This window comes from Hetaerina americana, unplaced genomic scaffold (assembly GCF_022747635.1).
Source record: "Hetaerina americana unplaced genomic scaffold, ioHetAmer1.1.p SCAF_9, whole genome shotgun sequence".
NCBI lineage: Eukaryota > Metazoa > Arthropoda > Insecta > Odonata > Calopterygidae > Hetaerina > Hetaerina americana.
Window position 1 is genome coordinate 69,807,682 of NW_027287538.1, and position 144,179 is coordinate 69,951,860.

Consider the following 144,179-nt stretch of genomic DNA (forward strand, 5'->3'; position numbering starts at 1 on the left):
CTGTTGCATCGTGCTATACGGCCGCCGAAGAAACGAGGAGGGATTTCCGTCCGTCACCAGTTCTCAATTTTTATTGTAAACTCAGGTTATAAATTTTATGGATTATAACTAAAAATTAAACAATCGACTTCATCAATTGAATTGTTTAATGCTAATTTTAGAGTGAAATAGTATTCACTCAGAGCACATAATGGGAAGAATTTTACGGGAAATGTAAGCATGACCTCTGTCTTGTTCGTATAGAAAATATTAAATATAAGGAGGTAAATTTAAAAAAAGACACCTGCTAACGATTATTGAGTGGAATGGAGTTATGTTCGTCCTGACATGATGAGTTGGAATAGAGATACCACTGAACCTTCAGATATTTCTTATTATGAACGGCATAACAATTGTTCATATTCAGTTGAGTAGCGGTGCGAAATAATTATATAAATTATTTCCCCTCTGCTCTCTAATGCCACCAGATTTCCTAAAATATTGCAATCCTTGGGATCTGACAATGTTGGCAGTAGAAAATATTGATGCCATTCAGAGGACATAATATGATATTTTCCACTATTTCTTAACGAGACTTTAAAGGCGTTAACAAGAAGGTATTATTAAATATTAATAATAAGAATCTATTGATCTCTAAGACGTGCAGTTTAACAACTAAGATTATAATTAAAACAATTTAAATTTTGCCATTAAGTTTTTGGAACATTATTCTTTTTAAGTATTACTTAACTTTAAGCGTTGAGATAATTCTAAAAATATTCCAAGCCATTTTCTTTTTCTGCTTGGGATTAATGGTATGAAAAACATGCAACTGATTTTATGTAAGATATAAATGGTAAAATAGAAATTAATGATGGAAAATTTAATATATATACACATATATATCAGCGCATTTCGTTTCTCCTATCCGACTCCAGTCCTTTCCATTAACCATAGAAAAAAGAATTTTGCTCTCTGAAATATCTGTTAAAAAATGGTCAACATTGAAGAGTAAATAATATCTTTTAAGTGTATCCCCGTCCTTTTCTAAGAGGATATCTAATGTTTGAATTTTAATTGTTTATTATTCTCAGTTTACCTGCGCTTTATTCCTCCACAGGAATGGTCTTTAAAACAATGCTCTCTTTCTTATTGCAGATAGGGGGTGCCGGGCGTCTTTCGCAAAGGGGGGAGGTGAAGAAGCACCACCCCCTTCCGCGGTCACACCCCAGCGACGCCCCCCGGAGCCCAGCCGGCGGCCCTCGCGGACCGCGCACCCCAAACCCCGCGCCCCGAGAGGCAGGGAGAGGACGAGTGAGAAATACTGAGCCTAGAGAGCAGCCCCCACAGGCCGCTCGCCCGCCTTCCTTGACGGCGGATCCGAGCCACGTGATCGACCCCCATACCCCACCCCACCCCCCAGCCATTCACGGCTGCGTGAGTCTCAAAGGAAAAAGGGGGAAGGGAAAGAGAGCACGGCCGAGCGGAGAGTGGAGGGGGGCCCTCCGAAAAAACCTTCGTCCAATCAGGAGAGGCCTTTCTTATGATGTCATCGGAGGAGGATGCCGAGTGTTTCGGGTTGTATGGAGATAAACTAGTGAAGAAAGCCAAGAGGACGAGGCAGCGCGTGGACGCAGGGGAGCCCAGGAATTCTTACTCCTCTATACCTAACTTCAGTTCGAGGCCGAGTTTCTTGGCCGGCGGAGGTGGAGGCGGAGCGGGCGGTGGTCTGTACGGCGCCATCTTCGGTGGTCAACAGGCGCACCACCAGCACTTCGGAGGCCTTTTTGGGGGCCCCACCTACGCCTCCCCCGCTAAGATGCTCAACGAGCTTTTGGGGAGGCAAGCGAAGGCTGCCGACGCGGCCGCGGCTGTGGCAATAGCGGGCGACGGACCGGCCGGCGTAGCGGCTTCAGCGGGCGGCACCGCCCTCGTCTCACGCACGGACTCGGCGGCTTCCTCGCCGCCCCCAGCGGGGAGCGTATCGGCCGTGGCTGCGGCAGTGGCGGCCGCAACCGCCGCGACAGACAAGGCGTTCGACTGCCTCAACGCGACGAGTGTTATCCGGAGAGGTATGGAGGAGGGAGGCAGTCCTCCGCCGACAGGAACCCAGGGAGGGGCGGCGGTGATCCCTCACATGCTTCATCCCCCGCAACCCCACTCCGCCCCCGGGTCCCTCGTGGACAACGCTCACATGCTCCGGGATATACTCCAGGGGCGGAAGAAGGAACTGTTGGCCCTCGAGGCCGAACTCCGCAGCGCTCAAGCCGCGGAGAGAGACTTTTTAAACGCTTCGCCAAACAATAACAACGCCCTCCACAATAACAACAACAACGAACTCAAAAACGGTGTAGTGGGGAGTGTTGTCAGTGGAAATAACGGCTTAAACGCCGACGGGAGTGAAGTTGGTGGCGACGGTCAAGTTGCTTTGATCAAACGGGAACAAGTGACGGTCAACGGTGGCCTCGGTGTCGAGGACGACTCGAATGACGACGAGGCCCAGTTGGAAAAGATGAACCGTGAGGTGAAAAAGAGAGGGAGGGAAAACGGTGAGGAGGACGATGAGGAGGAGGAGATGATGGAGGAGAACATGAACAACATGAACGGTGCGGGCACGAGTTCCGAATCCAATTCCTCCGCTCCTTCCCCCAGCCCCCAGTCGCCCAAGGAGGGCGATGGCGGGGGTGGCGGAGGCGGCGGTGGGGGCGGAGGCGTGGGAGGCGGACCCGGAGGGCCGCCGAATCCCGCAGGTGGCGCCGCTTTACCCGGCGGCGGGCCGCAGCAACCCAAGGAGCAGAAGGAGACGCTGGAGCTGAAACGCGCGCGTGTCGAGAACATAGTGTCGTCCATGCGCTCTAGTCCCTCCCTGCTGCCCACGTCCGTAACGGGGGCGCAGCAGGTCAATGGGTGCAAGAAGCGGAAGCTTTACCACCCACAGCAGCATGACTCAAGCGGGGCAGTGCGCTACTCCTCCACGAACGCTTCCCACGCCTCCGGCCTCCTCCTTCGTAGCGACGATGACGAGGACGAGGAGGAGGAAATGATGGAGGGCATGGACGAGGACTTGGAGGAGGAGGACCTGGAGGAGGACGAGGAGCAGATGATGGCACAGGCGAACGCCGGCGCCGCCAACGACGACGACCAAGGCCCAGACGAAGAGGAGGAGCCACCGCAGGTACGCCAGAAGAGAGTGGAGAAGGACGCCCTCAAGTCCCAGCTGAGGACAATGCAGGAGCAATTGGCGGAAATGCAGCAGAAATATGTGCAACTGTGCAACAGGATGGAAATGGAATCCGACTGCCCCGACGACAACACCAGTGACTTGTCCCTCGAGCTGGCAGCGGCCGCCGCGGCTGCGGCAGCTGCGGCCGCTGCGGCGGCGTCCAACACGGTGGACCAGGACATCGCGGAAGTGGACGTGCCACCTCGACCGGCACCCGTGGAGAAACCAGTGTCCGTCATGACCAAACCCATCCCGCAGATTCCCCCGCCGACGACCACGGCGGCGCCTCATGTGCCCGTGACACCGACGAAGGAAATACAGTGCCAACCCCCCGCCGTGATGCAGTCGTCCCTTGCCAAGCTCCCCCCATCTGCGAAGCTGCATCACGCCCTCCAACAGCACCAGCACCCGACGTTGAACGGTGGTGTGCCGTCGCTCACAGCCGCACAGCACCAAGCGACCCTTCAGCACCAGGTGCAGCCCCCACATCACCTGGCGCACCATCCCCATCATCCCCCGCACCAACCACCACCACCCCCTCAGCAGCAACCACCCGCGCACCACGTTCACCCTTCTGCTCCAAACTCGGCCGCCGCGGCAATGTACCTCGGAGTCAGCCAAAAGCTCATGATTGAGCAAGAGGCGAGGATGGCCAAGGAAGCGGCTGCCGCAGCTGCAGCCGCGGCCGCATCAGCCGCTGTAGCTGCTGAGCACCAGCAGCAACAACAGCAGGCCGCCATGCAGCAGCAGCATCAGCAACAACAACAACAACAACAGCAGCAACAACAGCAGCAACAACAACACCAGCCACAGCCTCAGGCAAGCCAAATCCCCCACCCCTCAATGTCGCACCTCCCCACGCAGATCCCGCACCCGGCACAACCGCACCACCAGCCTCCCCCGCCACCCCCACCGCCCCACCACCAGCACCAGATGTCGGCTCAGGGCCACCCGTCCCTCCCGCACCACCACCCGTCACCCTCCGTGGTGCAACCGCCACCCCCTCCCCCTCCTCCCCCGCCGCCACCGCCGCACGCGATGAACGTCAAGCCCCACGGTCAACCCAGTACCGACTTCTCCGAGAGGTTCTCCTTCTTCCGCAATGCGGCCGCGGCAGCAGCGGCTGCGGCGGCAACGGCGACCGCTGCGGCCGCACCCATCTCGGGTGCTGACCTCGAGGGCCTTGCCGACGTGCTGAAGTCCGAGATTTCCGCCTCGCTTGCTATCTTAATCGACTCTGTAGTGGCGAGATTCGTACAGCAGAGGCGATTCATGAACGCCAAGCACCACCATCACCACCATCATCACGCGGCAGCCGCGGCGGCCGCTGCGGCTGCGGCTACCGAGGCCGCCGCCGCTGAGCAGCTTAACAAGGACCTGTTGATGGCCTCGCAGCTGCTGGATCGCAAGTCCCCACGCACCAAGGTGATCGACCGTGGAAGTGGAGTGCGGCAACCTGCCGCGCCCGACAGGTTAGGTCGGCACCCGGAAGGAGCACAGGTACCAGGAGAGGCCGCACCGCGAGTCAACGGCACGGCCTACCCAATGGGCATGACAAACTCCATGCACGGCCAAGAGGCGATGAACCCGATGGGAATGCAGCACCTGAGACCCCCCACTAGCGTGGCCTCTATGTTTCCTCCCCCCAAGCCACCCGTCTGCACCGTGCCCACCACCACATCGGCCTCCGCGCTCTACGCTCTAAGCGGAATGGCGCAGCCTCCGCAGCCGAATCCATACTGCATCCCCGAGGGTAGTTCCGCCGCTCCCGGGAGCGGTGCCGGTGGAAGGGAAAGCGCAGGGAGCGTCGGCGGCTCTGGGAGCACCGGAGCTGTGACGCCCACCGGAGCAAGCACCGGGAGCGTCCCCGGAGTACCCCGGGAAGGAGGTGCTCCGGAGCAGAACGAAGCCCTCAGCCTAGTGGTGACGCCGAAAAAGAAGAGGCATAAGGTCACGGACACCAGGATAACCCCGAGGACAGTGAGCAGAATCCTTTCCCAGGAGAGCCCCTCCAGGAGTTCGGCACCGCCCGGAGGCGCCATGACTAACGGCGGGGAAGTCTGCAGCACGCCCACCAGCGTCGTTCCCACTACCGTCAGCTCCTCTGGCGTTCCAAGCAACCTTCTGGAGAGCAAGTACGCGAGTCTGCTGGCGTCCGCGGGCGCCAACGGCTCCGCCATGCCCGTCTCCGGGATGCCTCCTGTGAGCGTGGCGGGGCCGAACCCGGTAGGGCCATCAGTGGTGGGTGGGCCGCTTTCTGGTGGGGTGCCGAGCGGGATGGGAGGTTCGATGAGCGAGTCGCCGTCGCCGAGACCTTACCACCCGCCGCCCCCGCCCATCCTCCCGGTATCACTGCCCACTTCCGTGGCCATCCCCAACCCCGGTCTGCACGAGTCGCAGGTGTTCTCCCCATACTCGCCCTTCTACGGCGGGAGCGGTTCGGCGCCTGTTGGAGGAGCGGCCGGGAGCTCCGGTCCCATGCACTCGACGGGGAGTCCTCCTGAGAGGCCGCCGAGGGATGCGGACAGCCCCATCCCCCCGCACCCGCCTTCCATGCTGCACCCGGCCCTGTTGGCCGCCCACGGATCGCCCGACTACGTACACCTCCGCACCAGCATCGGTGCGTCGGCGGGTAACGACAGCGTGGACCGTGTGTCGGACTGCAACTCCGGTGATGGTCCATACGACGGCATTACGCCCACTATATCCTTTTCTGCTTATTTTCGGAATCATCTTTGCAAATTTCCTTTTTCGCCGTCTTCCCATTTTTCACTTTACATTAAATTCCTCATTCCGGAGTATAAATTTGATATGGTTGCCAAATTTTATTTTATTTTTTTCCGTCTTAAACTTTTCTTTTTTTAGCTGTTTTACCATTTGCAACTTTCTCATTTCATCCTATCAGTAAATTATGGTTTGCATGTCTCTTTTTTACGAAACCTAAAAATTTAACGTTTTTACGTTAACATTGCACTCCTCTTTTTTTATTTGATTACCCATTCTTTAACCATTACTATAGAGTGATTCCTTTTTAGTTATTTTTATTTGATTGCAAATTTGATTGCTTTTTTTTCAAATAGTTGTTCTATCATAGATTTCCTGAAGTACTGGTTTTTTAATCTCACGGTTATTCTGTCTAAATCTGTGGTTTTAATAGGAATAGATATATTTTCAAACGCCATATTTTTTTGCAGAGTAATGTAAACTCATTTCATATGTTCAAAGCCCAATGGAAGATTTTTTCGATTAAGTTGTTGAGGAATTGTCTTTTAAGATTATCCTTGTCTGCAACTTTCATCTCACGATTCGAATTTCATAACCTCTGCTTTGTTTGTTCATTGGAGGATTTGCGCGGGGGAGGGGAGCAGTCGGTTTGAGGGATCTTTTGTCTTGTGGTAACACATATTACTCGCGGAAAAGCGAAGGCGTTGCTTTGGCAGTCCAATATTTGTCATCCCAATACTTTCCTTCTTCATATGGAGCGGTCGCGAGTCGACACGAGTTTTGACAGTCATTTATTTCTTCCTCTCGTCGCTTAGGCCGTGATGTACATTTTTTTCTTTTCTTATTAATTCCTTCCCTTCTGCCTCTTCCCCCCCCCCATCCCCTGGAAGGATTGGAGGATGTAGATAAGCGGAGTGTAGTCTCTGAGAGATCGAAGGGGTTAGCAAGTTAGGAGAGGCCGGTTTGTAAAGGGTGTCTCCCCTGCACGGTCCCCAGGGATCTGATTGAGGGGGTTGGAAGAAGATGGGGGAGGTAATGCGAGGAAGGAAGATGGGGAGGGAGATGGAGAGTGACTTGGAGGTTGGGGGAGGGGGGAGGAGCGGAAAGGGGGTTGGAGGGAGAGGATGGAAAGTGAGCCCACATCACTTATAAGATGGGGTGGGGCCGTGAAGGGGTGTGTATAATTGAGGCTAGCGGCGGTCGTGAAATCTTCATGTCTGGATTATCTACTACTTGGTGGACATATTTCCTCCTCAATTTTTACTCGCAAAGGTTCCTGCCCTGCCTTCCCTCGGAATCACACTTTCACTCCGCCTCAATCTCTGCGCTTACTCACAATTCCCCTTAAAACTCGCCCAGCATTCAAAGTAACTTAAGCACGACTCTAATTCATTGGATAAACTTGGAAGTCATCTTAGTAATTATTTTACTTCTTCTGGAAAGAAAACTTATTGTGATGTATAAATGTACGTAGATGATGGTTGAATGTTATGAAACCTATTATCATGCGAAGTATGTCTATCCATTGAAAAGTATTTGTATAGAAGATAATAACAACATTAACTACCTTTGGGTAATTTTTCTAATATGTTGGCATTCTTTCTTTATGGCTATGGTTAAAGTTCGTAGAAAATATCAAACATATTAGAAAGCGTACCCTAAGTAATCTTTATATTATCAGGTTATTCAGCCATTGCGACGACAGTAATTATAATGCTGCAGTATGTTTTTGTCGTAATTCCTGAGATTTGAAATGCGAGCAAGCTCTGCATTTGTTTAGTGTTACCTGACGCAGAGACTTGGAATTACTCTAATTTACTGGGTAGATTTACAATCAGAGAATACACCAACCCAAATAATTTACTTTTGCGGTCGATAAACTTGCAACTTGCCTCACCACACTTCGTCCAAATGTTTAGGGGAGTAAAAGTGGTTTTTGCTTGAGGAAGGGAGAGAAAACAAATTAATGTTATTGTTTTATTGGTGATTACTGTCGCACATGGAGCGGAACTGCTTGACGTGGCCATCTAGTTACCGGAGTGAGGAGCATTAAAGGGGATTGAAGGAGGAGGCCTCGTGGAGTTAATGATAGCGTGATCGAAAGCGAATGATTTGCGATAATGATTTCTAAGGTTTGGAGAGAGGGGAAGGGTGGGTTTTTGTATGTTTGAGGGGGTGGAGAGATTTCGGGAGCGCGTTATAAAATGCAAACGGGAAAGGAGAGTGAGAAGGGGACAATTTTTTCATCCCGATGACAAAAGAAAGGAGTGTGGCGTAGGAAGTATTTGGAGACGGGGAGTGTGTATTTTTTAAGGGGGGAAGGGGTGACGGCTTCCCCCGAGGGGACGGGGAAAGGAGGGGAGGGGTTAGATGGTTTTCGGTTGGGGTTAGTCGGGGTGGTTCACTGGAAAATACCCCTCCCCCACGCCCCTCCCCACACTCCCCCACTACGTCTCAATACCTTCCACGCCACCCCTCCCTGTTCTCTCCAATCCACCCCCCTCCAAGTTCTGCTCTCCGCACGAATCACGGCCTTTCTGTCGATATTCGCTTCATTGGAGGGCACATCACTGAATCGTGATGATGAGGTAAGGGAAGTTAGGAGTGAGGGAAGAAAGAGACTAGGGGTGAGAAGACAGATATTCCTTTGGTTTGCGCGGTAGTTCTTTCATAACGGTTTGCTAGCGCTGACGTGGAGGGAGAAATTTCAAAGGAGAATGAAAGGAATGGATTTTGTCACGATGTCAATGTTATAGGACTAGAGTCAACGATAAATGGAAATGATGTTAGGGAGAAATTGGTACGGAAGTTTGTAAATCTTCATTGAGTGGCAAAAGGCACTTAGTGACGATTCTGTTAACGCCTTACGTTTCATGATACCATTGAACGACTAATAACACCAGTGGTGTCTGCATGCTTAGGAGTTGGATGGGAATTTCTCTATTTATGTCCGGTGACATGGTCGTTTCATTTGTTTATCTTAATTTACGAAGCTCGTTTTAATTACGATCTTCGATGGCCAATGAAGATTGTGTTATAAGGCTGAGTGAATTTCAGAAATGTAGCATCCTAACAGAATTCTAATGAAACTGATATTTGCCGTCTTCCTCTCCCCCTTATTTGGATTCGTGAGCCCCACGAGCGGCCTTCGTACACTTCACGCCATTCCCTTTCGGATTGGACAAAATTGAAAAAATAAATACATTTTCAGGTGTTTCAGAGACCCACTCCGTTTCGCGAATTTCCTGAAAGCTTAACCGTCCTTGCAGCTTTTTTTCAAACCATTTAAAATCGCGGCTCTCCGTGGGTTAAACAAAACAGGGCTGCTGTATTCGGGCGAGAGTAGTGAAGTCCGCGTGATGTCTTCCGTTGCAATAGGAGAAGAGAGCAGGCGGAAGGGGAGGCTTAGTCTAACGAAGGGAGTGAGCGAGAGACAGGGGCGGTGCTGTGAATCGGAGGTGATGGTGAGCGGGATATGCAGAGGTTAGTAGTACGGGCTGCACGAGTGCGTAAGGACTTGAGAGGGCCCTAGGGCTGAAAAGGGGCGGCAGTTGTAGGGGCGGAAAAGGGGGGTTGGGGATGAGACTTTGGAGAAGTGGGGGAGTCGTGAGTCGATCCCGAAGATCAGGGGGAGGAGGATGAGGAGGTAGTTGGGGAGGGGGGGCGACGGGGTAGAGGACAGGGGGGGACAGGGGGGGGGGGGGTGATTCGTGAGGCACAACGAGTTCTTTCGTTGAAGGTGGAGTGCGCGGGTAGTGGGGGTGGAGCGTACAAAAATGGACTGGTGTGAGAAGTTGATTGCATCCTTTGGGCCGTATGACTCGTTTAGTGACGCATTATTAATTTAAGGACGAGGCCAAGGGAGATCGATGGAGTAAAAAAATCATGCCTCCCTTTTCTTTCTTTTCTTTGCCATTCTCACTTATTTTTTCCCTTCCTATATATTGCGATCGAAGGGAGCGGTTAATCATAAGATGTTGTATTATGGGAAACTAGTTTTTTTGTGATATCGGAGGAAATTACTTTCGAACTTTAGGAATCAAGAAATAACCCAACTTAGTGGAATTGTATTCTGCGGCTGGTTTCGTGGGTCATTTAATTTATTTATTTCGAAGAAATATTTTCACTTTTTTCCTTTATGCTCTCTTTCCCCTTCAGTAGATAACATTTTATCAGCCCGTAGTTTTGTTTGGTTATTTTGGTGACTAGTGATATCAAAAGAAGGGATTTTGAAATAGTGGGTATTTTAATTTCTAGTTGCATAAATAGACTTCAACTGTCTAGTATGTGCAAAGTTCATCTTATGATAAAGAACGTAGAATTTTGAGGTTTTGAGTGCAATCAACAAGTTCATAAAATGCTCCTTGGTTGACTCTGGCGAATATACAAAGTTTTCTCCCAAATACTTTTCAAAATTCCCATTGCAGAGATATTTTTCACGTCAGTTTAAGTCCGGGGGTTTGAGTCCCGATACAAGTAGAACTAAGGTGGTACGCGGTGAAAATGGGCAGACGAATTACTAACTCTATTCGATAATAGTGGAGCTGCGACTCCACCTTCTGATATCGATTCTCTAGCGGAATAGCTAATCGGAAAATTGCCCCTCCTTGAAGGAGTTATTCCAGAGAGAAAGAGGGAGAATTAGACTGCGATGAAGCTGCTTTTTTCCTCTGTGGGTCCCAGTGAAATTACCACCGTTGATCCAATTGGTCTGCTTTCCGTTTTGTTTGCTGCCTGTCTCATCGACAATGGGCTCTTTCGACGACGACTGGAATTGAATCTACGGCTATGCCATCCGCTTAAGGTTTTATTATACGCCCCCACCTCTTTTCCCATCTCTTTCCCTCGCTCACGCTCGCCTTCCTTCTCCTGTCCCTGCTCGACCACCTTTTTAACCGATCACGGAAGCAGAGTCACTTCTGTGGCTTCCTTTGAGGACTAGGTGTTTGTTTGCTTTGGCCTCGCCTAAGTGGATTCGAGCAGCTGAAGGAGAGGAGGGTGATATATTTATGTGGTGTTGGAGGGCGTGGAGGCAGAAGAGAGAAATGACTTGTCGTGAGGAGTTAGAAACAAAAGAATAGGTCTTGAGATGAATTTGCTCGTGAGACAATCGATATAGAAAGGCATCCAACATGCAATAAATGACGAATATACAGAATTCTCTTTCGAATCTCAGTTCGCTGTTGCAAAGCCTTTTATGATTACCCTCAGTTTCAATTTAATGGGAGGTCACCATGAAATAAAGCTTTGACGTTCGAATGCCCAAGATCATAATTTTCTAGGCAACAATTTCAGAGTGTAAAAACCTTGCGCTTTGGTCAATTAAGCTATCATAATTTACTTCATACGATGTCGGGCTTTATTTCATACACTGCAGCCGCGTAATTTGATGTGAATTCATAATTTTACGGTCGACTTTATGCCTATCAGAAAGTAAATTACATAATTTAGCGCCCCGAATTAGCCTCCTCCGTTACGCAGTTTGTTTTCATTTTAGCATGAAGAGTAAAACTTAGGACAAATAGGATGAAGCCAGTGCAAAGTAAAAACTTATTATTATGTTTATTTCCTAATGCCTGGAGGGTAAAGCACTTGGACATCATTCGTCTCGGGAGATCCTTCATGGAGTATTTTCACGTTGATCCAATTCCCACTGCTTGAAGGAGGATGGAAGACTTCTTGATGTTCCTCAGCATTTTTGGTTTTGTTTGTTCGACAAATTGGATTATTCGCTGTACTGCACTTATCTCTGTCATCTCCCGTCTACGAGAGTCAATGGATGGCACAGAAGTGGGATGGGTTACATAAGAATAGGTTTCCGTTTTTTCTGCTATCCTTAGAACGCTTACGTGAAAAGACCTTACGGGCAGACGAAAGCAATATTCGACAATGAACGATTCATCCATTTCAAAGGCGGTCTTCTTTTGAATAATGGGAAAATATTGCCGTTTCAAAAATATATTCTCAGTTAAACTGTGAAGTGTGTTTATTTTCTTTCAAGATTTGGAGTTTTTTTTTACGATTTATATTTAGAAAAAAATATGAAAAAAAAATGGTTGAACGCTTCAAATATTCGACTTGAATCACTAAAAATGTTTTAATATTTTTGAAAATGTCGATAAAAGCAATGTTCCCACGGACTGCAACGAAACATCCTAACCGTTTTCAATTTCAAATCCATGAGAATTTCACGTATTTCGATGACACCACCACCGAGTTGTTTAAGGGCACCGTTTACTTCTTTACCCTCTCCGATACAGGAAAGTCTTATCCAATCTTCGAATCTCCTCCCCCGCGTACTGCTTCTTTGCAGCTAACCTCTCATTACATTCCATTTCCTTTCCTCCGCAAAAGCCACAGCCTCAGGGACTTCGAAATGGAAGCCTTATCAAAATTGCGGAGGGGGACAAGGGTGAAGCGTACCGCAAGGGAAAAGTGTTCTTCCCCCAAACCCCAAGTCCTTACCGTCTTCCACCTACCGCATCCGGAATAGTTCCATACGAGTGTCCAATCCCTTCTCATTCTCTCTCTCTCTCTCTGCCCCACACACATGAACCCCCACCCCATCCCTTCCCACGAATTATTTTCTTTTTTTTTAATAATCACGTGGCCTTATCCTACGATAGCGTCGCAGTTGATAATCTTACTTGCGTTGGTTTCCTTTCTGATTTTTTTTGCATTGTAAACGCCCGTCTACTGGGGGAGACGAGGCGAACTCAAGCCAGATAGGTGGGAGGAGGATTTTTGATGAATCCTTACTACTACTACTTACGCCCTGAGACGAGGAGATGTGTATATAGAGTTATCAGAAGGAGTGGGGATCGTTCGAGGAGGGAGGGTGGGGAAGCCGACGACCGGTCGCAGGAAAAGGGGACATTTCTGCGGGGGTGGGCGTGGCGGTAGGTGGGAGGGTGGTTGAGTTGTGGGCTCTGTTTCCTCACCCTGAAGGATGGGGTTTGCTTCTGTATGGGGTGAGAATTGAGAATGTGTCGGGGGTCGGCGAGGAATCGGACTACCTCGGAGGATTGTCTTTTTTTTGTATTCCTCCCAACGTATCTCCCTCTTTTTATTCCTGCCTCAACCCCAAGGATCCGTGCGTAATACGTGAAACGCTCGGTGTTTCCTATGTATTTGTAAGTCATCTTGTGGGGTCAACCGGGGTTGATTTCGCATAAGGTGAGCTGCGGAAAGGAACGAGCAAGCGTTTGGAGAGCCCTTGAGAGTTCAAGTTTCAATTTAATCGGAAGCATCCGTTAGTTAGTAGTTCTGAGACATTAAATCTCGGAGAAAAATAAATTAAAATTAAAATCTCGGAGAAAATAGCATTTCATATCAAAAAAGTGTCTTAGGGATAAACTAAGATGTTTCAATGTGTTTGACTATCAGATGCACCTTCATTTTTTTATTTAATACGTAAATCTTTGCCAAGATATTCATGTCATATGTACAAGTGCATTAAGTGTTAAGTAAAAATATTAAACCGTGCAGCCAATGAACTTCTGAAGGTCACCCTGAGTTGTCTGATGTGAAATGCGTCCGCTTTTGTGTCTAAAGGTCGCTGTATCCAGTTCCAATTCTTGGATGGTATTGCTCTAACCCTGTTGATTTGACATTTTGAGTAGACCAATTAAAAGGCAAGAATGGATCATTGGGACACCTATATTCCATAGAGAATACGTATGAGTTGCTCCTGTGCATACAAATGGACAGTTAAATTATTAAAGCGCGCATTATTCCCTGAAAACAAATTTGAATTCCGACATTTTTACATATTCCTGTGGCTTTGACTTATTTCTTGCCAAGATTTTTTTTAACGTGTGCATGTAAACGCTTTCATTTACTCACATTGGGTTTTTCATCGATTGGTTTGTTGCTTGAATAATATTATGCTCACATTCCATTTTTTTTAAATGTTCACTCACCATATATATATATATATATATATATATATATATATATATATATATATATATATATATATATATATATATATATATATCAATGCTGTGGTGATTTCATTGGATCCACAAATTTTTTATAGTTGTTTTATATCATAAGATGTCTTTAGATCATTGATCATTTGATCCTCTATAATTGTAAATGTGAAAATTTCTTATGCTATTTTTGTGAAGTAATTCCTTGTTTGCCTTAACTGAAGCTTACTCGTCAACATTGACGCCGATGCATTTGAGGAAAGCTAAGCTGATGTTCTTCTGGGTACGGTATCCCAGTTCTGCGGTGCTGAAGATGTACTTCCCAGACATTAAGTTCAACAAGAACAACACGGCACAGCTCGTCAAGTGGTTCTCCAACTTCCGGTAAGCATTCAAAAATTATTTATTAATTTAATCCTGTAAAAGTGATTATTCAGAAACCAGTTCTTCCCCTCAGATGGACAAGAACGAATTTATTAAATCTTACTCAATTTTTACCGATGTTCAAGTTAAAAATTTACTGATGTCTTCTAATTTTGTTTCAATGTAATTCTCTCTTGCGATGGAATTTTTAGAAATACGCCATTTATGTTGTTGCAAAAATAAATTGAAAATTGTCGGGAATATCCTCCAGTAGGGTATGAATTTCAGACCTAATCTTGAGATTTCGTAATTAATCAGAACTTCTTCCAGCCCTTGCAAATTAACGCATGGCTTGGGCAAAAGCATACGTCAGCTCTTCGAGTACCCGTTTCTCTTTTATTTTTATTTTTTTAATGGGTCAAGCTTGTTTTGCATGGCGGGATATTTTGATTCCTTAAAAAAAATATTCCTTGCGAAAACTTTCCCTGAGGCTTTGGGTTCTTTCCGGTACGTGGCCGACCCTACCGCTAATGGTCACTGAGCATCGTTTGCCTCGTGCACGCGGTGATTTCTGGGAAAGGATTTAGCCTATGACCCCATTAGTGTACGAGGCTGCTTTCTCGAGTGCATGACCCAAGCAAACATGTTCGCCATGCCAACGGGAATGCACAATTTATAAATAACCTAGGTGCGCATGTTACCCAAAGCGTAAATTGCAGTTCTTGCACCTAGACTGAGCAATTTGTGAAATATTCCTTCCTTCGTGTTCATCAAGGGGTTAAAACGCTGGAGCTTTGGAGATGTGAAAGTCCGCCGAGAGTTCAGGGTGAGATGGTTTTTTTAAGCGAACTTGGAACAGGCTAGGAAGCGAAAGGCGTTGAAAGATGGATGTTTTTAGATTTTATCTCAAGCTGCTTTGAAATTCGAGATGTCCCGTTGAGGCGCTTTAATATATATCCTGAAATATCTCAGAGGGTCGGGAGCTATAGGTTCTGAGGAAAAGACATTACGGTTTCAATTGATAAGCCATTCATTGAATGACGTTAAAGAGAGACGACATCCATCACCATTTTATGTGCACATTTTAGTCTCCGCTTGAGGAAACACAATTAGTACATGGAATTAGAATCAATTTAATAGAACCCGGATACATTTCCACAAAGGTGATCCAAAATTTCCATATTATCATCATTCATTTTAAAGATAAGTGTCCGGTGGCTGATTGGTCAATATATTTTTTAGAGAGTTTTGTTCAGTGTCATTGTTATTTTTATCTGAGTTTTGATATTCTCAACTAATTACCCAGAATTCATTTCCGAATTAAACGAAGCAAGCATGGAAGCACATAAAGACATTAAGGTAACAGGTCGACAGATCCGCTTTGAGTTCCCATCATGTATCAAATGTAAGGATCGATAAGATATTTATCGGAAAGATAGACTGCTTTCGAGTGAAATAGCTCCATTTTCCTCGTATTTCCGCCATAAACATTGAGCTCCTGCTGAAGGCGAGCGCCACGACGAGTGAAATTTGACGACGAAATCGCCGGAAAATTACAATCGGAGACATTTTTCGATGGACGCTCAGGTTTTCCTCATACCTTCGTTGTATCCCTTCCGAACGGTTAGTACACTACCGCTCTTCCTTTTCGGCCTGCTCCAAGTCGGTGGTCGTCAGCTGCTACACCCGCAATCCTTCCCTTCCCCCGTTTCTTCATTCATCTCATCCTATCTCTCAGGGAGCAAGCGTTAACACACCCCCAGATCGTCTCCTTCCCACTCCCTTAAGAATCAACCACGGATATGACGTCATTTTCGACCCCTCGGCGCGATGGAATAGCCCTGAGGGAGCTCTGATGGAGCGCATCTCCCTTCGGACGCTATCGGCGTGAATGATGAGACAGACAAAGGGAAAGGGCATTCTTTATTTCCACGCGCGCTCTCCTCGGAAGGGGTGAAGAGTTGGGAGGATAAGTAAGGCCGGAGGTTTTTGAGTGGAGGGATGGGGAGTTAAGACGGGGGTGTAGGTGCACGGGACCGAACGCGTGATGACGCGGTAAGATAGTGCTTTGTTTGATCGGAGTTGGGGGCGGGGGGATTGCTTGGATCGGTCTGGTGCAAATTGGTTCAGCTTTGTCTTTGTGGGGGTGGACATTTTTATCCCTCACGAATATGAGGATCAAATAAGTTGTCGAATATCAACGATCGATATTTTTCGTGTGTAAGCTGGCCAACAAGGTAAGTTGTTCATCAATGAGTACGATTGCTTTCGATGTTTGGAAAGAAAAATGTGTTATCGGAAGTTATTTTTAAGTTAATTTGAAATGAGTGGTATTAAGAACATGTGCCCTCGACTTCTGCCTAAAGGAGAGATTCTATGCCTGTTCAATGTAATAAGGAACTCGGAGTCAATTTTTGTCATCTTGAGTGATAATTAAGTTCCCGGAGGCATATTTGCTTTTATTCCTTCTGAATACTAGATTAATGAAAAAATATTTCACTGTGGACCAGCTCTTGCAATATCAATGGCTGCTTTATCGCTGCTTTTCTTTTAATATCAATTAATATATTTCTTCGAAATAATTAGAATTAAAGTTACACTGTGACTATTGATCCTTTGTTGCCAGAAGAGTTTAAAAACAATCACCTTACTAAATGTAGGCTACCCTGGAAAATGATTGGCCAATGCTTGTCAATTACCTTGGTGAATTGTGAATTTAAATCGAGATTTTTCATTGAGGAATCGATAGATGTTTTTCACGGAAATCACATCACTGACAAATGTTTATATTGTTCAATCAAATAATGATATTTAGCTGTGGTATCCCTTAGATATTATGGACACTGGTGTCTGCTCCCGTTTCACACGGGCAATGCCAAAAATATAACATCCATTTCTATTAAGCGTCACAAAACAGCAGCGTTTGGCGGAGACCCCTTCCTCCCAGGTCTCCTCCATCCCCGCCGCCCAGCATCCCTTCCCCTCCTCCCTCCCCCGGCTCAATCCTCTTCACATCCTACTTTAACCGTCCCCTCTTAACCCTTTCCCCTACGCCCCCTCCCTTCCCTGTCTCTCAGTGCGAAAGCCTTTTAATGAGAGTGAGGGAGAGTGATCCAAGGGTAAGGGGAGGGGTGAGGGAGGGGGGGTGCCTTCTCACCACTCCTCCGTCCCAAACCCTCCTGGTAGCGCTGATGAGCGCCGATTTAAATTTCTTGAGGCGATCGAATTTTTTTATCACTGGTGGTGTACCCGAAAACTTCTGTTTTTTTTCCCTTCACCACTATATATCCCGGCCCTTCCCCCTGGGTGCTCTCCTTGCTCGCAGGCCTCCCTCCACTACTTTCCCCCTTTTCTCGCCCGAGCCCCAACGAACTCCCCCCCTTCTTCCCCCTCCCCGTGCCCATGTTCCAATATCTCACGTCCCCTTCAACTTTCTTCCCTCACGGCTCCTTTCAATTCCTTTTCCCGCTCCTTAATAACTCCACCCACCCCATCCCCCTCCTCCCCCCGAGCCACGTAGCCGTGAGATCTTCCTATTATTATAGCTTCCGGATTACGAGGAAATGTCTTCTTATTTCTCCCGCGTTAATGCCTGAACCTGGCTCGATTTCCTCGAAGTTCCGACTTTCCGGCGCTTCCCCGAAACCCCCTCGGTTGGTGAGTCCTTCAAAGGATTTCTGCGCTGGAATTATGCATCGAATGGGCAGGAATTAATCCTTCGAATCCAGGAATTGATGTAATTAGTTTTTTGCCAATTCCCTATTATTTTTATTTCATGGATCTCATTCCGTCTTCGGAAAAGTATCGTCATTTTTTCTCCTTCCACATTTCCTCTGACGAGAAATACTGTAAAGTATCATCAAAATTTATTATTTTATTTTGTATCGGAAGTTAACAAAAATAATTTGTATATCACATATATTCAAATTCAGTTATATTCTAGTTCATTTTCAATCAGAGCATCAAATTCCAATCAATCCAGGTGTACTTTTTTAAGAAAAAACCGACAGTTGACAATTCCGACAAAAACCGACATTTTCGGCAATCGTGAGTGAAATTTTCTTCGTACAAATGGCGGAGGAGCATTCTTTATTTATTTTTCCACGCTTAATCAAATTTATTTCTCCAATAATCAATAGTAATAATGGATTTGTTTTCTTATTAAATGTTTTCACAATTATTTTAGATTAGATAGTTCTCCGTTTAGTAAAATACAGTCGACGTTGTGCTCCCGTGCACGTGATCTAAATACGAAGTTTCGGAACAGGTACGACGGCAGTGCGAGACCAGAGGAATTGTTCCGTTGGCGCTCAATCCGTTGAACTCCTGGCTCCAAGTGACGGTTAACTTTGTTAAGCAGTGATACCCACGGCATATGTGTGGCGTTTTTAGTTCTTCTGTGCTATACGAATTAGTTGCTCTCAGATTGTCAACCGCGCGGAAAGAACCTTCGGCGATCCGTTTTCCTCTTCGATCGACGTTCCTTTGTCCAATATTTGCAGAAGTCATCCGAGACGTCCACCTTTGGAGTTGGCGGAAACAAAGAAATATTGTGGAAAAAGTACGAGTCCAAAAGCACCGTCGAATTTGATTTTTTCTGCGTATTTCGCATATCGGGAACGGCAGAAAGGGAGAAACGAAACTATCCGGCGGTTCACTCCCCTCCCCCCCCCCTTTCCAACCAAATCTTTGACACAAAAAAATAAATACCGTCCCGGGACCGCTTCGTGTGCTCCCGGTTGAGGCCACCCTTCGTCTCCCGCCCCCACAAGAACCTCGGCCCCTACAGGCGGGTCGCTTCCCCGTCCCCTGAGGCCAGCCGCAGATATGTGCGGGGTAGGTACTACTGGTACAGGCACTGCGTGTATGCGGCATCGCCGTACATGCGCGTAATGGCACGTCGTCACGGGAGATATGCGATCCGCTCCCCCCCCTTCACCCCCCTGAAAATCTCCCTCCGAGCCCATCATCCCCAGCGCCGCCTCCCTAGCCCCCCTCCCGCGCCCCTCCCTCGTCCGCGAGTCCCCCAAGGCTTCCGCCGTGGCCCCAAACACTTTTTTTTATGTGTGTTTGTATTCGAGCCGTCACGACGGCCTTTTTCCATCATCCGCGATTGTTTTGCATCCCCGAGATCCGAGCGTGAAGCGAGCCTTTTTGCGTCACGAGTTGTCGGTTTCTCCTCCGCCCCCTCCCGCCCCTTTCCTTCTCGTTTTCGATCGCGTTCTCTCGATCTATCCAATCTTGTTGGAAAACTTACCGCAATGACTGAGGGCTTTTTTGACGCTCGATTAATCGAGGGAGAAAGAGACAGAAAGTTCAAAAGACTTTCCGTGCTCCTTAAATACGTGAAAAAAAAGAGATTACGGCTCGTTTGTTTCGGTTAATCCAGTACCTCTCAGCTTATATGCGGTTTTCGGTTAAGGTTATCTGATTTGAGGAGACTTTTCCCTGCCTTAATCGGAAAGGGATGTCCTCAAGCATTTGCATAATGCAAGGGCGTATCAGATAGTCAAATAGTTAGATAGTTTGGTTTTCATTTTTCGATGTAATTTCGTGCAAGAATTGTCTCCATATCCTAAACACCGTCCGCTAATATATTTCTGAGGGACATAATTGCCAGATGAGTAATTGTGTCTATTTACAGGAGAGAACTCGAATCAGGCGATATTGATTAATCTTAGATCATTTCAAATGTCCAGGTAAGTTGTAAATGCTTTTTCCTACTACTACTTAAAGTTCTAAGTTTTACTTCTACTTAAAGTACTAAGACGGGAATTTATACCTTCAGTAGTCCACCTAGCAAATTTGGCTCTGGTTTCTCCAAGAACTTTTCGCATTAAAAAGTTGCTCCTCTAACTCGACGTAAATCACCCGAGGTCTGATTTATATTTAACTAATGAAGCGGATTGCAAAGATTTTTGTGGAAAGCTAAAATAAATACGTGATCATGCCCGGGGTCATTATATATGGTCGTTAATTTATTCTTGTTTCTTATTAAAATTTTCCCCTTTCAAATATGATGTTATTCTCCTCATTAAAATTTCCATTCTCGTGTTTTTGAAGCGCCAAAGAAAATTAAATCATATTTCAGAGCTGGTCATTTTGTGTTTCTAGCTCTGATGATTGTAACTTAGCTCCCGGAATTACTTTTCGTCTTTTCAGAAAAATTCTCTCATAACTGTCCAAACCCTCGAAGCTAGCAGAGCGCCACATAACAGGCACTGAGAGTGTATTCATTGTGTCCCGCTGCAACGTAGGTTGAACTCGAAATTGATGCATTTTGTAAAGTTTTAACTCGCTTTGCAACATAATTTACTGAGGTTTTCACTTTAGATTTCCCGCCTTTGTGGATCCTTCATTTAATAATTCCGAAAAGACCTGAGATTAAATGAGCTGCAAATAAAGATCTGCCTATGGTAATAAAAGAATACATGAGTGTAACAATTGCTTATGCGAGTCGTTAAAAAACTCCCAGGCTTGCGCACTGAGGAAAAAGGTAATTTTGGGCCAAAATATTTCTTGAGACTTAAAAAGTTAATACCTCGAGCAAACACAACGGCGGCTTCAGAACGGGCGCTTGTTTTTATAACCTTTGGCGAATGCAGTGACTGCAACTTTTCTTCCGTATATCTGCTCCTTGGGTCATTTGAGTTCTCTCAGTATAGCAGGGCCAAAACTCTGCGCAGTAAATATGAATTACGGTGTTCACTTTTGGCAGAGCATTTGATTTACTACAATTGTGTTTCGTTCGGGCAAATCGCACTCCTAGTTGGATCACGCGGTGTACTTTACCAGTGCACATTGAACTATCAAAACTTTGGACGAAGTTTCTAGATGGGTATCGCGTAAGCCAAGTCCACTCCATTGGTTTGAGTGGTCTCGTAATTTCATTGTAAGCAGGTTCTATTTTCTCGTAATTTGTCTTTTCGTATTTCGAATTTGCTTTTGTTCTTGTATATCCTGAATCGAATATTCATCAGCAATTCAACATATTCCACAGTACTCAGTAGAATTTATTAGTTTTATGAAAGTTTATTTCAGTCTCCAACTTACATAAGTTTTTATTACTGCTCTTATCGGTGATGAAATTTTCGTCTTTATAAATTTATTTTCCAATTTTTAACGTTTATTCACCCGCGCCATTAAGTGCAAACCATATATTTCTCTGCCTTACTTTACAGTTTATAGTTCATGGGGAAAATCTTAATCATTTCAATCATGTAATGTATTGTTTACATTCAAGATAATACGTATGAGCAGTAAATACATATCCATTTGCCTGAAAACGATAATTACAATTAATAACGATTTCGCGATGATAATTGTCAACACCGTACTAAATTTTAGACTCGTCCAATTCCTGTTATTTTCAAACTAATCGCTGCAGGACCCCCGCTCACCCCACAACCTTTTCCCCGCAACCAAGAGGGCAAGTGCAGCAAAGCCGCACCCGAAGCCACCCCCTTCTCCCCATTTAGAATTCTGGTGCAAGACTGCGAACCTTGCCAACTGAGACGGGAGCGATGATGAGGCGGCTCTCAGACTCTCCATCCCCTTGTTCTTCTGCTCCAGAAAATCTTTCTGAGTGAGTTAACCCCCCACCCCCTCAAGGGTGGTGTCTCCTCTCAACCCCCTTCTCACTCACAACCACAAGCACATACACACGATGGCGCTCGTGGACCGCCGAAACCACCCCCGCATGCAGATGAAGAGGAGAGAGAGAGAGAGAGAGAGAGAGAGAGGGTGATAGAGAGAGAGAAGGAAGGCGGACCAATCACACTGAATTCCCACTCGAACCCTTTTGCCACTGCTAGGCTCCTTCCCCTCCCCACCCCCATGCCCTCCTTCCCCCAAACCCTGCCTCCCTACTCCGCCTCATCCCTCCCATGCGTCCCCGCGAAACTCCCTTTTTCTGCTCGCGCGGTGGAAGGGGGTGAGAGTAGGCGTTGAAAGGGTGCATCGGGGCTCGGGGGAGGGGGTGTGGTTCGCGTACGTTACGCGGTGTCGGGTGATGCACCATCGGATCGCGTGGTCGTGGTGCCTGTAGTCGTCGCTGTATAACGACGGACGCGAGTGCCTAGGCGGAAGAACCTGCCGGATCACGGATGTGTTTTTAAATCGCCAAAGAATCCCATAAATCGCTGATGAAGATGGGTTCGCGTAGGTTTCCATTCATTTCTCTATCAATCCATTATTTTTTTTTTGAAGCGACGAGTGTTCGTCCGGCCGTGAAGTGTGTTCATCCGGCAGTATTGTTGCGCGGGAATAATTAAAATCGCACGCGACGGAAAATGTCATAGGTATCCCTCGATCGGATTCTTCGACCGAATAGTAAATATTTACCGTTTTACTCTCGTCAAACTTTGTGATTCATTTGACACCCAACGCGGTTGGTAAGAATTTTGCACTTCGCGATAATTGTTTCCCTTATTTGAGATCATTCTTTACTTCCTTTAAAAAAACACTTTTTACAATTTTTTGTGGATAATGGGGATATTAGGCACACGGAAATTACCAATAGAGGAAATCCTTTGGCACTTCAAGTAAGTTGAATAAATTTTGTCGTGGAGAAGAGGGTCGCTACATTAGTATGGCCGTTTGCTTGAAATCTTCTGAAATTCTAATTTCCAGTTTTAATCATGTCACACGGTAAAAAACCTCAAGGCGAGAATCCCCTTTCATTAGCTGTCTTCTTCGCGTTACACAAAGATTTTCGTGTAGTTAACGTAGATAGCTTGATAATATCATATCCAATTTCATGCCACTACTGTCTTAGTATGTCATTTTTACGTTAGCAAAAAACATTTGTTATTTCGCCCAATATGGCTCGGGAAAAACTTTACTTGTCCTTGCCATCTTCGTGCTGAGTTATTCCCTCGCCTTAAGTGCTCGACGGTTTTCCAATCAGGAGACAAAGCTCTTGCAAAGTTTTCCCTTCGCATCAGAGTGACCTCGATCAGTGAAACGGAATCCAATAAATCGAAGAAGTTCCTTTTACGCTGTTTCCTTTGGAAGCCTCTTTTCAGCTATGTTAATCTAAAAGATGGCAGGGGTTCTAATGTCTTTCCGATTAGTAACGATTCCGGATAACAAAAGGAGCAAAGAATGGTCAGAATGACTTTCCTTCATGTAGAAGCTTTTAATGTTTCCAAATTTCAAATAAACTGATCCAGCAATCGTTCTGGGTAATGACAAAGTTGATGTTCTTCCTCTTACTCTGTTTTATTTCAACAATAACTCTCCATTAGACTTGAAGCTTATCAAGGGTATCCTTCAGTATAGATCATCATTGCGTGGGGGTTCATCTGAGTTTTGACACATGTGTTTTAAAAACGATAAGTTAAGAATAATAATAAATAAAGGAAGAATGGATTTAATTTGGCACATAAAAGAAATCCATTATCATGTTAAGTTCGAACAATTTGGAAACCTCCATGAATTCCAGTTTACAAACACCAAAATTAAAAATATTTCATTTTACATTGCTGTAATTGAGGAAATACATATATTTATGAATTGCATACTCAATCGTTTTTATATTTTTGAAAGTAAAGGCGTGTGTGTATTCTCCTATGCGCTTCTACTAATGCCTTCTTAAGGAGCACTGATCTTTGCGAGACGCGTTCTTTTCATCTAAACCTTAAGAAGCGGATGAAGGAATCCCACTCATTCTCTAATCCCGTGGGATCTCTCCCGTCGCCCTCCGGGATATTCCTTCTCGTTCACGGCAAACAAAAAGGCATTCCGCAGTCTTAAGTCCGAGGACGAGAAAGATTAGGCGGGGGTGGTGGGAATAAGAAAGTCTTAGGCCGAAAGATGGAGAGAACAGCGCCCCCTATTACCTGCACTCACTAATGAACGGCTCCTGAATAAAGGTTAGCTGCTTGAAAGACGAGAGGGGGTGAATTGTTCTTTCCTCCACCGAGAGAGAGGGAGAGAGTTTTATTTTCTTTTTCTGAGGATGAGAATGAGATTTCAACAAACTTGCCTTATTTTTTCCCTCGCATCCCTCTGACTCTGGAGTATTTTTTTTCTTTCTTTCTCGTATACGCTACACTTACTCGCCCAAGAATCCTCGTCCTTAAAGATATTTCCGATTTCTTCATATGGTGGCTAGATTTTTGGAGCCTCTGCTTACTATTAGTTGTCATCAACTATGTATATTCGTTTTCTACAAACAAATATGGGTCGATTCGCGGGCAATGGTTTTTGTAGCCGAAGTTTTTAAGATGACTTCATACTGTTTCTTTCAGTATAGCTGGTCGCCTTCGAAGGTAATCCAAGAAAATATATTTTTTTAAAGGTTGCAGGATTCGGGAGTAGGGCTGATTTGAAAAACCTGGATATTTTTTCAGCGTGTTTTTATCCCCTTAGTCTCCCACCCGTTTCCCCAGCATTCTTCCGTCAAGGCCCGTGATGGAAAAAATCTCAGAAGAAAGAGACTGACTTCTTCTCTCTCCCCTAAGGTTAGATATCATTCCAGAGGCGGGAAAAGGAGTCGGGAAGCGAGAGAGAAGTTCGCACAAAGGAACTCTTGGCGAAGAGGACGAAAGCAGGGAGAGAGAAATAGGGTTGTCGGGGTGGGGGCGGCCACGTCGAGGAAGAAACAAAAGGGAGCGGGATAAACAAAAAAAAGAATCGCGAAGGTGAGACGGGGTTAGTCGCGCCGGGGGGATGCCGGGAAGGGGTGCGGGCTGCAGGGATGTGGAGAAATAAAAGAAGAAAATAAAGAAACACACAAAGACGCTGAGCAAAAGGGGAGAAGACGGCGGGAGAGGTGATGAAGGGTGGAAGGGAGAGAGATGGAGAGGAAGGCCTTTTTATTTCGACAGTCAATTTTTTGCGCCCGCTTCTTTTGTTTTGTTTACCTGAAAAATGATGAAGCGTGTGGTTTAAGGAAAAAGAGGTGGGGAGGAAGAAAGTGGCTTACCGTAAGGGTTCCCGGGGCAATCTGCTTCGCCCTCTCTTCCTCCTTTCCTCATTGTTTCCCTTGCCAGGGTTCCTTCTTCCCCAACGCCCCTGCCATAACCTTCGTTTGTGTGACTCCTCTCCGACCCGAGCCCAGCGCCTCCACCTCGCCTTACGGCCTTCGCGGGCACCGTGCTCCTTCCTCCCCCCCCCAATCCACCCCCCATGCCATCCATCGCCTTAAGCCCCGTATCTTTTTCCAAGGCCCGGGTCGACGCCTAACTCTTTGAACTCTCCTCAAAGTCGGCCGCAGACTTTTCTTCGCTCCCGTCTTTCCCTCTTTTATATGCTCTCCAGCTTCTTTATGGTTAATAAAAATGAAAAGGATGAATGGAAGGGACCAAAGGAGCGCGTCTCTTCGTGCCACAAGAGGAGCGCTATCCTTTTTTTAAGCCCGAAAGGAAGAAAGGCGTCTTAATTCTCTGTCATTGACTTGAATTTTGCCACGCGTCGCTTCATTCTAGCGCTAATATTATCTTGAGGTTTGGGTATATGATATGATTATTCTTCGTTGCTTTAATAATAATGGTCCGAATTGCGATCAGGGCTAAGCGGCCGAAATACGGAAGCAATCGGATAGAAGGGCGGGATTGTGCTCCTGTCCCTGATCGACGAGATGAGAATGCTGGTGAAGGAAAAGATAAAAGAATGTTGAAATCGGTATATGTAGGATTTACCTTAAGATAACTATTGCGTTTAAGGTATTTTATTTTCAATAGTCTCCAGTCTTCAGCGTGCGTAAAACAATTATTAATAAAAATGGATCGTTTTGAAATGTTTTTTTTTCGACTTGATTCAAATTGCTAAATTCAAGACTTCAACTGAAGTGACTGATATGGTGTCACCTCTCATTTTAAGGGCTAAGTACTAGGAAATGCTTTTTCCTCTGTCACTTGATCGTAAATGCACAATTCGTTCACTCGATGGAGATGAAAATGTTTTCCCTTCCGTTTGAGATTACAGGTTCCACCGCTCGCGTTTCACCCCAACTTATCTTTTTGGATTCATCTCGAATTTATTCCCTTCAAAACGCGTCTACATTTTCCTGTTCAACCTCTCCTTGACTTTTCCTGTTTCACATCTTTCTTCTTCCTGCTTTCCTTGTCTAAAGCCCTATCTCCCAAGCCTCGATTCGTCTTTTGATTCCGTCCCATCTTTGAGACCCCCGTCTTTTCCTCCTACGAAGCGACGATCTCAAATAAAGACTTCACTCCCTCAATCAGCACATCTCATTTGTCTCTTTTTAAAGACCCACCCTCGCCTCCCAGTCCAGTTCCTCCTCCATTCCCCTCATACCAGCCTCTCCACTTTCCAATCATCATCAATGAATTCTTTCCTCCCTCCCTCTCTCCTCCCCCGCCTGCCCTGTTGGTGAAAGTGTCCTAATCACCTCACCTTCTCCTCTCCCTCCACTTGAAGATAATTCCTCCCTGCCACTGGAGGGAGAAAGGTAACCGTTTTGATTCGCCCAAACTCTAAAGAGGAGTCGATATTCCTCGGTGGGCGACGACACGTAAACCTTCGGCCTTCGCGCACGATGAGAAAGCTAAACGTGCCAGAGAAGAGCACGTAAAAAGTATGTAGATTTATGCGCATGGGAGATTCTTCTTAATAGATGTGTATAATTTTCGCTGTCTAAGGTCCTCCCTCGTTTTGTTGACATAGTTCAGCAACGTTAAATGTTTCGTCTTCCATGCTCGCGGAGGTGAAATTTCTATGAGGTGACTTCGACGTATATCATGTGACCGGATTAACGTAGAGAGGGTGGAATTTTGATCACAGTTCACGATACTCGGCACTTTGATCATGATATATTATTTAGTTGAAAATTTTAAACCATAATCTACCGGCTAAAAGCAGGTAGGTTATGGGTTTTTTCTTTGGCGTTAGGACTTTGCCTAAAACCTAGTCTACAGTATTCATTTGTACTGAATAACTGTTCTGGGTTTGAAACCTGTACATAAAACATTTAGACAAATATCTCCAATTATGGGTGTCTTGTTTCATCTAGGGACACGAAGGAAATTATTTTCCAGCAGGCACTTCACTTTTAAATACACAAGCGGAAAATATATTTCATAGTTCACTAGGGTGTAGATGTTCCTTAATATTTCATCAAATTAAATGATCAATAAACGAAACTAGACTACTAGTTACTGAATATGTGTTCTCTTCCCATTGACCACCTGCGTTGCCGAAATTATTCTTCTTTATTCCTCTTCCCTCCCCTATCTCTATGGGGCATTACGTCCTGCCTATTAGTCTAAGGATTGGATTTTTGAAGACCGCGTGCCATTATAGCTAGGTAAAAGGCATAAGAGACCCATGTTTCCGTAACAAAAGCAGTGGCTTGCAATTGCTTCTCCTTAAATAACAAATGGAATACCAACCAACTTGCAAAGAAACGGAGTGTTTATTGAACGACTGTTGCTCCATTTTGACGCTTCGACCGTTTCAATCTTCATGAATGGCATTTAAACCATTCTTTGAATATCGTCATACATTTCGTTTCTTCTGTTTTTCCCGGAGAACATAAAGGAATTCGCTCTTCACTCTCCCGCAATGAGTTCTCCTTCGCCCTCTGATATTTCTTAATTCCACTATTCTCTCTTCGCTTGGAAAATCGCATTGTCACTCGTTTTAGAAAAACACGGAGGGGGGACAATATTTTGGAACCCTGACGCGACGATCCTTCCAATTGTGGCGCGGCAACCGCCCCCGGTCCCCGGTGGGCCTCCCGACGAATTCGAAGCGGGAAGCGATTCCTCCTCGGTTCATTTCCAGGGTCGCGGGAAAGCGGTCGCTCCCGCGGGAGCCGCTCCACGGCACCCGATTCCTCGGCGCGGGAGAGAGCGCGAGCGAAGAAAAGCGCCAAAGATTGCGTCTTCTTTGTCATCATCGTTCGTTATTTTTTTCACTTATTTTCATCTCATCCCGAATTATATCGTCCCGTGGCGTTTGCGTTCGCTCCCTCCCCTCCCGGAGAATACGACAACGACGCCGTCGCGCGGAGTAAACACAAAATTAAAAAAGAACACAAAAAATCTCGGAGGAAAATGAACAAATGACTCACGACGAAGCGAGTGAAGGAATTTTCCGTGGTAGGGGGTGGGGGGGGTTGGGGGGGGGAATTAATAAAAAAACGGTGAAAATGAGTGTTAAATGCGTGGAAACTAAAACGCATCGCTTTTGTCGCGGGTGCTTTTCGCGTTCGCTTGTTCGGTTTCTGGATAGGGATTAGGAGGGGGGGTGGGTAGATTGAGGCCTTGCGGGGGAAGGGTGCGGGTTTTTTTTGCGGGGTGCGTCAGATTGATTCGCGGGGAGGGACGGAGGAGGGGAAGGGGTGGGACAGCGAGGTGTGTCGCGGGATTAACATGCGCTGAAGGAGACGCTGCGGTGCGGGGGAGGGGGGGAGCGAAATCATTGAAAAAACGACTTGCTCACGCGGCGTGGGCCTACCTGAGTGACGAGGAGAAAGGAGCGAAGGGAGGGAGGCGGAGGGGGCGTTTTATCCTCTCGCCTGCTGCCGCGTATAACGCTCCAGCGCTTCCGATAGCTGTTAAGCAAATTGGCGGCACCCCAGAGGTTAGTTGCACTCCCCACTCTCCGAGGAAGAGCTTGCTGGTGGGGGAGGCGAGCGGTTTAGGCGACTCTCTTCACCGTTTCGGCTAAGTATGCCGCTTCGCCCGAGAGAGAAGGCGGGATTCGGGTTTTTCAAGGAAAAGAGAGGTTTCTGAGGGATCCGCGGGATAAAGGGTGCTTGGAAACCGGTTGAGGGTGTGGGTGTGGGCTGGGTGGGGCTTGGGAGTGGCGGGGGGAGGGGGCGGGCGAATTATTAAGAATTCGTCGAGTGGAAAACTGGTCCTCGCGTCGTTCACTTGTTTTGTCGTGAAGCGGTGGGGCGGAGGTGACTGTGTTGGTGGCTGTTTATGCCCCCGCGGTGCATCACGGGAAGCGTGCTAGAGGGTGTCAAGGGATTTCTCCTCATTTACTCACAGGTAAGAATAAGGATCCTGTGTCAATTTCGGTGAAGTCTTCCCCTTCAATCCCCAGAGGAGTTTCCGATGCACTCTCCGTGCTCAGGGGAGAAACAAATATTACAGGTAAATGCAGATTACGAGATCCACCTTTTTTCTTGACGCACACCCTGAAAATATTTCCAGGAATTTAATAATTTCCAATTTTGACTACCTCGTGTCTTGACAACAAACCTAACGTTAGCGACTTCAAACAGCAACAACATCCCAACAACCTTCATTATTAGAGACTTCATTATTCTCATATACTCAAATTCGCTGAAATTGAATCGTATTTCAGAAATGGTTATTCTGCTTCAGCCTCATTTCACCACAAATTCATCTTTTCAAATAATCATTACTCGATGACCTTTGCTTGGATCACCCACGGCGTGGTTGTCTAAATAATGGTCCATTTCAAACAGCTTGGTGAGTTTTATTTAATTCATTTCACGGTGAGTTAACCTCCGAGTGCTTTCAGTCTCCGACTAGCTTTCGCTGCCCAACATTCCCCTATCGCACTCGTTCCGAAGAGAACACAGCGTTCGATCTTTCTTCTAGGAGCTCGGTGTCAATGCAGCTCGCATTGACGTAGAGGCGGAGCATTCCGAGGGAGACATTTGTCCCCACAGCATAAATCGGCGGAGCGACCTGATTTCCCAAGGGTACTTCTTACGGTTCTCGAGGCAGGCGCGCACACCTCAGGACAGGCTAGATCCTTTAACCCACATCATATTCCATAGCTCTATATCTTGAGATTCCTCCCGCCCGACCACCTCTTTCAACCCCGACTTCGCGGCTGAGAACCCGCACTCCCTTAAGCCCGCTCCATCCTACCCCACCACTCCTTTTGTCGTGCACTTCTCAACCCCGTCGCCTCCCCGCATTTAAAAAACAAATTCCAACCCTCTCGAACAACCAACCCTTGTACGCAAAACCCCCGAGAAATTTCTTTCCCCAATCCCTCCCCTTCCCCTCTCCCCGCCTTCTTTTTTCTAACCACCCCCTTTTTTTATCCCTCGACATACCGACTCGCGTGCATTTCTCTTCCGCCGGCCTACCTTCCTACCTAAACACCCTCAAAAAATTGCCGCCGTGGCCTCAGACTTGTAGTAATAAAGGGGACCGCGTAAAAACGCACTCCAGTACTCCCTTACACCACCCGATCCCCCCCTCTCACCACCCACCCCGTTCTGCATCTCCGACTCCGTTTTTCGCTGCGTTCTGCGGCCCCAATCCCCTCCTCATCCGTTACGCGTAAAACCCTTGCATTTCTCCCTACCCCCCTTCCTACTTCTCTTCCCTCCGCAATACTCCCCGTAAGTCACTCCGGTTTCTTCCCCACGGGGTCGGAATGAATATACAAAAAAATTGAAGAAAAAAAACACCGCTTCCTCCTCCTCGTGAACCCCCCCCCCTTTTCTACCCCTCCTCTTGCTGCAATTCCTAACCCCCCCCCCCACCACCCTACCCTTTCTCCCCTCTGTCCCTTCATCCAACCTCATTCTTGGGCATTCTTCTCCTATTCCCGCGCAATTCACGATCTTGTCACACCTCTCCCCTCGGCTTGGTCGTTCCTACCCATTACTTTGTTGTATTCGACTTGAATGTTCCCGCCCCTTTTATTTTCCTCAGCGTCGCTCTACGGTTTGCCTTTGGTTTCTTATGCTTTTTTTTCCTGGTCGCCCACGGCCCCGCCGACCCTTAAGGCCCCGAGAGAAGGGATCGAGTGAAGCCGCCGTCGTCTAGGACGGAGTGTTCTTTCTTCGAAAGCGGGGATTTTCGCGTGTTTCCGTCGCACGTCAGGCGAACGAGTTGTTGTTTCTCGGAAAGGGGGAATTCTACGGCATTTAGGACGAGAGATAATTATTAATGATCGATGCGCAAATTCAAAGTTCAACCATCATTGATCCTCATGTACTTTCTTTAGCCTCTTCTAGTATGCAAGAGATATTATTTTTGAAATGCTATATTGAGCTCTATTTTGAGTTATCGTTTTAGAGAATCAAAGGATTTTTTTTATTCTTTCTCTTTAGATTTCTCGTAGTGTGAATCATTTATCGAAACGGATCCTGATAAAACTTCCCGTGTTTTGAGTTTCCTTGACTTGCAGTGACATTTGTACGCTTTGGGATAGATATAGGGATCATTCTCCATCAGAAAAACACTACTGACGTAGGTTAATTCAGCATGGCATTGACATAGCATAAGTCACATTTTCATTGCCCAGTAAATGTGCAATTTCTATCTTTCGGTATATTTTCAAACACTCGGCAAATGTCTCAAACCCTAAGTTTGATTGCTTAGGGTGAAGCTCATCGGTTACAAATTGTAAAGCGTGTGAAATTAGTGTATGGGGATAATCGCCTCCACCGAATACTTTTGACCAGAAACCTCTGTCACTCTTAGAAAATCACTCAGTCTGATGAGAGATGGTGTGTGAAAGTGCATCATTTGAAATTGAAGTCGGCATTCTCACTCTGGTAGCCCACGGCTACACTCATTAGATGACCAAACACCGATTTGAGTGATGCAGAAACAGGGATACGAGGCAGTAACAATTTATGATATTTTTAGCTGGACTCCTCATAACTTTTGACGTATATAGAAGTTACAATAACTTTATACTATCGTTTATTTATTGTTTGACAGAGCACATTTTCAGTATTTTAAGCTAGCGTTTTTTGAAAAGTTCTCGGATATTATCATCCAAAAGAACCAAGAGTCGTACTTCTTTATATGTCAGTTTCTTTCCCTTGATATAAGCAATGTAATAAAACTAAATACTTTTGGACAGCACAATGTTTTGGAATTAATTAAAATTAACTTCTTAAGACGAGTGTAATCTCCGCGGTGTTTTGTATGACTTTCCAGCGTTTTTAGTATTAGCGTCGAGATTTGAATTCCCACTTCGAAATTTAGTCTCTGAGCATTATCACTAGAAGCCACCCCAATCCCACTTTCTGATGACCAAAACTTCTTCGCCAAAGTTGCAAATCCTCCAATTCCTCGTGTCCCTCAGACACTTTGAAGGGTAGACGCTCTCCCTTTTTATTTTTTGCCTCCTCGGACTTACTTTTTTTCCACCACTATTTTTTTCCTTCCTCCCTTCCCGGCATGCACCTCACCTCACCTCCCTCAAATCTCTCTCCTCGGCATTGCCGAGGAATAACAAAATCCTTCCCATCGCCTTTTCCTTTTTCCACAGGAAACAAATTTTCGTCTCCCCCTGTCCCACAATCCTGTCTTTCCCTTTTCAGTCCTCAGGTTTAATGCATCTTTCACCGTCGTCATCCCCCGCACCTCCCGCCCGGGTCTTCGCTCCCTCCCGCCCTTTCTCCTCTCTCTCTCTCTCCATCCGCCCCTTTCTCTCCCTCCCCGCGCCACCCTTTCACCGTGAGCAAGAGCAGAATTGCCAAGTCAGGAGTCACTTAATTAAAAATTACTTAATTACCGACTTGGCTCTAATTAGTGAACATGCCTCCTTCCATCTCCCCTTTCGCTCTCTTCACTCCTGTCCCTTGACGGCCCTTCTTCGCTTCCCTTTTCCAAGCCCTCCCCTTCCCCCCCGCCGCTTACCATCGCCCCCTTAACCATTAACACACACCCCCAACCCGCTACCCCCTCCCCATCCGCGCCCCCTCCACCCACCCCCGACTCTCCCACGGTCCAGCAGAAACCATATTTTTCCGCCACTCCCCCTTCAACCACACCCCTTCGGAGCGCACCTTTGAATTCCCTCCATCTCTCCTCAATCACACGTGCCCATGTGGTGTACGCGAGGATACCTACATGTGCCCTCCCTGCTCTCTTGTCTTTCACTCTTCTCCCCACCGAGCCTCGCAACTAGTGTTGCCAACCCTCCCGGAGACACCATCGGGTGACTGCTGGAATTCGTCAACAATCCGGGAATTGTCTTGACTACCGGTTTCGAGCTATATCGTTCAAAATTGTCTCAACAAGTCGTGTTTGCCCAGTGGATTCCATTATAGAACGAAACCGCGTTCTTCTCAATACTTTTTCATGTCTTGCAGGATCTCAGTATGGGCATAGTACATTTAGTCGTTAGAGTTTCGCGATTTGTGTAAAATCGTGTCACCTTTGTCTCTTAAACCTTCGATCCAAGCACAAAACCAGGACGATTTATTATGTATGTTTTTTTCCTTCTACATCAGCAGTCTTTTTACATCGTTTTTTGTAATAATTTCTTTGCATTTAATTAATTTCCGTAATTTATTAACTCAATTCTGCTGAATTTCGCTTTTAAATTTCACCACACTTTCGTTTTCGGTTGTATGCGTGTGGAAAAGTCCTATAGTTTCCATCTTACTATGCGCTATTTCCACAAATTTTCAGTTTTGCATGTTCGATATTCTGATAAGAAAATCTTTTGAAAATCGTAAAAATCATCCGCCGAATAAGCTAATACTTATGTAAATTTATAGATAATAGTTTTGCATTACGCCAGATTAATTTTGGTAAGATATCCTACGTAATGACAGGGTGTATCCTGGAATCAACTCAGTTGGTTAGTTGACTGCCTATTCTGCAACCCTTAACCCCATAGTTCTTATTTCTTCAAACATTTGGCACGATACTGTCTCATGTTTTCTTTAATCTTGGACCCCCTGCTTATCCCTCCCTTTCCTCACCACGCCCTCACCCCTTCTGTCAACTTCTGCATGCACCTCGGAAAGCCCTCGCACCTACGCCAACCTTCATCCCCTAGTTTTTAAAATCTTTCTCGCACCCTCGCCCTCTCTTTCTCCCGTTCGGCCCCGCAGCCCCTAGTTTACCCCATCCCGGGTTCTCCATTCGTCTCTTTTGATGGTTTTCGTCAATCCCTTGCCCCTCTTCGAGCCCAAGTCCTCCCCATCAACCGACTACCCTCCACGGCTCGAAAAACCCAACCCCGCGTTCTCTCATGTCTGACTCCTTTTTAAACGCCAGTCGTTCTCCCCGGTCCCACGCACCCTTCTTCCCTTTTCTCTAGTAATCCATCCACCGCATTCCTTCTCATTGCCACCGCCCCTTGGTTCCCCTTGTATGTCGGAGGGAGAAACCATTTAAACTCCCCACCATCAACCCCCGTCCGTAATGTTTTTTTTTATTTCATTTATATATTTTGGTGGGAATTTGTAATCCGCAACCTCGTAGTCAAAATTTGAGCAGTCCCAGAAAAACCGTATACTCCGAATACAAACTACGTACAACCCTGCCCCCACAGGCGTAGTAACCTCGAGAAAAGTTATTTAGTTCCGGAACACTCTGAAGTGCTTCATAATGCATGTGGCATATCACATAAAAATATTTTTGCTCGCGTTTTGAAGAGCGTTCACCACCGATTGGTTCTCTTTTTGGAAAATTACAAATGCCTGCACGCCAGCGAGGATTTGCGCCACTTTTCCCCCCGAGGTGTCCCCTTCACATGCTCGTGGTTTTGTGATTTTCTGTAACATGCACGCCCACCCCCATGTCATTCTTAAAAAAATCCGAGGGAAAAACGAATGGGTGGAGAACGCCTTCTACCTGGGGGGAACCGACCCTTGCTCAGGGGTCGCCTTCTCCGCTGTCGTGCCCTCACCCAATCGCGTTTCTTATCGTTCCTAAATTACGCATATCATTCCTTGCGAGTTGCGGGTGGGTCGTGTTCGTAATCTGTTTCCCAGGAGGGGTGCAGGAATTCTCCGGTTCGCGACTTGGTGGTCGCCGCGGATCGAAAATGACCCCGTCGCATAGGTGCTCGCGGTGTCTCTCCGCCTCTTCCCTCGGCGCGGTCAACAAATAACACCAGACTGTTCCCATTGGTGGTCCTGACCCCCCCCTCTCACCCGTGAAGTGACGTGACGTCGTTCCCAAAGTGGTGTTTTGGTAAAAACATTTAATTTAGCCACACAGTTGGAACTCAATTTGTTCTCGAAGACAGTCCCATGTCATGCCCTCATACTAGAAGACTAAGCGAACGGAAAGCAAAACATCTCGGACAGAAAATTTAGCAGAACGTGAGAATGAAGCATTTTGCAGTTTCATACCGTAATACATATATTGTCACGTCTGTTACAAAGCGACAGCGCCACAGTCGGTTGTGCGGGTGATTACCTTATAATGCAATCAATCATGACTATTGTTATGTTACCAGTTGCCAAGCATTTTTTCCACTTTTTAAGGCATGTCTTGTTATGTCTTGCTTGCATTTCCTATAGTTTTCAGAGGAATCTAATTTTGCAGCATGAGAGAATCCGTCTCCCATAGGTGATGTGTCTTCATAATAATTGATTTTTTTAAGAACTGAGCATTGTTCAACTTGTAATATTGAAATTTATTTGCGATTAACCGAGAGTTTATTTTTACCTCTCAAATGATAAATCAGTTCCATTTTAGGGTCAGTGTAATGAAATATTTTATTGCATTCTTTTTAAAATGGTGACCCAACGACGAAGAATGTGCAGGAACTTAGAACGTGCCAAAGTTATATCAATACTCAAGCAGGCGAGAAGTATGGAAATTGTGTCGTTAATCCGTACTTGCGCGTAGCACCATTTAGCTATCCGCATTGGCGGCTGATAATCAGATTAAATCGCCTATAATTGCAGTGGTATATAAACGTACGTGGAGAATATATCCTTAACTACAAATCCACCGTTTATTTGGCTATATGGTAATTATAAATATCTCACGTCGTGAGACCTGCATTAATTCGTGATTTCGACGTTGATTTTTCTTATCTCAGAGAGCTGAAATGGAGGAGTCTATCCGTGTAAATCTCGCACACAACCGTCTCGAGATTGACCGTGGAAAATTAAACTTCGGCGCCGGAGTGATTAGGAAGCGTCTCGAGGCTGTTTTCACGCGGACGTCTCCCGGGAGAGAGATTGGCGGAATTTTTCTTATCGGCCCTCGTTTCATCGATTCCACTTGCGGGGCCAGGTCTCAACCCTCCGCCCCCACACCTCAGCCTTCCAAGACATCGAAGAAAAAAGGGGAGAAAAAGCAGAGGAGCGTGAAAGGGAATGACTTGGGAGCAATTAAACTTTCCGGCTTCTTCATCGTTTGAAGACCACGGGAAAATCCGCCGTTCCGGCCACGTTGTCGGTCTCGTTTAAGGTCATACTCTTCCTCTCACGCCGATTTCGTGCCCGGCGAATGGACGCACGTCACGCGATCCCTATTTCTCCACTTTTCTTTCCCTGCGTCTAAGGAAAAGAAAAAGATTTGAGGGTCACCACATCTTTTTCTCAAGGCAGGCCCTAAACTTCAGTTTCCGTTCCGATCGAACTTTTGAATTGAAGAAGAATCCTTGAAATAATAATCCATCAGAACTATATTAAGAATATTTTTTTATTTATTTATTACAAAGCAGGAAACTGGTGTACATAAGTAGAGCTCATATTTTTGATTTGGCGGACTGTGGTGGCCGTTGGCGGGTTGCTATGGGGGTCAAAAATCTGATTAGGGATAGAGTTGTAATCGGAGACCTTAATAGGCGACGAGCCTATGCGTACGTAGGCAATGTATTTTGCCTCGGAAGTGGACTAGCCCGCGGCCCTTTTAAAAATTAGAGCAGGCGTAAAATATTACTAATTGGCATAAAACATATTACATCAAAAAGAGATAATCAGTTTGCATTTGTGATTCCAAGCGCGTAAACAAGCTGCAATTCCGTGATCAAATTGTAATTCTCACTGCGCATTCAAAGATAATGTTTCGCAGCGAGAATTATTACGGGATTTCTGGTACGGATATTATCATTACTTTGTTTTATCTTTGATTTCATTGTGGCGAAATGCACACAGTGTCGGGGCAATACGCGTTCCTCAATTTTGCTTGGTAACTTGCCTGGAAATACATTTCTGATTCCGTATCTAATCGAACTCCTCATTCCTCGCCGTATTCCTGCTCCGTGACTACTCCTGTGTGTTTTTGCGTGTGTGATGATGCATTTCCCGCACACACATTCGCAGTCACCCGAAAACACGCGACGCACCCTTTAATCCCCTTTCTTCTCCTCGTGAGTTTCCCCTATTGATCACATCAGTAATACGTTCATTCACGGCAGTGCCTTCTGGAAAGAGACGGGAGAGAGAGTTACATTATCCTCCGCTGCCCTCTACCCGATGCTGCCCTCTCCTGGGTGTTTCTATCCATATCACGATATATCGCCCGAAAATCCCGAACAATCCAACATTCTCTCGACACCTTTAAGAAATTGCATCGAGGGTGGAGGAAGATGGGAAGAGTGAAAACTTCCACGCCAGCTCACACACCGGATCGCTCGGGGCGGGGGTGGAACTCTTTTGTTATCCTTACCAACTCCGATCCTTAGGCAAGTCGGTGCATTCTGCGCTTCGCTTGTTTCGAGCGTTCTCTCCCCACCCCACTTCCTCGCCCTGACCCCCTCCTATACGCCATTCTCATCCCTTGGATGATTCCCGCATCTTTTTCCTCCTCGCCCCTCGACCTATTGTCGCCGGGAACGTACCCCGGGCGATTTGACCCTCTCCACGGGGCGCCATTCCGTTAGCCTTAAGCGAGAGAAATGCGAATCTTTTTTTTTGCTCGGCGTTTTGGCTCGTCCGATGCGAATCCGATCGCCCTTGCATTCTCTCCCTCGTGAGACTGGATGCATATACATATATATGCATGCACTTCCTCTTTCAGTTTCGACTGAATCGAAGGAAAACTTTGAGGGTGTGCAGAACAACCACCTCCTTGCGATTGTTTCAAGAGCCTTCCAGCATCCGGGTACATGCCGTTTCTCGAGTCGTGTTAAGTCTCGCATGTTGTATTCTTCGTGAATCTCTCCACCTAACGAAATGAACTGTTCGGAAAAAATTCTCTCCATTTCAATTCGCATACCTCATTCTGGTATTTCCGCTCTAATGGTGACAAAAAAAAATAACTGTAGGAGACACGGTAAATTATGTTATATTATTCTTTCGTACAAGTTGGATTACGTTTATTAATTTAGACTGTAAGAGATCAAATATTATTATTTTCTGCACGCCACTGACTATCATATTGATAGTTGGTCACTTATTGTCAATTTAGTAATTTTTTAAATTTTTTTTAAATTGAAAGTTGTGGATTTTATTGAAAAAGAGCATGAAGAAATAAATAACTCAATTAGAACTCTGTATGTGGAGCGTTGATAAATCTGGTCGATTAAACGTCATCCATGATCAATGTACTCTACATTTTTCTTAAAGACCTTTCATATACCTACGTTAAGTATTTTAGATCTTTACTTCCCAAAAAGTTCTTCTCGGTAACTTCCTTGTTACATTTTCCGCTAGTCTTTCCTTAAACCTAAATTCGACTTAAAGGAATTTTGACCGAGTAGGTTTTGTGTCCTTATATCCAAATGCCCCTTTAATGAAACAAAAATGTTTGAATGGTGTTCAATCATAGTATCAATGGAAATTTAAATCCAAGTGAAGACTGCATGAACTTGCCATTCGTTTTGTAGCGGAACGTAGTAAGGCAGGACTTTGAAAGCAATTAATCCTTCAACTGCGCCAAGGTTCAAATGTAATTAAACGGTTAAAAGTTTTAGTCAGTTACAAATGAATGCTCAAAACATTGAATTTATGTGCCCGCAAATTTCAAAGACACTTTCAATGTTTTCTCATTTGTTTCGCTCTCAAACATAAATATTATTTTTTCTGAAAAAATATCCGTATGTGACCGAAATCGTTTCATTCTTGGAATCTTCTTTATGCAGAGTAGCGCTAACATTTTCGAGGATATTTAGTGACTACAGCGACTGCGTGAGAGCTCAGACTTTACCCCCAAAGGGATAATTGACATTACTTATTACGACACGGCTTTAAGTTGCCTTAGTGGATTCGACTGAAGTCTATTCAACAAAAATAAATTCCTTTCATGATATCTTCGTTTCTCCCAAAATCTTAACAATGCTTTAGGCACTCAGTGTGTAATACTTAACCGTAATAAGTTCCCTACATTGGAAAGCTCGCGCGCTTTACCGAGAATTCAAAAGCGTTACTTTTGTGGCCAGTTCCTCACAAAACGGCGAAGAAATTAGTTGGAAGATTTTTAATGAAGTCGAAACGGTTTCTGACGCAAACCTCGGGATAATATTAAAAAAAAAGGCAAAAGGCTGCCTTTGAAAAGAAAAACGGAGATAAGCTGTGAAATAACGTTAATTTTCTGAAAAGCTCCACGGCGTGGAAATGAAAAGGAGAAGTCGAAGACACGACATTTTTCGTAAAAATGCGAATCAAAAAAAAATTACGCGAGTAGGCAGGGAAAAAATCCGCGAAACCTAAAAGACTTTGTAGAGGGAGACTGCAAAGGTTGGCGGGGGGTTGGGTAGGTAGAGGGGGTGGGAGAGAGAGCAAGGCGGGCAGGAAGCCAATTCTCTTCTCATTGGCCGTCTCGGAACACGTGACGCGCAGTAGGCAGGGATCGCTTGCGATGAACTAATGGAAAAAATGAAACTGGAGGCCGTACTGCTCGCAAGTTTTTCCCTCTTTTCCCCGTCCAACAAGGAAATTTGAAATGGCGGTCGGGGCTCGTATACCTGTTGTAGAGACTTGATAGAACCAAGGGGTCCGGCCGGCATGGTGTGTGTGTGTGTATCCACACGTACGTACTTAGGAACACATGTGGGTGGTTTGGATTAAAGCCACTCCTGCCAATACAAGGCGCCGGACCTTTTAATGAGAGTGCCGGACTGTGTGTTTTGTCGTGGACCCTTGTGAGCTGGACATTTTCCGTGCCGTCTTTTCTTTCTTGGGTGGAAAAAAATAAAACGAGGAAACAAAGTGGAGCGGGGGAAATTCAACGCCGCGTCACTTTGTAGGGGTCGAAGGATATTTTTTTCCCTCTTCTCCCCTCGGTTTACTTTACCTGGGAGAGCGCTGATTCCCTCTTCTTTTTTTTTACGGTGGACTTTTCGAAAACTGTTCCTCTCTCGGCCTTCTCCATCCACCTAACCATTCCTTTCTAATCTCTTTAAGTTTCTCGCCAATGAGAAAAACCCTCTCCTTGAGGAGAATTATTCCAATTTTGGATTTTTGTCGATTTTTTTTGCGAACCGACGAGAGGAAAACCTGACCCGCACAATGGATGGAGGGAATCACTCGTGCCTAGACCATCGTTCACGGGGGGGTGAGGGGGGGGGGCGAATTCGCCCGTTTGGAGGCGGACGTAGTTGGGCGCGAAGCCCGTTCGTTGGTCGGTTGCCCCAAATCCGAAAACCTGTGTCTCCTGGTTCAAAATAGGGCCCAGGTTCGACGGAACTGGAAGGAATCGAAAACTTCCGGTGAAATAAAGCTTCAATGTCGAGGATATTAAGCTGTGTAGCACGCGGTTTATATTCAGCTCATTTTTTCTATTTCGATAGAAATGCAGAGATTGCTCAGGAATCCTCACTTCTGATGGTACTTTAGTTTCCTTATCTATCTTACCGTAGGTGAGATATCTCAATAGATCTCTATGCTATTTTATGCTTCGTTATATGTTTAATCATAAATTGACAAACGATGTTGTCCTTATTTGTATGTATTCTGTAAATAAATAGTTGCTAGTTTTCTGTCTGAAGATAGCCATATTTCTTCAAACAATAGAAAAATGTTCGCGCCGGTCTATCGTTGATTCGTGGACCAAGAAATGGTATTTCACGGTCAAACCTTTGATCTCCGGGCGACGCCACGTGTAGGTATTCTTTCCGACCACGGAACACAGTGTTCGGCTGTCTTTCTCTCGCCCGCTCGACTCCAAACAGACGTTAGCCGGATACAGAGTCAACGCGGCCGGCGTCGTTAGCCCAGGACAGGTAGCCCCAAGAGATTATGACGCAATCAAGCCTCCACGATTGTGGCCAATGGTTTTGCTGTAAGTCGGAGGATAACAGGTGGTCCGGCGAGCAGTTCCTCCCGTGCCATAAAGGAAATTATTCATGGTTTACTCTCATCAGGTAATCACATTCGTGTGGATAGCCGTCCCTTTCCCCTTCGTTGTATCGCCGGGATCATCAGTGGGAAAGAGGAGCATTCAGACTTCATTTCCATCCGTCCCGTGTTTATTAAAGCGTATCTGGTTCTTGCAATCATTCGAGAGCGAGATTAAACCAAAATCAATCGGTTTATTTAACTCTTTTTCCACATGAAGTGAACATGAATGCAAATTCGGAGTTTCCGAGGAGATCTGAGGAGTCATGTTTCGTTTCAGCCCACTAATCATCTCTACCAATTGCGCTCGGGTGAGTGTGTTGTATTGTAGCCGATGATTTTTTTTCCGTTCCTAAAGTCATGCAAACTCAAGTACCTATGGTTTTCGATACGTTTCGTAAGATGGTGAAGAGCAATGTTTGTTGTTTAGAGCCATACGTTTACGTGTAGTGCACGAATAATGAACGCCCATGTCCCATTGCCTCACTTCCTGTGCATGCCTTTCCTTATCCTTAAAAAGATGTGAATCCACGTGCAGTATTTTTGTGTGCGTGCCCATGTTAGAGTGCCCACGGTTTAGATCCCACCGGTCTACGTTCTATGTAGTCGGGGCCTCCGCACTCATCCCACATCCTATCCCACCGCAAGAGTCGTTTTCCCCCGATGGGCAGGCGCAGTGGGAGACGACGTGGTCACTCCGGACGGAAGAGCGGGGGCGGAGGGCGGTGGAGGGTCAGGGAGTAAAGGCCCGTCCATGTAAAGACAAATCAGACTCGAGGACCTTTCATTACCCTGTCGTGCTCCGTCGAGGGTGTAAGGAGACGGTGAAATGGAGGGTGGGGGCCAGCGGCTTTTATGGGAGGATGGGGCGATCGGGAGGAGTTGAGGGAGCGTGGGGGGGGAGGGTGGTTCGGCTCGCGGTCGCGCGTGTGTGTGTGTATACGGTCAGGAGTCGTCAGTCGCTAGCTTGCATTTACAAGGCCAGGCTCAGAGGAGTGAGGGAATGCAAATCCGTTCCCCCCCCCCTTCGTTCCCGCCCGTTCCTTCCTCAATACGTATCATCGTCGTACCCGAATACTCTCCCTCCCCCACACCCTCATCCTCTCTCTCTACCGGGCACCCCTTGGGCCAACCCCCCTCCTACTGTCGTCCTCCTCCCACGCAGTGTCCCGGCTTCTCTCGCACGAATCACGACCACCACTTCCCCTCACTTTCTGTCGCATCCCGTCCACACAATCCCTCCCCCTCTCCAGCCCCTCCCCTCCTGATTCCAGAAATGTTTTAAACCATGCCCCTGAGGCCGAGGACGGTATCCCCGGGAGATGGAGTCGACGTCGACAAGGGGTCAAGCAATGAGATGGAGGGAGGGAGGTTGGGGAATTTTGCGCCACCCCGACCCCTTTTTTACCTTTCTACCCCCTCACCCCTTCCCACCACCGGTGGGGACGCGTGCTCTCGAGTGGGGGGGGGGAGTCTTCCGCCAGTGAAATGTGGTATCGCGAATCTTTGCGTCATGCAAGTGTGCGTGCATATTGTAGTGGTGGTACCCGATGCTCATTTTGTTAATTAAACGATATTTTTACATTTCACGGAATTTATAATACATTGGTAATTAACGTGTCTTTAAAGTGGATAAGCGGTCACTCAGCCATGGTATAAACAGAGGATATAACCTTTGGCAGTGGAACCGACTGATTCTCGTTAAGTGTTCAAATCCCATGGATTGAACAAGGGTCTTATGCATTTGTTCGTCGCACTATGAGAACGAATACAGTCATAGTACTATTCCTGAGTGAAATAATACCTACCCAAAATATTTTGAAAATTACTACGTATTGACTTGCTATTGAAAATCAAGGCATGCGCTCCGCTTTCACTCTCCCTTCGCCAATGATCGCATCTTCCTATTCCCTGATCCAAGCCGCGTCTCCCCCTCGACTCTTCTTCCCCACCAGGTAGCTTGCGCTTCTATGGGACATGCCGATTGACCAATGAGCTAGCTTTCATGGAGAGAGAGAGAGCGAGGGAGATAGACGAGAACTGATAGAAAAAATCCCGAGATTTTTATGCGATTGAAAGGGGGTGGGTGTGTGAGGCAGAGGGGGACGTTGGTAATCTAGCAACGGAGGAATTGGTGTGGGGGCGGATAGGGGAAGGGTCGGGGAAAATGTCGGAATCGGTATATGCGAAGAGACCTGCGAGTGCGTGCAAGGTAAATAGATACGCGTGGGTGGGGTCCGTAGGGTTTGGTTATTTTTTTCGTTCTTTCTTTTTTAAAGGATTGTGATTTGGCGTGGGGGGGGGGATGGTTTGTGGTGGGGTTAGGTGCGGGTGGAAGGAGGAGGAAGTGCTCGGCGTAGGAAGGACGGGCCGGGTGATGTGTATTGCATCGGTGAAGGGTAATAGAATGTTTGTAGGAGTTGGGAGAGGGAGTGGGGGGAGGGAGGGGCGTGAGAGGGTCAGAGGAGGGAGCGAGCGAGGAGTAAGTAGTTGAAAACGTCAGAATACAAGTGCACAGTACTTCTATTGACCGCTCTGACCCATACGCAGCGTGTGTGGCGGTCATGAAAAGGAGGACTTGCAGTAGTCGAGAGTTATTCTCTCTCCTCTTCCCTCCCTGCTTCCTCGCTGCACTGCCTTCATTTTTTTCAATCCTCCCAACGCCACTCCCACACTTGTGCGCCGTCAGGAATGGAGCACACCGCGCACTGCGTAACACGGGCTGTAATCTTATTAAATGTTAGTATTCACCACTTTTCTGAAGAATAAAATGCGCACATGGTCCTATCGTCATTTTCAACGAGAGGAACCAGTTTGAATATGTTGTTTTTCACGTTCTTTGTTGACTTTTACGACATCACTAGTCTGGTTGTCACTGGTTCTAAGTCAAGTGAATAAGAATGTTAGCGAAAGTTAACGAAGATATGTAACTGTGCTTAGTAATAAATTGTTTTTGGGGTGATAAACAATTTTAACTTGATGCATGGAGAGTATCGAGCCGGAAAAATCAATATCATTCTATCTTCGAAAACCTAGATGGTAACGCAGTGAAAGGAACTGTCTCCACGTACTGTACACATGCGGATTGCACACGAGATAAAGCTCCGTTCGAGCCGAGTTGCACTATCGCCCATTAAAACTGAAAAATTATCTACCTATGCGCTGATTACTACGAAATTGCGTGCGAATCATGATCATTAGTGGCACCCCACGGTTATCTTCTGCAAATTTTAATGACAGGTTAAAATTGCTCAACACACATTTACATCAAATTACGGAATATATACATGGGCATGGGCACGTGCATAACTACGGCGTTTTGTAAGTATCCTTTGCGCCTGCGTTCCGGTTTCTGTGTGAGTTAGGACTCCCGGCCTCTCGCACCCGCCCTTCCTCCCCGCCCCTCCTCCCTCCTCACCTCCGGCTACTGCATACTCCGGCATCCCCCTTTCTCCCCCGCGGTTGAGAAGAAAAAATAAAAAGGCGCGGGCGGACGCGAGTTGGGGGGGGGGGGCGGGGGGAGAAAAAAGGCGCCGTACTCTCTCTCCCTGGCCGACCTCCCTTTCCCATGTGCGGGCCTCATATGTGAGTGAGTGAGTGCATCGTGTGTAGGTGCCCGCGGGTGGGAGGGAGGAAGAGGGGGGAAGAATGGGTGTAGTAGGATTTCGCGGGCGGGGGTGTGCGGGAGATTTAAGGGAAAAAGGGGAGGGTTCAGTAGGGAGTGAGCGAGTGGGAGTGTGGTTGGCCGGGGGAGGGTAGATGGTGAAGGGATGCAGAATATGCTGCAGCAAGCATCATCCCACGGATAGGCGGACACCGAGGGCAATCGCATATGCATAGGAGTGCACGTTTGCGCGTACGTACGCTTGGAACGCGCATATCTCCCACGGCGTGGTGGTCACTCCCTGGGCTAGAACCCGGAGCTTTTTGTTCCCTGGCTGAGTTCGTTTTTTTCCCCTACACGTATCTCTCTCCCCACCACCCCCCGCCCGCCCACCCTCAAGCCCTCGGCTTCCCCCACCAATGGTGCTATTTTATTTTGCACGTAACGATGGAATCAGCCCGACTAGCCCAACCCTTTCAACCCCCAATCTCCCACCCCCCCACTCTCGCTAGCTATCCTATTTGGGTCCTCTCCCCCTCGCATCATCTCTCCCTATCCTGCTAGCGTTTTGTATCTCTTATTCCATTTTTTTAGACTTAAGCCTATTCTCTTCGAACTCCCGCCGAGTAGGGAGGTACCACCGTATACCACAGCGCTCTTACCCCTCACCCCCCCCTCGGAGTCCCTTCCCCACCTCTCCCTCCATCCCCCTTCTCTCAAACCCTACCCCCGTCTATCATCTCTTTACGCCGGCCATCCTATTACATCCGCGCGTCACGCGCGCTTCAGAGAGAATGGATCCTTTCCTTTATTTTCTCTCTCTCTCTCTTTTCCTTTCTTTTTAATCCATGCGAATGCATGATATGGGAAGCGAGAACGGGAGATTCCCTTGCCCTCTCGCAGGAATCCTTCCGCCAGGATCCATTAGTCTATAATTTGCAGCGCATCATCGGGGAGAGGCTCGGGGGCATTCTTTGTGGTTGCGGGCGGTTTTCATTCGTTATTTTGCATTATTTTTATTTGTTCGTTTCGGAGCCGCATAGGTAGCTCATGCCGTGCGCAATTATGCCGACCCCGTGGTTCTCAAGGGTCGATTTCTCTTCTTCTTTGCTGCTCGTAATTATGCTGCTCTCCCCCCCCCACCCCCTCCGGTGAGCCGGCCAATCAGCTGTTCCGTGCGTTTTCCGTAAATATTTTGCCTTTGACTTACTGAGCAATTTATTAGACATTGACCAAGATATCTATTGCCGGATTGCTTAATACATTTGCCCAGGAATGTGCCGGAGATGTTTTTTCCAGCGGTAGACACAAATGAGGGATTCTTTTTTTGCCAGTTATTTTCCTCGTTCGAGGGAACGTATTCCATCTTTACATGTTTTCATATGCTTTTATTAGTCATCTTTAAATTTCATCTACCACTCATTGTGGCTGTCAAGTCTCGCATCAATGGGTTATAAAAGTATGTTTTCCGTAGCGGTATTAGTTATGCTTGTCGTTTGATAAAGAAATACGTATCGATACCTTGGTATCGGATTGGCGTTCGATTCTATTAGTTTTTATTTCGATTAGGGGATAAGGAGGAGGAATCACTAAAATTGTTCACTTCTAAGTCTTTTCAGTACATCAATTCACCCGCACGATAATTATCGACCAATCACTGAGTCTTTTCTTGCCCCTTTCCATAAATCAGCGTAAAGAATCCTACTCCCCCTAATATTCCCTCTACTCTTCATATGTTCAGTCTCTTTCAAAATTGATATACCTCTGAATCTCGGATATTTCCATTATTTCTCTCTAACCCTATCCCGGTAATAAATTGAATTATGGGAATTTTAAGTGTCACATTGGCCCTAAAATCCGATCGTAATTGCGATAGTTCTCAAACACTGCTCTTCTACCGATAAATCATCTATTTTATCCAAACAGGTAATTTAAATTTTCTCCAAATTCCTGAAATCATCACAAAAATAAACTCCGAGCGAAATTTTAGCAAAGTTAATTTGCAAAGTATTTGCAACCGTCTTAAAAATTCAAAGTAGGTAAGTGTGTTACCCTCGGTCGTCGGGTTTATAACTAAAAAATAAATATGTATGACATTCTGCATTCCATGTACAATTTTCTTTGCCTATTTTTTAATGTTCCATAAGCAAGCCAAACATGACCAGCAGTCAGGAACGACAAAGAGTCATCTTTTGCATTGGTGCATTGCTCCTATGTGGCTTGTTCATCGATTTAATTTTCGTTGAAATATAGTGACGTTCTGGGACGATTCATATGTATCTTCATCGATATGACCACAATGGCAGTTATACGGTGAATGATATAACGACGAATCGCAGTAAAGTTTTGTTGAGTCCACGGGAAAAACCGCGAGATTGGCAGGACTGCCTCCTCTCATCCTCGCTCTCTGTCCCCCGCTCGCCCCGTCCCGCAGCATCCCCCCCCCATCTCCCTCCACCCGTCACACCCCCGCTCCTCCCCCTGCCTCCTCTCCTGCCAATCAGAAGTAGGAGGAGCCTCAACAGTCGGCCGGACTTCCCACCCCCTCCCTCCCGATGCGCTCGGACGGACCCTTAGGGGAGTGGCCCCGAGGTCGAAGCCCGGGAGGAACATGGCGTTCTTCATCATTTGCCCAGGAACCCTTCGGAACTCGACTTAACCCGCCCTTTCCCTTACCCTACCCGCCTCTCTCCCTCCCTCCTTCGCTCCCCTGTCGTCCCCCCACCCGTGTCCCGTTTCCCAAGAGACGGCGATGTAGCGATCGTCGATTCGAGCCGGATAACTTGGCATCGATGTTTCTACATTTAGTCGCTGCGTGAGTGAAATACGAGTACATCATCACTTTCCGCGAAAGGCGAAGTTTTAGACGCGATTCCGTGGATATGGAACATTAGGAATGACTAACAAATATAAATTTCCACAATTTGAACTTGATTTAATACGGGCTAACTTTCAATAGTTTAATTATTTTTTCACGTGGACACATTGTGAAGATCGTATTGTCGCTTAAAGGTCTAATACAGCACTGGTCCGGGATCTGTGCCCGAAGACGATCTTAAGCCTTAGATATTCAGGTCTTTTGAATTAAATTCAGGTAGTGGAAAATTTTAATTGCTGGCATCGGCGGGAGTAGGGCGGGAGAGCACCCGAGACGTGGCGGGCGCCCGCATGCGAGAGGAGGGCGAATATTTTTGTTTTATTTGGGCGCGGGTGTTCCAGATGCGCTCTCTATCCTTCACCCTCCCCCCATCGCCAGCCCCCTGCGCCCGGAAGCGGTGCGCGCCGGATGAAAAGAGTGGGCACCTCGTAGCTGACCGCTCCTTCGTTCCGCCATTGTGACTAATTAAGAGAGAGATTCCGCGGTGTTATGATTTTTGAATACGTCTCTCCTTAGGACAATCGTGACAGATTTCCACCTGTCCATCACCCTTACATTGGCCATTGTCATCTGTAGCGACAGAAGAGGAATATTCTCCCAAGATGTGCAGAAGGTGATAGTTTTCCGAATTGCATTGTTAAGGGAAGTAATCGCCTAATCCAGAATATGTGGAGGATTTTAAATGCCTAAAGATTGGCGTATAAAATTACCAACAGAATAATTCGATAGCCAAAAATGTGGATTTACTAATTTGGTTGTGTTGAATTTTGCTTATAAGCTCTTTATATTGTAGAATTGATTTTTCAATAAATTTATAATTTATTGAACTATCAAACTGTTTATGGAGAAATCTCGATACTTACACATGGAAAATATTTTTCCAGCGAAATTCTTAATTGTAACGCATAACATGATTTTCATAAAGAATTTCAAATTAAAATGTATGAATGATAGCTGTTCCTCCCCCAAGTATATCTGCACGACAGCAGATCTCAACAGAATTTTAATCATACGACAGTAAAAAAATATATCTACCGTGTTTACGCATGATTTTAATTTGACCAATTTTTATTTTGACCCGAAAAAACATCAGTTTCTTTGATCGATCCCTTTGAAGGCTCTAAATGCTTTGCGAACTTTGTGGCGAAATCGTCAATGTGAACCTCAATAAAGTTCGTTTGGAAAATATATCCGATGGGCTAAAGGCACCTAATTGAAGACAAAGGAATGACACAGCCCGACTCACAACGTGCGAGAAATTGACGAGTGCGAGTTCCGGGCCCGCCCCCCACCCCCCGCGGCAAAACATCCACGCCTTCCGGTATCCCGTTATTTTTACTATCGCTCTTTACCGAGGGCCCGTTCTGTCTGCCCTGCGACCCCTTGGCCCTCGTACCGATTGCGCGCCGAAGAGGGACTCGCTGCAACGGGGGCGAGGAGGGCGGGAAGGGGAATGGGGAGAGGGGTCCCTGTCACCGTGGGGAATTATTGGATTGTGAGAACATCTGCCCATGCAAGTCTTTCTCGGGGGAGCAGGAAGAAAGGATAGAGGGAGAGCGGAGTTCCGCCCTCCCCATATGCCGCTTCCTAGGAGCGAAAGAGGTCCAGGCATACTTCCTACCAGACATGGGAGGTCCACCCGTGGTCGTCTGCCCCGATAAAACGGTTGATTTTTTTCCTCCTCAAAACGCCCCAAAAACCCAGCCCCCCCCCTCCCCCTGCCATTCCCCCTGCGTTGTACCCTGGCCGCTCTGTGCTCTCCCGTACCCTGGATGGTAGGAGGAGCGCGTTTTCTCCTCTCTCCCCGTGCGTCTCCCTGGTGGTCCGCTGTGTGGGCGGTGATTCATATACCGTCGTATTCGAACGACCCGGAGACCATTGATGCGGCGGTCGAGGGCGGGCTAAGGCGGGATTGCTTGCTCTCTCGCCTTCTGGCGAGATCCAATTGCCACCCGGAAAAAGTTAAGGGCGTGCGGGTCCCTCCTATTCCCGTCCCGCGACTCAATTCTCGGGGCCCGGAGCAATTGAATTCCTTTCGGGATGGGATCCGGTGGGCGGGAGGGAAGAGCGGGGAAATAAATGATCTTCTCGCCAGAGCGGTCCTGAAGGCGAGACAATGGTTCTCTTGAGCCCGTCATTGGGAACTCGATCTGATCATAATTTTTTTCGATATTTAAATTGTCATAAAAATCTAAATTGAAGTGTCATTCATGCCTCATTGTGTGAAGGCCTAAATCGGTTTGTTCAATAATGTTGAGCAATATTTTATTTCCATTTTCGGTATCTCCGATTAGTTGTCGTAGCTCCTAACAGATGGAAGTCGAATACGAATGAGAGGTTTAATCGTAAAAGTGCTGCATCGCACATAGCGATCACTTCACACACACCATAATAATTAAATGGGCATACTGTTCATTTCCTGTCTATTACTAAGCATTAATTTCTTCAGTAACAAATGTATTGTATAACACAATTGGCGACATACGTATACTTTTTCGATTGTGTTTTTCTTTGAATGATAGATTAAGGTGCATAATCCTCGACTAATTAGACTCTCGTTTTCCATTTGAAAAAAACATTTTATTTCTGACGACACACTTTTAAGGGAGTTTCCTTCCTTCGCATGCGCGATAGGAAGGCATTGTCGTTATACAACGAATTTTTTTTGCTTGCGAGACGGAAAGTTTGACATTAAAGTGTCTCCATGCGTTTTTATCCCACAGCTTAGGAATACGTAGGTAATTGTCGTATGTTGTGACTAAAGTTACTTTCTGTGACAATAAGAGACACAAGTGCTTGACATTTGCCTCAAGTGCCTTGAATTTACCTTTGTTCACCTCCTCATTCAGCACGGAAGCCCCTTTATTACTCCCAGGGTGAGTAAAGCGGAAAATATTGCGCACAAAGTAAAGAATATTTTAACTGAAACTCCTCAAGTTTACGAGTACGTTTCCTTTCGAAGCTAAAGTAGCATCTTATTGGTAACCGATGACGGCAATAGTTAAATAATAACAGTACTCTCAGTTGACGATGCGTGACTTAGATCTCCCTTGGGACGGTAAACTGGGATGAGATGCAGTGCACCACCGCCAGGTCTCTCGGACGTCATCGCCTCCCGGGGCGTCGGCGAGGGGCCCTCCGGCAATAGATCGCATAAACGCCCGCCATGACAAAACCGACCGGAGACGCCCGGGAGTAATAACTGAAGTGCATCGATTGTCCGCAGAAAGGAGAAGATTGAGAGAAAGAGCATACATTTATCATCCCTTGCACCGCCCAACCCTTCAACGTCCGAGACGGGAGGGTTTCGTACCTCAGACGCGGGGAGGATTGTGTGGGATTTGGAGTGGGAACGGCGATGGGGATATGTCGGGAATCCCGTGTAAGTAGTCGGGCGAAACTTAATTCCGGCGGGGTGGTGGAGAAGGGTGGGTCAAGGGAGGTGGCGTGGGTGGTGTTTTAGAAAAGTTTCCGGGGCGAGATGAATGGTGGTGGTGGGAGCGCATTGGGATTAGTGGGGGGTGGTGTTGGTGCCGCGGAGAGGGTTGCTTCCGGCCGATGGAAAAGGGGTTGCAAGTTCGGGGGTGCAAGAAACGGCAGCGCGGAATCCCGCTGTCTCCCCCCGCCCTACGCGTTCCAAACCGTTCCCTAGCTCCACTACCATTCCCAGTCAGCCCTCAACCATTTAGCCGAAAAGTAGGGGAAAATAAAAGGAAAATGCAAACGGGAAAAAATGAACTTCCCACTCTTCCCCCTCAACCCGATCCCCCTTTACGTTGAGAAGTGAAAAAAAATAAAAATCTTCCTCTCTCTCTCTGACCTCACCAACCCACGTTACTCCGCTCAAACCCGTTCCGGGACTAAACGTGGGGATCGACGGGGCCAGGCGAAAGCCTTCCTTCCCCCTCCATTCGGAGTTTCCACGGCGCACAAACATCCGAAAAACCCCTTTCCTTCCACATACACAACCTCCTTCTCCTCCGCGAAGGGGATGAAACCAACCTCCCCTCGCCATTACCTTCACCACTCTCTCCCCACATGCATTCCTCCGCACCCCTCCCTCTAAAGACCTCCTTCCCTCCCCCCTACCCTTACTCCCCTCCCCCCTCTCCGCGGAAAACTCCCGCAACTTCCCCATGCATTTTCAAAACCCGTCAGTACGTCCTTTCTCCACCGCCCTCCCTCACCCCCACCCACCCACACCCCCTTGCATCATCTCCCGCTTCCGAAAGCACCCCTCCGCCGCCATCCTCCGCGTCCCTTTCCTTCACTTTCCTCCGGTCCTCCCCATTATACCACCCCCACTCCCACCCCACAACTCCGCTTTGAAAGCCTCGGACGGACAAACCAACTTGCCTCCCTCCCCCGCCCGCCCCCCTCCCTCCTCGCTTCCTCCTCCACCCCCGCAGCCACTATCGATTTTCAAAAAGTTTCGAGTACTAACTCCAACGTCGTTGGAGGATATTTCACTGCTGCACACCCCTCCCTTCTAGCCCTCTCCTCCTTCTCTTACCCTTTTGGACCTCCACCCCGTTCTCTTCGTCCCTTCCTTCTTGTTCTTATCCTTTAGTCCGGTGTTTTCTCCGGTTTGCGCGCCATTCGAGAACCGCGATGTGACTTAACGGGCCCCTCGGGCGAGTACTTTCATTGCGATACCTGCTCTAGTTAACTTGACTACAGATGGGCGTTTTACCGCACGGCTGAAAAGTGCCAAATCAAGAACATATTTTGGAGGAATAAGAATGTTTTTAGAGTTGGAGCATAATTTTGAGAAGTGTCGATGAAACTCTTTGAAACATTTGCTTATGTTTCAAAGATAATCTCATCCCTTATATTCGTTGACTTGACTGATTGGCGGCTTCCTAACGGCCAGTTCAACGTTCCCCATATATTTATTTGAATATTTTAATTATTCGAATGGATTTATCTTCAAAACTTATAGTCATGTTCACCAAATGCCAGTAAGGGCCGAGTGTGGAGTAATGCATTGTACAAAACAGAGAGGTCTATTCTCTTGGCTGAAACACGTTTGCACTCCCTCTTCCTATCCTTGTATCCTCCTCACATCACTTATTCCCCGTTCTTCTCTTCCAACTTTCGTCCTTTCCCGTTCTCTGTTAGCTTCATTTCCTCCCCTCTCTAGTGATATATAGTATGCATTCAATCGTACTCGATTTATTCTAATCCGTTCATGCCTTCAGAAGTCTGGTTTTTTCCAAGCACTCGATTAACTCTTCGACAGCTCGCCGATGTTTTTTCTTTTCCCCCACCCACCCCGCGGAATCGAACCAGCTTTGGCAGGTGAAAGCCGTAGTTAATCTTTCGATGATGGCAGGACATTGTCTTTCATGACACTCGGCAGGATATAAATAGTTTTATGCCCCCTTTCTGCAAAGCGAGAATCATTAAATGAAGCAAGAATTGTTTAACTATTGGCTTCAGGAAGGTTACCGTAATTTCGTGATCATATTTCGAAGCGAGCCAACGTCGTGAATTTTTGGTTTTTATTAAACGTTCGTATTGAAACAGAACATCGTGATTGAACTAACTTTTATTGTTACCCTTGATTTTTATTAGATGCTTTCGGTTGGAATAAATATAGTCAGAATGAAGAGAAGATATAGTCTTAACGCAAAAGAGCATGTGTTCAGTATCCTGAACTTTGATGCAAAGAAAAAGTTTAAGGTAGCTTTATTCGCGTGATAGTATTGTATCCATCTGGTTTTCTGATACCCTTGTCAAGCAGACTCCGATCTTCTATCTATAACTTGCCCTAAACCCCTAATCATTCCCTTCATAGTATTATGGGAAGGATACTATTCCTTATTCTTTCCATTCTGCTGTTGTCTTTCCCACCATTCCTCCCTCATTCTTCACCCATCTCTCCCCCAACTCCATCCCTCGTCTTCATACCCCTTGCTTCTCCGTCCCACCAATCTCTTTACTCCATCTCCCCCTTCACAGTGAGCATGAGCGCAATTGTACTTGTCACTTGTCTCTATAACGAGTCATGCCCCCTTCTCCCCCCTAACTCTTCCCCCTTCCCGGAGAGGAGCTCTCTTAATACATCCAATAGCCAGTCCCCAGGGGCGCCCACCGCCTCTACTTCCAAACCAACCCGCTTAGATGATGACGGTGCTGTTGGAGTTACACGCTGGATCACCCGCGTAACGAGGGGAGGGGGAGTTTATTGCAAGTTTTTTAGGTTGACGTGGACAGGAACCGAGGGCATACTCTCGTACATCTCGTTCGTGAAGTTATAATGCGTGCGCGGTTTGATAAGGCTGTCAACCCGCAGGGTTTAATTTCTCCTCCTCTGAAGCATTCAGTCGTGGGATTGCGGCCCAGCCTGCCATTGACACGTGAAAGCGTTGATGAGTGCAAGCCTTGCCGTCCAGTTTATTAGCATAACTTTTTTCCGATCTTAGCGCGTATTTTGGCAACCAATGCGAATTGGAAAAGCTGTGTTAAACGATCAGGTTTCAGTTTATCTCAGTCGATTTAAATTCTTCCCTTCCCTTACAATTTACTAATGAGTTTCACGGATTGGTCAAATTTGTTTTCGGAAATCCACCTGGAAAGATAATGAAAAATCAATAGAAGTTTCAACGAAGAAACAAATCTAGCGTCGTTTCGTTCGTGGAGCTGATATTTCCCGGGAGTGGGCGTTGTGTGCTCGGATATTCTCTCTGGGCGGTGATAGGTAGGCATGGGAAAGGCTTACTACGAGTATTTTAGATAATGTGCATCGAATTGATTCGTTCACGAGTTTAACGATTTGGTAATCGTCATTCTAAGCATACTGTAGCTCCAAACTGCTCCAAGGAAAGCATGTGATTCGACTCTTAACCATGCTTAAGGACTATTCCTCTCTCTTTCTCCGCATCGCCAAATTCGTGCCTTTTCCGTGTCTCAACGTGCTCCCTCCCTTGCCGCTCCCATTCTCGGCTGGGAGCTGAAGCCCAACCCTTTGCCCGATTCCTTTTCCCTAACCGCCGTCCCTTTTCATTCCCTTCATCCTCCTCCGTACTCTCCTTTCATTCGCTTGCCTCCCTCAGTTTTTTCACCCTTTGCCGCCCTCCCCCCCTTCCGGAGTCTTAAAGCGCTGCCCTTTTCCCGGGCATACCTTATTGGCTTTTCGCCCCGTGACTCCGTCTCGGCGTGAATCAAACCTTCCCTCATCTCCTCCTCTCCTCTCAATATCTCCCAAGCCAACCCTTTCTTTTTTTCGGACCAATCCACTTTCCCTGCATTTCCTCCCCTTCCCGAAAGTCCCGCTCGCCCTCCCCCCCTCCCGCCTTCCCCCCGCCTTTAGTCCTCATTCACTTCGCTTCGGATGTGTGCACGTAAGTCAAATAGAGCACGGAGAAGACCACTTTTTTTTACGTGCGTCCGTCTATTTGCAAAGGTATCTGCGCGGTGCGTGTCTTTGGCCAACTGAGATGAGAACCAAAATCATTCATTGCGACGTGACGCAGGCGAAATTGGTGATCGCTCTCTTGGCCCTCGACGTACCGAGTACGAATTAGGGAACACTCAGTCATCCTCACGTTTATCCCCACCAGCTTCCCTCGATAGATTCCGGGAGGAAATTAAATTTCCACTCAAGAATATGGATCTAGTGTCTTCTGGATAGGACTAATAATGATAATGCTAAATATTTCTTGTTGCACATTTGTAGATATATTAGCAGATGATCATAAATGGATTAAATAAAAAAAATGTTTGGTTGTACCCCTCTAAGCTTCCCTCCCCAATTGTAAATCTCCAACACCCTGACGACCTTGTCGTGTGTCCCTTGGTTTTGCTCACACGAACTTTCCTTCAATTTCACTTTCTATTATTTTTCTAACAATTTAACAAGAATTCTAAGCGTGGTGCATTCGCTTGCCTCTTCTTCTTCGTGCACTGCTGCTCCCTATGGTCTTTTCCCCTTCCGCTCACTTCCTCCCAACAATTCTACGCAATTACTCACTGACGTAGAAAATGAAACGCAAGGAATGGAATCGGAACCCTTAGCGTTCGAACGAATGACCTACAGCAGATACTCTCGGATGGTAAAAAAATAAATTACTTCTTACGAATTCGAATGCCTTTAAGTTCCTCTTTCCATTTTCGTTTCCCTCTTTCATTCCCTTCTCCCGCACCCATCCACCTCCGAAAGGGATGAAAACCCTTTCCCTTTTTCACGGAAGGGAAGGAGAGGGTTTGGGGGATGGGCTCTTTCCCCACACCTTGCCCCCGCCCCTCTCTCGCGAGCCCGCCCGCTCCTCGGCCAACTCTCGCCCTTTTGCGCTCCTCTTCCCATTGGAGGGCGCGGCGTGACCGGTCGCACGGGACGGAGGGAGACGGTCGGGCCCTTCTTCCTACGTTCCTTTTCACTTCCGGGAATAAAACGGGCAGACGGGAGGGCGGAGTGGGCATTTGCAAAAGGATGGAAAAATAAAGCGAGAGAGCGAGGAAGGAAATTCCGTTGGTTGATGATAAAGAGTGAGATGGGGGGGAGAAGGAGAAAGGAAGGAGACGAGGACAGTCCTTCGCTAATGAAAGGAAATCAATCTCTTCTTCAAGTCCTTATCCTCCCCCTCCCTTCCTTCCCACGCCGTGTCAAACCTCTCCCTTTCCCTCTCACTTTTCCCTAGGTATGCAAATTCATCTGACTTAATTTGTTCTTGAAATTGACTAGCGTTTCTCATTTACCAACATTATAACCATCCGGTTATTTCAATTCAGTTTTTATGAGCCCTTTAAGTATTAGAATTACATCCTTAATTGGGTACAAATTCCGAAGAGGGTTCAAGAACCGATCTTCTAAGTTAAGCTTCGCTCTTAGAGACAAAACGTAAGAAGAGAAATAGATTATTGATGACACAAAAGGAAAGTTTCGAAATTTTCGAATGCTGTTTTGATTTTCCATGATTTGCGCCTCTGAATTCATGTGTCGAATAAGAAATTTGACTGAATTAATCTACGGTTTTTTTTATAAATTTTCATGGTTAAATATTTGCCGACACGTTACAACTAATTTCCATTTAAAATTCAAGCCCAACTTTGACCATTCAATTTGGCTAAAAATAATACATTTGGCTCACAAGCCCATTGCTATAGAAATGTGTGCTTGAGTTACCATTCGAATTTTTATTATAATTTAGATTTATTATTCATTCTCTCATCGAGGATTTTGTTCACTATATTATGCACGGAATTAAGCTCATCAATCGTTTGCAATTCTTCACCTTAGTTTAATCTCAACTGCTTATGCGGATGCAGTGAAAATGAAACCATCTCGACCGAACTAAATTTCCTTCCAAGACTCCCTCTTGGTTATCATTCTAATTAGAATTTGGTTAATTTAGAGGAACATTATAATAAGGAAATTGCATTTTTCCGTCGCTGAGTCATTTTCGCCCCACGGCAGCTAATCTTAAAAAAATATATATGTATGGTCCGTAGTGATGGTCGTAGCGCTTCCGCTCCCTGCTGATACCGGGGAGTGAGGACGCGACGTGGCGGGCCGTCCCCTGGAGGGCGTCGGGATCTTGGGTGTGGTTGGTCAGAGACCGCCGCCGCAGTGTCCGTCTCCACCGATCGCCCGGCTGAATTTTTGTTCAACCTTCCTTATACGTGCCTCTCTTTGTATCCTCGGCATTTTTCGAATTTTTCTCCCGAGCGGTGGCTTTTGCATAAATAATCCACGTCTGGGGCACCCATTGAGAGTGACGGATGAAAGTTTTGTTTTATTTTTTGACTTTCCTCTCCCCTGCATTTGGTCCGACTGGAAGTTTCCTTTTCACGTCCGACCCCAAGTGACTCCTGGGCCTTTGCGAGGGAAGTTCTCTCCGTCCCTCGCCCTTCCCTTCCACACCCCCTCCTCCTCCTTCCCCCGCAAACTCCCCCATTTCCCCCCCCCCGGACAAAGAGGGACGGATCCACCCCGCGCCTCGCCCATGCCTCAACCGAAGCACCCATTATCACCTTCCGATGCTTCCTCCCTTGCGCCCTTCCCACTCTTCGGACTCCATCCCGACTCTCAACACTATTATTTCCCGCTTTTAAACAGGAATAGGAAAATCTGAAGGAGGCGGATGGGTGGTTAAAAGGCATCGACTCCATATGCGTTGGCTAGTGCACTTGCTTCCCATCCTGAGGTTCCTTTTTCGAATCTCGGTTAATTTTTCCGAGTCCCACTTCGGTCCAGGAGGTACTCCAGCCATCGAATGGGACATTCTCTTTTTTGACCGATCCTTCGCCATAGGTACACAGCGGCGAGTGGGTCGATGAAACTTTTGTGCTCTGCTTGTGTCCCCGAGTCGATGGGTGAAGGAGGTGGGGAAGACGGGCTGGCGCCTGGAGTCAGGGGCGCGGCTCTCCGGAAAACCTTTAGGATATACTTAACAAAGTACTGTCTTATTTGCGCGCAACTTCAGGGTTGGAATAAAGTTACACTTATATTGGTGAAACTACTCCTTGCTTCACTAAAACCTTTTTGGACCGCCTTATCGTCAGATACCTAATGGAGATCAATTATATCTGTCAGGTTTTCCGATTTGATGATAATAATCACGATGGATATTAGATTGACTACGATTCTACACGTCAGGTTGATTGCACTTCGTATTCTTACATCTTCACCGGGGTTGTATCGTGTGTGCGTGTAAGCTAGGGAGAGGGAGGGCGTTGGGAGGTCTTCGGACGCGGAAAACGAGGCTCGGGGTGATACTTCCGACTTCCGTAAGAAAAATTCGTGAGTGGATGAAGAGAGGGAGGCATGTGGAAGATGTCGTTAGACCTAGCAACATGTGTGTGTTCCCGGAATTGGGAACGAAAAACATCAATGAAGAGAAGAAATTCGGGTGGAAATCGGAGAGGGTACCACAGGGGGAATGGGAGGAGGCGGAGAGGCCATGCGAAAGACTCGGGAGAAACTCCTGAAGGGGTCTGGGCGTAGGGGAGGGGCACCTCGATTTGGTCTTAGCCCATTAATGTTTTGGTGCTAATTGGTCGCAACTAATTAATAGGAAGAAGGAGGGAGGACGGAGATAGTGTGGGTGGGGGTTTGAGGGAAGGTTATTTGTAAGTAAGAAGGTTCGGGGGAGGAGGGGAGAATGGGGGTTGCTGCTTGGAGCAGGTGAAGGGATATTTTTTCGTTGAAAAAATGCTAATTATGGAACTCTTTACCCTTCAAAGGGAAAGAATCCGGGAGAAGATTTTGGAGATTCAGGGGTGGCAACCTGGAGGGGGGAACCTTGCCTGAAGGAGGAGATTTTGGGAGAGGAGAATTAGGGGGATGCCTCCCCCCCCCCCATCCTCCCCAAAAAAACAAGCCTTCCCTCTCCGTGTTACGGGTTTCGTGAAGTTTCGGGCGTCGACGTTCCTTTGTCTTTATACCCCTAGTTTTAATTCTTGTTGTCTTTTCGGAGCTCGGGTGCGGGCAGGAATAAGAAAAGTTTCCCTTTCCTTTTTATTCATTTTTGAGGTTTTTCAGGACAAGTTAAGGGGATAAATGATGTATCGTGGCGTGGAGGGAGGAGAAAGCGAGTGGAATGGGACGAGGCTTATGAGCCGTAAACAACTTCCTCTTACCATTAATTTTCATTGGTTTATGGAAAGATGAAAAGAGACGGAGTGAGACTTGAATATATAAAGTTTTGTCGTTGTCGTATTTCCCCCACTCAAGTTGGCTTTTGCCACTGGGTACTTAAGTCGCGGACCCAGAAAAGAACAGGCGAGAGGAGAAAAGCGTATAAAAATGCGTGAGAAAGATTACCAGGGCTGAGCGATGGTTAACATTTTTTAAATTATTAACTTCGATAGTGCTTCCTCCATGGAAGTTTGTTGTGTGATTTTGTGCGTGCGTATATGTATGTACACACATATACGATATTATAAATATAAATACAGATATATACACATATACATACACACACTCGTACATATTTTTTTAATCCTCCTGGTTGAACGGCGAGGAATATCATTACATTAGAAAAAGCCAATCGGACAAAGAATTTTACGAACGTGTGGTGAGAAAAACGTATATAAGGTACCTACCTGCCCGCGGAAATGCTTTTCCCTTTTTGATTCTGATTCGAATTATTATTTTACCAGTGTGGAGAAAGCGCTCGAAGGAGCATTTTGAGCTTGTTTTCACCTTGGACCGTTCTTGCCCGTCTCGGTGAAATGGTCTTTAACGAATACGGCTAGTGGGTAGTAATTATAATTCGCTTCGCTCCGCCATTTGGATCATGAGCAATTTCCGCCCCCCCCACCCACCACCCCGCCAAACCCTCTTAGCTTCTCACATCCTCCCGATTAATGACTTATAGTATTTTATTCCCTCAATTATTTAGATTTGTGTAATATTTCAAAAAATTTCCCTCACCAATTGTCGCGAGAGAACTTTCCAGACATTTCCAATTGGAACACGTAACGAAAGGGTGAATCACAAAGAGTAGTCGAGAGAGAGGCGGCCTCAGTACCAACTGCCGCGAGTTTTAAGTGTTTAAAAAAAAAATATATATATATATTTATGACAATGCATCAGCGCGTATATGTGTATTTTGATTCCTTGCACTCTCGCAAGGTTTTGCTTCCCGCGTGCAATATTTTTCCCTAATTGAGCGCCAAACATAGGTATGTGTGTTGCGCCATTTCCGTCGTGTTCTTGCATTTCTGTCGCACGTGCTGTTTATCCCGCCCGTCTTCTGGCAAAGCAGCAGAGACCACCTCATTAAATTTTTCACTCAGCCTAAAAATGAAAAAGAAAATGAGCGCCAGAAATTTCTTTTCACGGGAACCGCAGCGCGTTTGCTTATGCAACGCTTTTCGCGTTGTGTGTGTAAACTTGCGAAAAAAAATGTGCGCTAAGCCTCTCTCTCTCTCTCTCTCTGTAATTCGCCGGCAATTGTTGCTCTAGGCGTCGTTGACTAAACTTGGGTTTCGAGTCGAGGGAGAAACAATTCGCAAGTGGGCCGAGAGGGTTGGTCTCGGGAGTAAAAATGAACCAAGCCATACATACATTTTAACCGTAACCGTTTCTCTCTTAATGTATCCATTCGAATCGTTTCTCTCTCTAGTGTAACATTGTGAAACTAACCATATTTCTATACTTTGTGTTCTAAAGAAAAACTTTCGCTTTTGTCTCTTCCAGGGAGTTCTACTACATTCAGATGGAGAAGTACGCGAGGCAAGCTGTGAGCGAAGGTGTGAAGACTTCAGAAGAATTGATCGTAACACTTGAATCTGAAATCTACCGCGTCCTAAATCTTCACTACAATCGTAACAATCACATAGAGGTATGGGGACCACAGGTGCGCCAATACTCAAATTACTCTCTTCAGTGTCTGTCTCGCGTATGCCTGATTTAAAAAAAAAGTAAAACTCTCTTGCACGTGTATTGTCTGGTTGTCTCGTTGCTTAGCAATATTATTCGTGTCCATAGAACCGCAATGAAGTGTTTAAAAAAAAATTGTGGTGGAGACGATAAAGTATACAAGTTCAAGCATGTAGTTTCTTCTCTTTCCAATTGAACTGTAAATTACTATTCATAATGCTTATTTGTGTAAATATTATTCATACAGCGTACATAAAGACTCCATATAAATTCATTAATTTTCGATAGTCATAAATCGAGGTCTCAGGACAGGAGGAGGGTCATTAAGTGGATCACGTCATATTATCTTGGTCTATAAAGTTTTAATATTAAATTGCAACCTAATGCCTTATGAATACGACACTATTATCTTTGTGGTAGCATTACTTATATTGACCGTGGTCTACTGAGGTTGAATTTCATCAATTAATCAAGTAATTTACGTTGATATCTGTTTTGTAATGTAAACGTTTACGTTCCACTTGGCCCAAACGGTTCAAATCATACGGTCCACTTCAAATTTTGTACTTTCTGATATTCATGATCACCCAGTTCTTATCAACCTCTCGCGAAATTGATTGGGATGGCTTGTGGCGCAACCTGCCATATATCCAAATAAAAGTAATGAGGAAGTAGCACTGAGGAATTAACGTACTCAATTTGAATATTATGAACCCCAGAGTCACATTTCATCCTCAAAATAGTCGAAAACTACTCTTTTTTTTGTACTTGTACATGATGGGGTACTAATTTTTGATTCCGTCCACCAATATTGGTATCGCGTAGATCTTTGTGGGAAGAATACAGAGTTAATAACATGTTCCGTTCCACCAAAGCCCATTTCTCTTTCACAAGATGACCAATTTCTCCCCGGCCCTTCGGTGAAAGTTTGAAGGAAATAGTCGCCAGGCGGTCGGTCGCTCCAGTAAATGGACTGGACTTTTGAGTGGTCTTCCTGTCCACTTAGTCCTGCGCCATGCCCATAATTCCACCTCCTCCACCCTCCCCCTTCCGCACGCCCCACGACTTAACTCTTATTCGGACCCTTTCACGCCGCTATTCGCTCCTCCTTTGTAAGGGCGCCGTCTTTTCTTGGCGCCCCCCTCCCTCTTCCCCGCGTCAGTCCCTCCACTTCGCGCTAAGTGCTACTTTGTTCGCTGAAAGGAACCAACCAGAGGGAGGACGGTGGACGGGGAGATGGTCAGTTTAATCGGATCCAATGGGGCAGTCGGCTTGTCCCCTTTTCAGTGTAAAACGTCTTGTTGGACGGCAATGTCATCAATATTTATCCCTCTCCCATCAATTGCCCTCTTCGCCGACGAATAACCTGCGTCATCGCACGGTTTACCGGCGCGAAAGTAGACCCAACATTTTATGCCCATTAGTTATCTTTCCGAGTTCCTCTTGCGTTCGTGTGCGTTTGTTCTCCAATGGGCAACGTATGTGGAGATCTATTGTTTCATTGCCACGTAAGCATTTCCTTTCTCCACTGCCAAAATTTTACTCCCAATATCTTTTTAAATTTTTTGGCCAAGTTCTGTATTAATCTTCAACAAAGAGTCGATAATATTTTACGTTTTTCTTTTTTTTTTGACCTTAAAATTCCACTAAAACTGATAACAGAGACGCTATTAATAATATATTGTATTGTATTTAATAAATGTATGCCTAATTTCAAGCACAGTTTCTTGTCATAGAATTACGGTTTGCATCCTATTTTATAATCCACTTTTAAACTTTTGGTAACGCTTAAGCAGTAAAGAGTTTGTTAGTATTACCTATTAAGGTATGAATACTTTCAGTAATTAAGTGTCAATTAGCTATTGTTTTCTCAATTCATCCGAGTTTCATTCAATTATCGTATTAATCTGTGCTCCAAGTGTAATCCTTTCTTTTGTACTTTTGTTTTTCCAGGTCCCTTCAAATTTCCGGTATGTCGTAGAACAGACTCTTAGAGAATTTTTCAAGGCAATTCAATCTGGAAAGGACACCGAACAGTCTTGGAAGAAGTCGATCTACAAGATAATCTCTCGCCTGGACGACCCTGTGCCAGAGTACTTCAAGTCCCCAAATTTTCTGGAACAGCTAGAGTAAGGAGACTTGTTTGTTGGAACACGAACATTTGAACACACTCAAACCGTTGACAACACTAGAATCCTTTGGGAAAGCTAATCCATTACCCAGTTTTTTGAGGTGGAAGAACCTGGAAAACATAAACAGTAACTGAAAACAAATTCATAAATCACAGCCATTTGTCCCTTAGGCATGAGTGATTCCTACACAACCCTGTGAGAAACTCTTTAAACAAGACAATGAAAATGTTTACTGGTTGGCAGCAATGTCGTGTGTGTGTGGGTCTCATATTCTATGCCACTTTTATCAATCAAAAAATATGACTAGTCAAAAAAAGCATGGACTGAACTGCGACCCGAGTGGAGCCTGTTCATTGCCTTCCATCCACTTTGGTGTGAAAGATGTAAAAATTATCTAGTATTATAACCTGTTAAGTTTGGTTTGTACTAAAGTGAAAAAAAAATCATTTTAAAAAATTGAAAATAGCGATAACTCTTGTCTAGGACTCTCACTCGCTATGCCTTGATCCTGAATACTGTCTCTCTTGCTGTCGCTCTCTCTCTCTCTCTTTATATATATCTCTCTCTGTCTATCTCTCTGTTATACACTTCATCCTTTCAATCTGTCAGTGTGGCAAAGTTGTTAGGTCTACAGTAGAATTTATATGTGAAAATTAATATTATTAATTTTTGTTGTTAAAGTAGTTATCTCAAAATTTGTTCCCATGGTTTTCTCGACATTTTATGTTTAATTCTTAAAGGTTGTTTGTGGTGATGATAATATTTGAGCAAGGGCACAAAATTTCAGCTTGTATTATAAACTCGACATACACCTTCCTTCATTTTCCTTTGACTCTTTATTTAGTTACTATCTCTATGTAACCACATGACGCCTTACCACCAAGGCTGTGCTGTTTGTGGTACTTTTGCAACTGTGGTTTTCTTATTTCTCCATTATCTCTATGCCCTCAAATCCTCTCCATGGTCTCAGAAAAATATTCCAAACGGACATCGTGCGCAGAGGGTATGCGCACGGTACCAAGATTTTGAGTGTAAGATTCTTAGGGTGATGTCCATACAGTCATGTAATCATGTTAAGAAAAATTGCACAGACAAAAGAGTATATGAATCTTCTACTTCTGCTATGAATTGCTACTTCATCTTCCTGCTTCCGAAAAAAAATAAACTTCAACGGAAAAACTTCCATTACCACCTTGACCACAAAAAAAATGTGTAATAAAAGCTGTTGAATAGAATTTTTATATAAAAAAACGATTAAAACAAAAATGTGAGAGAAAACCAAAAACAAAAAAAATCACTTTGAAGAGATTTGTGAAAGTGATGCTAAAAAAACACACAAAAAAGTGGAAAGAGAAATTAATGCCAAACGTATTTGCCGTGCAGATTGTCCGTGCTCGAGAGACGCCATCGGGAACTGGAGGAAAAGAGAAAGGTTGGCAGGAGGCGATTGGAGTGCTGGGGTTCGGAAGGTGGTGGAGGAGGAATGGAGAGGAAAGAAGAGGAGGAAGATATGAAAGTGGCCCTTTGGGGCGGCCTCAACGAATCCTCAGGCTGAGCGGGTCGGGACGCGCCCCAACGAGACGGCGAGCCGCGGGCAGTTTACCGCGAGAGGCCGACGACCCTACTACCCCGACCCTCCTGGACGACGGACGGAGGACTGATTCTCCCGGCCTCTCCGGGAGGAGACGGGGGAGGGAAGAGTGGGGAGCGGGAGACGGGAAGTCCCTGAGGAACCGGCTATCCGGAAGCTGCCGACGACCCCTCAGAACTCCTCCTCATAAAATCATCCCCCGCACCCCCCGCCTATCCCCGACCGGCGAACCTCCCTCCACACCCCCCTGTCTTCCACCAGTCCCAATGTCATCATCCCTTTCTTCACGGAGAGGGGGGGGGGGAAACGCCTCCCTCTGTCTTGACACCGCACCGGGATCAACCGTTGAAAACTTCGGGGAAGGTGTAATTTGTCTATGCCAATGTGGGTTATCCGTTGTGAGAATGAATATTTGGGGATCAAGGGGAGGCTGGTGACCTGTCGCGGTTATGTTGGTCAGTTTATCCGTGACGGGACTCTCCTTAGGGACACTTCGGAAAGAGAAGGGGGAACGCTTGCATACGTATTTATAATGAATGCACATTTTAAGAAAATTCATGTTCACGCTAATGAAAGGAGGATTCACGTGGTATTTCATTAAGTGCCGTACGCGCAGCATGTGTGGAGACGTTTCAATTGCTCTCGAAAGAGGCGTATTGGAGGTGCAAGGATGGTTCCAATTTCTTCAAATCGAAGAGGAGACAAAGAGAGAGAGAGAGTGAGATAAAAGGAGAGGAGGGGGAAAGATAATTTGAGTCTTACTTAACATTTTCCCAAAGTATTGAGAATTCGTTTTTTTTTTGAATTTTCGAAGGTGGTGGAAAAAGACCCGAGGGACTATGATTAGGGAGAATAGGCTCTCTAAATAAACAATTTTAATAATTGTTCCTTCATTTTGATGAGGAAGATAGTTTGTTCTCATGTGATTAGCCGTTGTGTTGTTTTTTCACTCCATAGAATGACCTAATTCGTCTCCTCTTTTTAAATAAATAATAGTAAAGAACTTGTCGATGTGCGAATGGATGATGGGTTCTGTTCAAAAACAAGCCGATATCCATTGGCCGTCGGAAGACAAAACGGGAGAGGCATAGAGAATATGACAGACGAAGGGATAAGTTAGCGAGTGAGAGATTTTTTATTGAAAGAGTTCACAACCAAAGATTATTATTAATTATTAATATTATTATTGTCATTACCTAATTATTACCAATATTATTATATGATAAATTATATGTAGAAGAGATGTTTGTGAGTGAAAGTGTGTGTGGATTGCATAAAAAAGTGTTGATGATGGTGTTGAGGTTTTTTAAAAAAATCAAATTGCCTTCATGAGTCGCAAAAGATTTTAAATGAGCAGTCACTTGTTTTAGCTGGTCACCTTCTTGCTCAAAGCCAATGCTTTTGGCAAGAAGAGGACGAGTTTTTTTTTCCAAAAATTTCACTTGATATTTTTGTTCGGGTGAATATTTTTATCTAAGATGAGAATAAATAACGAATATATACATAAATATATATATATATATATTTTTCATTTAAACCGTCTAGATCCAATAAGTTTTTTGAGGATGTGTCCTAAGTGAATGCTTATTTGAAAGAAAAAGGCCTTGAAACGGTTCTTTTTTAAAATTGCAAAAAAACAGGACATTAGGAATGGGGATGGTTGTGTTCGAAGTCCCTTGAGGTGTCGGTACGTTTTTTTGTATTGCAAATGTTCATTTTTTTATTTAAACATGTGACTGAATTTTTTGAACTAGTCTCCGTGGCATGTGAATATTTTTACCGAAATCCGGCACTTGCCACCTGAAAATATATATATATATTTTTTAAGGTGCGAGGTAATTGTTTTTGGACGACGAAGCGTTGAGGTGACATCGCTTTAAAAAGCAGGTTTAAATACCTGTCATATATTCTCAATGTTCTTCGACGTGCAAGAAACAAAAACGAACTGGCACCTTAACAATGCTTCTGTTTTCCTTTCATTCCCTTCCAAGCTATCACTGTATATTATCATTTCACCAAAATTATATATATTATATATATATATATATATATATATATATATATATACACAAAGCCATTCCATTTGTGTTGTTTAATTTTGAAACTCAAGTATGTTTGTGTGTGATCGAGACAGTTGGACGCAGTTTTGCGTTATATTTGCGTGTTATTTGGAGTTTGCGGGTTTATGGTGGAGGATAAGCCCGTTCTTTACTGTAATGAACTCTCAAAATCAAGTATGTTGGTTACATTGTTTTGCGAGTGAGTTGGACAGACAAAGAAAACGTGTGCGTGAGTAACTTATAATCGACAAATAAAGAGACATAAATGAAGACTAAACGTGTGGCACTTATAGTCAAAAGGCAAAATGATGGACGGCTGTTTTGTGGTTATTTCTGGACCTGAGACGAGGGATTGAAGACGAGAAGACAAAGATAGGAAGTGGTTTACAAAATCATGCATATAAATTGGACATGGCAGATCTGGACTGCAAAAATATATATATGGTTGATAGTGAAACCCCTTCCCTCCTTGTTCCATATATCTTGATATATATAAAAAAAAATCATTCCCTGATTTAAAAAAAGCTGTGTCTCTTTCCTTTCTGAAACACTGAAGAAATTCAGTAGAAAGAGGTCCTTCGACTTGTGTGTAAAAAAAGACAATGAGAAGTGGTGCCTTCTCATGCCTTCCAAATCCTATAAATAATTTAAAAAAAAAATATATATATATACAAAATAAATATATATTAATATATATATATATAAATCGAAGACGCCATTAAAGTTAAACATTAATGGGATCTATCGTGTACATAAATGTCATACATATATATATACGCATAAATATATAAGCACTATGGTGTGTCCATAAACCTTTTATTTTAGATGAACGAAGAAAAATGTTGAAGTGATGCGTGAGGTGTAAACTACTGAGGAATAATTGAGGATCATGATTCAATTCTTCCGTGTTTTGAGCTGTCTTCTATGCTGAGCCTTAATTATTGTTTAGGTTAGCAGGAGTGTACTTACTTTTGTTACTTCACGGTGGACTCTTCATCATGTCGTCATTTTCTAATGCTCTTCTCGCTAATAAAATCTAAATAATGAGGCTGAGAGGTTTTGCAATGAATTAATTTTGGATAAGGTGAGCTAGGGTATAACTATTTGCTTTAAACTTCCTTTCCAATGGTTTTTTCACATATTGTACCGCTCTGTATCAGTGTGCCTAAATGTTTGAATTGGATCATAGATCCAATAGTGTCGTGGCGTATTATCACACGGCAACACTAACTCGTCTACAGCTCGTGAAACGATTCATAAACCTTGAATTGACTCCATTTTTTCTTAGGAAATTATTTTTTATCTTATTTATTTGTTAGAACGGATTTTTCTCCACGGAGCTATGTCGTTATCCATGTTTCTTCAATTTATATTTTCTCTTTTCAAGTACATGCTATTTTAAAAGTCCACGACGACGCAAAAGAAAAATAACAATGAAAAATGTACTACTGACAGGGAATTCAATCAATTCCAAATTTCCGAGGCATTAGGTCCAATTACGTCCATTTACTCGAAGCGTATGGTGTGAATCGTGATACGGATTCTTAAGTTTGAGATGGGGGAAAACAAAATCATTGAACAAAAACTATGTATTTTTGCTTCTTTGAATGATTCTATCTAGCCAAAATTGTTAGGATAAATAGATAACAAGATGAGTGCATGAGTATCTGAAGCTTGGTGATATGATTCCGATGAATTAATTGTTCCCAATCATCGAAATCCCTTTATTATGTTTTTTTTCGTTTAGGGAAACAAATTTTTTAAACCGCGGAAGATATTTTTTGTTATACCACTATGGACACAATTCAGTTTCCGTGCGTTAAACCTATTATAACAGTGACAAATTTAGTGAAAGATAAATTACGATCCCAAAACATTTTATCCACCCCATAAACCTGTGAAGTGAAAACTAATAATTACTAGAGCAATGTAGGTTGTTGGATTATGAGTTTCTCGATTGAAAGCAGGCATGTATGTCAGCATGAGTTTTAGCCGTGCATATATCACTCTATCTACGCCTGAATACTTTCTGAGTATCAGCAACACATGAATAATTACAATCAAAATAGCGTAAGAAGGATATTTGTTATTAAAGCAGTAAAATATTGCGTTTGAATCATGCTGAAGGAAAACGTTTATATTATTCAAAAAGGAGTGTAGTTCCATCTTGCGTATTAGACACGCGGGCTATGCAATTGTAATTAGCCTAAGGCGTCAGAGGATGTCAGCCCCTTATCTGCCGGCGAAATGATTCCGTCATCCTGTTCCTGATGCACGGTCTTTGAAAGGATATTGCATCCATCGAGTTTAGTTCTTCTATTCAATGCATCGTTGGATCTTTTATAGCCTTCGGGTCAAGGGGAATATTAAATGAACAGTTAACGAAACCAAAGTGCGCTTTATTTTCCATGGATGCGTTAAAGTTTTACGCAGGAATGTCGGCATCTAGTCATCACATCAGCTCTGAGAAATAAAGTTATCCATCCATTGCGTAGAAAAAGTATTCAATCCATATCGAAATAATGACAAATGCAGGCAATATTATGTCATAAAAATTTGTTGAATAATAATTGTCTCCTGATTGATGAGTGAATTTGGTCGTAGAGACTCGATTTTTAAACTTTAACATTGTGCTTACTAACTGTATTCTATGCGAGGCAAAATAAAGTGAATCGCTCGCACGGCCCCCTGACATTAAATAATCGAACTCAGTCAATGTCATATCTATTCCTTGCAGTTGGTGGATAGGTCCTATTGACCTTGGACTTAATGCTGTTATGCTGCTTCAGTTGAACTTTCAAATCAAAACAGAAATAAGACTCGAATGCTAGTTGTGTTTACAAATGTTATCCAGGATGTAACTATTATGCAAGATGATGCTGTTTTAGGTTTAATGGTTATTTATTGACCCGTTTATTTTTATTCTCAGCGAAAGTTGTGTTTAGGAGAATTGTTGACATTTCTATGGGTGATTATCATTATTTACTTCAGCTGTTTTTTATCGTCTTTGTGTTGACTGATGATTGTTTTTCAGCTAGACCGTTTTCTAACGTTGAATTATTCGAGCAGGTTGGATACAGACATTCCGTCGAGTATGTGGAAATCACAATCTGATCTCGATCATAGTTGGTGCATTAGCATATGTTATTATTATTATTATTCTACCACCCCCAATTCCTTAACTATACATATCCAAAACATATGTTGAACAATTAATTGCAGTTACCGGCAAAGGGAACATTAAATTGAATCTCGCGCGCGGAAAACTAAAAAAACTCGTCTGGCTTCGGACCATGGGAATTTTTGCTTGTGGTCTCAACTTCTCTCGTTTCAATTTATCTTCGTCTTTTTCTGAAATCCAGATAAAATTGATCATAATGTCTGTTGGATTATATGAGATGATTCATTCTTAAACTTGGTGCGCATGTGAAGGTTGAGTTGAACAATAATTCCGATTCTCGTTCACCAATGTGTGAAGTCGACAGACCCTTTATTTTCAACATGCAATTCCATTGAATGTAAATTAGCATCGGAGTTAAGCTGCGTTAGTTTACTTTTTTGATTTAATCATGATTACTGCTTTGTTTAAATGACGATGCTGAAACTATGATAGATGAAAGGAAGAAGACGTTCATGCAAAATATCTTTTAGCGGAAGAACATTGTGAAATTGAAAATGGGAATGAATGGGTGTTTCTTACTGAACGGATGGCTGTAGCAATGTTGCCGCTCATTGTAAAATGTTTCTGTTTCATGGCTGTACACATTGACGTAGTGTTACTCACATTTATATAGTACATAGTTCTCTTTCCTAGAAAAAGGCATGAAAATTATTTTAAAAATATATATTGTACGAATTTCGCGAAGGGATCATCAGAAAACAATAGGGGGCGCCTGAGCTGTATCCATTGACCGTGCACAGTGCTTCGTACGGATTGTTCACCAACAATCGATTGCATTGAATCATCAATTCACCTCTTCTAGCGTCAAGACATTTTCAACGACAATAGCTGAAACAGAAGGCAAACACTGACCAACTACTGCAACGAAACTTCAGGAATTCAGAACCGGACCTACTTCCGTTTCCTGTCACACCTTGGGTTATCACCTAAGTGGTGACATCTTACGGAAGACTTAAACAGCACATATGCACTAACGGCCATTTCAATTTCTCTCATCCACACAAGTCACGCCAATTATAAACCCTTTCTCTCTCTCTCTTAACGCAAACACATTTTACAGGGCCCGCGCGTCCGATATGAAGTGCCTTCAAAAAAAAAAGAGATGAATGAAAATTGTAATTCCTTTTTTTTAGAATTCCTTTATTTTTCCAAAATTAAAGGGCCCTTAATAGAACCGTAAGAAAGAGCAGCCCCGCATTCAAATAACAGAATCCGAAGCCACGAGGCCCTGTGCACGGTTGAGTCGCCCGTCAGCCCCCGCCCCGAACCCATCGCGAGTTCAATTTTGCAAAAAAATAAAACGATGAGTCAACGGTCAGGGCCATTCGAAAACGGATTGCGTTTCATATTTTAAATTATTATGCACTAATGATACGTGTTTTTCTAAAACCCAAATCATAAAAGGTGGAAAGGATACAAATTTTGCAAATCTGTTTCTCAATGGTGTCCTTAAAAATATGAGCAGTGTAATGAACTTGCTGTTTTTTTCTGAAAAAATTGGAAACTAAGCTATGTACTTGCAGGAATTTGATACTGTCATGCATGGGAAATCATATATTCATGAATTGAAATATTCTAGATTGTAGGAATACATGACTATGATATAATAACATGATCTTTTTATTTGCAATTCCATCCTTCACTACCAGAGCCCTTGAAATATTCCTCTTACCGTTGTGAGAATTGCGCAGAAATGTATCCGAATAGTTAAGAAAACATAATCTTAAAATCGAACGAACTCACAGTACCAGTGACATGTCCATTGATCTGGTAGACCTATCTCATTAAGTAGCCCGGACTTCTTTTTAAATAGTTCTGAAATAGTGACTGGTAAAAAAAAAAAACACTCTTTGCATATGCATATACATATTGCTCCGCGTACATTTTCAAGAAATAAACTGCGAGCTCGTGTTTTGCCCATGTGATAGAATTTAAAGTTTCTTACGAATGGCTTACGAGACATATTAATCAATAGGAAAAAGTGGCACAGTTCATGTCTTTGTGATTTTCTGCTCCTAGACTTAGTACCTATTTAAATGAATCTCACAATTGTAGTCACACCATTTTATTTACTTGCAGTCAAAACTAAAGCCAGCACATTATTAATCACAATTTTGTTTTTCAAAATATCATAACTCTAATTAATTTAGACGCACAAGGACGCCCATATGTTAGAATAGGATCAGAAATGTGGATGTGTACGAATAAATTGGATTATCGTGACTGAATAATGCCATTACCATAGCGAGTATTTGTAAATATATTTTTTAAAGGAAATATGAAGCGATTGGTGCTGAAAGTTTTATACATATATATATAGAGACAAATAAATTTAAAAATATTCCACGGGAATGTATAACATTCCGTGTAAAGATGAATCATAATGCTTATGGTTGCCTCTTGGTCACTCAACAGCTGACCTAGCGGCTGATTAAGCTAAAAGAGTACAAATGAAAAGAGGGATTTTTCAAATGGCTCAATCGAATGTGAATAGCAGCAGGAAATAAGTGGGTCGGATTGAAGGAACCAGTTTGCGCGAGACAAACATATACTCCTGGTCCGACTATTAATAATTTTTCGCTTGGTGATCAGCTGTTAAGGGCGATGAATTATTAATACTTACATGTTTTGATTAGGAATGAGCGGCACTGTGTAACCGACACACGAGCGATGATTGCTTGAGTTCGAATATTTCGAAAATGTGTAGTTAGTCATGAAAATGGTAGGATAGGAATTAGTGAATTGAGTTTGTATCTAGGGATGAAACAATTCATCAATAAAAGTGCCGGGTTCTTGTATAATAATAGCAAGTATGCAAGGTCTGGGAGTGATTATTATAAATAAACATACGTGGAAACTTGTGTCTTGGTCCGATGGAATCGGAATATTTTTCGTAAACCCCAAACAGTCTTGCTTTTAAGACTCTCTTTTAAAGTATAGCTAATCCAATAGGTTTTTTCGAAATTGTGCTCTCTGCTGCTTAATTTATAACTTGCTTCTAACTGTGAAGTGCTTTTCTGGAGGAGAAAAAAGTGTGCACTGTTTATTGTGTCAAAATGTAGGCGAAGAAAACTGTGAATAAGTGTAGTTACATCATCTTGAGGTATCATCGAGTAAAAAAAAATAAACAACAAATGAACTTTTGCCATAAAGAAAACTATGCACATTTTTATATATTCATATAGAATAGCCAAAAGACTGTTTATACAGGTGGTCTTTATCATGATCATGGTACATGAACACAAGAGATGATTTATGTACTGTCGCCGCATGTGGCATTAACTTTGTAAAGAAGAAATACGTACAAATTTTTAAAATGTATAGATTTTCTATACAGTGAGTGTTTTGAACTAATTTTCTTGAATGTTAATCTTGTTGTGTTAAACATTTGAAATTTGACGAACAAGATTGAAAGCGTTTCAATTCCTCAACGGCGTGTCGTTGTGCAATTACTGTTGTTAGAAAGTTCCAATGTTCAATGTATGTTAGATTACAATGAAAAGCCATGTAACAAAAGTTTCTTTTGGAAGTTTGTGTTGTCTGCATATAACATTGCGTGAGAGAATTGTTGATATCAATGTGAATACATTGGTGATTACAGTAATAAATCTGTAAAATAATTTCAAAATATTTTACTCGCTTCTTGCCATCATTTTCCAATGTACATCAGACCGGGACAAAGTATCTCCACCCTTTGGTTGCCAAAGCGGCAATCGAAGGTTTTCTTTAATAGTTGGCCGTCATCATGAATATCCTATATCTCATCAAAATAAAATTCAAGCATCACGGTTTGTTAAACTGACAGCTCGGCATTAAATTTTGATGTGATATGTTATTTTAATTTTCTTTTTAAATAAAGATTTTATCCTTCTTCCATGGCATACTCATAAGCCATGACAGTAGTCGTGTACAAATTAAATAAGAAAAGATGCTGTTATAGCCATGAAGCATTCGAATTAATGTGCACCATAGTAAATGATTGGTATTCAAAAAGAGTGTGTTCGTGAAAAGATATGGAGAATTGTATGGTAACGAGATATTGCATCTCAGCGGCGTTGAATCATATGGGTGCTCTCAACTTGTGAAGGTTAGTATCTACGTCAGCAAGGTAATGTTATCTTCGAAGCATAGTCATATAATCTAACATTGGGAGGACAGCATTCATCTAACAGCTTTAACTAATGCAGATAAATAAAATAAATTTGGTAAAAAGGTAAGTAGCTAAGAATTATTTCACGATTTCACCAGTTATCACAGGCTAACACAAAGTGGTACAAATATGAATCACTAGCACTAAAGTATGCTGTAGTTTCTTTGCCTAAATTGGTGTTTAAATACATCTACATAATTATACAAGGGAATCATTACTTTACATTTAGTCTAACTCCTATGAATTTTACCCTATAATCACGATTTACTCAGAGGTAAGAATAACTGTAACTGGTCAGTGCGGGATAAGGTTTTCTGGGCTGGGGAAATAAGTTTTATCGATTCAAATTATTAAAAATCTTGAAATTCTAAGTGTGTTTGGGTTAAGAGGATGAGCCTCACCTAAATATCCATTTTATTTTGAAAAGATCACAATGGAAGAATATGCGGGTCGACCATCTTATTGGGGTTCCTTGAGATTGAAAACGATGGAGGCATTGTTGAGATAATATATATGATTGGTCATGCCTCATTTGGAGTGCCCATAAGGTACTCTTTTGATCTATTGGAGAGAGTTTTAAATAAGGAATCAGTAAAATTCCAAATGATTTCAGATAAATTTGTTGAATATTTTAACTAAAGTAAAGTAAGCGTGACAGAAGTACTTAAAAAACTAGGGTTGGATTCATTTTAAGAAAAGAGAGAGAGCTTGAGAGAAAAAAGTTAGGAAGGTGCATAACATTTGAGTCTACTAGTGATGCCGAAGAATGAATTATTAACGCCCAAATTTACAGCGGTAGATCAGACCAGCTGATTAAAACAACAGCCATATGATGGAGAAATTCAAATGTGCAAAAATCATTGGCCTTGACCGGGATAGGCGGTTTGAAATGTCTGCATTTCAATTAATATTAGTGGGGTGCCCCGTTGATAATTGTCGTCGCGGTATCTTCCGCAGTTATTTGAATAGTAAGAGGCTTTAGCGTGGAAATATTCGGTGTACGAGTATACTCTTGCCATGCGCGTGTTGTGGTGGTAAAAAAACGAAAGCCCAGGGCTACGCAAAGGAATACTATCGAAAGATTAAATTGAAATCTGAAAATTCTAATATAACTGTACATGATCCAAACGACCAATTCATGCTGGTGTACTATAATAATTTGCGAGACGTCGGTTCTGAAACATTAGGGTCTGAATTTATTTAGCAAATTCAACCTAGCATTGAATTGTCATTCTTCTAATGATTCCAACCCCAACTCCATAATCATTTATTTCAGTGACCCTTTTCGTTTTATCGTAAGAGTTTTTAACGAAACGGGCTGCCCGGCGTTGAGCCTTCTCAATTTCCCGAATGAGACCTTTTTCAGTCGGATCCCATACACTGCATGCATCTTCTAAATGAGGCCTTATAAGACCGGGGTAAGAACGTTCCTTTACCTTGCAGTCACTCCTGCCAACTGAACTGCCATTGGGAAAGTCATCATCTTAACTGCAGTTATATAATGTACATAGCTCAGTGCCATCGCACCCATTGCCACACCTCCGCAGCAGCTCGCATGTTATAGCTTAGTTATGGGTACAAAACGTCTCTTACTACAAAGACAAGTAATTTAATTAGTTTCCACAAGTAACCATGACCCTCTATGAGCTAGCTTTTGATGCTTCACTATTGCTTTCTGTTTGCGCCAATAACTGACGGTGATAATGGCAACCTTTCCGTATGATGCTTGATATTTCGTATTATTATCGTTAAGAGTGAAGTCGGTTCGTGGGACAATATCACTTAAAATTCACTGAAATTACCAGTTAGAGTACTTTCTTTTTACTTATCCAAATTTTATTACTTTCCTAATTTGTTCATTGAGAATTTATACTTTCCGGGGCTAAGGGCTTTCAGAGCAATGTGGACAAAATACAGTTCGTTCGCTGAATTATTTGAGCTGATAATCTTATTTATACATTACTTTTATATTACATGTTATCACACTTAGCGTATGATATTCATGCGAATAGTATCTGCTAACATCAAATAATATGAAGTCTATTTCTTTCACTCATCAGTTGCGTCAAAGTATTCAATTAAATGCCGTGACGGCAATAGTCTACGACGAAATTTACTGATATCCAATTACCCACTCAAATAGTGGATTTATTTTGATTTTGAAGTATTTCTCCAGGAACTATCAGGTACTTAATTAATATACTGTCTTGATTTGTTAGACAATAATGATCATATAATTGATTCAAAATGAAATAACACTTCTTCAGCAGGTTGAAGTAAGGTAATACTTCAAGGAACAACAATGGAGGTAGGAATAACATTAGTCAAAAACTGCCATTTTTTAGGAGAGCGATTTTACGGTCGTTAATAAAAAAAGCATTTGTGTGGATTCTATGCGGACTAAACACTGCCAATAAAAAACAAAAAATATTTTCTTTACGAAAATGTCCCAAATAAAATGTTGCGTCTTTTTTCGGTGCTTCAATTTATTTCACATCAAAAAATGTCTAACCACCAACCTCTTTTCATCTGGACATACCTGTACAAATATTTCAGTAATTATTGATAAAGTGTGTTAGGACAGGAATCTGGGGATTTCTCGTGCACAGACGTTTCAAATAGGGATTAGGAAATGGGCCTTCCTCTCTTCATTCAATCCAACCATTCCTCAATAATGCATTGCGCAGGTCGTCTTTCTCTTTCTTAGAGCTTTTACGTTATCTCATTACATTACAATCCTATCTAAATCTCTTTGTTTCTAACCAGTTTGTATTGCTATTCTGTCCATCGCTCGCATGCCCGACTCTCAAAAGCTTCTCTTATATCCTTTCCGTAAATGTTCATCGTTCATATCCCGTATCAGGCCAAAGAAATCCGATCCAAAAAATAAGACATTCCATGTAAATTACCTTCCCCAAACTTATCATATTCCTAGCTTTCAATTTTTACCAACACTTGATTTTCTTCGACAGTACAACAACCGATCTTCTTCTATTAATGTTGAGACAATTCTCTGTTTTAAATGATGATTAGGCACTTAAAATCAAAGATAAACATATGTCGAAGAATTTTTACTAGTGCCACCGTATTAAGAAAGGATAAACTTCGATCCGTGGGTGCTCATCTTCATATTTTATATTATAAAAACACCTTATACTGAGAAAGGAATCAACCATGGTGAATGAATGCACACCAAAAATGAATGTAACTGTGTTATTTTCCCCCAAGGGATGTCACTATTGATCAGAGGTGTCAAAATTGTGCACCAATGCTTTTTTAATCAAATTTTATTCAACTCCAGTAATCCTTAAAAACTGATTAAACGATATAACAGGTAACCGTAATAACTTGGGGCTCTGGTGTATTAACATTTAAGATGGGAGTCAAAGGTCCTAATACTTACAGTCGGAAGAGTGAGTACCATATCCTAGTACTCACTCCTCACTAATCCTATCCCAATGGCGATCATTCAAAACACGAGTACGTACGCCGATGGTATTATTAGTTCCGTCTACTTGAAAAGAACCAGAAGAGATAAGTGCAATGCTCACTATATGCAATGTCATCTCTCAAAGCGATTTGAAAAGCGCGCTGTCCATCTCCCACCGCAGTCACGTCGCCATTTCGTGCGAAACACGGTGAAGCCTGCAACGCCTCCACCGCAGAACTTTCCCCTGTGCACAAGCGCCGCCAGCGGCAAACGGTTGAACTTCTTCAGATCCGTGACTCCAGTGTCGCGGAGTCACTCGCCGACGGGGTGTGGTCTTCTTATACCGCCAGAATTGAAATGTCCATAATATTTTAGATTTGTTTTTCATATTAAAATTGCGGTGTATATTGTTTAAAAATAGTTTTAACTCAAACAATCGAAGTTAAGCAAAAATGAAATGGGATTAGGACATTTTAAAAACGTAAATTTTACTTAAAATTATAAATTTGCGCCAGGATTATTGAAAAAATGTTGATGTAAATCCTCATCCATATTCATTTTACATGGAGACATCAATTTTACATGGAGACATCAATTTTACATGGAGACAGCTGAGAATGCTTACTCAGATTCTACCTTCTTACTTCTTGACAGGGTTTTAATCTTACTGTATAGCACACCAATTTCACCCTTCCTCAGTACTACATGCAAAAGGACATGCAACTCATGGTGCCCGCCTTCAAAGGCACGGGTGGGGAATGCGACACGCCGCTCCAGGCAGCAGAGGCGTCCCCCAAGCATAGAGAGATGAGGAAGGAGAAGCTTGAAAACAAATTCAAGGGCAAATTATTGTCATTGTGCGACTATTTGTGTTAAAATATATTTTACCATATTTCCAAGTGTAATTTCGTTACTCCACCGGTAACTTTGGCAATAATCGAAACATAATTGCGCGTTTAATTCACTCAAAAGGCTACGTGGTAATTTTAAACTTATTCAATCTTAGGAATAGAATAGATTTTGGCATTAAACCTAATAAGTTCTTATGGCAATATCCAATGTAAAATAACCCACCGTCTAGTAAGTCAGCGATGATAATCATTAGAAGATTTTTTTCAAAATTTTAGATAAGAGTTTATTTTAATTGATAGAATCTCGATGTACAGAATCAATAATAATATGATATGGCTGAAAATATATATGTACTTAAGAATTTTCAGATCTATTTTATTAGCTGAAATATAGTTATTCCTTCTCGTTCAGTGCAGAAAGCATCCAAAGACATGGACATTTCTGAAACCTTATCTCTTTCAACCCAGCCTTGTAGATTTCTTTCATACCGTTGGATATACTCTTTAAACGAAATAAATGTCCTCGTGGACTTCATTCTCGGAAGCTTCGTCGTCAGGCGCATTCGTTGGAACTACCATAAAAATTCATTACATTTCTGAGAAAGAAATACGAAATGTAATTACATGACTCATACAAACAATTCGTACCCAAAGAGGATCAAATTCAATGAAGTTAAATTTTCACCCGGTCTTCCACCAGGTTAGTGTCTCCATTGCTGCCGACGTTTCGATATCCGGCTAGGATAAAATTCAGTTTTTTCGAGAAAATAGCTTCGTCGCCATAAATTCCAACGTAAAGCGAGCAAATGCCTACCTATGCACTTTGGCTCTGGCTGCAAGTTGAGTAAGGTCCTATTCCGTGTTTCCTTTACGAGAGGTATGCATTCTATTCTAAGAATGTTGCAATAGTCTCACTGGATTTTACAGATACTGTCAAATTTCCAATGCCCCACTCCGTTTTCTATCTTCACCATAGGAGTTTAATTCCCTTGGAAAGTTGTGCACAGAGCATCTATTCAGTCTCCCTATCAATAGAGGAGGAACACGGCGAGGCCACTGTAATCTACCACTTCTTTCAGAATAACAGTCAGCGGGGGAAAAGAGGCGCCATTTGGACCCATCAATAGGCTTTCCCCAGAAGTACGTGACCTCTTGTTCGTTTTTTTTTAATTAAGCGTTCTCTTTATCGGCTGTGAGGTTTTAGGATTTGGCTGTAATCTTTATTAGCTTAGGGATGATTTGGTATATATGTACATACGAGTATGTACATATACTCGTATATAGTCCAGTGAGTAGAAAGTTGGACTACTTACTGGAGGGCCAGGGTTCGATTCCCAGATTCCTCTGCTCCACCGAACCTTTGTGATTTTTCGGGTATCAGAACTTACTGGGAAACAAGAGGAGGCACAGGGAAAGGAACAGCCCTCCCCCCTACCTTGACGCATGGAATTACACACACAACATCGAGCTTAGCTCTTGAGCTCTATCCTCACCTATCAAACCGTCATTCGAGTTGATAAATTTGGTTTATGTGTATGTGTGTGTGTGTATATATATATATATATATATATATATATATATATATATATATATATATATATATATATATATATATATATATATATATATATATTCGAAATTTAATATGGGAAAATACATTTTGGCAAAATGGGAAAGGTAGAAAAGATATCAAACTCGTACGCTTCAAACGTATTTGTGCGTTTACAGTTCATGGAATGCCCTGTTGAAGGCATAAACAGGGCATTTTTAACGCAGCTACTTCAAACAGAAAACATTCCTGACTATTAGGTTTGGTAATATATACACGCGTTATCGTTTTCTTCAAAAAGAACGACACATATTGAAATATAATATTTAACAACTTTTTTTTCGTTGGGTAAAGTACTAATCATTTAAGAGATTTCCATAAAGGCTAATGAATCTCAAGATTTTGGAGAAATCTGCTGCGGTACTTATTTGATAAAAATAAATCCATACCGAAAATGTCCCTCTCCAAGAAAAGCACGTATGCTTAGAGTTAAGAACTAACGGCGAATACCATATATTCTTTCTATACCATCTTTCAGGGTGATCTCTGGAGACTGATGCGATGGCAATGGATGTCATTTCATTGAAAACCTATTGAACGAATTATCCTATTATTATTATTATTCTAATGAAGTAAGTTTCTTCAACATATATTCTTCTGTGCCTCATTCATGAAATACCCTTGGCAAGATTACTGCTTTTAAGATGAAGTACTTTGGATTGTAGGACTTGGAAATGAAGAAAAACAAAATGTAAAATCTGCAAAGGCATGAAGAGTAGACAGAAATCAAGGTGAAGAAATCAGATGGAAGAAATGCAAGGAAATATGATAAAGGGCCCAAAATTCATAAAGATTGATTGTGGAAAGTTGAAAATGTAGATAGATATTCGTCTTGATTTTGGGGCGAGATTGAGACGATGAGATAAGAAGGTTGATGAAGACAATAGGGTATAGTGGTAAGTGAATATTTTTATTCATATTTGAAATTCTAAGTCATTTATTGAACTAATGTATTTTTTGTAATTATTCTCAGTGATATACCTTTTTCATGCCTCTAACCAAGGGGCTTGTCAGAAAGTTATGGTGAACCTCTTAGCTAACTACAACCTAACTACCTATGAGTTTAAGAGCAATAGTTTTTATGAAGTTGACACGAAGTTTACTCAAACTCCATGAAAAATTAAGGGTTAACCAAGGATTGGGAGAAGAATAAAAACTTTGGTAGCTTAGCAAATAAACGAAGCTCGTTAGGAACCAGAGAAATACTTCCCGCAAGGAATAATCGAAAAGAGAGCAAAGTGAATGGAAGACATTGAGGAATAGTTAAGTGATTCACTATTCCTCAATATCTTCCATTAGTAACAGAGTGAATTGTGGATTGAGCGCTTCGAGAAACTTCAAAAATTGAATTGTGCGTATTCTGTGCCCGGAAGGTTAAGCCATAAACCTAGTAAAATGAGCAATAATTGAAAAAGTATCTTTATAAACCCCAATCGAATTCTGGTAGAGCAGAGAAACTTGGGATACAATTACCAAAAATCTTACCTAAAAAAGGTAAAAAGAATTGACAATTTTGGCCATTTTACGTGTCATCCGAATATTTATCCACATTGATAAAACTTTTAGGAGAAAATGATGTTCAAATTATCGTGCAAAAAAAGTATTCAATAACGATGACATATTACCTTTACGAGAACCATGTCGCTACAGTTCAAATAACCAGCAAATTAAATTATAGAATCAAATGTAAAAGAAGTCATGCGATGATGCAATGCGTCATCAGTGCGACTGAACGTATACCTACTTGAAAGAGACAATAAAAGTATGCAAGAAGCGGAAATTATATGAATTATGGGCAAGCGGATAATCATTAACTTGCTTCGTTTCACATATGGCGTACGTATAATGTTGGGGATAATGAAACATGCCTTCAGGCATCGCTGACCGCATTCAATCAGGTACTTCAAGGATATAAAAATAATATTGGTAAGGAGGCAACTAGAATAGAGGATCGCAGGACGTTGGTTTGTGCAAGAGAAACGAGAAAAAGTGGAATTTTTCATCAGCCCGGAATCAGGCGGAAAGGAGCTGAAAGAATCTCGAAGGACCTTCAACCTCAGAACTATTGTATGTAAGAAGGTTTTTAGATTAAGATTTTAATTGACGCTGAACTCAAAGAAGGTACAGCTTGCTAACAAGGAAGCAGTTGGCGAAAACGTTCTAGCGAATATAAGAGAAATATCAATTTGGACCATTGGAAAATCACATTTGAGATGGATAGAAAAATTTCAATAGTTACTGAACGTGGGTGCTGGAATGCCGAAGTAAAATAGATCGAGAAGGGAGGGAACAGGTACGGAAGCTTTAAAGAGGGAAAATCGGAATCATAAATCATCTGAAAAACAATAGAATCAGCGGATAGGACACGCCTGTGTACGCAATGGATCTGAAAGAATAATGATGAAATGGATTAAAGAGGTCCAATATGATAGATAATGGAATAGATGAGTAGACAAGCCAAAACAAAGGCTTCAGACTATTGAACTCCCAAGGTGTAAGTTGTGCATTGAACAGGGAAGGCCTAGGGATGCAGTCGGCTAAATTTTTTAATAACCCACTACAATCTAAATTTAATTAAACTGAAATACTTATGATCGCAAACTACGTTATGGCCAGCCAGATGTCTTTTCTGACTCTTTTGAGCTCATGACAGCAAGGGATATCATTTTGGAATGGAACGAGACACTTGCAAATTAAATACCCACTTCATCATTGATTCCATAAATGTTATGCAAGAGATCTTGTAATATGCGCTTTGTCTAAAGCTTTCCGGTAGGATGAAAATAGTGCAGTTTATTGATATTTAATCATATATTTAAAATGCGAGGAATATAAAGACCGAAAATGCCCTATGTATCGTAAAGCCGCGGCGAAGTTAAACCAACACCGCAGCCACAAAACGCCAAGAGACACCGAAGTAGAGAATAAGACGTCTTGGAAGATCCATCCGATCCAATGGGAAGACTAAGAGGAGGCCCTAGCGCAGTGATGTGACGTCGCCAAGAAGAAAATACCATAAACCAGATCAGTATTTATCAGTAATAATCAATAAAAAATCTCTCCACTATGGCTAAATGTGTTCTCAGGGCTTCTCGGGGCATCTAGACTCAATAGCATAAGGGTATTTATTACATTGGTCAATGGAATTTTGGGTCTTAGACCTAATGTTGGGTATACTTGTATGTATATCGCCCACTGATTCCAAAACTCTCAATTCTCCCCGAAGAGGGGAGAATTGAGACATTATTGATTAATTAATTAATTACCAACTTATTCGCTGCTTATACTGATTTTATGTCTGATTTCAAGTTTTTATGATCTCTCTAAATATTTATTTGAGTATTATTATTAGGTAATCTACCGGTTACGGAAGCTTTTCGGAAGGACACAACTACCAAATAAATATTTTGTGACTCGTAACAAAACACAAAATCCAGCATCCTACTCTACATCAGGTCCCTCTTCATCTCTGAGTACTTTCTTCCTCCCTTCATCCCGTCCAACATCCCTATCCTGTTCCTGCCCTTTCCTCGTATTCCCATCATTCTTCCCTCTATTACAATTTTCAGCATCTCACTGCCAGTAAATACGCCCTTCATTCACTTTTCCTGCCTCCATAGGATTTCTCGCAACAAACCCCTCTCTTCGCCCACCATACGAAGTACTTCCTTATTTTTTTTCTTCTCTGTCCATTTCACCTTCTCCGTTCTTCTCCACACCCACATTTCAAAAGCCTCCAATCTACGTCTATCCTCCTGCTTTAATGCCCGCGTTTCCGTGCCGTACATAGCTAAGCTCCATTTCATAGTTTTTACGAGCCTTTTCTCAATATTCTTACTCAACGTCCCTGTCATCAACTCTCTCCTCCTTGTGAAAGCCTTTATTCCTAGCGCAATTCTTCTCCTTACGTCCCAACTATTTTGACCGTGTTGGTCCAAAGCACTTCCGAGATACGTAAGCTGTTCTACCTGCTCTAGTTTTTGCCCTCCTATTTTAATGTTCGGCTTAGCCTTTTTCTTTTTAGAAAATCTCATAACCTTTCTTTTATTAATATTGATTCTCATTCCATATCTGTCGCACTATTTATTTATGCACGATCAAAAAAATTTCATACGGTTTAAAACAAATTATAATATTGAATAAGTTGAAAGTTAAGATAAGTTTTGATGAAATCATACGTTTATGAAACAAAATATATCTGCCATTCAGTGTACTTAGGAAAAACGCCTTTTGTTAAATTTTGCCTACAAAATTTATCAGGCTATTCATATCGGATCTATTAGGCTGGTACTGCCAAAGGTTCCATCACTCCTGGTACCTCCTTCCAATGATTTTAATGTCTTGGAGAGGTTTTCACCTTGCTGTTCGCGCAAGTCACCGGTATTTTCCTGATTGTGCGAAACACTAGTTCATCAGTTGATAATGAATGTTTGAAGCACATATTACATCGAAGATTTCGAAACTGTGATAACATTCTCTGATAATTTGCTTTTCTGCTTTGTATTTTTCAAGAAAAATTTTAATGACATGAATATTTGACGACATAACAATTTGTATAAATACAGAATAGTACAGAATGGACTCTCCGATTTCACGAGTAAATTGTAAAGAAATTAACCAAGATAATTAAAATAAATTTATTTCTGAAATCTATATTTAATGTCAATTTTTTTCAATAAGTTTTGAAAATTATTTCATCCATTCATTCCATCCATTTCATAATCTTAGTGAGCGATGCATAAGTTGAGTCGTTAAAAAAAGTTGTTTAAAACTCTTCTCGGCATATCTTGCGTTATTCAGGCGATGACATCTGTAATTACCAGCTTAAGAACTTCGGAGGTCCTTGGTCGAACTTTTTAAACCTCAGCTTTGAGATATTCCCAAAAATAATCACATGGGATCAATTCCGCGGACCTTAGGGCGCCATGGAACATGCTCTCGTAATTAGATCAGGCGACCGGGATATTGTTCATGCAGGATTGGCGTAAAAGACGAGCGGTATGAACCGTGGCACCATGCCGTTGAAAACAGACGGCTTTCATCATATTCCTCACCGAGGCATAAGTCATATTCCTCGCCATACTCTTCCATTTTGGGGAGTAAATAATTCTCCAGCATCTCACAATAGTGCACAGAATTCACAGTAACAGTTGAACCAAGAGATTCAAAAGAGTAAGGCCCATTAATGCCTATGGAGGACACAGAGTACCAAACTGTCACATTGAGGCTATGAAGAGGTCTCGGATGAAGTGCACGAGGGTTGTCAGTCGCCCAGTATTGAAAATTGTGCTTATATTCTGAGACAGAGAGGTGAAAATGCGTTTCATCGCTAGACTACATTGCCCTCTGCGTGAAAACCACACTATTATTGCTCTTAAATAACGTTTCTACGACAAAGCCGCGATACTTATCAGACCATTGTATGGTAACTAAAAAAAAGGCGTTATTTCTCCCAGTAAGCGCTTGTACTTCACCTCTGTTAATTACCCTGTGTGCTCTTCACTGATTTTTCAAAACTAGGGATTCTATTTTGCTTCAAAAATGTACATCTGTATTAAATTGTTCCATCTGGAACCAAACAATATCTGCTCTCAATTTTCCCTTGGTGGGAAAGGTATGCGATATAAAAACAAAGCAGAATAAAATTCTGCTTTGAAGACAGCATAATCTGATTTCGTTTTGCCCTCAAAAATTATTTCCTGGGGCCTAGTTTGATATTTAATGGTGACAGGATGATTTTTTTATGCGCCAACTAATATACATTGATGACACTTCACTCAACGTACGATAAGTTTGTCTCGATGGTCAGTCGAGTCTCGGTTGGTAATCAAGTTCAGCTATGATGTTGAATTGGCTTGGTTGCTCGTTCACACGAGGCACTGGCCGCCAAGGATATCATTTTCCACCCTAAAATCTACACAAACTACCCCCTCATAATCTTGATGATTTTTTTCCAAGACTATGTCGACACTTTCAGGTACTCTCTTTCAATGTTGATAGACAAACCAATTGGAATTAAACCGTAGTTATTACCATTGGTTCAAAGGACACGTTCCAAACTCTGCGATATATATATATATATATATATATATATATATATATATATATATATATATAACTCAGAGTTCTGTCCCTCTCTTCCTTGATAAAGGTGGTCCCGACCACCGAAAATTCGAACAATAGTCTCTTTTTTGTGTTTTTCTGTGTTTTTGTCTGTGTCCACTAGTGCTAAGTGTTATACATTATTATTCACGTCCGTGAGACTTTCAAAAAGTGTTATATATATATATATATATATATATATATATATAAATCTACAATTAAATGGTAACCTGTAACCCAACTCTAGGCAGGGCGGTTTTTTTCTAAGACAGACATGCTACACTTCTCTACGCAAGCGAGCCGGACTGCTATTAACCAGAAAATTTAATACATTTAGGTACGCAATGATAGCAATCTTGGTTACATAGAAGCCCTAGGTCAACGAAAAACAAAATATAGGCGGAAATCGAAACCGCGACCTCTGAAGAATTGTCAGGCAAGACACCCCGGCGCCACCATATCCAGGTATGAGTTAAATCTAGGTCATGATAATTAAGAATTCTTGGCAGCACCCGCAATGTTTAGAAGTATGGTAGAATGCAGTGCCAAAGACCTTCAAACACCTGTCCTAATCCAATTTAATAATTGGATTAGGACAGGTGTTTGGCCGCTAATTAATAAGGCAGTATCATTATTTACGTACAATACTCACGCTCGACGATGCCATTAACGCCACAACTGGTGGCTTTCTCAACGCTGTTCTGGATATTCAGGGCTATTCGGAACTTATCCCTGTGATGAATCTTCATATTCTAGGCGACCTTTTGGGAAGCATTGCATCTTCCCTCTTCAGGCCAGAAATCTGACCACTGACCGGTGTCTCCCGATCAGACACGTAGACGGAAGCTACAATTCTCAAGGAATGCCGCCGTTTGCGTGAAGAAGGGACGAGATGCTTCACAACGCCAACATAGCGAGGCATTTCGTAAACCTTGAATTCTAAAAAAAATATTCCCATAATGAGTCTCATTCCACCCCAATCATTTTCAACCACCGCGAATGGGTCCGAGAACTATGCATCCCCTGCTCTGCACCGTCACGCGCGTGGGCTCGCATCTATGGCGCCGGGGAGTGTGGGGGAGGAGGGTGTAGGGGAAGGAGGGTGTGGGGGGAGGAGGGTGTGGGGGAGGAGGGTGTGGGGAGGCGGGCGGAGGGAGCGGAGTGGAGAGGGGCAAGGGGCGAGGATGACGGGCGGAAGGCGAAACATCCGACGATCTACAAGGCGAAATTAAAGGTGTACGGATTTCGCTGCGAATCTGTGAAGAGCTTCTCGGCCTCCGTGTGTCTCACTCGGCGGGAGTAAAGAGCCCGGCGCTCGGGGAGTTTTTTTTATTTTTACGGAGGAGGGTGCGAGAGGGGGAGGGATGAAGAGGGAGAAGAGATTCGGGGATTGAAGGACGTGCGGGGAATGAAGGGAAAGCGGACTGGAGGGGGGGTGGAAGAGTAAAGGGTCAGCCGGATTCCTTTATTGCGTTGCACACGCCGGGGGATCGGAAGTGGGAGTGTGTGAGGGAGGGAGTGGGGTTGGCAACGGGGGATTTTAAAATGGAGGGAGGGGGGGAGCATTTTTTTCCACTGCCCCGGAATTGATCTGCTGGGGTGAGCTGCGAGGGTTCACAGCGAAGGGAACGGCGTGCGGGGGCAAGGGCGTTCGAGTGCCGGCGCTGCCAGGGAGGGCCGCCCCCGTACTTTTTCATCCTTATTCTTTCGCCCTACTCTTCGCCATCCTCCACCCCCCCCCGCTCCCCCGCACTCTCTCAGATATCTCGTCCAGATAGGGAATGAACTTTCATACGCCTGCACTTGAAAACGTCATACCAAGCCGTGTGCATCGCATTGTTCTGCAGTCCAATAATGCATCTCGGCGCTTAGCATCGAGGGAAACCTCTTTTCTGACTGTGTTGCGGGGAGGAGGCCGGAAGGAGCGGGGCGGGGGCGTCAGGAATGGTTGTGGTGGGGGGGGGGGGCGAAGGGGGCGTTGGAGGAACGGAGAGTGGGGCGATGTGGAGGTTTTCGGTTAGGCGGTCATCTGGCGCGTGGGGATGGGGACAAGGGTGCGAAGGCGAGGGGAGGGGAGGCACGGGGGGTGAAGGGACGGGGGGGGAGGGAGGAGGTTGGATGGTGGGTGGGAAATTGTGAGTTGGTCCACTCCCTTCGAGGACATAGCAACGGCAAATAAGGCACGCCTCTTCCTCCCTTCGGGAAGGCAGGACTCGGACGGATATGTGTTTGTGTGCGTGTGTGGTCGGTTTTATTTGCGTGTGTTTATGTGTGTGTGTGTGTTTCGCCGAATGCTCCGGATATTGGCGATACCGAGAGCGATTCTTAGCCATGCTCCCAGCGTTTCTTCCCCTGTCCCCGCATTGATGTCTGCCCGCGGTGCTCTCCTCCGAAAAACAATTGCGGCTGTTGAGGATGCGAGGAGGAATAAAACAAAAAATGTACGAAAAAAGATCTCGTCTTTCTCTCCCTCTCTCCTTAGTGAATGAAAAAGCAAAGGGGGAGTTTGCATGGAAAAAGTCGATTGTATCTTATCGGCCTGTGCGACATGTTCGCCGCTGCTTCATACATACACATCTCGGGATCGTCGGGAGGAGAGTCTCCCATCACTGTCTGCTTCGAAGCGAGAAGGAAACGCTCCAAAAGCCCATTCGATGTCACGCTCCCGCTGCTAGTAGTTATCTTTGGAGACACCATATCTACTAGTGCTTCGCATTCAAACTAATATAAACTAAGAGATCTGAATCCATGACTTATATTTCTCCAAATAGTCGTATGAATTACTTGCCTGCAAATTGAATTGAAATATGGAAGGCAGCCGAAAAAAATTGTTGATCACAATGCACTTTATAAACGGATTTACAAGCGTTCTTTACTGGAGAAAACAACCAAGTACGGTTAATTACAAAAGAGCGTTTCTGAAGTATCAGTAATAGTTTTAGGGGAGTCGACCGTTCTGGGGGAGCTGAAGTTATTTTTGCAATTGGGAATGGATAGGTAAGGAGGAAAGGGGGAGAGAAAACTGGGGTCGGCGTTAGTGTTCTCTTATCGAAAGGCACCAAGGGGGAAAAAGTTTAACGTCCAGTCCGACGGACGGCTTGCTCACTTAAATTGCTCTCCACAAAGTACCTCAAGTAGGGAGATAGGGATACCATTGAAAAATATGATTTCTCCTAAGAAGAAGGTTTAGCAATAGGAGCTAATCTTCATGTAAGTAGGAGTTAACAATAAATTAAGCTGATATGAAAAGATTTATATCATCTCTACGAAGTCAATCACAGTTCATAAAAAATATTTCTTTTAATCATACTTACACGATTTACTGTTTAACTTATCCTTTCAAATTCATGGGGATATCGTTACTTAAATACTATAATTATTTGCTAAAAGCGGATAAATATAATTTTAAATTACCTAGCGTTAATTGTTACATTTGTCCATTATTTTTGCTTTCGTAGCAGTGCGGATTTCGTAGAGTAGCAATGCTCGCTGTAAAGGAAATGCTCAATGAGAGGGCTGTTCAAAGAGTTCCCTCCCCAATACTTACTTCTCTCTCCACCCTCGTCCGAACCTATTTCCTCCACGTTTGGACGGATCTTAACCTAAAAAATGGGCGCATCACAACTCAAGGTACTATCATACAGTGCGCATCTATTCCATCCTTGAACAACAAGTGGGCATCAATAGGATTGATTGGTAGGTTTTGCTCACCAGTTGTCAAAAGAATCAAGAAACAAACCTTTTTTTAGTGTTAGAGCAGGTTGAGCATGTTTTCTAAAGGCATCGACGTTAGGGGACCTCTTTAAGAACGATGAGAGTAATAGACCGTTTTTTTTTATTATTTTTCATCACATGATTCAGCAACTTTAGCATAGGTCTTTCCCCATCTGCCGCTTCCACCTTTGACTGGAAATATAAATGGCGCAACTTCTACCTGTAAATGACTGGTCCCAATTACTGTGTGGTGGCTGTAATTAATCTGAAATATGACTGAAAGTAACGGATCGTCTCGGAAGACGCATACGCATTTAAGCTGATTGGTTTACACCATATTGAATTTGAAATACGGATAAATCACAATCTATTGTAAACTATTTGATTTGAATACATTTGTGGAGGATAAGAGCATTCCTGAGCATTACATAGGTTGAGTTATTTTACATGTACCCTGGGGTCTTTCGCAACCTCTTGAATCCGGAACTCCTGAAATATAATAAAATTTTATCGTTTTATTATCATGCTCAATACCCATTCAATCCGAAAAATTGCAATAATCTAACTTGATTTTTCTACGCGGCTCATTTCTAGGGGGGTAACTATCCACCCCTTTCTTTACAAATATACCGTCATATATCCACATGCAAAAGAAAGATTATTTTGTCAAGTCCAGAACCTTGCTAAAATTATTTTTTCCCATCAACACGTTCTTTCATTAAAACCAACTAATATCAAAATCGCAAAATCCTCGATTTTTACGATTTGCCAAGGAGAGAGGGCTGGAAAATAAAGCCAGGACTGGTATAATTTTATTGTGTATTTCAAGTATACCTCAACACGATAGGTAATTTATGGCATTAGTAGTAAATACCAACCGTGTTGAAACCAAGCGTGTTTATTCGTCTTTCAAATCAAGAAATTATTATAAATCATTATTAATATGTTTAATCAAACAGTACGGTGTGGAAAATTTTTAACTGAGACGGTTTTGTCGACAATTGGTCATTTTCCAAATCTAAAATATTTTATTGTCCATGATATTGATATAAATAATATTCGAGTACAGAGTTGAATATATTTCCTCACCATCGTCATCAGTATTGCAATCAAGAAATTGGAGTGCTGAAGCCATCTATGTTCATTAATTTAGTACGAATTCTCTTCCTCCTTAAATGCAGTTTTACGCCCTTCTTAATTTGTCCTATGTACTTGCCTCTTGGTCTTCCCCATGGTATGCTCCCTTCGACTTTCTCTTCTATTATTTTATGTCCAGCTAATCCATTGTCTCTAATCCATCTAGTTCTTCTTCACCGTAGAGTTTCCATGTTGTTCTTTCCTCTTCTGCTCTTTCAAGTGCTTTCTCTTACTTTGCTTTATCTGTCCATTTAAACTTCAGCATTTTCTTACAGCAACATAACTTTCAAGGTATCTATCCTTCGCTGATTCTCTTTTCCCGTGGTCCATGTTCCATTGAATGCCATGCTCCATAAATATTTTTTGACGACCTGATTCCCTATTTGTAAACTCAGTTTATTTTTGCATAATAATTTAAATAATCTCATTCATGAATGCATTCTTACCTTGAGATATTCTTCGCTTGATTTAGATCGAACTTCTCTTATCACAAGTTTACTGCGGTCAGGTAGTTGAAGGATTCGACTCGCTCTAGTTTCACTTCCCGTATTGCCTTATCTGCCTTCAGCTCCCGCTTTCCAAAGGCAAGGATTTTAGTTTCCTTCTAATTGATGTCCATATGTGTTATATTACCAACGCACTTGGTCCATAACATTCATATTTGTGTGCTGGTCCTCCCGCATGCCTGCATTTACTGCCATATCTCCTGCGAACCGGGGCATGTTAATTTCATCGCCATTCACCGTGACTCCTTTGATGACCAATTCTATTGCTTCATTGGTTGTGTATTCTTGATATTTGTTGCTAAGTAATTGTCTTTAGGTATATGTTCAATGCTGTTGGCAAGAGGTTGCATCCTTGACTCAATCCTTTGCTCAATTTAGCTTCTATTTAGCTTCCATTTTTCATTTACATAGTTGTTAACCGATTCCTTTGAATGGAATGGTGATGGATTTTTCTCCTGTCGTTGTCGAGCAACCGTTGAGCAACGGTACGCTGTGAAGTATTGCGTTAAACTCGGGAAATCCGCGTCGGAGACCCTTGAGCTCATTATACAGGATAATGGGGATGATACTTTAAGCCGCACAAGAGTTTTTGAGTGGCTCAAAATGTTTAAGGAAGGCCGGGAGCTCGTCGAAGACAAGCACCGCGTCGGACGCCCGACGACCGCTCGAACCGATGCTCAGGTGACCAAAGTGGAAAAAGTTTTAGACTCTGACAGGCGTTTAATCATCACCCTTATCAGTGAGGAGACCGGCCTTTCAGTTGGAATCGTCCACACCATTGTAACAGAGGATCTTGCGATGAGGAAAGTGTGCGCGAAGCTGGCGCTGAAAGTCTTGAGCGAGGAACAAAAACTGTCGTGGCTGGGAATTTCCCAAGAAATTTTGGACTGTGTCCAGGAAGATGAAAATTTTTCGACAACGCTATTACCTTAAAGGATAGCTCAAAAGGAGCTCAAAAGATATCACTTCGACTCCATCGAGGCAAGTCAAGCGGAGACGAGAAAGGCTCTCAACAGTATTCTGGAAACCGACTTCCAGCGGGCTTTTGACGAGTGGCAGACGCGCCGAACTACAAGTGTATCGATACAAGAGGAATATATTTTGAAGATTATTATGTAACTGTAATAATAACTGAAATAAATTTTGATTTTTGGAATCAGTCCCAATACTTATTGTACGGACCCTGTAGCTCTATATTCACATGTAAATTTTAAAAATGTCTTTTTTTATCTATTGCACCTTCACTGCACAAAACATGTATAACATTCATAAACACTAAGTTCTGTAAAGCTGTGATGTATATTTAACAAAAGTTGGGTTAAATCAATACGTCCGGGACCAAATAATAAATTTATTTAATAATAAACTAACAGTCTTTGGATAAACGCTTGTTTATAATATACATATATATATAATATACATTCAAACACGAAATCCCGCCAAACGGCGAATAAATACTATATATATATATTTTTTTTTAAGGTAATCTACCGGTTAAATATATATATATATATATATATATATATATATATATATATACATATATATATATATATATATATATATATATATATACATAAAAACACGAAATCCCGCCAAACGGCGAATAAATACTCATATATACAGAAACATACATAAGGAAAAGGGATAGGAACCCGTATAAAGGACGAACACAATAGAGGTGGGGAAGGCGGAATCGAACGGATCACAAGAGTAAAAATATTTCCTCAACCGGGACTCGAACACCGGATCTTTCCACTTGCCGGGCGGATGCTCTTAACCACTTGAGCTATCGAGGATATGTAATTTACCCTGAGATGACATATAAGACCCACGGATCTCAGGGTAAATTACATATCCTCGATAGCTCAAGTGGTTAAGAGCATCCGCCCGGCAAGTGGAAAGATCCGGTGTTCGAGTCCCGGTTGAGGAAATATTTTTACTCTTGTGATCCGTTCGATTCCGCCTTCCCCACCTCTATTGTGTTCGTCCTTTATACGTGTTCCTATCCCTTTTCCTTATGTATGTTTCTGTATATATGTGTATATATATATATATATATATATATATATATATATATATATATATATATATATATATATATATATTTATGTGTGTGTGTATGCATATAAAAGCATTATAGTTGGGCCTCAGGATAATACACGTACTTAGGTTAAGCATACTGGGTTTCTGGAAGGATTTTTCTAGCGAGGGCCAACGGAATTTGCGTAGGGGATGGGAAATGAATGGCTTCAGTCAAGAAGTATTCCAAATGAAATATTGATGTAATGAGTCAGTATAAAGCTATTTATTTCCTGTTATTGCCGTAGTCATATTTGACTTTGGTCTTTTGAATTAGTTACTAACCTTCCAGCATCGCGTAAAATAAGTGTTGTATCTTTATTACAATATCGCATCTTGCCACACAACCCAGCAGTGAATTGCAAGACATTAAGAATATATGGAACGGAGCGGACGTGTTATTTGTATAAACGAAAGCGCTTCTCATCGGCGAAACCTCCTTCTCCACGTAAAAGGGAAACGTAGTCGACCTCAGTACCCAGGGAAGTTTGTACTTGAAATGCGTATTATGCTAGAAGATTTAAATGCGAACGAGACATTGTCCTTCTGCTACCCTCGTCCGAAGTGAACGAGACAATGCAGACGGTGACTTTTCACATTTACAAGTCGCCGACCTTAGGGGCGAGACATTCTATTGGAGCGGATTTTTCTTATTCAACATCTCAGCTACAAAATGTCCCCGTGCCCATTTGGCTGACTCTCTTCCTCAAATGCGAATTTAAATCGATGCAGTCCTGTATTCACGAGGGGAAACGTGGAAACAGTCGTAAAGAAAACCTCTCCGGTCCGAGCTCCAGGTTTATGTTTACCGTACGAATGTGCATATTATTGAAGTTTCTTTCTTTTTCTCCTTATTGGTGACGTTTACTCCGGAGTGGTAATGGAGATTTCCTAAGGACCGTCTCCCAACGGAACGAACGTTTTCCTTTCGTTCGCTGATCGAAAGATTTTTATCGTGTTGCTCGTAACGAAATTCTTCTTGATATTTTCATTGAATTCGAGCGTGAATTTCTTTGATTCTTCTCCCCGACAGAAGTTGACACTTTGTGGAAACATAGTCAATGCCGTGAAATTGGGCACATTTCTAAAATTACTGCATCGTTTTTCGTAACTACTTCGCAGTGTGTCGTAAAATACTAAAATTTTCACAAAGTAATAGTAGTTTGCATTGAAGCAATATGCTAACAGGTTTGACTTCTTGTATTTTTATGCCTGAGCGCTGTAAAAGTTTCAAGTTGAAGCAATTTTTTGCATATATTAACCGCGAGTTTGGTTCGTTTTTTCGAGTTAATGAAGTTAGAATAGTCCTTCAAACATAGCCCATTGCTCAATAGATTTATAGACAAATAGAAAAATACTTCACATATGTAAACAGGAATCGAATAGGCGGCAAACCTCTGTCATCGGACGCTAGAAAGTAGGTAATACCGGTTGCTTTGGAGAGGAAGAGGAATAGAAGCGAGTGGCGGGTTAGAGATAGAAAGTAAGGGAGTGGCGTTGAGTGGAGATGACTCATACAGGGAGATTAGAAGACTATAAATACCCAAATACTTGCGCATGCCATTCTCTGGGTTGCAATTTGCTGTTTGTTGAGTCTGCAGTAAGGGCATCGTATGTGGAAGCCGATAAGCATCCATCAATTGATATTCCCTGATATAGGAGGGGTAGAAGTTGCAAGTAAGAATATAAAATACGTTTTTGGAAAGGTAATTGACGTACGAGCAAAGGAAGCAATTTGTCTAGCGGTGAGGTGGGTTAGGGAGAGAGGGAGCGAAAGAGGACGTGGGCAAACAAGGCAACGGCGACATCCACATTGCAAGAAGCGACGAAGATGTCAAGAGATCACGTCAGTGGATTGATGGATTGAAGGATGCCTTCTTTAAGTTGGTCGGTCGTTCATAGGGTATGAAGGGCATTGGGCAAAGAGAAAGGAAGTGAAATAATTACTTTTCAACGTTGGGTAAAGATCGTTTAGTATACCTTAGAGCTTTTGTGTTTTGGTAATGTGGCTGAGAGCATCACGTGTTAGTGCATGTATGTGTATGTGTTTATTCATTCATATGGAAATAAATACCAGGAAAAGGGATAGGAACACAGATAAATAAGGAACTCAGGAGAGGTGGGGAAGGCGGAATCGAGTAGATCAAAAGCGCAAAAATATTTTCTTGACTGGGACTTGAACACCGGATCTTTCCTAAGCATATGCATACTTATAGTTGCTAGTTCGATCGTGATTTTAATAATTTTATTTCTCTAATTTTAGTTATCTTCTCTAAATTTGTTACAAACAAAAATGTTAAATTTAGACTCGAGACCTTATACCCCAAATGTGTAATCAATTACATTTAAGTTTTAATTAAAAATATAAACGAATTAATATATATATATATATATTATAATATATATTAATATATATAATATATATAATAATATATTATATATATATATATATATATATATATATGTGTGTGTGTGTGTGTTTACAAGAAAGAATAATAAAAATGATACAATAAAAAAGGAAAAATAAAATGAAATTAAATAAATATATTCACGTATTAAAAAATAATAAAAAACAATTCAAACCAAAATGAAAATAAAAAGAAATTTTATGTGCCTATAAATATCTTTGTAAGTTTCTTTTTCACTGAAACAAATATTCACAGAACCACCATTCTATTACCCCAACAATATTGAAATTATAAAGACCGATAGAGGTGAGCTCGGCTCACCGAAACTATATTTGAGCGCCCCTGACGCTCCCGGTCAAGGCGAATGATTCTGAAATTGTTGTATTTAAATGCACATAAGCGGATGACTCCGTTAAAAGTTACTGTTGCTGCATCCCCCGCAGTTTCTTTGGAACTCTCCAGACTTGCTCGGTGGCTCACTCGCGACCTCTCCTGGGTAAAACGGGATAATGTGGCGGAGATAATAAAACTTAGGATTTATTAGACGGGTACTTGGTAAACGCGGTGAAAATGACAAAGAGAAGTATTATCGTTCTCTGGTTAAGCCTCATTTAGAATATTCTGCAAGTATATGGGATCCTCGAGAAGTTGGATTGATTTCCGAATGGGGTATATTAGCACCCTGCACAGTACCACTGCTAGGGTGTGCCAGGAGGTAGATTTTCAAAACGTGAAATTACAATTTAAATCTCTTGCATTAATTGGAAGGATTTAGGAGTGAGGTTGAAAATTTATTATTACTCCCATCGTACTACGGTAGGTGAGATCATGGTAATAGAATTATAGAGGTCAATTGTACGAGGGTCATCCGGAAAGTAGTACCCGTTCGTGAAATAAAGACACAAAAGTAAATATTAACAAACATAAAAAATTTTATTTGAAAGAGGATACTTTAAACTACTTCTCAACATAATCTCCAAGCAAATTAAGGCATTTGTCATAACGTGTGACAAGTTTCTGTATTCCTGCTGCATAGTCCTTCGCCGCCAGCTCATTGAGATACGCGAGGGACCCATCTTGCACAAATTTTTGCATAATGCAGATGGTGTTTAACAATTTCATGAACAATTGTTCGAGAAACATTGGGAAAATGCTCACAGATGTCATCAATTGTGACGCGCCGATCGTTCCTCACGAATTCGTCAACTGAGCTCACCAGTTGGTCTGTAATGACAGACGGTCTCTCCGAACGCTCATCGTCGTGTGTGTTCCCCCTCCCCATGTTGAAGTTGCGACACCACCGCCGAACAGACGACTCGTCCATTACATTGTCTCCATACACCTCCTTTAATTGGCGATGAATATCACATGGGCGAACGTTTCTTGCATTGAGGAATTTAATCACTGCCCTCACTTCACAACTGGCGGCGTTCTCAATTTTTTTAAACATTGTAAACAATCACAGAAACAACACAGGCAATGCTAGCGTCACGCAACTTGGCTCAGAGAAGGCAGACAAGCCACTGAAGCTATCTGACCTCGTCCAGCGGCTACTCGCGTCGTCAGCACTTCATGCGGCACGAACGGGTACTACTTTCCGGATGACCCTCGTAGAACAGATAGATTTCAGATGCCATTTGTTCCACAAACGATAAGGCATCAGTGTAATATTGTTCGACCGTAGTAGGGTCGTTTTAGGGTCAAAATATACGTTCGGGTACTACAATATATAAAAAATATCTGGTTACTTCTAAGCTGTAGGTTGATGATAGTGTTTATTAACTAAACCGAATGAAGTTCCTTTTTTTAATTTTTTCTATATATTGCTGTTTTCCTTGAAGTAAACCCACAGTAGCTCAGCTTCGCTTTCCTTACCTTATTGATCCTCTTTGTGTTAATGTCTGCAAAAGTGTAGAGGTTACGTAGTGGGTAGAATGTTATCCTACAGACCACACTTCCAAATAAGGCGAACCTCTTTATAGCTACAGTCAAACTCACATCATGTGATTTTACGTCAACGGGAAAGTCGTGGAATATCAAAGGTGTCACTGTGTTTCAGTCTGCTTCATCAAATTCATCATAAGCATGAAAATAAGATTATGGAAAATCTCTCTTTTCATGAGTAGCCATTTTTCTTCTTAGATTCTCTCAGCTCCGACTTCCATTCACTCCATCATATCTCTAATGGGAGTCTCTCGCAGACGGTGGAATGCGGTACGTTTGAGGCTTGCCCAGTCACATGCAGGCACTCTTTATTGAGTGGTGTTAGATGTGAATCACGTCGTATTCGCGGTTGCCAGCGTCCGATCTCAAAACCAATTTGGCAGATGCGTCTTTTGGAAGTCCATCAGCTCCCATTACTGCTGTGGGGAGGAAATTCTTGTCGGGCAATTTATTCCTTGAGCTCAGTAACCGGACATTGTACCCTTCACCTTATGCATGGCGCTGAAGGAACTCGCTTCCTCGACACCACTCCTCCCGTGTCTCCGTCCACCCCCCAACCCTCTGCCCCTCCTTCCCCCCCCCCCCCACACACCCACCCCAGGTTCCCGGATGGCATTTGACATTCGCCCAATCTCAAGGGTCCTCTCGAGGAATATCTTTCTGTTTGCCCTCGAGAGTGCATTGAGGCATTACCGACTCCTTTGAGTGTGTCAATGTCAATAGTAAATAACGCTAATTACGGAAAGAACTCAAATTCACACCGACTAATATGGGCCAGCCCTGTCCGGTTTTTCTCGTTGAAACCTTAAGAGGTACGATGGGACCTGTTTTATATTGGCATGGCTTTCCGAACGCTGCATCCTCCGAGGGAGTAATATATTGCTTATTCAACATATACCCACATAGATTATAAGTTAAAACGGCTAGTATAGATGTATTAAAATGAAAATTTTAAGGAAAGTTGTCATTTCGTGTAGAGCGGACCTCACCTTGAATAAACACCTAGTTTTTTAAATATAATTTTAAAATTAAACCAAATAATACCGCATGAGAGAAAGGATACCCGTTTTGTGAAGGGTACAAACATCTTCAGGCTTTCGCTTTAAGTGTGGACAAGGCAACAAAAATTAGTATTTATTAAAAGAGTATTGAGGAGATATCACGAGAAGGTTAAAGAACAATGTTATCTTTCGCTGGTTAGGTTTAATTTAGAATATTTTAATGATTCTACACCATTTAAAAATATATATTGATTTTAATTATTGGTATTATTCCCCTCATTGTACAACGATTAGGAAGATCGGGTAAAAAAAATCAGAGAGGTTAAGTGTATAAAAGATAAATTTAAGATGCCATTTTTTCAACGAAAGGCAACGGTTCGGAATAAAGCTGTTTGACCGCGCTTTCGGGGAAATGTAATTTGTGTAAAAAGTAGTCTCATGTGTAATCACACCTGCCATACCCCTAGGCCGTGGCTTGCAGGGTACCGTTTATGTATGCATATGGAGGCCCTCCATGCATGTATTTGATATAATCCTGCATGTATGCATTTGAATGTATATGAATGTAAATGCTTGGTTAGGTTCCAATGGAAACACGAAGATTACACGGAGGACCAAAATATTAGATTATTACTACCTGAGTTGCTTGATTTGATATTGACTGAAAGCCATTAACCCTAATAAGTCTACTAAACCCGATCCGATATACCTGTACACGTAGCCCATTTTTGAAAACTACTATAGCAGTAATATATCCGTAATAAATCACTTTGGACCCGTAGACGAACAAGTAACTGGAATAGCATATTTAATAAAATTAATCTGTAATAATTGATGCTAAGTGTAGATTGAATGATATTGAGATATGTTAGTGCGGCAAAAGTTGGACAGAGAGGGAGACAAGCCCTTGAGCCATTAACAATGAGAGCGGAGAGAGAGAGTTTCTGAGATAAATCCGAAAAAGGCAGCAAGAGTGAATGGAAGATACGCATGAAGGCAAAGAGAAGTTACGAAGAAATGGCTATGGGCAGTAATACAGGTTAAGCTAGAATATAAACCTAACGTATTAGTTAGATAACATTAAAATAAATGAATAATTAAAATAATAGTTCTATAATTTCAGATTGTTCTCGTGCACATCCGCATCCGTGGCATTAACAGTTCAACTATTAATGACATATTCTCTTGAAAATTTATTGATTCATAGATCTTTTAAACAGCACTTTGATAGTATTCAATGCTAAAACTAAATTAAATTTATGAAGAGAAGTTCATTTCAGAATGAGTTCGCTCGTCTTTCAAGTGATATTTTTCTCTGGGTTGAAACTTGACATACTTGACGCAATACTTCAGCATTTTAAAGACAATGTCATGTCTCGTAACATATTCTGATGAAATCATACACCCATTAGAAAGAAATAATTGTTACTCGCTGGATTACACATTGGAACTCTCAAGTGTTCGCTTTCAAAGTTACATAACATGCGATATTAAATCTATTGGAATTGGAGTCGAATTGGCTGTTTTCCAAGATAGAGTAGGAAAAGTAAGTTCGAATTTAAATTAACATCCTGTGGACACACCAAAAGTGTGATATTTTGCGGTGAATATATTTCCAAAAGACGGATGCACGGATGACGCAGAGAGAGCAACTGCGCCACATCCCTTCCCGAAATGCTTGAATTTCAAACTGGTTGGGAGGAAATAGAGCTAGTGGATGATGTGGCTGAACCCTCAATTGTCAGACCAATCTTCGAGTTGATACTCTTTTCAAGGGAGTGCAGCCGTTTATTGCTTTCGTTTCTCCTACACTATGCATTGCATAATTTCTTTGCTGGTCTCATCTCATAATATGCATGTGGATAAGACGTGCATCTTGAGGAATCTCCCCCTGCCTTGTCCTTGAGTGGATCGTGAAGATATAGATCAACGCCGCTCATCTCGCAGGGACTCTCCAGAGCGCTAGCCACCACACCTTCTCGTTTCGCCACAATGAGGCACGCTCGTTTATCTTACGTACCAGTCGATCGTAAAATGTTCGACGCTCAAAGTGCATTCTGGATCTTCACGGAAATTTCGAGTGGCAATTAAATTACCGTGGTGATATCACTTACTTGCATCAAACGTTCGGAGCTCTATAGCATTTTTAATGTGAACCGTAAAACTTGGAATCTAAGTTTATAGATGAAAAATCGATCCGAACGCATTTATCGCATGACGAAGTACCCCTCTGTCATGGTGTGGATCTAATACCCTTTTATCTTTTATTAACGTATGACTTTTTATTTACCTTTCAAGACGCCCCAGGCGTCCTTTGGCCGTCGCAAATACTGTGACTTTCTTTCAAGGATGCGTTGTTACTTTTAAGTACTTTCAGAGTTCCTCCCTTTAATCTTTTCAGAGATGTCCGTAAGTGCATTTCCTTCTCCTATCTTTCATGGTGAACTAAGACAGCCATAAAAATACACGGGTTTCACCTGCGAATGCACTACAAGAGTATGACGCGTATTTGGGTTTCCAGATTGCACACTTTGGCCGACCGCTACGTGGAATATGCGCACTTATGCGTTGAATACGATTTTAAACAAATGCTCCAATTCCGATATTTTAATCTCGGTGATGAATTTACTTCTTATACTTTATCGCCCAGGGATACACCTATAACCTCTATTCTTAATCTAGAACTCATTTTGATATTAAACTTACATATTTTTCCCATTTGTAAAGTCCGACTATTCCTTGACGTGTTTAACTTAAAAATAGGACAACGCTGTGAGTGTATGTAAGCATAAAGTGGCCCCACTAATTGCAATTCTTTTGGTAAGCCATTCATACATTACGTTATACGTTTCGGTCACTTTTCAACCTGTACTCTCACATGACAAATATAAAATATCGGCATGGGAATTTTGAATTTGAGAACACCATATTCCAGTTATTGAAAGCGTTTTCCTCTAAGTTCTGGTGTGACAAACTTCAGCCCTCGAAGGAATTAAAAATCAGTGGCCGCAATTAACTCAACGGGACCCTTAATGGGATCCACAACTTCTTGTTCCTGCAAACTTACAGCAACGAGAATGTACGAAATCACGTAAATGACGTGTGTAGCATGAGAGTGCCATTTTTATAATCTTTTGGTTTAAGAATAGAACTATGGTGTGGCGAAATTTTATTACAAACAAGTCTTCAAACCTATTTTACAGGAATGAAGATTGGTTCGCAAGTCTTCAAGCGGAGCTGTTTCGGTAACGTCATTGACCCCGATGTGGAAGGGGGATATTTGGGGAGGGGGTAGTGCCCACCTCTCAGGCTCTCGCAAGCCGTTCTCGAGGCAAGACAGTACTGCCTTTCGCTTGGGGACACCTGGTCGTGAATGTCGACGCAAGCGAAACGTCTTCGTGCTGTGTATTGAGCATTACGATTTCGTTGATATCTATGGTTGATTAAAATATCATTATTTCATTTGGTGCCCTACGAGTCACTACTAGGATATGTGGCAGGGGGTGATCACACACCAGACTACCCTTTACCCAAAACTCCTTCCCTACAAGCAAGATCGGACAAGCATTACTTTATTCTGATCCCTTATCGTTCGTGGAAAATATATCTAAAATCTTTCTATTCTGCAGTTAGTCTCTTGAATTTTACTGACAAGATCTCTCCTAGCGTAACACCATGGGGCAAGTAACACACTTTCAGCATCATTGCTAAAGAGACATCCTTCCAATTTATGCATTGGGATTTAATCTGTAACTTAGCCGTCGCTCCGTGAGTGATCTGAGTGAGTGAGTGAATTGTTAACTGAAACAATGCAACAATTTCAGAGTGTAAAAATCATTCGCTTTGACCGGGATATCCCGGTCAAAGCGAATGATTTTTACACTCTGGAATTGTTGCAATGTAATGCGCATATTAGCAGGAGACTCCGTTAAAAATTTACAGTCGCGGTATCTCCCGCAGTTTCTCTGAATTTGTAAACTAAAAGAGAGCTATTGAGAAAATCATGAGTTCGTAAGGAGTTTATCGATTTAATTTTGTACGTAAGTAGCTTATCGAGTTGATTTTTTCCGTTGCAATCTGGTTTTGTTCTCATAAGAAAAATGGTGAACGCGGAGACCGTTTGCACAGCATGGACCATCACCGAATCGGCTCGTCAATGATATTGTGTTAAATTAACATATGCTTCAACACTGTTAGCGTATACTATACACGTATTCTCATTAGCACTCTGACCAAGGTTTATTTTTCTGTCATATATTTTCCTCTTGACTGCGTTTACTCCTTACACGTTGTCCATTTAACGTTAATATGGCTCGGTCGTCGTCGGCTGAAACGAATAACTTGGGGATTGGGAGGTTGCGGCAGCTAACGTAGTCTTCCCACCCAGATAGCCAGGGTGCGAATCATAGAGGCCGCACATCTTTGTCAGTGGTTTCCCGACCTCACAGCTGAAGTGCTTTGTGGAGAGCACTTAAAGTTAATACGTCGTCTGTCGGATCGGACGTTAAACTGCGTGCCCCCCTGGTGCATTTCGTTCAGAGCAGGCTTATGCCGATGCCGGGTTTCTCTCCCTTGTTGCTCCTTTTCCATCCAACTCCAATGGTGTAAATGACCTCAGCTGTCGGTCGCCTCCCCTAACCCTGCCTAGAGAAGCACAATTTGCGTGTTTTGTACATGATATTCTTATTTCGGGGGAGAGCAACGTTCCAGTGGACACGGTTTTTCTAGATTTTAAGAAAGCTTTCGACGAAAGCAAAAGTGGTACACTACTTACAAAGAATCATGTGGCATTGATAAAAATATTCTTGGTTGGATGAAAAACTTTTGGAATGATCGGGTACATAAATGGAGTTAGCTCAGATGCAGTAGAAGTCACTTCGTTTTTTTGTGCCCTAGGGAAATATTATCTGACATCTTTTATTCCTACTTCACGTAAACGGCATTGGTTCCGCCGTTACAAGTAAGATACATTTATTTGCCGAAAATTCAATAATTACAACGCAGGTGTGACACTTTGCAATTTGAATTAAACTTCAAGAGTGCGTAATGATGAATTTTTGGAAAAAGAGCAATTCCCTTCCGAACGTCTACTGAATCGGATACACCGAAATGGAATGTGTACACTCGATTAAATCTCGCGAAACGAAGGTTAAATTACAGATTAAATCTCTTGTATGCATTGGAACGAAGTCTCATTATCAGTGATGTTGATAATATATTGTTACCCCCGTCGTACAACGGTAGGAGCGATCATGTCCATAAAACTAGAGAGATTAAGAGTATAACAGATTGATTTAAGAAGTCAATTTTTCCACGAACGATAGGGGATCACAATATTCTTGTCAGGTTACGATGGGGGTCATATTCGGGTTAAAATTAGCGTAGTGCTTTTTCACCCTCTGCCACACAATTTGTATTAATTATTGATGATATTAAATTTAAAATATCCGGGATGGAGGAATTCCAGCCAGGCAATTTCGACCGCAAATATTTTATCCGATATTAAAAACCATGATGCTGTTTTTTCTCACGCTGATTGTTTATATACAGGGTCGCACCCAAAAGTGGTCGGACTGATTTTCTCTGGCGCGAACGGAGCAGTGGAAGGGGGTCTGTCTGGTAGGGTAAGGTGGAGGGGGTGCTTAGCAACAGACCGACACCAACCTCAGTCGCCTGCGGGCTGTCGTTGAGTGAGGACACCGTTTTTAGTGAAGCAAGTTTTCTGTCCGCGTCGAAAAAAAAAATTAATCTGAATTTAGAGCGACGTTATTCCGTGAAGTTTTGTGCGAAACTCGGGAAGACGGCAACGGACACCCTCGATATGATCAAGCACGCTTATGGGGACACTGCCTTAAGCCTTTCCACAGTATTTTAGTGGCACAAGTTGTTTAAAGAGGGTAGGGAGCTCGTTGAAGACGACCATCGCTCCGGACGGCCGTCGACGGCAAGAACCGACACGAATGTGGACAGAGTGAGGACACTGCTGAACACAGACCGACGCTTAACCAGTGAAGAAATTGCAGAGCAGTTGGGTCTGTCTGCATCCAACGTCCAACGCATTATTTCACAGGATTTGGCCGACCGGCCATCGCAAACTGCTGGGTGCTTCATCATGACAACGCGCCGTGCCATGGTGCGCTCGTCGTCAGACAGCTCCTGGCCAAATACGGCATTGCCACGTTGTCGCACCCGCCCTATTCTCCCGATCTGGCACCACCGGACTTCTTCTTCCCCCTGATGAAAAGACAGCTCAAGGGACGACGTTTTGACTCGATAAAGGCCGTTCAAGAGGCTTCGACGACGGTCATCAACGGCATCCCCAAAGAAAATTTCCAGCGGGCGTACGGGGAATGGGAGCAACGTTATACTAAGTGTGTAGCAGCTCAAGGAGCATACTTTGAAGATTATTAAGCCGATTTCAGTATATCGTCAATAAAATTCTTGTAAAAAAATCAGTCCTACCACTTTCGGGTGCGACCCTGTATATACGTCATTCAGCAGTCATTTGCTCAGTTTTCGTACAATTCGATGCAACAGTCTATTTTTATTTTTATTTGGCGTCCGTCAGCGGTTTACTGATTGTGCCTGGTGCCTCATTGTGCTTATTCGTATTGATTGTTATTTCGTAAAAACTCCTCTGACGATGGACGTCAATTCTGGTTATTGCTAACGAATCGCAAAATATGCTGGGATGAAATCATTTAGATCAATTCGAATAACTACCTATCTATCAGAAAGTTCTTATCGCTCATTTTGGACAAAATAAAACTCTTCCATTATCTGGATGTTTTAACTAGTATTTTTTTATCGAAACTTCCGTTAATGTACTAGGTAAGAATTACTTTCATGAAGCGTTTCCGTGAATGCTCATCGAGGGTTCAAGTCCGTTGACTTTGACTACTTAGATTTTTGAAACGATACCCGCTAATCGGCAGGAATTAAGAGTTAACGATCACCAGTTCTATGAAATGTGTCGAGCTGAGAAATTAATCGAGCTGATTGCAGCGGAAAATTGAGATACTATTCTTAATTTTCTTCGATTTTCAAGGTATGTCAGGCCCGAGCGGTAATTATCCGTCCAAACAACCATCATATTCGGATCACCTGCAGTCATCCCAAGGCCATATGAGGCAAGAATACCGGAAGATAGTTCAGTCTTATTTTACCCATGCTCACCTCAGTGCATTTCGACAACATACTAATAATTCTGCTTATAGCTGTTGCATCAAGCTATTGGCACGTATTTTAAACATACGACTGCAAGGCTGTGGTTGATAGTGGGCCACCCTTTTCCTTTATATATGACCTTTTACGTATGAGAAAGTACCCCACAGATTCCAATTTACTATGGACAAAATCGTTGCACTCATTCTGTTGATCACAATATGCTTTGAGAGGACGAGTTCGCATAAAAATTCGAGAGAAATAGCCGTCATGTCAGTTTTTCATTATCTAATTTCCCGCAAAGGTGTTACCTGGTCCAGATGTGTTATAAAAAGCAAAGATGATTATCTATCGAAATGCAGTTTCGTTCGAATGTCGTTCCTCTAATAAATACAGGGTCGCACCCAAAAGTGGTAGGACTGATTTTTTTACAAAGATTTTATTGACGATATACTGAAATCGACTTAATAATCTTGAAAAGTATGCTCCTTGAGCTGCTACACACTTAGTATAACGTTGCTCCCATTCCCCGTACGCCCGCTGGAAATTTTCTTTGGGGATGCCGTTGATGACCCTCGTCGAAGCCTCTTGAACGGCCTTTATTGAGTCAAAACGTCGTCCCCTGAGCTGTCTTTTCATCAGGGGGAAGAAGAAGAAGTCCGGTGGTGCCAGATCGGGAGAATAGGGCGGGTGCGGCAACGTGGCAAGGCGTTGCCTGTTGGTCGACACTCAGAATTTTCGGCAGCATCTTGGCGCACACCTTGCGCATGGCCAAATCCTGTGAAATAGTGCGTTGGATGTTGGATGCAGACAGACCCAACTGCTCTGCAATTTCTTCACTGGTTAAGCGTCGGTCTGTGTTCAGCAGTGTCCTCACTCTGTCCACATTCGTGTCGGTTCTTGCCGTCGACGGCCGTCCAGAGCGATGGTCGTCTTCAACGAGCTCCCTACCCTCTTTAAACAACGTGTGCCACTCAAATACTGTGGAACGGCTTAAGGCAGTGTCCGCATGAGTCTGCTTGGTCATATCAAGGGTCTCAGTTGCCGTCTTCCCGAGTTTCGCAGAAAACTTCACGGAATAACGTTGCTCTAAATTCAGATTCATTTTGTTTTTCGACGTGGACAAAAAACTTCCTTCACTAAAAACGGTGTCCTCACTCAACGACAGCCCGCAGGTGACTGAGGTTGGTGTCGGTCTGTTGCTAAGAGTCCCCTCCACCGCTCCGTTTGCACCTGAGAAAATCAGTCCTACCACTTTTGGGTGCAACCCTGTAACTACTATTCTACATATGTCTTTGAGATATTCCGGTGATACCTCTGTGGTAGACCAATTGAGTTTAATTTGTGATCATTCCGAGCTATCCGTGGATTTTGAAATTTTAAAAGTTGCGTCACCGCAAATAAATGATGCCCCAGCTGAAACCAAATAGAGGCGTTGCCCGCGCGATACTCGGGTGTCATTAATTCGCGCCTCACTATGGCTTGTAGGAATACGGTGAATAGTTTCTCGGGGACCAACCTATCTGAACACATCCATGCTGTCCTCCTTCTGAAAAAGAGTCAGCATTGAAATAAAACTTTAAGTCCCGAATGGAACAAGGTGTAATTGAACGTTATTCCAAAAAATAAACCAGCCCCGCTTTCCTCATGCCCAACAAGAATTGATTTTACCTATTAGTAGTGGATAATAAGTTATTAAATGGAAAAGCTAAGGCTGATGGATTTTTGGTACCTTGAATTCAGCATGTTCTTCAGTATACATCAAGAAAAAAATATTTCCACTGTCTTGCAGTGAATCGTAACTCTTTCTTTCCATCAAATCCCTCTGACTGAATCCTCTAAACGTTGTACTTCATTTGTTAAACCATGGAGACCTTTCAGTATCAGTGCCTCACGGTCGGTTTTTTTAAAATATCAAATTTTTTCAAAGCTAATGAATGCATGATATTTTGGACGATTTGAAAGTTAATAATTTATTTCATCTGTATTCGTGTCATTATGGAGAAGGCCAAGTGAACCAACCTGAATATTGCCTGTCTCGAGTAAAAGAAAATTCTGAAAAGGTTTCCTCTCTTGCCACTACGCTGTTACATATTCAACCCTCTCATCAGTTAAAACTACGTGAAAGCAACATAAAGAAATACATGCCGTTAAAGCTAATATTTATGGAAAAAAATTATATCTAGTTAATTTATTAAATATCTACTGATATTATCGAAAAAAATACCGACAGAAGTGAAAGGTAGTTTTGAATTTTTCTCGGTATATTCTATTTTTAATGTTTTACAGTCTATCTATTGGAGTATTACCCAATTTTAGAGTACGCTTCTCTTATATGGGACCCTCATGAAGAAGGTCATATTAAAAAACTGGAAAAGGTGCAAAGGAAGGCTGCCCGATATGTACTGGGGAAGCATAGGAGGATGGAGAGTGTGTCTGACATGCTAGAAACGCTGGGCTGGGAACCTCTACAAACTAGAAGGAAAGTAAGCAGACTTTGTGGAATGTTCCGAATTCTAAAGGAGGAGAAAGCTTGGGCAGATCTTAGGAAAGAGGCGGGGAACCCAAATTTTACAGGGAGAAATGATCACAAATTTAAGGTAAAATGCCGGGCACGGAGAACAAATAAAAAGATTTCTTTTCTAAACAAAACAATTGTTGATTGGAACACCTTACCTGCAAACATATTCGAGCCCTTTCCTAACAGAGTGTATACTTTAAAGAAAAGATGTAAGGAATATATGTAATAATTTGATTGATGTGTGGTGTATTGTATTATATGAAATAGCTTATTTTTTTATTTATCTTTTTTTCTTGCTGATTGATGGATGTAAATGAGATGGGGATTCGCTTGTTTTGTTAAAGAGATTTGTGTTTTGAAGTCTGATTTTATCTATTATCTTTTGTGATTATTTGGGACTTGTGTGCCACCTGACAATGTCTATCGGCACGTGAATATTTTTAATAAATATATACAAAAAATTAATGAATAAATAAAGTATTTGTGGGGATAATCCAGGTGCAAATTGGAGCGGTGATATTGGTGGCCTGGTATGAGAAAGAAGGTTTTGATCATGGGTAAAAAATTTCATTCGTACCAAATAACCCAACCTCAAAATTGACCATCAGCTGGTGCCATGTTTTCTCGTGCAAGCAATTTTCGATTGGAAAGGATTTATATAGTTGTGTAGGGTCACGTTCTTGAAGTAAAAATTGTAATTAGTTTGCGTTAAACATAACTGATGGTTTCTTATAATTCAATCAAAATGGAACTATTGTCAATATAGTACTTCCACTACTTTCTAAGAAAAAGCTGTTATTGCTTTTCTTGATATTTGTGTCAGGTTTGGGTTAGATTAGTATTTTCAGTATTATATTATCCGAACTCAAACACAAGTGGAGTAGAAGTATTGTAAATAAAAATATGCAATAATAAATTTTTGTTCCCAAATGTGATCCTGCTGTATTTTGCTCTGCGGGCGCCTCTGGTGATCGGGACGCCTTTTGTTGGGATCCCGATGACCTCTTGGTTCGTCATCTCGTTTCCAAGGGGTCAAACCACCAGAGTAGAGGTAACGCCCATGCCCGAGGTGGAAATCTAACTCGCCCCCATTGGGTTAGCAGGAGAGCTCATTTCCCGCGCGGCTACCCCGACTGACTCGGCCTTTGAATTCACCTCCATAATTCATAGCAGATCCGTTTACATTTCCAGTCAAAGTTATTCTAGACTAAAACTTATGGGTACCTCCTCCTTCTCTCGTCCCATGCTAATGATGATTGTGCTCAGATATCTAAACTGTGGGAAGTTTTTTTATAATAATTAGATAGTTGCCCAGTGGATCCATGCTAGCAAATACAATAATCACATGAAAAGGTAATTTTCAAATGATATAGCAGTATGTTAGAAACATCTTATTACTAGTTGAATAAAAGCTTTCCTAATTTTATTCTTTGGGAAAAGAATACATTTAACAAATTCCAAGAAACTGCGGGATATGCCGCAGCAGTAACATTTGACGGAGTCACCCGCTAATAAGCAAATTGTTGCATTGTAATCCATTTCAAATTTAAAAAATTAGTACCCCTTCGTATTGTAATTTTGGAAATAAGTGGAGATAGAGAATTTACTGTGTTTTGCATTTGTTGGACTTCGATCTATGACTATAATTTGCCAAAGGAAATTAATTATAATAAAAAAATAATGCCAGCCTCATAATATGCTTATTTACTCGTTACAATGACAGAATAATATAATTTCCCCTTTTGAAGCACGGTTTGACAATAAAATATCAATGCTCATGTCAAATCAAATGCAGGTAACTTAAACTCAATATCGTATCATTAACTTAGCTATTTAGAGAATATATTAGTGTTTGAATGACTATAACTATAAATTGACTTCTCAATTAATGGGATATTTTGATAAGCATTTGCATATTGGTATAAAATGAGTGATATTCTCAAAAATTCTTCTACGCTTGCTTCTGGCGTTGTTTGGGAGCTCACCCAGTATTTGTGACAGTCAGGAGAGCCCCATATTAAGAGTCTCAACAAGTACTTTCTTAGAGTACAAATACATAAGAATTTACAGTGTCTACTACATCTAGAGTAAATGGTTTCTCTTTGTGTTTCCAACAAATCAATTTGTCACTTTCTTCCAGGGTTGGTCTGTCATTCATGAACCCACGTAGGTGATTTCTTTAATTTAAGATGAATGTGGTGTTTGGAATCATATTGGAAAAAATACCCCCAAAATAAAGTCAAATTTTCGGACCATTTTGAAAAATAATGGAAATATTTTATTGACCGGTCACTCACAAACAAGAAAGATTATTTATGATAGTTCTGTTCATTTCTCACAGGGGCCTATAATTTCTCTCTCCCTTAGAAAATATTGTAATGGTATCATTCTCGAAATGAACCCTTACCCTCCCTTCTATTTGTCTAGACGGAATCTTTGATACCGAATATGGTTTCTTAAATCAGTGTATTTTTCAAGGTAAGTTTGGACTAGGTAGAAAATACCTTATGTTCTCATATGTATAGACTTGCTGGTCAACATGAATAGAAGAGAAGAGCATATAAGGAGAAGGGGAGAAATTTGGAATAAGATTGGAGTGTGGGAGAACGTATGGAGTCAGTTTTATCGTCAATAACTCCCCAATGACGGCAGGAAGGGAATTGATTATCAGTGGCTAATGGAACGCAAAAATTCACAGCTCAACATTAAAAAAAATTTTCTAATTTAAGATTTGTAAGATAATGAAATGTTTTTGTAACATGAAACCAGAATCTATTAATTAAATGTAGTTAAAAGGATAATTCTTAGATTTCTCTGTTGCAAAACATCTTTGCAAACATAGCTATTTAAATTTCTTACTCAAGAGATATCTGGTTTTAAATGTGCCTCCATCTGTGGCACATTTTTATTTGTAACACAAACCAGCACGGGTTTCGTTATTTTGGTACACGATATTTTGGTACAGGAGAGAGCAATGTTTCAGCAGGTACGGTTTTTCTAGACTAAAATAAAGCTTTAGACACAGTACCTCATAGTTAACTTCTCACAAAGCTAGAAGCATATGGAATAGAAAAAAATATCATGGATTGGATTAAAGACTGTTTGAATAGTCGGGTACAAAGAGTTTTCACCGATAGAGTTAGCTCAAATGCAATAGAAGTTACTTCAGGTGTTCCACAGGGAAGTGTTATCGGACCTATTTTATTCCTACTTTACATTAACGGAATTGACTCCGTAGGTATCACTAAGGCACGTTTTAATGCCGACGATGTTGTGGTTTACAGAGATATCCGTAATCCTGAGGACACAGCAGCTTTGACAGCTAACCTAAATGCTACGCAACGGATAGTTGACACTTGCCAATTAGAACTTAGCGTTTAAAAAGCGCGGAGTGATAAATTTTTCGAAGAGGGGCAGCTCCCTCCCGAACGCTTACTGCATCTAGAATACCGAAATAGAAAGTGTAGACTCGATTTAATACTTAGGCGTTACCCTCACTCATGTCCTCTCCTAGGTGAAATATATACGGAGAATATGTGGAAATGCGAACAAAAAATTAGGATTTATTAGAAGAATATTTGGGAAAAGTGATAAAAAGATTAAAGATAAATGTCATCTTTCGATAGTTAGAACTAACTTATAAAATGCTAGTGGTAAAAGGGATCGTCATGATGTGAATTAATTGTCGAATTTGATCGTGCACAGCGTAGATGTAATTTTTGTAAGATGATATGAGAAACATTATGATAAACTGAGTGGCACATCAAAATTATTAGAGGAGCTTGGCTGGGAATCATTCATGGAGCAAAGTTTACATTACAGATTGGAAACTAGTTGGCATGTTTATTTAGCGGAAGTGTTTAAAATGTATTATTATACGGGTACAAAGCTACTGTAAGATTTGGTAAATAAAAACAGATTACGGAGAGATTAGGTAAATAAAATATGAGATACTAATTATAGAACCGACATACATAAAATTTAATTTTTTCCCACGAAAGATAAGAGATCCGAATGACGTTGTCCAACCTCGCTAGGGGGGAATAGTATTTTTTGGAACAAAAGCTGTCTGATGAGTAATCATCCCTGCCATACGCTCTTAGCGATGGTTCATAGAGTATCGTGTATTAATGAATGAATGAATCCGCCGCGTGAATGCAGGTTGCAGGATTTATAACTTCGACTACAGTAAAATGTTTCATTTTATTGAAGGTGATTGGAGCTGCTAAAAATGGTTAGAAAAGAATCACAAGGCTGTAATTAATTCCGGGATCATTAGGGAAGGAAAAACTAGGAACAAAAGAGTAAGCCAAGAATCAACACTCGTTTCACCCATTAATTTCGATGCCTACGCAGGTAAAGGAAAGGAAATGCTCAATTGTGCGTTCTTGGAGAAAAAAAAGTTTTTGTTGAACTGCCAAACATGAATTGCAGTTGAGAGCAAATCAGATATTTAGATTTTTCACTCATAAAAATGCCACCTTTATATAAGTAAATTGAATCTTATTATATCTATGTATATATATAATAAGATTATATGAAGTTGCTTAATCTGGAATTTTATGGTTCATTTCATAACTAGGCATTCCAAAATAAATCAAAATCATGAACAAAATTTTCATTTCATTTCCTTAATTACCACTAATGAAGTTCCTTCAAGGTATAAGCTCATATTTTCTCTGTTCTCTTGGGTGAATATCTACTAATGATAAACTCTTTATTCATTGTGCCTATGGTTAATCCAAAATCTATAAGAAGGAGTTAAGGTAAACTGGTATTCGAACAGACCGATATGGAAGGGATTATTTTCTCTTTGAGCAAAATTTTGACGAAACCAACAGAAAACATCAATTAGGGCAATTGAGAAAATAAATTGTAGAGATTTCAATAAGCACCAAATACACTAATGAATGGTGGAATAGCACCCCCTGCACATTTCACGCAGTCATGTTCACTTGTTGAATAAGACTCAGGTGTAAATTAATGCAAGTGAAATCACGAATTTTACAAAATTCTGTAAATTCAATGTAGAGCGTTATGGTAATAAAGGGAAATAAATCTTATAGTACGTCAATGCAACAATTTCAGAGCGTAAAAATCATTCGCCTTGACTGGGACTCGAACCCAGATCCCTCAAAATCCGGTAGAGTGCTTTAGCCACTTAAGCTACCGAGGCGTCCTCTTAAACTCTGAAATTTTGGGGCTTTTAAAGGAACTAGATGTTATGACGAAATACCGTACATACAATGTCACATGCATTCGTAGTCGTGCGCGAGGCGCTAGTGTTTCAGTTCCTAATGAAAACTATTATTGTGAAGCATGTGGTTAATCATAGAAAAATTGATATTGAAAACATATTTTATTTATGTTAATCAGTTATTGTATGTACTTTCTCCATTTTAGTTAAGGTGTTTGTTATGGTCGATTCAAGAGAATATCATTTAGGCGGTGAAGCCATCATATTATTTTCTATTGGCATTTCATTCACCAGCTACTTCCCAGTAAGTTGATTGCACTCCACTTTAAATGTTGAAATAAATTTAATTTTTTGCATCCTGTTAAATTTGCTCTATTTTTTCTGTAGAGTTCTTAGTGCTTTGTACTTACTCAAAATTTATCTCTTTGAATTCCAGTCGGAGATCTAAAGCTAGCATTTTAAAAGAAGAAATTTCACATAAACACATTTTATTTAAACCGAAAGTTGGCAAATGTTTGGGTGTTGCTTGATTTTAGACAGACATTCCCCATTCCTTTATTTCATTGCCAATCCCAGTTTTCCTCATCATTTTATTCCTGAAGTAAGGGGAAAAAGTAAGTAAAATGTGATATTTTATGGGTAATTTTCATAATTTGCATTCACTTGGCCATATATTTTTATCCGCACTTAGCATTTGTCTGTATCGGTACTTTTTAAGATTTTTATCTCCAGGGTTAATGATGTTTTTTTTGCTCGCTCTTTTCCCTGAAGAATATCGAGCGATATTTTATGTAATCACTGGGGTTTAAGGACTGCTAAATTATCATGTGATTGAAAATCAAACTAGAAGAAAAGAAAAGAAAATTTATCTGAAAGTAAAGATACGACCTTTCAAAAATTGTTCCCATTTGAAATTTCATGCTGGTTTCCTCTAACTTGCACATTTTTTTGTTAGCCATATTCTTACAAAATAAATTGTTTCCACGGTATAATCGAAATTATTTGCATTATCGAATCATGGCGAAAACTTACATTCAAAGATTTTCCTGAGCATACTACAGCTGTCGAAACTTCTGTAAGATTGTTTTCATATATATTTTATTCATTAATATTAAATTTGCAAAGCATATTTGTAAAATTATTGCTTGAATATTTAAGGATGTGTGGCAAGAAATGGATTCATCTGATTACTTGTGGATTATATTACACTTCTCTGAACAGCTTGAGTTTACCTATGATTATTTTGAAGTGAAAACGTTTAATTCAATAAATAAATAGTGGGTCCATCAATTCTAAGACTCTTTGACTACGGGTAGTATTTTTCCGTATCCAATGCTAGTCCTCGCACATGTAGATAGTTCTTTTGATCTTCCCCTCCATTTTTCCAGCTGTTTATTAATTACAGTAATTTATGTTTCTAAGTGTGTTTAAACATCTAGTAATTGCTGATTGCTGTCATTTTCTTGAAACACTTATATCCATTTATCGCCTTCCAATCAGTCTGCTCTTTCCCTATTTTACTCCCAGCATTTTTTTAACCTTCCAATTAGTTTCATCCAATTAAAACAATCAAAAGCTTTTTAAAAGGTGTAAAAAGATCATAGAATAACGTTTTGTCTCTCTCTCTCACTCTCTCTAGACAACTCTCTCTCTTCAAATACTCATAGCAACATATACCGGTTCTAGTACCCTTTCTAAAGTTGAACTCCTCTTCCGCATTTTCTCCTTTCTTGAAGAACATTCATTGCTAAAACAGCTTGAATTACAAAGATTAAATTAAACAATGCCAGTCTTCATGATTTCTCAGCTTAATCGTGAGCATTCATCCATCCGATATAGTTTGCAGAAGTTCTCCGATCTTTTATTCTTCAAGGTATTCCCTTCAATTCTTATTTTAATTGATGAATACGTTAATAAAAATTGACAAGTTTCCACAAAATATTTTTTTGGAAAATCGCCAATTTTTAATTTATCATGATATTCCACAATATCACGCCTGAAACGTCTCTTTTTATGATGAATACGTGAATTTTGATGCGCTCTACTCAGGAATCTTCATCCATTTTTCCTTCTATGTTTATCACATGGAAGTTGTTATTATAACTGGAACCTACGTCTATTCTATACCTGATTTGGGAAACTGGGACTTATCCTCGCAATACGTGAAGTATGGGAGAGGGTTGTGGTAACGAGGGTTTGGCCCGAACTTAAAGGATGTGGTTTTTAAAGGGATATAGTTTTGTGACACCCACGAGATTTTTGAGATCGATAATAATTTGTTTTTACTTTTCTGGAAATTTGCTCAAGTTTCTATTAAATTTATTCTTTAGCCTATCAAGCTGATATTTGATATATTTTTTAAGTTATTTAATTAGGTTTAAAATTTATACGAGCATCTAGTAAAATTTCGAGTAAAAGACTGGATCACCAGTGTTAACAGTTGTCTCTTAGGTTAACTGAAATAAATGAAAGACCTCCAGGCAACGGATAGTAGGTATTTAAGTCGGAGAAATGGGACATCTGACTATTTCGCTCTTCAAGACGCTCGCTGTGAAATAAGAGACAAGTTGATTCTAAAAAATAATCTCAATTTCGTAGACTTTATATTCATGATAAGACATCAGAAGATATCCAGAAGTTATGGATCATATTCAATCAATATTTTGATTAAATAATACCGTTGGGAAATCAAATATCACATTTAATCGAAGTTTCGGAAGAGGAGCCGAGCCATTGACTGTGGGGTATGTTTAGGCCGCGGCTTAGGCCAGGGGTGTCCGCTATTCACTCGAGAGGGGCGAGTTCCCGCTCGGGGTACGACGTCAATGGGCAGCCACCTGTTGACGGGTCCCCTGCTTTACCCTTCCCCTCTCTTACTGCGCCCTCCCGTTCAAGGTCACCGAACGGGATGGGCTTAGATTTTTTGGGGAGAAATTCGGCCAATTATGAAGTGGTTTCAGGGGCATTATTCTCGTCGCTAGAGGAAGATGGAGGATACCAGGTTTCTCTCGTGACCAATGGGCAGCAATAGAGCCATTCTTTGTACGCCGGGAAGCGAGGTAAATCCTCTGCAAATCTGGCAACTACTGTGGGTAACTGTTTACTAGTTATTCAAATAACTTTAGCGTGCGTGTGCTAATTGGAGACTGTATTCTACGATTAATATGCCTTAGCATTTATAACAGAAGTGGTTATTTGAAATGTCATTACGATAAAGAAAAATCAGCATTGTTGGCAATGTGGCTAAAAAATTTGGCGATACTACATTACCTGATGATTAATCTGAAAAATATGTTTTCTGTCCCTTACGCAGAACTACTTCTGCTGTATTGTACCGCAATAGCATTTGAGAGAATAAAATATTCAAACAAGAGTAGAGAAATTGACAAGTAGGTGTACCAGTATTCCTTGGATACTTTTGCACCTGCGTGTCATCGATTCTTACGAGGCACGCGAATCACTATATTTGTAAGTGCTTAACAGGAACGCCATCCATAATTCGGGTTTCCTTGCAAAGTAAGTGGACAAATGCAAATTGTATATTTTACGATCTCTGCACGTGGAAAACGAAATGATTATTGTTATCAAAGGTCTAGAGAGAGCCAATTTTTTTCTGAAAGCACCGCTCTCATCCCCTCCCCTCTCATCAATTACCTGTAATTTTCTCCAGCAGGCATGGCATGAGGATTGACCAAACGGCCAGATCAACCTTTAATCCAAATTATGGCGAAAGAGATCAGAGTGAAGAGTGGTTTATAAGTGAATCATAAAGTGTCGAGTCGTCATTCTTTAATTATCGCATATACGACGGAGAGAAGAAATCAGAAATAAACGGCCTCTCTTGCAAGAGTTTGTATGGAGCGTGAAAAAGAAAAGTAATTGCCTTTCAGGATGAGTTTCTAAGATAGTTTACTGGTTAAGGGTTGCAAGATAAATTTCTTAATTGCTACCATGTGTATATTGCATCATATAGACAGGTAATTGCGGATAATTAAAGGAATGGACGCAACTGTCATCGATAGCTATGAAGCCAGAGGCGATATTATCGTCAGGGAGTATTTTATCTCGTGCAGGTATGAGTTAATGGCGGTAGATATCATGGAAATAATGCTCTATATACGGCATAGGCTATGTATGTATGGATTATAATTGGCATATGCAATGACGATGTAGACTGCACTGTTTTATATTATTAGACGTATCGCTACCATAGACAGCAGTCGAAACTCGAAAAGTCACTGATCAAATTATGCGATATATAATTACTCCATGTACATGAATTGTCGGTGCCTTGGTGTTTGCTTTTTATCTAAATTAGAAATTGTATTTTTATTATTGCACAACTCTATTCAGCGGTTTAATAACCTGATAGCCTAGTGTCAATTTTATTCCACCAGACTTATTTATTAAATACCCTACTATCGTATTACGCGGAGACATTCGGTGTAAAATTAACTAAATTTGTCTTATGCTAACTACTGAATGCCTGAATTCGGGATTGAATAAAGCGTTATTTAATATATTTTGGTAAGTATTTCTGTTATTATCTGGATTTACGCACTTGTGTGGATCTATTTTGTAAAGTCTATGAGAAATTGATATTTGGTTTCCCCGTCAAACTTCTGAAGTTAAAGGCCAAATAATGGGCGACAACATTTTCCCTTGGACTGCGACGCATTTCGCGGTAAAACCAAATTATTTGGACCAACTGGCTTCGCTTATAAGTAGGGATAAATGAATAGAAATACATTTTAACTGGAAAATACTTTTCTTCAAGATATGAATGTCCATGATAGTGTTTGAAAATATATCAATTCATTGGTAGCTATTTCAAACATATTGGTCTTGAAAAAATACAACTTTTCTGAGCTATTAATGCAAAAACTTGAGGCTGGTCTGGCATTAAGCCGAATAGATTATAAAAATGGTAATTCTTTGAGAAGATATCCTATGGACAATTCAATAATCTCAGCCATGCATATAATTCAACTTTATTTATTACTTACTCAATTAAATAAAAGTCACTCCGAAGATGTTTAAAAAATCTGCTAAAGCAACATGAGCCCATAAATTTATTTTAATGTGAAATTAAAAGAAATAAAAGCGAAAAAAAGAAACCATTGATATTATTCTTGGGAGATAAGCTTGTTTAAAATTTATTTATTAGCAGGCTGCGGAAAATGAAGATTCATTCCTGAATAGAAATGAAAAGCAATGGTTGGCTGCTGATCATTCGTAGAGAGATTTCAAACAGGCAGTAAATAAGTACGTATATTAGTTGGAATTTTCTTGCCAGTTTTATTTTTTATTAATTTTTGGTTTACAGGTGTAAAATGCGTGAATAAAATAAATATAGGAGTATTTTGCTGACACGTAATGTGACTGAAGTTAATATTATACTGAACAAAAATTTCTACTCAGTGAGTTAGTGTTATTAACTTGGCTTACACATGCGTGCATCTTCCTAGCGTTTTTCCAGCGCAGGCTTCGGGCGAACTTTGGTTAGCTAAAAACATTTAGCTATTTCTCAGCATAGTCACCCTGGAAATTAATATATTTTTAATAATGTGTAACGAGGCTTTGTGTTTCAGTATCATATTCCTCTGCCCTCAGTCCATTGAGAGAAGTAGTCACCCATTCCTTTAGTCCTTCATCACTTTGTAATTTCGTTCTCGACAAAAAGTCATATAGTTTTTAAAGAGGTAAAATCTGAAGCAGTACAGTCTGAATGCGATTGTAAATGATTGAAATGTTCACGTATGAATGTTTAGATAGGCTGCAAAGCAAGGCCTATTTATCGCGGTGTTATCTGTATACAAGTCGTATCTAACGTTTCGGCTATCTCCGATTGGGTGCAGTTGATGGTAGTTGCTGGTAGTCATCTATCGCTGGACATATTCGCGACTAAGGTGATTGGGAATAGGTTAGGGGGATATGGGTGGGAAGAAGGGCAACTTTTGGCTTGTTATGAGTACTCGGTATCTTGTGGTCGTGTTTCCATTTCCATAGGCCGTGTTTCGATCAGCGGGTTGTTCATGTGTGGTCTACTTTCTGCAAATTTGCTTAGCGGTTCTTTTAAAAAGTGAAGAATTGGTTCCAGGTTCAAGTCTTTTCGAGTCGCATACACACACGCGTGCACACTCCAGAACCATGAATCGTTTTTCAACGGTTGGTGCATATACAAGAAAACTAGATAGCTCGGTACCACACAACTATTATTATGAGTTCTTATCATATGTATCGGTATCTCACTACTTGAATATAGTCATCCTGTAGATACAGGATCTCGCTACACGTATCTAGGATCCAAGGCTTGATGCCATCTAGGTTCCAATTCCTATGACAAGGCTCCGAGTTACTTCTCAGTCCATAGGCACTAGTTTTAGTCACTATTCTTTTTCTTAAATATTCAGTAGGAGATTGTTTTTCACCCAAGTCCCTCAAGTGCAATGCTGCACTTTAGACAATTGTGATTAAAAAATAAACTATCGAGTTTACGAGCAGGTTCCCGGGGCATTAAATCCACCAAAATGCTCTGTAACTTCACTCAGGGAATTTCGCTCATAAGTATTGAGTTGTCGCATTATACTTTACAACTCTTTTATTCCATTATATGCTCGAACGGAGCAATTTGCAAGCCTCTTCACTAAATGTCTGATGGTAGGAATTGAACGTACAACACCGATTGCAATCATTACGACCGTTTTATATCCCTTTCGGTTTTTACCGATATAATATCTTGATGGAGAGACTTATTTAGAGAGAGACTTATAGAGAGATTTAACTGGGATCATAAATCCCCCGTATTATTAGAGGGGCATAGAATTACTTAATATTAAGTCGAGAAATTCAACGGTGTTATTACTATGAGAAGAAAGCTGGTGAAATGTGTTAGGTAGGTTGAGTAGACACGAATCAGCTGGTTTGATTGCAGGTTCCATTTTGTGAATGAAGAGTTCACCTGGAAGACAATCAGCTCGCTTTATTTAATGAAAATATAAACTTTGGCTCCACTCAGCGTCTCACTAAATGCATTATTTGGCCGGAACCAAAGAAATGTGATCAAAGTTAATTGCCCTAATGCACGTTCTATTAGTACGTTTATGTAGTAAAATTTAATCTATTCCAGCATCTTCAAGCCATAATGTCAAAGATCATGAGGCAAAGAAGATTCTTAATTAAATGCGATTTTTGGAGGTTAGTGATTGACTGTGAGCTTTGAGCAACTTGCTGCTGGAGGAACAATACTTTTATTACCGCTAACCCTCTTTCAGTATATCATCGTGATATCTGACTGTGGATCCAGCCAAACTAATTTAAGGGTAATTGAGTGTAACTACGAAGGATAGTGCCCGTAAAATTATTTTTTACTAAGAATATTTTTTTTCGAAATTCTAACCTAATAAGCTTTTTGACATATTCAGTTCGGGGAAGAGGTATTTTTTTCAAATTTGATACACGGAATAAATTTCGTCTGCTACCAAAACTGTAGGCAAACATGAGTGGCATATATTTCTGAGCTCTGAAATAACTAAAGATGTATTGAAAATTAAGTATGAACTTTCAAGAAAATATCTTTCAATTTTAAATAAAAAAGTTTACCATAATATTTTCATAGCAAAATGAACCATTTGTTAAAAATTTGAACACAATTTCATAATTTGATTGTTATTTTCGTGTTGCTTATCCAATGATATTTTTAACAAAATCTTTTAGCAAAGATTTTTTTTTAAACTCGTAGCATTATTGTTGGAAAAAACGGAAAATACGTACTTTAAGCGCATAAATAAGACGCAATTGTTTCATTTAACTTACTACTTAAAATTAAAGAAAAACAGCAAGGCTCTTCCTTGATATTTATCTAATCGCAAATCGCCTTCGGCCATAGAAAACATAGCATCCGCCCTTTCACATGTTCTCATTTACGTGCAAATTGAGTGCTAATCGGCGTTGACTTTCTGGATGATGAAAAGACAACATTCATCATCTTTAATTTAGTAACTATCGCTTAAACGCACCTATCCTAATTATAATAGGAATGTTCGAACTTAGAATGGTGGTTTAAATAAAAAAATGTAATATTCGAAGTCCATCGGTTTATCTGAGAATGGTTAGTTCACTGGATAACGTTCAAGGACCTAAAATGGCAGGGAGAAAAAGGGCATGCGTTTGGTGGACCTTCTCAATGTCAACTTGTCCAATATCGCAATTTTCTATCTGGTTCTTAGAATGCATTGTAACCGTTGTGTTTTCGTCGCGTATTTCATAGTCGTTCAAACATCCTCGCAGAAATATCAGAATCTATCTTTGCTTGGCCATATAATAAGTACGAGTAAGAACTCTTCTGGCGTGAAACTCTATCCAACCAGTGTTAAAACCCTATCTTTGTATGGAGCAAATATTTTCGCGACCCGCGAAAGTCAAGTGAAATTTCTTCATCATCTATAATGATACCTTCAAATTGATTATAAGTGAATTGATAACCATCGATGTGGTTGTATCCAAAGAAGCATTTGAATCATATTCATTTTAAGCGCTGTAAATGAATATGAAATCAGTTTTTGTTTCAGTTTCATGTATTGTAATATTCCATTTTCAGAATATGTACTTATATTCCTTGTTTTCAGACTTAACTCTGTGGATAATACTTTGTAATATATACTAATTTCAGCATTGTAAAAAAATCGCTGATAAAGGGGTTTCAAACTGCGTATTTTCAACCATTTGAAGATGTTATTCGCCAAAATTAAATGCGATTTAATGAAATATGATAAAAACCATCCGTTGAAGCTAAAATATTGTTAAGTGTCGGATCTAAAAATTCGGGCCCAAGCACAAACTTTAATTACCGATTTTAAAATTATCCTGATATATAAAAATTATCTGAATTATGTATAATCCAATCATGCAAATTCAGATCAATGGTTTATCCGAATATTACAGATCATAATATTTCCAGGACTTCAATCTGATCACATCCTCGAATCTTTCAATACGGATACCACATTATCCATAAACTACATCGAAAACTTGCCGCATTTTTGTGGCATTTAAAAAGGTTTACTGAAGTCGTCTCTCAATGATCATACAGGGTTGAAATATTTCAAATTGTTGCGATGTGCTCAGAATAGATATAATTTCTCTGCATTAAGCACGGCCAGTAAGTGCGTGTATGTAAATACGATAAATTTTCTAAATGAAAGGTCAAATTGCACAGTATGGGAATTGAAATGTTTGGAGTTTTTATTGGAAATGAATGATTATTAGTGAAAATAGAAACAAAATTGAAATACTGACATTTCCTCTCGGCCTTTCTGTGACGAGTGCATGTTGAAACAAAATTTTCCATGAATGATAAAGCGTGGGCTATGGAATATCCCATCTTGAAATTGATTCATTAAAACAGACACTGAAAATTAAACGCAACACTTACTTAACATATAGCAAGTTTTATGCAGATAAATTAAATGATGAAGCAGGGTAAAAAGACATTTTATTTCGATAATTGGATCAAATAAATATTTATACATGTGGTTTTCCTTAATGGAATGTTTAATATTAATTAGGTAATAAAGGCAATAAAATGCCTACGCACCATGCATACATGTATATTTGCAAGTTCTAAAGATCATTAAAACTACTACTCTGCCATTATGGTGGAATGTGGTTTTCTTTTATAGATTTAAGAAAAAATATACTGATTTAATATCTTAGAAAATATCGCCACCTTGTCGTTAGAATGTGACTCACACCTCGCATTTCCCTCCTTTCACGTTCCGCATAGAAATCAGTCGTCCGCGAAAAAGCTGTTTTTGTTTCATTCTCTTTGTAACGGTGATAAATAGTAAGGTTTATAGTTACTATTCATCTCTAATTATAGCGACATATTTTAATATTAATAATGGGTCCTCGATAAATAAATACACATTTTGAAATTAACGACTAGAAGCCCATTAGTCCTTTTTAAATATGAAAACGCGCAAATTATGATTTCATCAGAAGTACCCTTCTGTTGCAGGGCCAAGACATCATTACTCCATCAGCTATTCCCTTCTGTTTATCCTTCAGAATCTTTTTCAAGTTTTTAACTAGTTCTCACTAACGAACTAACTTTAAGTTATTTTCAATTTGTCTTTCATTTTCACCCCTCTCCTTACTCATATCCAGTAATAAGGAGTTCCGACGCATTTTTATTTTTTGTTAACTTTGCCAATAAGTGATTTTTTTCAGGTTGCAAAATTGAGTACCTCATCATACCTTACTATTTAATCCATCCACTTGTTAAAAAGTATACTCCTAAACCATATTTCAAATGCTTGATTCATCTGCTACTTTATGACTGCACAGCTAGAACAGAAGAAACCAATCTAGTTAAAACACTCTTCAGGCACTTCTTTGGAATGTAAAAATATAAAAGTTCAAAAATCATTCACCTTAGGCAAACAATTTGGACGTTTTGGAATGGCTGCATTGTAACAGACATTAGAGGATGACTTCGTCAAAAGTTCTTTTTGCGGCACACCCCGCAGTTTATTTCAATCTTTTCAAAAGCTCTTCATTTCATTATTTGTCAATGAGTCTATCAATTTAACATTCATCATTCATATATTCTGCCATATTACACTCACTTCTAATATTTTCTCCACCGAAGTTACATGCATGCATTTTCCTTTGCGACAGCCAAGCTCCTCAGCCGTTGCTACCGAGGACTACACTTGCCAAGATTTGAATTTCCTTCATCGTTGGAGCCGCACACATTAAGCAAAGCGGTCTTATCACGTTCCCCAGTTTTTTTTTTTTATTTCGGAAGTAGTTACTTCAGGACTGTTATTTTCTGTAGCGAAAGAAATAATGTTTCTGGATAAATATGTTGTCAAATATTGGAAAAATCGTCCAAACCTTAATAACCCTAAGTTTTTACCGTTGCGGGAGGGATACTTTTTAAAACATAGCCTGTTTGTCATACATAAAATTTGAATTTTTGACCCATTACTTACCTTCGAGCTCCAAAACTCTTTGGCTTCATGCACCTATTTCTGACGGCATATATGATTTCATGTGTTTCCCTTTATTTTGATACATATTATAATTGCTAACTATATGCAATTTCTAAAATTTATTTAGCATCCAAACATTAATGTCTGGCCCCTTTATTCAGATATTAAGTACGAGTTTAAGAATAGATATTTTGCAAACTATTCATCACATATTGTTCCATGGTTTTTATTAATATACACTGGAAATAAATAGCTGGAATACAACGATTAAAACTGAAGGAAAGAGTTTGGAATAAAAAGTAAAAAAAGGCACCTCTGAGATATTTTCAGATAGCAGGCAAGGCATTTATTTCTAACTGCAAATATCTTGATAAACATAACAGTTTCAGGTTTAAATTTGTGGAATTCTTCATTATGAGGGTAAAAATAAACTTAACACTTCCACAATAAAGATTTAATATTTCACGACCATGGTTTTAATTCTGCACATATCATCATCAGGTGACGATGATGCCCAGCATCGAAACAATATATATATATATATATATATATATATATATATATATATATATATATATATATATGCTTTCATAGACGTAACACGGAAGTGCCGAATAGTACAATACACAGTAACACATAATATAGAAACACAAAAAAAGAGAACACTCACACGTATTTTCTTGATATTTCGACGGAAACAATCCGTCTTCCTCTGAAGATATAGAAGTAAGACTCATTACTTCTATATCTTCAGAGGAAGACGGATTGTTTCCGTCGAAATATCAAGAAAATACGTGTGAGTGTTCTCTTTTTTTGTGTTTCTATATTATGTGTTACTGTGTATTGTACTATATACATATGAAATAAACAGTATAGTAAGGAAATATTTCATCTTTATTGTGGAATTGTTAAGTTTCTTTTCACCCTCATGCAAATATCTTCACTTTTAAAGAAAAAAGTTATTGCGTAGCTTCAAATCAAAGTTTTTCTAGGAAGTTTTCATTTCGAATGAACGCTTCTTTGACATCTAATATCTTCCCAAGTACTTCTGTGACTAATTTTTTTTCCCAAGAGCGCGCAATTTTTATCACCATTAGGCATTATTTTTTATTTTAAATTCTCTCTGATCATTACCCAGCAAATTAATTACTCGTTGCGGTGTGTTAGAGCACCATCTAGACCCATTCTCTATAAGAAAGGAATAAATTAACCTCTTTACGCATGAGAAGTCAGCTCTTCAAATCGGAAACCACTGAAATCATTTAGGTGTATATGTGATTTAGCTGTTGGCTTCATAAAATTGATTTTGTTTTAGGAAAGGTAAAAGTAAATTACTCGCAAATTGAAGATTTTAGATTGTCGTTCTCCCACCTAGCTCTGTATTCCTACACATTTTCTCACAAATGGTGAATATTTTTTTCCCAAGACCAATTGAGTTTCTCCTTTCGGCTTCGTTATTACTCTCGCGTGCCATAAAAATCGGTACGCAGCTCTTAATGCCGTAAAATTCTCCCGGGAGCTATTCAAGTCCTACTGACGGAGTACCGGTTGTTCATTAGAGAAGAAAGCCATATGAAACATAAAAAGTTCGTTTGGTTGATTGCTGTGCAAAAGGATGAAATTTATAGCTCAAGGCTCAATAAAAATTGATCTCTTCTCGGAACGAAGGGTTTATATGTGCTTCATTATGAACTGGCTCGGTATTTTTGCGGCACCATCCTAAGGACTAAGAAATGACTTAGTATTTAACGTGGCAATGAGATTTTTTGACGCTCGCAAACTATAAGTTCTGTGAGTGTTTTTCACCAAAAAATTTACGGTCGGTTTGAAACAAATCGAGAGAAAGTGTGGGTAAACTGTGTAAAATTATGAAATTATTGGCCGTTCAGACAGTCTGGGATTATTTCCCGTTTCTAAAATCACTACATATTTTTAAGATTTTCAACTCATATGACATATTGCTTACATTAGGTAGGCAAAGCGTATATTTTACGGTAATGTTGAAAACATAACTGATTACATTTCTGCTGCTTTTTTAAAGCTAGCATCACCAGTGGTTATCGTCGTAGCCTTTAACCTGTTATTTTGGTCGTGGTTGATTCACAGTTAATGTATTCCCAATAATCAATTCTGCTCATGATTCGGTTAGTCAGAAAGAGGAAACATTTTGTTAAATGATCTGCTGACTAATATTATGGGATCTCTTTTAGTGAAAGTTGAATTCATGAAAAAATTATTCCTGGAATCTTAAATATAACAAAAATAAATATTTAATTGTAAGATACCTGGGTTTTTACATTATTTCAAATAATTGTAAAACTATTTCTGTAATGTGTTGATGTTTTATTTACTTCAATTATTTTCTTTTAGCCAAATGTGTACAGGGAAAGATATTTTTTTACATGACATATTTCGAATAAATAACTGAGTGCAATTGGAGAGTTTTATTTAGACTTTGTTTTCGGTGATATAGAATAAATTAAATGATAACTGCAAAATAAAAATCAAAGTGCAACGTTTTGAGTAGAAAAATAAACTTGGCGCCTATATCTCTAGCCGTAAACCATGAACATGGCCTTTGTGAGCGTCGCATTGGGCTTTGATTGGTGATAGTAGGTTGTATAGGCGATGCAAGCAACAAATCGTCATGCGTGATTATGGGGAAATTTCTGGCTGGGGTGGCAAGTTTTAATGGCATCCCAAGCCGAAACGTTTCCCTCGACTCCCTATTAAGCCGTTTGGATTACTAAAACGAATTCAAGTTCGCCTTTGCGTGCCGGCTAGAGGCTTATTCGAATCAGGACGACGAAGTCAACCCTCCCGCCCGTTTCCCCAAATGCCTTCCCTTCCTCAGTATCTTTATGTTTTCAAAGACTAAAAGTCATCTTAATTTGGCATTAAATTACATGGTAGCCTAGTGCAATGAACTTTTGGCAGCTGATCGAAGGGTCTCGTGTTCAGATACTGGCCCGAAACCACTACCTGAATTTCTGAACTCAGGGGAAAGAGTATTCAGTTTATCAGGTCTAAAAAACAAATGCCACATGAAAAGAAACTGATTCGTATACCTTGAATGAGTAAATCACAAGTGCAGCCCTAGACTTGACACATCAATGTGCCACACACCTAATCCAACTTGTCGGAACAATTCCTGTAAAGGTAAATACACTTATTTTAGACAAAAACCAAGCCATTGGGGTTTTAGTATTTTCCTTTTAAAGTCGCTGAACATTTCTAAATTTCCTTCTTGACAATTATATACAAACCCTATAACCGAATTTGCCATTTACTTTGCCACCGGAGATACTTGTATCCTTCCTTATATTTTAAATCTTAGGGTGACTTGGATTTTGACGTAATAACGATTTTCTGACTCCCAAGTTGTACTATCTAAGGTTCGTGTTGTCGTTTATAAATTTACATAGACCTGTTGACTACTGAGCGCGTGATCTCAAGGAATTGATTTCACGTGTTATTAGTATTCTGGTGTTTACTATCTTTCTTAAAATTTAAAAATAAACTCCGCAAAACGCACTTTAAGCAATCGCAGTGTTCTTCATACGCAAGTAAATTTTTGATTTGTACTTCTTATTTCGGACGCTGCATAGGAAAGAATTAGCATATAATGTTCTGTGGTTTTTCTTAATAATTTTTATATTTTTCTTTTTCGGGTACATTTGTTGGTAAAAATAATAATATGATTGCCTCCATTTTATGAAGTAATAAGTTTATACATGTAGAAAATTAATTATGACTGGAAGTGACCTTTGTTTTTACCTCCTCTTTTGAAGCAAAATGTACTCTAATCAAAAGATGGGACATTAAAATGTCCACCAATTTTATTATCTTAATCGTTATATTGGGATGAGAAACCTATTATTTGCTAGTCTAGTCCTTATATTGAATAATCTTTGTCGTCCAGCGGCCTGTAATGGGCGCAACCTAAGATTCTTTGCATTCAAGTCTTTTCATTGAACGTTAAATACTTTCCCAACTGCTTTCTGGAATTACCTCAGCCATGCTAACGCAAGAGTTTTCAGCTGCAATAAAAACACCTATAAAACCCCGCATTTACTCTTATATTCCGTAAAATGGAAAGCAATTTGAGAAAATTTCAATGCCGGCGATATCAGTGGATAACCAGATTTCATTCTTACAATTACATCTGCGCCTTTGCTTCGAATAAGGTGATGACATTCCGAGACTTTATTTTTGATTAACTTCTAATACAAATAATATTTCCTTGGCGTTACCATTGCTTGAATATTAAACGGAGATCGTTTTCTTATTATTATCGAATTCTGTGTAAAATATTCCGCCCCACGCTATCTGATGCAAATGAAATGACCTATTTTATCCATCACTCCATTTAAAGCTACATTATTCGGCTGAGAGGACTTTTAGGGGCTCTAATTGACCTACTCTGCCCTACCTCTGATTTCTTGGTGACCACCCCCTCTGCCATAAGGATTTAGTAGAAGTATCAGATTTAATAATAAATATTTTATTTATTTATTTAAATGTTTGCTTTCCTAATGCTGTGTAATGTTCAACATGAATCTTCATTGATCATTGGGGCGTTCCAAGGTAATTTTAAGTGCATCGAATGTGGAATAGAGTTCTTTCCGCAACTTAGTAGTTTTCAGAAAGTTAAGCTTGGGACATAATTTTCATGTATTTATATTTTTTTCCTTCCGGGGTCCTTTAGTCCATCTTGGTATTATTCGTTTTCATTAATTGTATTTATGCACGAATGGCGTGTATTTACTCGGTTTCTAATTCAATTCATTGTTTATTTCACCTTCCACGCAATGCTTCAATTTTCACGTCAAATTTAAGATGAGAACTTACTAACGTAAAATTACTTCTCTTGTTGATTCATCCATACAAGTATTATCTCATATAATCGTTTGTTGATGCAGGATTTATATGGGAATACCGTATAGTCGAAGATACCCACGATAGATATTCGCAGTTCCGAAATCCCTGCATTGAGCTTTTTACTTTAAACATGAATTTTTATACACCAATCAATGGATGTTTTCAAAAAATAAGCTTGTTTGGAGGGGACATCCTTCTCTCCCTCCATGCCTCTTTCTCTTTCATATGCCTTCCTAATTTTATTCTTATCTCATCTTTCCTAAAAGACTTGGACGCCTATAATGTCTCCAATGTTATCGTCCAGTAATTATTAAATGCTTTCTTTGAAATTAAAGTTTATGCTTCTTTTTCTTTATCCACATAACGAAAAAACATTTTTTTATCAATGTATTCTTGTCCTCGCCGTGGAATTGGGTAAAACTAGGGCTAAATAGTGCGCAAAATGTGGTGACAGGTGGAAAATTAAGCGATAAAAGTCGTGTTACAATAGCGAGAACGTAAGTTCATCCGTCTTCCATCTTTTTCGCAGTCGCCTGCATAATAGCGAAACGGGGCGACGATCACGTTGAAGCCCGCCCGCTGGCATCTGGTGACGCCAACGTCTCTACACCCGCCCGTATTCTTCGTGGTTTCATCACGCCGTTGAAATAATTTACTCACTACTCAGTTGTCGCACGTGGATAACGGTAGGTATCCCATCTCTCTCGCGGAAGAAACCACTCGTAAAACATGCCCTTGCCTGTGACTGCATAGAGAAGTATTGGTGCTCTTGCCTTCTCTTAATTAGCTCCCAACGACTCTTCTGAGTGCAAACGACTTGCAAAAATCCGCTTTAAGGCGAATGTTTAACAAATGAAGATTCAACGGTGACCACGTGATTTGTTGCCACAGGCTAATAATTTTGCAACGACATTGTCACGTAAAATTACACTCAGAGCTAGCATCACTTATCCTCTTTCAACTCCTCGATAAGTAAATCATGAGTCAGTCGATTTTCTTTCATAAATGTGTGCCAATGTTGCGAAAAATAGTATTTGGTTTAATAATCCAAAACGAAGGGGATACTTTCAAATCAGAACTCTGCCGTCCAACATCTCTCTTTTGCCTCAATGATCTCTTTGCCTGAACTGCGTATGTCCCTTTGCCGACCCAGAAGTCCCTATGTCTCCCATAGAACCTTGAATTTTAGTTTTCTGACATGCCCCCAGTAAATCCCTTCTGTTTCAATATGTGCCCAGTCCATTTCTTGTTTTTCTTTCACCAATGATGTTTCAATTCATTTTTTCCCTTCCATTCCTCTGCTTTTCTCGTTTGCCGTTTGATTTGCCCTTAGGGCCATTAGCATAAGTCTCCATCACCATGTAACGCACAATGCATAAGACTTTGCCGACGACTGTGTAATCCACAGGGAAATAGCGAATGGCGAAGTTCGTGACTCGTTAAAAACCACCTGAGACAACATTAAAATGGTTTTGGGACAATGGGGGTTGCAGTTAAATACGAAAAAAATGCAAATTTATGTATTTCTTAAACAATAGGAAAAACGACCAAACTTTACCAACACATACACTCGGAGTTGTTCGGATGAGCGTCGTGGATGAATTGAAATACTTGGGGGTCACCATGGCATCGAATCTTTCTTGGGAAAGCATACGCACGATTGGTGGAGGGGCGCTAAAAAAGCTGGCATTCGTCAAACGTAAAAATCGTAAGGTCTACTGACGAGAGAGTGAAGGAAACGTGATATTTTTCTTTATGAAGGCAAAATATAGAGTATGCGGCGAGCGCATTGGATCCATTTACAAAAAACATTGATTACCGAATTTAATAGGGTACAGATTATATAATTGTAATTAGAGAGATTAATTCAAAGAAATTGCGGGAGATGACGCGACATTAACTTTTTGACGAAAGCATCCGCTAATATGTATTATGATGCAACAATTGTAGGGTGAAAAAATCTATAGCCTTGATCGGGATTTGAACCCGGATCCCTCGAAGTCCGGCCGAGTGCTTTCGTTAGTTAAGCCACCGAGGCGTCCTCTTAGACTAAATCTCTGAGTGCAAGAGTCAATTCAACCCCCTCCACACTACCCACCCTCTTCACTTCCGAGTTTGATTCCCTGAAGGAATTCAGAATCTCTTCGTATCCACGGTCCGCGGCGTCGTAGTCGCACCATGTATTGCACCAGGAATGCCCCATGCCGTCAGGCGCTGGCTCACAACCTCATGGTATGCACTCTCCCACAATGGGACCATCACACATCTTAGGTTGCTGCTGCCTTTCACAAGAATTTCCCCCTTCCCGCTATGACGGGTCCTTCTGGATCTCACTGGGGCGGAGGTAGGGTAGATGTAAAAGTATCGGAGGGTTTTGTTCCTCTAATCTACTTCCCCAGTAGTCCATGTCCCGATCCAAGGGCACTACATTCCACATCAATCTTTTCACGTCATTTCTCTTTTTTCATTTCTCCTCTGAGAATTATAGTTAACTCTCTGTGGCTTTACCCAAGTTGGCATGAGATAATACCCACATTTCCTTTGAGATGCCTTCATCGCGCAGAATGATACTTCCTTAGTAAATGAAATATTTCATCTATCCTTTAACCGCAATAACTGTATGTAACATATGTAACATAATTATTTCTATTCTTTAAATGTTTTACAATAACATATTTTGCATAAACGAAAGGATGTGGACAGAGGAATCGGAAAGAAAACGGAGTATTACTTAGGCTTAGGTTCTCTTTTAGTTTAGGAAGGAGGAAGGAACGATTAAATCCATAGTGCTTGGGAAATACAATATAAAATAATGTAAGAAATAAATATGTAAATAAGCTAAAATAATGTAGAATCTATAATATCTGTTTTGAAGCAATGGATTTAGGTAAGATGCACAGAGGAACAAACGTGACAAATTTAATGAAAAAAATCCGAATACCTGAATAGGAATGTAATTGAAGGAAGTGCGTCTTGCACGAAATCTTTGTGGGAATCAAATTACATAAGGAAAAGTAGGAAAAAATCGCAGTGTGGAGATTCGGCATTTTCAAAAATGAAGAGGAGAGATCAAAGGAGTTGAATTAAAGTCGATGGTTACTGGCTAAGTTTTGTGGCAGTTCATGTCCATGGAATGAAGAACACAATATATTTTTCCAATGTTTTTTATTGTGATAATATTAGTTCCTACGCTTAGGCGTAGGAACTAATATTAGTACAGTTTAGTATAGGAACCAATATTAGTTAGGTACAAATTAAACATATAGACAGGCAATGAAAAACAATTAGACAATTTGGCGAACACCTTATATTCTTAATGCAAAGAAATCAGTTCCACAAGTGAGCAAGAGCATAATGGGAAACTCTATTTTCTAGATATTACAGTGTCCAAAAAGGAATGGGTTTTGAATTCGCAACTTTTCGCAAAATTACCGCTTCAGAACACATCACCCACTTAAACTCCCGCCATCATATATCTCAAAAGTTATCCACTTTTCATTTCCTGCTAATTGGACTGCTGGACATACCTCTCTTTAAAAGTAACTTTGATCAAGAACTAAAGACGACATAAGATATTGCAGTGATAAATGGATACAAATAAGATTTTTCGACAAAACACTACACAAATAATGTTCCCTTAGAACAAAAATTCTTTTGTTTAAATTGTTTAATAAGGATTTAAAAGATTACACATGGGCCGGACTCTCTTATTATGTATTGTTTTCAGGAAATATAGTCAACCTCTTCCCCAGGGAACACTTTCGGATGGCATTGTACAATGTGAACAACCTAAAATGACTCATGAACACTACGAAAGACAAAGTAGAAAAACGAAATAAAAGTGGTATTTATAAGTTAACATGTAAAGACTGCAGTGTTATCTTCATGGGCCAAACGGGGAACCATGAAGAACACGAGCGGAGGAACGTAAACTCTGTTTTAGGACATGTGACCTCGTAAAATCTCACTTCGCCAAGCATCTGTGGGAAGAAAATCATGGGAGAAGATTTCAACCCGGAACTGATACACCAAATGGACTAAGAAAGGAGAATAGACGAGTGGGAATAGCTGGAAATTAGAAGGAATTTGAAAAAGGGTCACTTGGTCTAAGAGTAATTGTTTGAACACCTCTCCTTAGCTCTGGAAGCATCTCTTTCCTTTACAAAAAGACCTAACGACCCTTTCACCCCAATAAGAACCCCACTAATTGTCTTCCTGACGCTAAATACCCCTCTTCTCCTTCCAATCAACACCAATCACTACTCCTACTCTTCCTCCCCTCTCTCACTGACCCCACAAGAATGGTATATAAAGGCACTGCAACTTAAGTGAATTTGTACCTGATGATGACGCCTAAGCGTTGAAACTAGTAGCACCAAAATAAAGAACAATGGAAAAATACATTGTATTCTTCATTCCATTAAAAGAGCTGTCCACCCCCTATTTGTCTTAAATGCCGAGGAAAAAGTAAGCCTGGGTGAGGAGGATTGGTGATTGGTGTTAAAGAAGGTGGGTAGCCAATTCATTATTTTAGATTTTCAAATGAACGAGCCAATCATTCAATGGGTTCCAGAAATTGTTGAGTGCATTGTAAAATCGATGTGAAATTCGTAAGTGTACAGGTACTTGTATCAATACTCAAAATATAGTTCGACTCAATTACGTACTTATTCATGAAATGGAGTGTGGGTAGAGTACAAATATTTGGGTAGAGATTTGCACCAAATTGGAAGCAATTATACGGGAATGCCTAGAATATCGAAGCGAAAGGAAACAGACAAAGAAGTGGATTTTCAAATATGGAGGGAAAACTGCCAAAGAATGTCAAATGATGCGGTGTGTAGCATGTTGAATAAGCTTGTTCATATAAAAAGAGGATAAGGCTACATTTGCTGCTTTTTGAGATGCCGGCCTGGATCGGGATAAGGACAATGTTATGTGTGGGCTGAGAGACAATGGAATACTTCTTTTGGAAGAGAGGGAGGAGAGGAATGCGACGTCATAAAAATGGTTAGGGGAAAATGGGGGGGGACTCTGAAGGCTGTGCTAAACCGGGAATTTAAGGTGAGGGAGACGAGAGGAACGTATTGGGCGACATTTGGGGTTGAAGAAGCATGAGGAGCTAAATAAGGTCTTAGTTTAGATCAATACGAATTGAATGAAGACATTTGGAAAAAGATTTCTAGCGTATATTTCTGGTAGGTGTATTAGTATCGGGAACATTCGGAGTATAGCGTTGGCGGAAGGGGCTTTTGTAAGAGAGGAGAATTGATGGTGGGTACACCAGGTGAAGATGGGAAGAAAATATTTGTAAAAGCTTAAATATGGAGCGAAAAGCGTTATGAACGCGAGGCCTGATCTTTTGGGCAAGCGGATGAGCGAGGAATGGTGGCTTTTGGTATGCTGCATGCGGTAGGAAATGAATAAAATAAATGGACAGAGGAAAAGATGAACGCTGAGGTTCTAAATAGGGTGGGCGAAGAGGAGAAGTTAATGGGGAAATCCGAAAAAGGCAAGGAAAATGGATGGAGTAAATATGGAATAGTCGCTGTAATTTGAGGGCCAAGATAAAAGGGGAGAAGGTTTGCTGAGTGGGATACAGAAAGCAAGAAAGTAGAATTTTTAGAGAGCATTGGAATCAGTCGAAAAACGAAGAAAGATATAATTTAGGCAAAACAAGAGCGTATTCTCATGATCATGATTATAAGTGATTGGGCGTAAGGGACTGTACAAAAAAAACTTTCAGTAGAAGGAATATCTGGAATTTAAAAAATAATAAATATATACATATTAATTACCAGAGGATTTCGAGAAAAGTATAATGATCGCGATACCGAAGAAACCGAAAACAGATAAATGCGAAGAACACAGAACATTGAGTATGGTGGCTCAAGCATCAAAAATCCTTACTCAGATAATTAGCCTAAGACTAGAAAGAAGGATAGAAGTAAACTTCTCGGAAAACTAATTCGAATTCAGGAAAAACCGAGGAATAAGAGAGACAATTCTCAGCTTGAGAGTTCTGGCCGAAAAAATGAGACACGTTAACAAGCTATTATTCGTGACATTCGTGGACTTAGAGAAGGCCTTTGACAACGTCGAATGGAGCAAGATAATCTAGATTCTAGAATAGCTTGAATTGGACTACGACGACGGAAGAATCATCCATAGACTCATAGAAAAGAATCAGGTTACAAAAAGGCAAACGAAAAATGGAGGAAAAAAGAAACCAATATAAACTAAGGAGTAAGACAAGGATGCAACCTCTCACCAGCAATATTCAACGTATACCTGGAAGAGACAATAAAAGAAACACTAGAATTGGGTATCAAACGAGTCAAGGTAAATAGAGAAGAAACCAAAATGCTCTGGCTTGCAAATGTCATCGTAACAGTGGCGGAAACGCGAGAGGACCTGCAAGCAACTCAAAGTGCTATGGACCAAGCACTGGGGGAATGTAATATGAAAATCAACAAGAAGAAAACTAAAACCCTTGTGTGAGGAAGAGAGAAGCTGAATGCAGATATCACCATTTGAGGGGTGAAACTAGAGCAAGTGGAATTCTTCGCCTACCTGGGCAGCAGCATAACATGTGATGGAAGAAGTTCGACCGGTATCAATCGAAGAATAGCTCAAGCTAAGAACGCATTCATAAAGAAGAGGCAATTACTAGGTTCAAAAAACCTAAGACAGGAAACAAGGAAGCAATTCGTCAAGACTTTTGTGCGGGACATGGCGATCTATGGTTTTGAGACTTGGGACATTGGATAAGTTGACCAGCGAAGACTAGAAGCCTTAGAAACATGGTGCTGGAGGAGAATGCTGAAGATTAAATGGACAGACAAAGCAAGGAACGAGGAAGTGTATAGAAGAGCAGAAGAGAATAGGGCCATGTGGAGAACTGTACGAAAAAGAAGAAATATATGGATTGGACGCACATTGAGGCACAATGGATTGATTAGGAATATAATGGAAAGAAAAATAGAAGAGAAGATTCCACGAGGAAGACCCAGAGACATGTGCATAGGACGAATTAAGAAGGACGTAAAACAGAGAAGGCATCAGGAATTGAGGGAATAGATATTAAATTGAGTAGAATGGAGGGTTCCATCAAACCAATCCTGGGATTGAAATACTAATGATGGTGATACATTTTAATTAACGTGAAGCCTACAATATTTTTATCTTACCGGATGATTTTTGTAAATAGCTCTATCCCTGCAGTAAAAAGTTGCGCGTGTTAACTTAAGGGTAGAGAAATATTATTTAAAACATCTTTCTCGTTTTGTAATTTATTTTTTCATTCCTTTTATTTTTGCCGCACGGGTTTTTTTAGTGCAAGTAAAAATTCTTCGTGATAATGAATGGGAAAAGGACAAAATATTGTCAGCTTCATATCTCAATTGACGAAACGATTCAATTTATACTTTTATTTTTCACTTAAACTTTGACCGATATTCGTAACTTAATGTCGCCTTTATTACTTGGTATAGCCTAATAATGCTAAGAAATATTTTTTCCATGGATTTTTAATTATTTTCAAATAATATCCACGATCACCTCTTTTTCGGTTGATCGATAATCGATACCAGGAGATGTAGTGATTCGGGGATGGACACATTTGCTTTTTATTCTCGTTAAAGTTCTATTTAAACTATCGGAAAATAATTTCTTTCACATTGAATAACAAAAACTTTCTACAAATGGATTCAATACATGCCAAAAGTAAATTGAAAATCATCGAAAAGTCTTAATACCAGAAAATGGGACTAGTTTTCGTTTGCTTTTTTGAAATAACGTCAAATGAGAAGTTAGGGCGTTACAGCATTTTGCATAACACATTTTATAGTTTAATTTTATATATTATTTGTATTTTCATCATAGAAGTCACCGTAATTTGTTTCAACGGAGTAAGAGGCTGAAGCATAGCACCTTTCAGAAGCATTTAGTCATTCTTATGTCACGTGGTTCCAGAATTCCAAGTTCCGCGTCGCGTTTTCCCAGCAGTTATTTGTTTTTTATTTTCCCACAATCCTAATTTTTTTTCTTTCAGCGATACGGCTCGAGTGGTATTCATATAAGGGCGAATTATGTTCGATGAGGGCAAGAAAATAATTTTTCTAGAAACTGCCTTTTGCTGTCAGTGTAAATATAAAATGCGTATGAGTGAGAATTTCATCGATTCCATAAAGTTACACCGGAAATCAGCAATTTCTAGAGAACTCATATGATTTTGACTTATTTATTTTTTTTATATATGCACCCTACGAATTAACGCTATGGTGTGTGGCAGGGGATGAATACACACCAGATGGTTTTTACCCAAACATCACACTACCCCGGTCGGACAATGTTATTATGATCCCCTATCGTTTGTGGAAAAAATGACATCTTAAATCTATCTGCTCTATCGGAAAAGAAAATACTTTGTTCTTTCACCTACAATATCCTAGGTTTCGACTTTCGAAAAAGTCATCATCAGATGAGTTTGTAAGTCGAAATGTAGGTCGTGAATAATAAAATATATGTGGAAGAACAAAGTATTTTCTTTTCCGATATGAATTGCGTCGACCAAGTGGCGCCTAGAACCATTCAATTTTATATGTTCTAAACTACTCTCTAATTTTATCTCTTTTAATCTCTCTAATATAAAATTTATTATTTATCTATTCATCTCGCTAATATACATATTCGGGCAACATGTGTATAAAAAAACAAAGAATTAGGATTTTTCAGAAAATTATTGAGAAAATTTGATGGAAAGGTTAAAGAGCAGTATATTTCGCTAGTTAGCCTCATTTTAAATAATATGCCGCTAATATAATTTGGATTGCATTAGAATTTTAACTTTCTAGCCACCCTCATGTAGTGTGGCTTAAGAAGCTGAATAGACACCAGGCAAATTTTTACCGGAATACTTTTTCCCCCCTAGCGTTGTCGGCCAACGTTATTCTGATCCCTTATCGCTCGGGAGTGATTGCCGAATAAGGTCGCGAGCAGCGCCAAAGAGCTAGTATGTATTCTAAAACGGTGTTATGATAAACTCAGTAGTATATTAAAATGTTTAGAAGAACTAGATGCTGGAATTAAATACGGAACAAGGGTTAAATTACAAATTAAGTCTCTTGTATCTTCAGAGATGATACTGAAAATGCACTATTAGCCAATCCTAAGTGAATTAAAATCGATTATTAATTATGTATGCGAAATATTAGCTGGTTTGCGGGGAGGAGAATTTACTTTGTGTGTTACTTTGTATGTATTGTGTTATTTGCAGAGGTTAACCATGATATCTGTGATCCTGAGAACAGAGCAGCTTTGTCAGATGACTTTAATGTTCTAAAACGCTAGTGTGACACTTGACAATTAGAATTAAAATTACGAATGTGCGTAGTGATAAATTTAAAGTTAAACCAATTCTCTCCCGAACGCCTACTGTATTGGGAACACCTAAATGGAATTAAATACCCAGGTGTTTCCACCCCTCACGATCTCTCCTGGTTTAAACACATTCGGGAAATATGTGGGCAACTTAACAATAAATTAGAAGAATTATTAGAGGATTTATTGGAAGAATACTTGGTGTGTGTAAGGAAAGGTCAAAGAGAAATGCTATCTTTCGCTGGTTAGGCCTCATTTAGAATGTGCTGCAATTATAAGGGATCCTCTTGAAGTTGGATTACTCGCCAGATTGGATCGCGTGAAGCGCAGGGGAGCTAGATGTGTGAAACGTTGTTATGATAAACGTGGTAGCGTATTTTTACTATTAGAGCAGCTAGGCTGGGAATCACTCACAGAGCGAACGTCAAATTTTAGATTGAAGCTCTTGCATAAATTGGAAGGGAGTCTCTTTAGCAGTGGTGTTGAAAATGTATTAAAACCCCCATCGTACTACGGTAGAGAAGATCATGTTAATAAAATTAGAGAGCTCAAGTGTAGAAAAGATAGATTTAAGATGCCATATTTTCCACGATCAATAGGGGATCATAATTACATTGTTCGACCGTAGTAGTGTTATGTTCGGGTAAAAATTATCTGGTCTGGTGTGTATTCACCCTCTGCCACATACCCTAGCGGTGGCTTGCAGGGTACACAAAAAATAAGTAAGTTATTCAGGGCCACACCCTTCAACTCCTATGACGGATTCGTTACCCGGTGATGAACAATCGCCATTTTACAGCGGTGTGAACATCAATAATTGTACGTGAAAGCGTACGAATTCGAAGAGAAACAAATGATCTAGCGTAAGTATGACCAGTGGAACAGTTCGTGCACACATTGTTGGAGATGTTTTCGAAATCTAGGCCCTTTTCTATGTTTTCACGGTTTTATTTATTTTTATATCCTGCAAGTCACCGCGAGGGGGTGTGGCAGGGGGTGAAAAACAACCAGGCTAATTTTTACCCGAGCTTGACCCTACCACAGCCGGACGATTTTATTATGATCCCCAATCGTTCGTGGACAAAATGAATCTGTTCTACACTTAATCTCTCTAATTAGATGTTAGTGCAGTCCGCTGTTTGGTGTAGTCATTAGTGTAGTGTTTAGATGTTAGGCTAGTGTACTAGGGAGAGAGGTAGACAATGGAGAAGTGAAATGAAAGAGATTTAGTAGGGCGTTTAGGATATTTCACTAGGGCGTCAAGGAAGATTGGGATCTTGAGGAGGATCTGACGGGGGGGAAATTCTAAGTGGATAGATTAGGGATAAGCGCGGGGCATGGGTAGAGAAAGAGGAAAAATAAGCCGAAAAATAAGAGCACACTCGTACTCTAAATAGGATGGTAGAAAATCTTTGCAATTTCAATTATTTGGGGCCTTCAGTAATTTGCCATACTTTGTATCATCTAATGCTTGCCTACACATGTAAGAACTAAAATTTTGATCGAGTTTTAATGCGTTACTCTTTCTACACTGGGTCTTTGCCTTCGTGTAGTAAAACATAGGATTTTTTTCATACTGTCCAACGCAGTTGACAACAGCAAAGGAATTTAGTTCGTATTCAATGAGATCGACCTAAGTTTCTCGGAATTTTCAAAGTTTGAATTAGAACGTGAAATAAAGACTTAAATTTGTCTGACCGCAGTAGGGTCATATTCGGATCAAAATTAGTCTGGTATTTATTAACGCCATGCCAAACACCCTAGCGGTAGCTACTAGGGTACTAGCTAGCAGAGTACTAAAAAAATTGTATTGATGGCGTTCCATCCGACAGAACTCCACATATAAAATAATCGTGCGATAGAAGGATTATCTACGGTGTAAAACAGTCATCAGTTTAATTTTTTATGTTACATGCGTGGCGTGGAACCAACTCCTGCCAAACACCCTATTGGTGGCTTGCAAGGTTTCATTTAGATAAAATACATAAAGGTGCCCACTGTTATAAGCTCATCGACAGAACCATAGAGCAAATACTACCTTGATCAAAAAGTTCCCGGAATAACCACCGTGTGGCGCTCCCATCGTTCCGATTTGAGTTCTGTTTTTTTTGTTAAATTGGTACATCTGTTGTTGATATTCCCTTTAAATCTTAGTGTCATAACTTGACATTTGCAAAAGTTACGTAGCCAAGAGTACATCTATCTCTGTGTGTGTTGGCGATTTTTTACAATTTCAGAAATGGATTTAAATTTGCAACAACGAACTTGTATTAAATTTTGCGTAAAAAACGGATTTAGTGGCGCACGGACGTTGGAAATGTTGGAAAAGTGTTTCGGCAACGATTCTCTAAAAAAAACGGTCGTTTACCAGTGGCACGAGCGGTTCAGAAGTGGTCGTGAGTCAATCGAAGATGATGAACGCAGTGGCAGACCATCGACATCGAAAGTCGGTGAAAAAATTGATAAAATAAAAGAAATGTTGGTCAATAACCGCAAATTAACCATCAGAGAAATAGCGGAGGACTTGAACATTGCCTATGGATCCGCCCAAGACATTGTGCTTAATGATTTGGGTTTCCGTCGTGTAGCAGCAAAGTTGGTGCCAAAAGACCTCAATTTCATGCAAAAAAGAGACCGTGTTGACGTCGCAAAAGACATGATTTGCGAGGCTGAATCCGATCCCACATTCATCAAAAGGATCATTACTGGAGACGAGACGTGGGTTTATGAGTACGACACGCAATCCAGACATCAGGCAAGTGAATGGCGTTCACCAAATGAGCCGAGACCAAAAAAACCACGTCGTTTTCAGTCAAAAAAGAAGGCAATGCTGACGGTTTTCATGGATTACAACGGTGTAGTGCATCATGAATTTTTGCCAGAAGGCCAGACAGTAAACAAAGAGTATTATTTGGGCGTTATGAGACGTTTGCGTGAAGCAATTCGCCGAAAGAGACCAGAAATGTGGGCAGAAAACTCGTGGATTTTGCACCATGATAACGCACCGTCGCACAGTGCTATCATTATTCGTAATTTTTTGACGAAAAATGCAACAAATACCATCCAACAGCCACCGAATTCACCTGATTTGGCTCCCTGTGACTTCTTTCTGTTCAATCGAGTTAAAAAACCATTACGGGGAACGCGTTTTAGCAGCCGAGAGGAAGTAATGGAAAAATCGCAGGAAGCACTGATGGACATACCGAAAACCGAATATAAAAAATGTTTCGAGGATTGGATCAAGCGCTGGCATAAGTGTGTTGCAGTCGATGGGGATTACTTTGAAGGGGACAATATAGATTTGGATGAATAAACTTGTATTTTTAATTTTCTGAATAAATTCCGGGAAATTTTTGATCAAGGTAGTATTTCCCCATTTTGATTGTCTCCTCAAAGCATATTATATTGGCCAATGCATTACAATATCTTTTTCAGAGCATCTGCATGTACAATACTAATTACTAGATTGCATCATCTGTATCACCTGGTGGCCGTGAGTGAGATTATTTCACGAAAGTTATCGGCAAACAGCTTTTTATCCTAAAGGTAAATGAAGCCCCAGATGTGGAAGAAATACCTACAAGCAGCCTGAACGATCTTGCCGATCAAGTTGCGCCTTATTTGCCCAGAATATTCTCTGAAAGTCCATGACTAAAGGTCAACGCCCGGAGATTCGAAGGCTCTACAAAGGCGGCGGTGGCAGGAATACGAGTAATTACAATCCAATATCTCTAACATCTATATACTGCAAAGTATTAGATCATACATAATAGCTAGTTGCTAGGTGACATTTCTCGACTGCAGGAGCATACTTTGCCATAGTCAGGTTTAGAAATATGAGATCATTTCAAATACAGTCGGGTGTTCTTATTTATGAAGTGTTAAGGACAACAGAATACTCAAATGGATATAATATTCATGCACGGTTTTATTTTTTAACGCATGCCAGTTTTAATTATTTTGTGCATGCCTACGAATTTTATATAATCACTCGTACATACATGGCACCTTGCAAGGCCACGCTAGGGTGTGTGGAATGAGGTGATTATGGACCTTGCTGCCTCTTGCATAAAATACGTTCTCTTCCCCCCTGCCGTGGTCTGAATACGTTATCCTGGTCCCTTATCTTTCTATGGAAAAATGATGTCTTAAATCCATCTCTTATATTACTTAATCTGTCTAATTTTATTAACATTTTTTTCTTAGTATCTCGCAAGCCACTGCTAGGGTGTATGGCATGGAGTGAATATATACTAGACAAATTTTGGCCCTAATATGACCCTACACGATCAGACAATGTTATTCTGATCCTTTATCGCTAGTGGAAAAAATAACATCTTAAATCTATCTTTTCTACATAGACTTGATCTCTCTAATTTCACTGACATGGTCTCTCCAACAGTAGTTCTATGGGGGTGATAATACATTTTCAGCATCACTGCTAAGGAGACGTCCCTTTTATTTATGCAAAAGGTTTAATCTGTAATTTAACCTTCGATTTCCAGCCTAGCTGCTCTAATGTTTTGGATGCGCTCCTAAGTTTATCGTAACAAGGTTTTACAAATCTAGCTCATCTACGCTGCCCTCGTCCCAATTCGGAAATTAATCCAACTTCGTTGACTGGAGGTTTGTTTGAGCCTTTTCCATCCAATTTTAGGAGTTTTAAGAATAAGTGTAAGGCAGCCACTGCGTGATAAACTTCATTGATCAGTGATTATAATACTATTGTAGTTATTAAAATATTATTTGTACGTGATGTAGAAGGCGTGAGAAGTTGTATTCCAAAAGTGATTAATGTGTAAACGGTTCGTGATTTTGAACTGTATATGAAATTGAAGAGTGCATGATTATGGACAGAGTCAGTCAGTCGATGGAGGGAGCGTTGTAGTCCATATGTGATGGTAAATGTGCGGTTGGTAGTTTTTAAGTGTCATTGTATATTAGAGTATTTTGTATCACATCTGTTCTTCTTGTGTATGTATCCGTATGCATTATAAGAGTGACCGTTGACCAGACTAAACCGTTTCCACCAGGGCAATTGCCTAGTTGCAATGAGATTAATATAATAATAATAATATTTCGCGCGTGTGTTTCATCTAAGAGAGGTCGTGAGTAATATTAACGCTCAAGTATTTAATCGAGTCTAAACTTTCTATATCACTATTCCTGATGTAGTAGGCGTTCGGAAGGACATTGATTTTTCTTT

The 144,179-nt window shown here is 41.5% G+C and overlaps 1 protein-coding gene across 1 annotated transcript; it reads left to right on the forward strand.

Annotated features, from left to right (window-relative positions):
• The first annotated feature begins 1,438 nt into the window (after positions 1-1,438).
• Positions 1,439-63,348, forward strand: pros (homeobox protein prospero). Its single transcript, XM_071597449.1, has 5 exons — positions 1,439-3,022; positions 3,134-5,905; positions 14,090-14,244; positions 60,752-60,911; positions 62,888-63,348. The coding sequence occupies exons 1-5, from the start codon at positions 1,523-1,525 to the stop codon at positions 63,065-63,067; spliced, it is 4,767 nt and encodes a 1,588-aa protein (XP_071453550.1). The 5' UTR covers positions 1,439-1,522; the 3' UTR covers positions 63,068-63,348.
• The last annotated feature ends 80,831 nt before the right edge of the window (positions 63,349-144,179 follow it).

Coding starts and splice junctions, on each gene's coding strand:
- pros (XM_071597449.1), top strand. CDS start 1,523: ATGATGTCATCGGAGGAGGATGCCGAGTGTTTCGGGTTGTATGGAGAT. Junction 3,023..3,133: donor AGGACGAGGAGGAGGAAATG/ATGGAGGGCATG, acceptor CAAGGCCCAGAC/GAAGAGGAGGAGCCACCGCA. Junction 14,245..60,751: donor AAGTGGTTCTCCAACTTCCG/GTAAGCATTCAA, acceptor TGTCTCTTCCAG/GGAGTTCTACTACATTCAGA.